This window comes from Lytechinus variegatus, chromosome 2 (genome assembly GCF_018143015.1).
Source record: "Lytechinus variegatus isolate NC3 chromosome 2, Lvar_3.0, whole genome shotgun sequence".
In the NCBI taxonomy this organism is placed as follows: Eukaryota; Metazoa; Echinodermata; class Echinoidea; order Temnopleuroida; family Toxopneustidae; genus Lytechinus; species Lytechinus variegatus.
Genome location: NC_054741.1, coordinates 24,160,852 through 24,305,030, shown reverse-complemented (window position 1 = coordinate 24,305,030; position 144,179 = coordinate 24,160,852). Strand labels below are relative to the sequence as shown.

The 144,179-nt window shown below is 35.8% G+C and overlaps 4 protein-coding genes across 5 annotated transcripts; 1 reads left to right on the top strand and 3 right to left on the bottom strand.

Annotated features, from left to right (window-relative positions):
• Positions 1-39,444: 39,444 nt before the first annotated feature.
• LOC121407650 (zinc finger protein 64-like) lies at positions 39,445-88,983 on the bottom strand. 2 transcript variants are annotated; one of them, XR_005968938.1, is made up of 4 exons: positions 88,907-88,983; positions 80,819-83,387; positions 58,869-58,993; positions 39,445-40,101 (listed from the first exon to the last, which is right to left on the bottom strand). XR_005968938.1 is itself a non-coding variant. In XM_041598824.1 (2 exons), exon 2 carries the CDS (start codon positions 83,370-83,372, stop codon positions 80,898-80,900), a length of 2,475 nt encoding a protein of 824 aa, XP_041454758.1. In that variant the 5' UTR covers positions 83,373-83,387; positions 88,907-88,983; the 3' UTR covers positions 80,689-80,897. The 2 variants fall into 2 exon arrangements, 1 of the variants encoding a protein (XP_041454758.1); XM_041598824.1 differs by lacking the exons at positions 39,445-40,101; positions 58,869-58,993 and having other exon boundaries at positions 80,689-83,387.
• Positions 88,984-93,530: 4,547 nt separating this feature from the next.
• Positions 93,531-104,812, bottom strand: LOC121407649 (DENN domain-containing protein 11-like). The gene is made up of 8 exons (XM_041598822.1): positions 104,592-104,812; positions 101,432-101,531; positions 100,528-100,686; positions 99,919-100,132; positions 99,312-99,450; positions 95,759-95,884; positions 94,898-95,123; positions 93,531-93,859 (listed from the first exon to the last, which is right to left on the bottom strand). Exons 1-8 carry the CDS (start codon positions 104,791-104,793, stop codon positions 93,661-93,663), a joined length of 1,365 nt encoding a protein of 454 aa, XP_041454756.1. The 5' UTR covers positions 104,794-104,812; the 3' UTR covers positions 93,531-93,660.
• Positions 104,813-108,638: 3,826 nt separating this feature from the next.
• Positions 108,639-126,796, bottom strand: LOC121407648 (bifunctional polynucleotide phosphatase/kinase-like). The gene is made up of 15 exons (XM_041598821.1): positions 126,496-126,796; positions 121,022-121,068; positions 119,747-120,352; positions 119,206-119,285; positions 118,274-118,331; positions 117,737-117,844; positions 116,911-117,031; positions 115,951-116,018; positions 115,327-115,419; positions 112,896-112,964; positions 112,451-112,478; positions 111,723-111,784; positions 111,109-111,218; positions 110,188-110,275; positions 108,639-109,460 (listed from the first exon to the last, which is right to left on the bottom strand). The coding sequence occupies exons 1-15, from the start codon at positions 126,638-126,640 to the stop codon at positions 109,269-109,271; spliced, it is 1,875 nt and encodes a 624-aa protein (XP_041454755.1). The 5' UTR covers positions 126,641-126,796; the 3' UTR covers positions 108,639-109,268.
• Positions 126,797-126,863: 67 nt separating this feature from the next.
• On the top strand, positions 126,864-138,058 carry LOC121407647. The gene is made up of 4 exons (XM_041598820.1): positions 126,864-127,371; positions 134,730-134,909; positions 135,973-136,071; positions 137,489-138,058. The coding sequence occupies exons 1-4, from the start codon at positions 127,267-127,269 to the stop codon at positions 137,648-137,650; spliced, it is 546 nt and encodes a 181-aa protein (XP_041454754.1). The 5' UTR covers positions 126,864-127,266; the 3' UTR covers positions 137,651-138,058.
• Positions 138,059-144,179: the final 6,121 nt, after the last annotated feature.

The window sequence follows — 144,179 nt, the reverse complement described above, 5'->3', positions numbered from 1 at the left end:
GAGAAAATAAGGACACTGCATACAGAAACTTGCCGGTATTGGGGGTGTATACAATGCAAATATATGATTTAAAAGCATTTCGAAGCACTACAGAACAATTAATCTGGTACTACTTTGATCTAAAATACGAATCGCTGTCTGATCTGAAAATGGTTTCATTTAGATGGGCTTTCTTTAATAATTCACACATGAGGAGTGACTCGAAAATATTTTACAATCGTAAAATAAACATGTATATAATATCTGCAATTAATTCAGTAGATACAAGTAAATGTGATTTAAGATTGGGATGTATTCTATTCCATATTCAGAGATTCGCCTAGCTTTGACTTGAATTTGCAAGTATCGATGAGAAGAAAAAAACCCGGGGTAATTATCAACAGCGCCTCCAACGCTCGTTAGTGTGAAAATGAATAACATTGAAGGTGTTGGAAATAGTGTCAAACTCGACCTCGATATCGACAAACACGCGCCTGTATAATCATGGACCTATCACATGGTATAATCAGCCAAATATTGTGTTCAAGAGAATCTATTAGTTGGAATAACAAAATACACAAATGATTACCATTTTATTCAGCCAACGCGAGTTTCTATCATATTTGTTTAATGAGGTTGCGTAATAATGATTATCTATTTTTATTGTATTATTAGCTCTTCTATCGAATTGTCTCTTCATTTCGACCATCGTTTTTGTATAAATCAACTATTCTTGCAATGTGACACAGTGCAAGTAGTTTTTATGATATCTATAAATCAAATTTTTATTTAATAAATAAACCCCCTCTGCGAGCCATCAAAAGCCGATAATCAATTCCACTCCGGGGTCGGACTTAAATAGTGACCATCTAATTCGAAAAGTTCAATACAATTAATCTTTATGAAATTCTATTTCATCATATTTTTATTGACATCGATTAATGTCTGCATCCCTCTTCCTATCTGATCATCTCCCTTCAGAAAGCTGTACTTAGTCTCAGTGACCCTCAATATTAGGGCTTCCCGCCAGGCAAGGGTAGCTCGCTCGCCCTTCCAATCTACCTGATTTATTTCATATCTCTACCCCTCATATTTACTCCATTCTTCACTCCATCAAGTGATTTCAGACACCGTACCCTAATCATCTCTTATTGCCCACCCTTCCTCCCAAAAATCTTTTGTTTCGTCGCAACGCTTTCTTGATATACCTCCGCTACCATGGCTACAATGTCCTTCTACCTTGAGACATTAATAAAAAACGGGTTGCCTGAGTTCCTGAGTTAACTTTTAGTATTTGTTTTTCATCTCTTTGCTGATTTTTACCCTTTTCATCAATAAAAACGTCCTCCATCAATTGATTCCACACACCCCCATCGATTCTCAAAGAGCGAAGTAAACGAAAGAAATATTATGTCAATAGTTCAAATTAAGTGCTTTTGATTCGGTTTGAGTATACAGGTTCATGATTTTACAAAGTGCAGTGTCTATGACGTCGCCACGATGCATGACAATAAATGGGGGATACCTCAAACAAAGCGAAGAGCCTTCAAATCATCATTGGTGATGAACCCGACTGTCATGACCCGACCCCCATCTTCTTCCCATGCACCTCTTTCACACAGCGGCACATGCACAAAAACGACATCAAATGCTTCAGTGTGAACACGGACAGACTACTAGTTTGTCACAGCAAACGATGTCAAACGCGCCTTTTCATATTCATAAAAAGTCAGCATTTTCTGTCGGATGGGTTATCATGAGGCACGTGACTAAATGACTCCAAATCCAGTCCTTCAATTTACCGGTTCGATATCACGGGGTTCTCCAGCGCTCGCAATACACAAACTGTGGTGTAAAGTCCAGACTCGAGCAATCCCTCTCCCACACACGCACTTACGCTCGTAAGAACGTACGCACACACGCGCATACAGGAGAGAAGATCACTTAGGAAAATGCCCTCGCGGCGCCACAAGTTGAAACACCGCCCATACGACAAGCATCACACACAATATACACACAAGATCGCACACACCCACACAACCGAGCATCCGATCCGCACAACCGCACGGAAGCGCACACACTACTACCATCATTCATAATTCCTCGAATTACAGTCTCTCTTGCGCTGATTAAATCATACCATTTAGAATGGCCTCAGGCAGGCCATGATCATCATCATCTCGATATAATATCATGAATGGATGGCGCGCGCCCGGCGAGGAAAGAAGCTGACTGAACCAGACAATAAATACACAGACAGACTGTTGCATCCGATCACTTTGGAAGTGGCGTAGCATCTTTGATTTGAAAATGGGTGGAGAGGGGTTAAAGACAAAGAGGGAATTATTGCAATCGGTGATTATGATTTCTTCACATAGCTCTAGTTGTTCGTAAAAATGCACGATCGTTTGATAAGGATTTTCTGTTACCATTTGGCGGAATCTTGTTAGACTTAAAAAAGAAGAAAAAAAAACAGACGGATGTAGTGAGCAATTAACTCGGATATTTTTATACTTTTTTTTCAAATAGGGTAGTCTTATTTCTCTAAATCTATCTAACCACAATACATAATAAATCTTAAAAAAGGTTTATTTTAATAACCCGTCCATATTTGTTATATCACTTTTATAATTTTCTACCAATTTTTAATTTTTGATGAACTATAGATTTTGATTCACCATTTTCAAAGCCCATTTCATAGGTTTCAATGTATCAATGACATGCAAACGAAGCATTTTTTTTTTATACGAAATAAAAAGTCATATGACAGAAAGTAACATAAACTGGAACATTCAATTGTATTGCGAATATCTAAGTCGTGCAACATTAATGACAATGTTGAAAACAAATGAATAGTATAATAAGGACAATGGCAGTTAGAAATGGCTATGAAGTATGAAATTCGTGCAGTGATTACTCTTGTGAGAGCAATCAAACACTCTGGCTCTCATCTTGCAATAATCATTAATTATAACAAGAGGAAACATCGTATCGAAGCTTGATAAGGTAATGAGTAATACCAAACCGTAACGAGTTTCTTGTTATTGAAGATTAATATCGTACTGCCATAAATGTCGTTACCTCAAGTGCTCAAAGGCATGAAAGGTGCACTTCACAACCGGGTACCCCGCGATACCAGACTGAAACGGCACATTACCCCTCTTCCTCCACTCCAACTCCCCTATCTTACCCCCTGATGCCATCATTGAGTCCCATCTTGACATGATGTACGATACTCCACTCCGCGTGTCCACTTCTTGTTGGAGACAAAAAAATATAAAAAAAATAAAGCACATAAAAATGCATATAGAGTGATATTTTGTGCGGCTTGTTTATCAGAGAAAGACAAGAGTTTGGAGGTTTTAGTGGTCAGTTTGTCTCTAATTGATTGATGATGGAAGAGCGGGGAAGAAACGAGGGAACGTGATGTTCAGTCGAACAAAGATTGGAGCAGATGAAGGGTAAAAAGAGGAAGAGAAAGGAAGAGAAAGACAGATGGAAGGACAAAAAGAGAAGGTGAAGAAGAGAGAAGGAGAGAGGTAACAGGGAGATAGGGTATAGAAGATAGGGGTGAGAGGTTGGTGGTAGAAGGAGATAGAAAGAGGGAGAGAGAGAGAGAGGGGGGGGGGGGTAAAGAAATAAGACACGAACCGGTTGAAGGAGACAAAAAATAAGGGAGGATGAAAATGATTAACCAGACAAGATTCACTGTTCGGCAAATATTCGGAAAATAGAAGCAGAAATTTTGATATTTGCAATGGTGGACGCGGAGCGGAAGTGCTCCATCAAACTGGGGTGCCAGAGGGATGCTGTAAGAAGATGAGAGCTGGAGGAAGGGTAGAATGAGATGGAGAAGATTTTGAGGTAGGGTGATAGGTTTAATGTTGAAATGAATGAAATAAAATGACTTCATATTAGGTGATGAACATTAAAATGGAGTTTCAACTATTAAGAGAGATGGATCGATACAATTATGGAAGAGATAATTTTGTTAAGTACTTTTTAGCCCTGTACGATCTTACACGTATACGCGCACTTGAATACGCATAAGCAAGCGCGTAATTGAAGCAAAATAAAGTCATGTTTGCATTGAAATAACATGAGCCCGCACACAGGAAAGATCATACATTTTTTTTGATTTTCGCTTTGCCTAAGTCAATTTAATTGCTTTTTTTTACAGATAAATATTTTTATATTCTTTATATTACGAAATATTTTCCGATTTGGAGTAAAAAAAATAATAACCACTCGATTCCACTGATGCAAAAAACTTTTACTTCTTCGGCAAGGTGTAAACGGAGATCCTATCCGTTTTTAAACATAACGAATACGCGCTATCTCCGCAAAGAATACACGAAAGCTTCAACCAATTGCCTTTTAAAATGAAATACTATTCTATTACTTTTACCAATGGTAATTATTTTTTTATATATAGGGAATTATGGAAAATACAATGACGCACTGAACGTGAAAAAAGTGATTAATAAACATAAAAGAATACTTAATAAAAATATTAATGCAATTTTCTTAACAAACAAGAACGATCCAAAGAAAGAAACATTTTATGGTATTCATTATTGAATGTTCGCTTCAACTCCTGTCAAAACTCACTTTGTTAATGAATAAATTCGCTTCGAGTTGAAACTTACTACGTGTCTCCCTCTATTCCTTTTTTCTCTCCAGAAAACAAACTTTACTGTATACTTATTGGATACATTACTGTATACCTACGTATATGATAATAGCGAAATATATTTTTTTAAGTATATTGCATATCTTTAAATGAAATGGTTTCCCTATATAAATATCCCCATCATGCCAGCACTTATTGCTATTATCATCAACATTATTATCATCTAATTCGTTGCTGTCAACATCACCATTGTTGCCAACGTTATCGTTGAAGGTGAGCCAATTTATTCATAAAAACTAACAAATCCGTTATGATAACTGAGTCAATATTCGCTAAGTTGATGAACCTATTTTCCGAATGAAAACTCGACACATCCTTTATTATGTTATTATTGTTAACCTGAATATAGCAGAACCAATTACTTAATATTGCGACGTAAATCATCTCAGAGAGTGAGTACAATCCACCAGGTTCTCTGGAAACAGTCTTCAACCTTTTCCAATCAAAAATATTGTGTACAAAAAGTGGAACGAATCCGAAGCATTCTGTTCCGTTTACATAGTCTAGAATTCCATTTCTCGGATGCCTCGTTTAATCTTTTCGAAACACAATATACCCCAATGGCTTTTTGGTTCATATAGGACTGGGCTGAGAATGAGAGTGAGAAAATATAATAATCATACCCCCTCAAACGAATTTCTACAAAAATCAATGCGTCTATTGCTAGGGGGATTAGTCAGGAACAATCAACTTGGTAAAGAAAGAGAGAGAGAGAAAAAAAATGATGCCGACACTTTCATCCATCGTAAGCCAATGTGTATATGAAAAAATCTTTTATTTCTTCGCTCTTTTAACCTCATTTTCCTCTAACAATTCTTTTTATTTTTCCTCTCAGATGAAACGTGAGATCGTATGAATAACATACGTGCGTTTTGTCAAAATGCCCCGAGATTTCGGGTGTAAACAGAAATGACAAATTGGACGGAAATATGAACTGCATGATATTTTGAAGAAAGGGAAAATCCTCGGCATTGAGTAAATTTGCAATCTTTGAGGAAAATGAAAAACGATTGTATGAAAAAGGAAAGGGAAGGGAAATGGACGAAGGAAAACGCGAACAATTTGTGATTTTGATATTCGCTTTATTTTTGCTTTCCTTCCAATTGTAAAGTTAGGGTACGGGAAAGTATTTTGACTTCGGCTGCTAATGTACCGAGTGCAAAAATGGGTCTGGCAATTCGTTCTCTATGGTGTTGATAAGTTAGCAAACAGAAATGAAAATTGTGGCTGAAATATGAAACGCGCAATTGAATCAGAACGAACAAAAAATAATCTCAAGAAAAATAGGATAGTGGAAAATGTTTCTGCCAGCAAGAGATAAGGCTTGCCCACGCCAGACATAACATAATTATGGATATGGGTTTTCCATGATAAGGATACATGCCAGTCATATTGATGAAATTTGAGTAAGATGGTACGACAAACTTATGATATGAAATCAAATACAGTATCAAACAAATGCATCTTATATATCTAATTCAATGAATTTGACAGTGGCGTGAAGATTCATTTGTAGATTGGAGCGAATGGCAGAAGCCTGTCGTTTTCATACATTATCACCGTGTACCTCTGTTTTATTTTAAGTATTTAGTACTTTCTTATGTTGAATTTGTTGATATGCAAATGAAAACAAAAATCATGATAATGTCCATCTTGACCGAAAATACGAGAAACTAATACATGAAGGTTTTGATAATATCCACCAAGAATAATAGAGTAAGATTTTAAGTAGAATTTTGTGACGCCACGACGCGATGTATGAGTTGTTTCTCAATATAAACTATAAAGATAAATCCAATTTATTCTATTTGGTAATGGTTGACGATGACAACCGAATATTTTTTCTTCCAGACATGACAGAAGTATGTGTGAAATTATGTTAAGGATTATGATGACATGAATGTGCAGGTAAAATCCTTTCCACTTTTCAAAAAAAAAGAAACTTGAATCCAAAGGTAATATATATATATTTCTATTTCCTGTGAAAAAATGCACCTTCTGTGGTTTTTATATCGTAGTACGTGAGCCTGGGGGCGGTGGGTGGCTACTCCCATATGGTGACATAAATAACAAATATGAAAATCTGTAGCTCTGTAATTATTTGAATTATTTGCTAAACCTTCATTAATATCTTTCTCTCATTATTTCTGATCATATGAACAAATATTTCAAGGTACAAATCCTTGATGTTCATATATTGGAAACACTGGGTCCCATGGCACAAAAGTTAACATTGTAGTAATTTTGTCATCCAGTGGTAACCTACATGGCAACAATCCTCAACAGCTATCAGAATCAAGGATTCCATGAAAGCTACCATTTGAAACTTTTATGCAACGGGACCCTGGGACGTCAAAGCTGACACAAGTTGGTGTTCCTAGAGACCACATACTAAGGTGTTATTACATCATAGCGTTTGATCGAAACACCAAAGAGTGCTGAAACAATACAAGCAGAGGTGAAACAATACACCATGGAGCTATTAACACACAAAGGTGTTGAACTGTAACACTAGATTAAACACCGAAGTAAAATGACAAGTGGTGTTCTATATTTACATCGGTTAACATCACAATTTTGCTTTGCAGTCATCATGGCCATTGAAAGTCCAATGTCCGACTCTGACGCCTCGTTGATATCGCTTTGATAGCTGCCGTCAGATTTGTATACCTCCCATTTTTCTTATACAATTTGACATGAAAACGGTGAAATTAATGATATCAATCAAATAAGAATACATTAGCCGTTTTTAATATCATATGAATATACCCTGCCGTGAACACAAGTGCTCTACATTTTATATGTATCTTTGTCTTTTTCGAGACAAGTTACTCATTTTGCCATACGTAAATACTTCCTTTGTATTATTCACTTACTGCTTAACCACTTGTCTTAGGTATTCATTGTTTGTTCCTAGTTATTAGTGTGATTTGTTTTTCTCCTTTTCGACTGTTTATACTTTATTTGTTCTTTGTTTCGTCAGTATTATCTTTGTATGTTTGTCTTGATGTATATTACATGTCTGTTATTTGTTGATATGGACCTCTGCATATGCAGCTGTGTCTGGATTAAAGTCTTGAATTGAATTTGAATATATGGTTCGTTTAATAGCATATACAGCCACGGAGACCAGTTCATTGGCGATTATGATTATGATTATCATGCATACCAATATGATATTCGAAATAATTTGGAGTAGGAAACATGAATCGGATGGGAAAATAATTTCTACCCAAGTTTACAGACAGATTTTGCGAGCTGAGAAGCAAATAGTTCGATAAAATTGTTGTAACAATGTATTTCAAACACTTGTATCTATAAACCTCATCCCTCTCCCTCCAACACCCCTCCCATTCCAAATGCATAAAAAAAGTATTTCTGTTCTTTAGTAATCGTGATTGAAGGTTCATTATAAGAACACGAAGTTGGAAGGTAGCTATCTCTGATAAGACTATTCATTTATTATGCTGTTCCGTAAGACTAATACAGGTTAGATACAATTTTATCCATCTTTCTGCCGAGATTGGCACACACGCGTTTATATCCCCCTTGGTATTTTCAACATGGCATGAACTCTGTTACAACATGACACCCGACCCGCCTTGATCTATTTCATTTCTCTCTCTCGTGTTTAAATTCACAGCGTATTAATTTCATCACGGCGAAATGAAAAACAACATGAACGCACACCTTCAAATATTATGGAAATGTTAAACCCATTTTTGCTGCTAGAACCACAAACATACAGGTGGATTGTGTCAATAAGTGGGTCATATTGCTATTATGTTTTGCAAAGTGCATTCTGGGGTGATGGAACGGGGGAAATATCATGTGGATATAATACCTGTATTGCGCAGGTAAGACGATATGAAAATGATATTTGGTTTAGAAACAGAAAGTTCTATTTCACCGAGATTGATTTGAAGAAAGTTTTATGCCATGTACCTCGGGTAGATAAAACATATTTGGATGTGATTAGGTGTTTATACAGGGGTAAGCACACAGCAAAAACTGTGGTGTTGACCGGTGAAGATAGAGGACCACACAAGTTTTTTTTTTTACACCGGTGTTAAATTGACAGTGTTAGTTTAACACCTATAGGAGTTATTACAGCACCTTTGGTTGTTACATTGATACTCTTTGGTGTTATGTTTAATCTCTAGGGTGTAATTTTAACACCTCAGGGTGTGGTCCTCTATTAACACCAACTGGTGTCAGTTTTTACACCACATTTCTTACAGTGTAGGATAGAAACTCATGGGCAAACTCAAGAGACACATCCCATCACCCCACCCCCAATTATGTTTGAATAGGTCTATTGTATTATAGACCCTTTGTTGATCGAGGATATTATACGTTTCATGATTATGTGCACATATCAATCTGGAAGGGAAAATAATTACAAATAGTTCCCAAATTGGGTGTGTTTGTTAGGTGTGGGAGGGTGGGTGTGTGTATATTTATGTGTAGGAGTGAAGATAATAGAAAGTAAGTTTCATAGGTGATGATGTGACTCATTGGGTGATTTCATAAGTACAGTGTTGACCTATTGGTGATGGCGTTGGTCAATTTTTACACGAGTATATTACACCAAACCTGAAATGAAGATGATCCTAAAAAGTCACTCACTATAGTTGGACATCATCGACTGTCTCATTTCCATGTCACTGAGTTGTGCATATCGCTGTTCTGTGAAAAAAGGGGAAGTTTGAAATGTCATAACTTTCCTATTTTACATCCGATTTTGATGAATTTTTTTAGCGTTATGCTAATTAGATTTTTCTATTTTTATTCAAATCAACAGTTTTCTGGGGTGGACTTGACCTTTAAGATTAAATTCTAAACTTCATAACATCATTACAATGATTACGAAGCCTCCGGAATGGTAGCGGTATCGCCCCCCCCCCCCACCACCCTCCCCGAAATCAAATTTCACATCAGGGGAGCTCCTTCTCCCAATGACCACCCCGGCTCGATCGCGCCACAGATTTATGGTTGCACCTGCATCACAATAATACTCAAACTTGAATATCAACCGGACGCCTTTTTAATATACAAAATACAAACAAACCGCATAAGCCGTAGCCAAACATTTTAAGATCGTCTGCAAATTTGATGGGCGGCACGCCTGAAATATCGCAAGTGCCCCAGACGATGGGTTTGCGTATTCATAACGCCGACTGCGGTTTGTACAAGATCATTATCTGCAAAAGAAATCATATTTGCCTCGATTTCGAATTAATATGTTTAATTTTGACACGCACTTCTATGAGTGTGCATTTCCCCTTCACTTTCTCCCGGCACCGGCACCTCTCTATCAGGACGAGGCGAGCATTTATTATGAAGTGCCATCAGTTCATTTTATTTCTCAAGAAGTCCCGACCAGTAGATTCTGCATTCTCAATAACATAACTTTCCTTAGTTTTACCCAAGAAGTTTGAAACACACATTAGCTTTTATTAATGAGAGAGAAAGTTTCTCAATTTATGAGCAAACATTAATATCGGTCATGAAGAGTTGGGAGGTCTTACATTAAGCCTTCGTTCTTATAATGTTGTAAGTATCTGTTCATTAAAATAATAAACAATAAAAGTCCATAATAGACTTTCTAAAAAAATTGGTTGCTGACCAAAGAATGGTGTGTAATTGTTCAAGTCTACTAACAAATCTACTCAAATCAAATTATTCGTCTATTTGCTTTATTATCAATTTGAAAATATGTGATAATTCAAAAGTAAAATGGCAAATATTTCTTAGAATTTAGACTAACGATGACAAAGCCATCACGATCTAAAGAGGAACTTCTAAAGCGATTGCTGGCTGCGTATAGACTCATCATGGATTATATTGCGGGCAAGCATGGCTAATAACCGTGTCATCTCCCGACCACTTTCTATTAATAAGGCCCACGTAAATGGAATAAAATCCATATCGTTCTCCGTTATGTTTAATAGCGATGCTTCAGCAATGATTGCCGAGGCACGAATGGGCTTCACGCGATGAATTCATCACACTCGCATAGATACAGTTATGTATGGACATGCAGGACTGCGTTCGTGAGTATTACCGCCATTTACGCAAGCATGACAAAGCCAAAGGACCGAATCGGGTGGAAAATGCTTGCCTTCTGTTTGAAAAAAAGTCAACAAATCTCTTCATAGCACGAATAACAAACAAAAATAAAATAAATAAAATAGAGTATAGTCAAACTGTCAGGAGTCAGGGCAGTAATAGGAGAACTTATTTTCGAGATGGGTAAGCTAAGGACGATATTTTTTTAGAGTAGGCCTAAGCAACGATGATGTTGTAAAAGAGACAAACATAAAGCAGATTTGGATGATTAAGAGGCGAGAGAGACAAAAAAGAGGAGGAGCTAAGGCATGAAGGGAGAGTTGAGAGAGGGGAAAGGAAGAGAGAGAGAAACAGAGAGAGAGAGAGAGGGAGGGAGAAAGGGAGGAAAAGAAAGTAGAAAGGGAGAGGAGTCATTGATGAGATGGGGGGGGGGTGACCGTAAAATAATACAACGAGATAGTTATAAACGTTTTCGACTTAATTTAACTTACTCAAACATTAAAAAATACCACAAAACCGGATTTTCACAAGTTCATTTATGATTAAAACATTTTCAATTAAAAATAAATCCCTCTTGGACTTAACTTGACTTGAGTGGCCTAACTAAGTCGTAGAACTTGCATAAAAACAATTTGAAAAAAAAATGTAGATAGACTCGATTGGAACTCTGGTATAAAAGGACTGGAAAAGTAAAGAAAAGGGTATTAATCAATGATTACAAGGAGCTAGAAAGGCGAAGAAAGGCCTCCAGATTTGAATCGATCGCAAACCCGATCTCGGGGGAAGCTCCTTTTCTTTCAAATTAAATCGTTTAAAACTTTAAACTAATTTCGTTTGTCAAAACTGGAAAAGCTGTGAAAGAATGAGAACAGGCCCGATTCGCTTTTGTAAGAGAAACTCCTACTCAGAGGAGATCACTAATTCATAAAAATAAAGGCAGATAGACGTAGAGTAGATTCGTTTTATTCACTAGAATTGATCTTGTTTTACCCTCGTGACCTAAATTCGACGTTTTACCGTCCCAAAATTGTCTGTTTTAGCTGGAAGGCATATAGTGTTGGATATCGGGGTAGTAGTCGGAAGGTGTGCGCGTGCAGAGCACACCGGGCAGTCCAAAAACAGGTAAAGGTTCAGAGGGTACGAAAGGTAGCTACCTGAGCTGGAATATAAGAAAAAAAAATAAAGCATAAAATATAAGTTACAAAAAAGGAGAAATAAGGGCGAAATTCAAGAACAAGGAGGATGAAAGGTTAATGTTAAAACAGGGTCACGGTAATATAATACAGAAACTATCAAGGGTTGGATGACAGGGCGAGGTAAACCAATTATGTGTTGTTGTTTTCTTTAAAACCTAGGTTCCATAGCATGAACAACAAGACTGATGCGTTATCGTATACCTCTCCTCTTCCCCCTTTTCTTCCGTCTCCTTCTGAAACATTTTTGCAGCCATCACATGTAATTGCAACAGGAATTTTGAGCCCCCCCCCTCCAAAAAGGTTATTGCTGTAGAAGATGTTTTTTGTCTGACAACCGTTTACAGTTGACCCCTTTCGTGACAATTAAAAATAATTCAAATAATATTAATTCATTTTCATCTTTTTTGTCCTTATCATCATGGTCATACGTACATTTAAAAAACTCCGGTGTTGGTTTACCATCAATCGGAATCTAAATATGTCCACACCAGAGAAATATTGAAACAACACCAGTTTGGAATCACACGGATGCTGTTTTAAAACTAATCGTTGTTGTATGAACATGGGCGGAAATCCCAGGGGGGACAGGGGGACGTGTCCCCCTACTAAAAATAGTAGGGGGGACACAATATCAAATGTCCCCCTACTATTTTTCGTCTTTTATGATAAGAAATTCTTCATTCAAAATCGAAATAAAACATGTATTTTAGGACGATATGACCTTACTTTTGGGATGATAACCTTTTTTTTTTGCTTGTCAAATGTATTTTCGTCGAATAGACCTGAAATTTGGGGTGATATCCTTTTTTCCCCCAATTTTCCAGCCCCTTGTCCCCCTACCTTTTGGGAAAGATTTTTGCCCCTGTGTATAAACATCTGCCAAACTGGTGTTGTTTAACACTTCTCTGGTGCGGACAAGATTCCGGGCTGGTGGTAAGTCAACACCGGAGTATTTGCAGTGTAGTTTAAATCTGGACGTTAGTATTTATTTGTTGGGAAACCCTACACTCACTTACAAACCGATACATTAGACCTCTCTCTTTTCACCTTCTCCTAGTACTAGTAGGAGAAGATGAAAAGATACAGGACTAATGTGTGTGATAAATACTGTTGAAATGCCTATCTGGTGTTAGTCTAAAGCCGAAGTTGTGTTGTTTCAACACCTTTCTGGTGTTTTCCTATATATGTACCGAGTTGGTGTTAAATTAACACCCGTATTTTTGAAGTGTACGGGGGAGAAACCAGAAGATCATTAGCCTATATAACAAACGATGAAACGTAAGCATGGTCAGGTAAGAAAACGAATGAGATTCGTATGCCTACTCTGTCTTGGTTTTATTTCTTATTCATTGAAAACTGTTTTCTTGCAATACATGATTACATTCGATTTGAGATAAAGATATAGGTAGCCAATGGAGCAAAATATTATACAGGTTCACACGGACTAAGTCCCACCACTCTGACAAACAACAACGGCATAGAATGATGAATGAGATGTTTAATAAGAGGCCCACACAATCGCATGTTACACTTAACGTCCCTTTGAAGAAAAAGAAATGTCTAGATTATTAACGTTTAATTTTACAAGCGTTCTAAATATCAATACATCCCAATCCCGTTCAGAGAAGCTTGAATGAAACTAATCTCATGAAAGAGACGGTGTCCATGTCTCCTTTCCTTCCTAGCGCGCGCGATTAGAGGAAAACATATAAACTTGTAAGTGAAGAGGAGGTGTTAGTGTCTTTTCTTTTCTTCTTTCTTTTTTTTTCTTGGGGAGTGATGGATGGTGCAAACTTGTAATGAAATTCACCCAATCTGTTATTGTTGGATGAAATAATTGCTGTTGTGACAGCGCCCATCCCTCATATTGTCCGCACTGGTTTGCCTCCTTGCCCCCCGAACATACGCAATGATGGGGGAAAGGTGAAAGAGGTTGGGGAGTGGACGAGGGAGGAGGGTTTCTTAAGGGGCTCGGGAGGATGGGGGAAGAAGAGAAAGAAGATAAAATGGATGATGGTAATAACGATGGGGAAAGAGTCTTCAAAGGACCAGAGGAGGTTTTATATATTTTTTATGGACACAGGGTGAGCTATGGTATGCCTTTTGGGAAAACCTAAAATTATTTTGTGGTGGAGTGGTGTGATGGGACAGAAAGAGGTGTGCCTATTTTCTTCTTTATCGAACAAAGTGGTTGTTACACCCCCCAAAAGGGTATTATTTTAAGGATGTAGAGGAAGAAAGGCATAAGGAAAGAGAGAAAGAGAGGGAGAGAGAGAGAGATAGAGAGGGGTGGGTGTTAAAAAAGTGAGAGGGGGGGGGGGGTCGATGGAGAGAATAATAATTATAGAGGGCTCAGCATGCACGATTTGGGGTGAAAATTTCAAATCACACATCCACCCCTATAATTTTGTGTTATTACTCAGACATTATTACCTTAATGTATAACATTTATTTTTTTTTTCATGTACAACATAAAAACAGCACTGAAACTAATCCTTAAAAACATATCAATCAAATATAACATTTATCGCATTTGTATCACCTTGAGATATAAGGTTTAAAAAACAACTCAACGTGATACCAATCGCTCCCCGGTGTATACGCGCGTGTGCTGTGAAGGCGCCGTCAACGGCTCGCGAGCACGTGGTTAGAGAAGCCGACCAATCAGAACGCACGGTTCATTAAATGCCGGCTCTTGCTTTTTACACGGTCTTTTACGAAATTTTCTTTCACAAAGGAAAAGAAAATGGTAAAGAAAGAATACATTTTAGAGAGTAAATATACTAAAGTTTAGTGCGATCTCGCGACATTATGTCCCATAAAAAAGAAACGAACTCTCCGAAGAATACGTTTTTGTTTCTTGCAATCTTGAAATCACCGGTACTTTGCCTCAATATACATCAGATCTTTAACTAAAACTTATATGCATTATCCATGCCATAACTTGGCAAAAAAGTAAAGACAAACAAAAAATAGAATGCTAAGAAAAGTTCAACCGCAAACAGGGCCTCTAAAAGACTTCTTATGGCTTTAAGGAAGAATGCAGAGCAAAGAGGGAAGAAAAACAAAATGAGAAGAAACAAAATCAGAGGAAGGAAATAGCAAAAACGAAGGAGCTCTGGATTGGAATCACATGTGATGGGAGCGATATTAGTTGGGTGTTAATTCATCGTTTACATTAATGTTTTTCTGATAATTCGGTAAGTAATTCGCTGCCAAACCGACCTTTCTAAGTGGTCCATCAATCTGACAGTATGTGATACATCGTTGGCCGTTAATGGAGAAACTTGTCTTACTTACCTATTTTACTTGCCTTCATTTAGCTCTAGTCAAATCATACATGATATCAAGGTCTATTCTCTCATCTCTCTCCCCTCTTTCTTCCTCTGTCATCACTTTGTCTCTGCCCTTCTCTCTTGATCTCATCCCATTACTTCCATCCTGTGTACACTTATCTACTTTCCTTATAAGTTATTACCTCTTCGACTTTTCTTCACTCTAGTTCTTCGGGTGAATCTGTATTTTATTTTAGCCTTCTTTTCTGTCGATTTCATTGAAATACTAGTAGTTTGAATAAAGTACATTCCCCTTCACCAGCGGATCTATATGATCATTTTTTTTAACTATTTGTCTCCCCTCCCATACACCCTCACTCCCTCTCTCTCACACACACACACACATACACACACGCACACCCACCCACACCAATACAAAATAGACATGCCCACAAGTTTTTTATCAAATAATATTATTCTTTATCTCTGATACTTTTCATTCTTACTCTGAAGAAAGGATTCTGATAAAAATGATTGAAAATACTACACAGCCCAAAACATCAAATCATGAAGTAAATTAAGACATTTTTAAAGACATTATTAACAATGATTCAGATAAGACAGGTGGTGATGATGTTAGTGATGACATGAAGGGGTCTTCGCAATTTCAAAGACATTATGTCTACAATGTAGAACCCACGGGAGTCCTTTCAGGTATGAAATGCATTACATAAAATTGATATATTGTTATCATAGTTATACTTATTGACCGAAAATTTAAAAAAAATTGTATTTGGGTAGGTGCTTATTTCTGTTGTCATTATTTCAAAGAAAACTATTCTCAATTTTTTTTAATACATGTATAAAACAATATGAAGATTATTCTTTCACTCATCATTTCTTCTAACAAGGAAGTAAGCTTGTTTGAGGCAAAAAAAATATTTATATTTCCTTTCCCTTTTCTCACCTTGACTAGGACAATAATCTATTGTCTTGCAGACCGGAAGCATACCTCCCTTTTCTCTTGGCTTTTCATATCTTATACCATCTTCTCTCCCTTTCTTTCGTCTCGAGGTATAGAAGTGGTGATGGATTGCGCGCGAATCTGCAAATATTTCAAGGGTGATGAATTATGAAGACAGAAGAACACGAGAGAAGGGGAAGAGCAAAAAATTACGCGATAATAATGATGAACATGCATGGCTCAAGTAATGAAGGGGGATGATGCCCTAATCACACGGATCCATCACATATGCAAATGAAGGGAGAAAAATATGAGGCGGTGAGAAGGGAGAGGGAGAGAGAGGCCACCGACTCGTCTTGACTTTGATGTATCAGGACAACATGAACGAGAAATTACAGAAAAACACGCCAATTTCTTTTATTTCAAATACGCGAAATTGATCAGGCTAACTCTTTTTTTCTTTTTTCCCCTTTGCTTTCGACGTAAAGTGGCGCGCTAGGTCTCGTGAGGGTTTCGACACATTTTTGACCGGCTTTCGATTGCAACATCGACGATTAAGAATCGGTCAAAAAGGTATGACGGTGGAGGAGAGGCAGAGATGGAGAGAGGGAGGGAAAGAGAAGGGGATGGAGGGGACAAAATAAGTGAGTGAGTGAGAGAGGGAGAGAGAAAAAACAAGATAAAAGGAAAATGCCAATACAAAGACAGAAGGAAAAATGGTACATGAATTTAAAGAGAAATATAAAACATAAGAGAAGGAGACAAGGAGCAAAACGGACGAATAAAAAACAATAGACAAAGCAGAGGTTAAAAGTAAGATCGTGCAAGAAAAAATAAAATAAGAACTTTCAGAAAAAAAATAAACAAAAGCACCTCGACCAACTCTAGCCTTCCTGCAAACACGCACGTCGACCAAATAATAAAAAAAGGGAAAGAAATAATGTTCTCAAAATTTGAGTCATGTCAGGGAAGCCTTCCAAATTTAGCCGAAACCTTTCAATAAAATTGGTCTGTTTAACAACGTTTACTTCTATCTTCACGTCATTAGACTCGTATTTACAAAAGGTGAACTCGAGGAGTACTCCTAAAACTGAAAGTACACCGACAAAGTTCAAGCAATAATGAAAGAATTCTCTTTAATTCGAACCTTTCTCCATATTTACATTTATTATCTCGTTGATTTCCTCCCTTTACTCCAATTCTACCCTTCTCTTGTTGATGAAACTTGGATTTTCGAATTTTCAAACTGGGAATGGCTTTCCTTAGTTGTTTTGTAGCAATTATATAAACTAATAAAAAGTGAATAAAAGTATTTTTCTCCTCTCAAAATGATTTTATAGCTTTAGAATCTTCTTTTAAAGCCCTTAAAAGCTCTTGAAATATTTTCCCCTTCCATTCAAGCAACATATCAACAGACTTCTTTCCAATATCGATCTCCATTTTTATCTTATATTGGTATGCCTTGTTTTTAATATCTATCTATCTATCCATCTTTATTTATCTGTCTTCCTTTCAGTCTACATAATCTACAAATATGTTCGTCTTGTTGTTACTTAATATCCTCTTTTGCTTGGTATATTTAGAAAATATCTTAATTCTTTTTTTTTTTAAGTGATTTGTCTCCAGTGTAATGTACATCTTACGAAGAAAAACTGTTTATTATAAAGCTATACACCCAACTCTTTCTCTCTTTCACATCACAGTCATCCCTCCCTCCAAGTTCACCCCCATTCCACCTGTAGTTGTGAACATAGCTTTACATTTAAGAGATGTGAACCGAGCAAATATCACTAGGTATCATCATCCCGGTGCAGTATAGACCTTCGGCAGACGATCATTTTCCAGGGAGCAAAAATTCACGCGAAATGTTGAGAGGCATGTCAACTCAGCTGACGTTTTCATCTGTTTATAATTGCCAAGCATTGGGAGTCGGAAACTTGGCTTTCTGTACAAATATTTGCAATCTTATTCACAAATTCAGCCAGGTTCAAGCAGCTCGCAGCAAAAGGAGAGAGAAAAAAGGGGGAAAGTAAAGAGAGAACAAATCATCGTGACTGGGGAAAGCTTACATTTTTCGCGCGCAAATAAAGAAACGCCAAAATTTTCGGGCGGGTGAGATGTTTGCGCTGGGAAGAGGCCAATTAGAGTGTCAAAATGGCCCATGCTCTTTACTTTTCTCTCTTCTTTTTCCAATATTCGTCTTATGTATGCAAATTAATGCTACTTGAAGGCTTCAACAAGCCCAATCCCATCGAGCGACAAACCACGTGTCTTGAGGTCTCTTCATTTTTTGTCATGTCTGTTGATTTTGAGGAGGAGGGACGAAAGGGAAAGGTGATATCATGCACAACCAGACAATGCATATTTCTTGCTGAAGTTAATAAGACAAATATACTTTCAATATTTGGCCTCAAATCAATTGAATTCTAAACAACCAACCAAAGTAGTTGGGGTTCTTATAGTCCGTTTGTTGTAAATGTTGAAGTCTCAAATTATATCAAAACAAACAAGAAAACAGAATAGAAAGATTTATTCAAAGAGGGCAAACAAATAAAGTATAAAATAGCAAACAATAAAACAACCCCCACTATTTTGGACATCCCTTATAAACAGAAAGAAACATTTAAAAAAAAAAAGAAAGAACGAAAAAAAAACCTGACAGTAGTAAAGGCTCTACGAGTCAGAAGGGTATATAATAAAAGCAAGAAATGTTTGACATCTTGAAACAAGTTAGACGACCAAAGTAAAAAGAAACAAAACTTTTTTTTTCGAAAATCCTATAGGTGTAAATTTTATTTGACATTCTAAAGAAGCAATACATAAAAAAAAATCATTCTAAAAACCTATAAAATAATATAAAATATAATACATATATATATATATATATATATATATATATATATATATATATACATGTATATAAATGATACACTCCTCATAATACCTCAAGTTAGTTTCCAGGACCTTACTGTTTCATATTGTAACAGGTGTAAAAGAATTACAAAATTTAAGGTTGATATTAACAAATATAAATGTTTTCTATAACTCCTATGAAATCAAAAAGTTTTTCTTTCCTTCATTCTAAATCTTCATTCAACCCTTGTCCGATCCCCAGCATTCCATCTTTTTGTTTTCACTGTCATATCGTCCCCTTATTTCTTTGCCCGGAGTTTGTTTGACAAAGTTTTTGAGGCAAGGAGCCCCCGAGGAAAAGTCGTTGTATCTCTATTTGTTTAGTTGTCTCCTCTCTCTCAATCACGATAAAAAGTGGTTTATGTCTTCAGATTGTGGAGTATTTTCAATGCATAATCACCGTCCATCATTCTCGACAGGTCCATACCCAAGTTCGTTGTCATTTCGAGTATTTTCCTTCTCTTTTTTTAAAGAGCGAAAGAAGCACCCGTAAAAGAAGCAGAAAAAACACTAGATATTTGTACTCTATTGGGTAAGAATGTCACAAATATAGACATGAAGAAATATAGGGAAAAAAAGGAAGTTTGGAACGATAATTATTGATAAGATAAATGAAATAGAAGGATGACAGTCAACGGTGTACAGATCGGGGCGCTAGGGGCCTCCAAATAAGTTCCACGACCGGCGCAAATTGTTAAAATTTTTAAAATGAAATTGTGTCTAGATGCTATTTAAAATCTGTAACGATATTAGATTTTCATTTCAAAAATTGTATTTTCGCTTGCTCGGCTCCTTGCGACTATTTAGAAAACTCTTCCGTGCGCCATCTTCTGCCTTCCGACATTTGATCCAATACCCTACTGATGAAAATGTACATTACTTCATCATGATGAAAAATATAGAATATATGAAGGGAAACACAAAATAAAGAAAAGCAAAAAGCAAGAAAAATTTGAAAAAGATACCGCAACGCCAGGATAAAATAGCAACAGCGTTTGTAATCGCGGGGTCCTGAAATAATATTTCACATTGACTAGATTGAGGTAAATATTAAAAGAAATACATGTATACATATATCTACTTCAAAAAGAATCTTGATGAAACAATCAGATCTGATAATATGAGAATTTTGAAAAGACTGTATTTCCATTTCCAGGGTTATGGAAACAGTCTGTAATAACATTTTAACATCAGTGTGGATGAAGAGCAAAGGTAATAAATCTAGAACTTTGGCAAACTAATCAAATTTCTTTTTCTTTTTTTTTCGAGAAAAGATGATCTGAGAAAACAATGGTACGCTCTATATTCCGAATTGGGTGTTGAAAGGTGGATAAATGAAGTAAATTAAAACAAATAAAGAAATTGAAACCAATTTTGAAGATGTCATATGTTTATCATTCGTAGGGAAAACCCCCTACAGACTCATCATCCAATCAAATCTCTTCCCCTGTGACATGCGCGGTGAGGAGTTCAAACCACCAGGGTAGTCAGGGGTCAACGATAAGGGTCAAAAGGTCAGATATGGGTCACTTCTCATGCGGCGTTTCCGAAGGTCTCTGATCAAACACGCGCGCACACTCCCCACACGACACAATGATATACAATTTCAATGTCGGACTTGGAGGCTCGCGGGAAAATTATTCTTATGTTTTCGGGCAGACATAAAGTGGAAATATGAAACTTGTTCTTGGATAATAATCGCTGTCACGATGATTGGTGAAAAGTTGCCGGGGGCGGAATGAGAACGGGTGGGAAAGAAAAATGGTTTACGTTTTTTATGAGGCAGAATATTGTAATGGATATTGGAGATTTTCTTTAGGCTTCTGTCTGCGCGATATTAAAAGCGCTCCAGGGAGAAATTTTGAGGTCAAGGGTTAAGTTGAGAGAAATTCGAGAGCATGTCGGACTAAAAGAAAAACGAAAACTGATTTTTTTTAATATATTGGAAGGGAATTCCTCTATACTCTTCATGAAGTATGACGAATCAATCATTTCTTTTCATTTCTCATCATCGATTTCTTTCTCGATTTGTATCATTCGCTTACAGCGATCATTGATCAAGTTATAAAATACATGTCATCAACTTTATGTCCATCATGTATAGGCCGATAATTGTAATCAATTGGCATTTCGTTTAAATCTTGAATAAAAGTAAGTAGGCCTATATATTCGACGCTAAAATATTAAGTGGATCGAAATGCTCCTGCACACATGCATAGACGCCCCGCACAGACATGTGACATGTGTATACAAATACAACCGGAAAGGGTCCCATTGCATTTGAAAGAAAAAGTTAAGGAACATCGTTTGGCTGGTCAGTATTCACAGCCAATCTGGATTTATTTTAAATCCTTCAAATTTGAAATGTTCAAAAGATGGACGGAAGAAAGTTGATGTAAGGCTTAATACAACTATATAACTGAGTATGTATTAAAGTTTCACATACACTGTTTATGCAACCACTTATTTATTCATTTGATTATGTCACTCATTCATTCAATCATTCATTCTATCACATCATTTTTGTTTCACATGGTTATCCACTCATAATTGCAAGGTTATGTTTGTCACACGAGTGCATCAAAATGAAATAATGCTATTTTGCATAAATGGGTATTAAATAATTTTGAACCCCTTTTGCATCTAAAATTATATATCATCATATTTACTATTATTATTATCATTATTATCATTGTTGTTATTATCAGTATTATTACAATTATCAAGGATCGAATACATGCTGTGATTAGCCAATACATTTTTTTTTACATTTTGGAATGAAAAGTTTTCTTCCAATATCATGTAATACAAAATATGAGCTTTAATGTCATCTAACTTTGTTAAATCTGAATCTTTCAATTCACTAAATCCAATAACAGGGTGAACTCTCCCTTTAACTGTAATTCATCTTCCATAATCCAACACAAATAACAAGATACACATAGAAGTAATGAAAGTGATAGCTATTCATTCATTTAATTAAAAAAATAGTACACATCATTGGTCTCATTATTTCAATACATTATTACAATTCAAGTAACACAGATTATATTCACATAATACTTTGAAAAACTCCATACATCTTTACTAATGGATTCCAAAATGATGAAATATGCAATACACAAACCTTCAAAGATAATTTTTCACCATCATGTAAATAATGGATGACAAAATTCTATTACACTTCGAACAATGTTCACCAACCCAATATCACAACACAAAATATACATATAATTTATGAGAAAACTTGGTGGCTAGAATAAATTTCAGTTGTCACTATGTTTTACGATGGCAGCAAAATGAATAGATAAAACAATTGAGTAAAATATGTTTCAAATTCAAATTATCAGTTAATATTCACAACAAGTGGAATGCCTCTGGCCGTCTCACCTGCATCACGCGGTTCAATATAGCAGCAGTGCTGACTATGAATACTACTCTAACTCGCACAAGATGTTCAGTGATACATGGTTACTCTTATGTCCAAGTTTAATGAACTAGACCACTTTTTATGAACTAGACCAATAAACTTACAGAGATATGATGGTGGTTATTCAACGAAAAACCCCAACATGGCCAAAGTTCATTGACCTTACATGACCTTTGACCTTGATCATGTGACCTGAAACTCGCACAGGATGTTCAGTGATACTTGATTACTCTTATGTACAAGTTTCATGAATCAGATCCATAAACATTCAAAGTTATGATGGTAATTCAACAGATACACCCAATTCGGCCAAAGTTCATTGACCTTTGACCTTGGTCATGTGACCTGAAATGAGCACAGGATGTTCAGTGATACTTGATTACTCTAATGTCCAAGTTCAATGAACTAGACCAATAAACTTTCAAAGTTATGATGGTAATTCAACAGATACCCCCGATTCGGCCAAAGTTCATTGACCCTAAATGACCTTTGACCTTAATCATGAGACCTGAAACTTGCACAAAATGTTCAGTGATGCTTGATTACTATTATGTCCAAGTTTCATTAATCAGATCCATAAACTTTCAAAGTTATGATGGGAATTCAACAGATATCCCCAATTCGGCCAAAGTTCATTGACCCTAAATGACCTTTGACCTTGGTCATGTGACGTGAAACTCATGCAGGATGTTCAGTGATACTTGATTAACCTTATGTCCAAGTTTCATGAACTAGGTCCATATATTTTCTAAGTTATGATGACATTTCAAAAACTTAACCTCAGGTTAAGATTTCGATGTTGATTCCTCCAACATGGTCTAAGTTCATTGACCCTAAATGACCTTTGACCTTGGTCATGTGACATGAAACTCTAATAGGATGTTCAGTAATACTTGATTAACCTTATGGCCAAGTTTTATGAACTAGGTCCATATACTTTCTAAGTTATGACATCATTTCAAAAACTTAACCTCAGGTTAAGATTTGATGTTGACGCCGCCGCCGCCGCCGTCGGAAAAGCGGCGCCTATAGTCTCACTTTGCTTCGCAGGTGAGACAAAAATGGTTCTTTGAAGAATGGTATAAGTTCCCAATCTATAATTTTAGGAACTGATCACAAATAGAATTGAGTTCAATGCATGAAATCACATTTACAGAAAACTTGTTGCCATGTCAGGCAAGCTTCCATGATGTAACAAGGTGGTTCACAAACCACAAGTCTTGCCTAATATCACGATCGATTGACAACTATATAATTGTAAGCCTGTGCAATTCTATCTTAAAATAAGGTACACAACGCAAACCGATTAATGTGAAACTTCTCACATAATATGGAAAGTAATGACTAATATGCATTTACAATTACATAATGCACTATCTGCTTTACATGTTTTTCTTTTTATTTCAAAGAATCTTGTAAAACTTGTTTAAAGATTGCTAACATCAGATTAATAAAGACATTTATTTTTATACTTTCACTGTAAAAATATTGGGTAAATTTTAATCAGCATGAGGGGCAGTATTTTACCCAATGTGGGAAGCATATTGTCCAGTAAGGTTAAGAAATAAGCAGCAAATACTTCAGAATGAGCAAAATTTTCATAACACTGGATAAATAAAAATTCCCAAAAGAAATGCCAAATGTTGGTTGGACACAAAACTACCCTCATGGAGCATTTTTACCCAATAATTTTAGAGTGTACAGGGTATACATATGACTTGATATTGCCACAAAATTTGTTGTAAGAGACAAAAATACTTCCTCTCATTAATGGAGTAGAATCAAAGAAGAAGCAACCAGACAAGATGCAAAAAGTACAGGTGAAGGATTCCTAAAGTGTAGCATGGGGTCAGAACACCGGCACAGGTTATTTCTACAAACATGACTGCAAGCATGGCCATCCGACACGCCAAAATTTAACAGGCAAACAAAAAATGCATCGATAGAGCAATTAAATAAAGAGCCCCCATTTTGCAATAGTTCTAATATCACTTAAAACATGAATAATGTAATGAGATCAACCACCCCTCTCTTTACACCTGCCTCCCAACAAATTGACAAAAGAGAAAAAAGGTAAAATGGGGATAAGATGGGGGTTAGAGGGTGAAGACGGGGGACGGAAGAGGAGAGGGCGGACGGGGGACGAATACAAACGAAAACGGATGAGAAATCATAGAAGAAAAAGTCATCCATTCTGTTTGAAATAAAATATGGAGTGTTTACTTTGACTAGATGTAGGTTGGGGGAAATTAAATAGATATATGATACGGGGACATGACAGCATAGGAGAGGTGTTAAAATATTGGATGGATGCCATTTTGGTGGCTCCCCTGTCGGATGCGAAAAGGTGTGCAACCGGCAAGGAGGACGGATTAGTCTGACCCTCAGACTGGGATGTTTTCTCTTGAAATTAAACCCTCCTAGGGGATGGGGGGTATCCCCTCTTAAACGACAATACAAGCTTGAAAGGTGTTCCATGATTAAACCCGACAGTGATGACGTATTCTTTGTTGGTGTGGTAATGCGCAGGGATTTATACTGGTGGGTGACATCATCATGATACATGGGAGAAGGTGAAGTTTGAGAAAAGGTGTGGAGTGAAAATGTCTTTCGGGAGTTGAAAAGGGGAACTAACCAGTTTCTCACAGGTATGATTGATGTGTCTGCGGATTCCAGAAGACACTATGAACTACAGGAAGTCGATTGTAATAAGAATATGAAGACATTTATTGCAACTATCAAGGTAATTACCATTTTAATGATGCTCAACAGTCAATCCAAATGTAAGATTTCAGGAAAGTTATCACTTGGTGGTAAAAGCACCATAATACATGTACTAAATTTCATGAAGCTGGGCCCAGAAGTTGACTTTTCACATTAACTGCAAATACTGAAAAAAAAAACCATAATACAAATAAACTACGAGTTAGGTAATATACTTTAAAAAATTTCTTTTTCTAAAGTTACTTTTTTTACAAATCTCTCCCTTTCTTTTCCAGAGAGCTTATACCAAACAAATTCTGCAATCGACATTTTGTTTAAATTTCATATCATTTCAAACATATTTTTACAAAGATTTATTATATCATGTGTATTCATTATTTTCAAAACTTGTTTTTGTTTTCTTAAAAAATAAAAATAAAATCTTGCAAAAATTTATTTAAAAAAATTCTAATACTGTAACTTTGAAAAATTGGTGTTAAATGGTTGTCTAAAATTGGAAAGTTCAACAAAGTAGCTTGTCAAGCAACTGAAATCATTTCAGCTAATTACCACAGAGAAAATCTGTCTTTGAAACTCACGTGAATGTCAACGTCGCTCACATGATCTCATGAAGATATGAAAAAAGCCAAAAAGAAAAATATTTCCAAAGAAAAACTTTACAAGATATAGTAATAAATAGATAAGTCCAAGCTAATATGATAGAATTTAGAATATCAAATAGAGAATCCTTATGAAAGGGATCAACCTGGAGCAATTTCTCTAGGTGGGTTAATCTTTATTGTCATACGATTGAGCCTGTTGTACGAGACTACTGAAGAATGAAAGGCAAAAGCCATAAGAATGTCAACAAGAGAATGGAGAATTATTGAGTGAATTTGCTAAGTTGTTAGCTTTTGACAAGATGTCCGATTAGCCTGTGTAATCAAAAGGAGATGAAATGGTTTGAGATTTGAGATGAGGGGGTGACACAAATAAAAGAAGAAAAAAAAAAGAGGGAAAGAAAGAAAAAAAAAACGGGGGAGCAAAATGAGGGCAAGAAATCCCATTTAATAAACACAGCTGTGCTTTAACCAATGATTGGAAAGCTAAAATGTGTGTCACCAGTCCTCCCATGTCTACATCGCCCTCTAATAATGTATGCTCTCCCTTTTCCTTCCTCTCCTTCCCGCTCTGCTCCCTCTCCGGCGAGCGATGGAGACATGGCACGGTCGGTCAACGTGTAGAGTGTTTACCGAAAGTTGAATTTGCTCGCATAGTCGTAATTTCTCGCACTGCTCCCAAACGTGACGGTCCTCTGATCCCTCTATCTCCATCTCCCCCTGTCTCCCCCAAAATGCATAAAGGAGTAAGGTTTGCTGGTTTATACCCCTGTAGATTCAGACAAGGTACCCATGGCTACATCCCTATGTTCTCCATCACCCCCCCCCCCCCCCCCTCTTGCTGGTACCTCTCATACACCCTTTAATACAAACACTCCATGACACCTGTTTTGCAGATATTGTATATAGGAAGCCGCCTCTCCAGCCAGAATGTGTATTAAAATGTGGGTCAATTTCTCCTCCTTGTGGGTCCTCTCTCCGCCTCTGCAACTCCGGTTTCCTTCCCGCATCTTTAGCTGGAAGGGGAGAAGGGGGTAAAGTACAGGCACTGTGAGTTCATTCAGGCTGAACCTGCCCATCAAAAGCCATCCGACGATGACACATGCCAGGGAGAATCCTAAGCAAGAAGGAGACTAAAGACATATTTTGCATGAATGCAAACAGGTTAAGAGGTGAAGAGGAGGCAGGTATAGCAGATCATAGATTGATCCTTGACAAAATGCAGGAAATGGGATGGCTGGATGAGGGTGAGCCGGGGGTGAGTTACAAATTGAATTCATCACCAATTACACTTCACATCCGACAATCATAGAAATATCGTCAAGCGTCATAATTGCTCCCAAATGGCATGAGTGGATGTTGGTTTCATTGATAAAATATTCCAAATAAATGCATCTTTCTCCAGAGAGGGGATGGAGGACATTGGTGGACTTGAATCCTGGCCAACCATTACCTGTTATGTACGGCCTTGGCTAATATAAAAAGATGACAACTGCACTTATTTAAGTGGTTTAGAATCGGTAATTAGGATGAAAAATATCAATGGACCACAAATGATGGTTTTAATTAAACTGAAGAGCCAGATGAAAGGAACGGTACAAGTTTCATCTCTAATTGGTTCTGTTCATGATCTAGCAAGCACCTCCTACTATGCAAAATATAGCCACCAGAATCTGAACTTACCAAGCATGCCAAGAGAGGGGGGAAAAGCAGGTAGATGTTGAGAGGTTTTTATTCATCAGAGTCTGATTTCTTTCTTGACTGGGGGTAAGAAGGAGGGTCATGCAAGAGAGACCCGGAGGGGTACTCACACCTGGTGATACTGGATCTAGATGGGAGGAGGAGGTAGAGATTGAAGGTGAGAGAGACAGAGAGGTGGGAGAGAAAGAGGGGGAAGGGGTGAGAGAGGGAAGGAGAGGAAGAAAGGGAGAGGGAGGGGAGAATGTAAAAGAGGAAGAGAGTGCACCGGGGTGGGGAGAGAGGAAGAGAATGCAAGAGAAAGAGGGAGAGAGGGAGGGATGGGCAGACAGACAGGATAGAGGGGGTAGATCGGGAAGGGAGAGAATAGAAGAGAAAGGAGCAAAGTGGAAGAAAGTGAGAGGGAGAAGAAATGAGAAGTCAGGAGAGAAAAAATCGAAGAAAACAGAATGATGTAAAGGATGAGGCACAGAAAGGAGGGGTGGAAAAGACAAATACAAACAAGAGAGAAAGTAAAAATAAAGATAAATCATATAGGAGTGAAGACGGTGGCAGAGGGAGATGGAGGGATAGTGAAAGAGAGAGAGAGAGAAAAACATTAGGTAAGGGGTCATATTCAAGCGGGGGAAAGGGCAGAGAGAACATCTCGTTCCAGTCAATATTGAGCAATCTGCTAAAAGTAGAATTTGATATTCAATAGGTTAATGTTTGCAGGGCTAAAAACCTGACACTATTTGGGCAAGGGTGGATGAAAATGGGGTAAGGGCAGTGAGGTAAGGCATGAATAATGTTAGCTTACAATATACCTCTCTCCAATATTACTCTCTGTCTCTCTTCAATATCATTCTTTACTTCTCTTTGAAGGCCCCCTTTTTTAATTAAAAAAAATAAAATTACATGCTCTTACTTCAAAGAAGGTTTATATATCGCTCTTGCCTGCTTACACTTATCTCACAAAGTTCAAACTACAATTCAGTCTGCATAGGTTAACTTGCCGATGTCGAATTATCACCAAACACTTTTGTTTTCTGACCAAATCAAAGAAAATCACTATCACTATGTCAAATAAGCCCAAGAGACAGACAATCGGTGAAATAGACTGACAATTCAACTGCCAAAAAAGCTAGGTAATGATAGTCCATAAGTCTGGTGCTAATCTCAAAGGCATCAATTGCTTCGTGTTTAACTCAAGGGCCTTAAAAATATCATGTTGGTATCATGGGCCTTTATTGTCTGGTGTCACTATTAGCACTGATTTCATCTCATTAATGAAATATCAACCTACACTCTTTCTTTTTACAAAACTGTGAAATTTATGTACAAAAGGGATTATGAATGTCACATCAACAATGTCAGAAATTAGCAGAATAAAAGCAGAACTATTTGTCTTTATTCCATTCCTCCATCAGAACTCAAAGTGAGATTAAAAAGTCAAATAAAACTCAAATAATTCTCGCTCATCAAGGTTCAAAGTCCGGGCCAAGCACTTCCTACGGTCTGAGAAGAATGGCGCAGCCGGGAAATGGATCCCTTTTAAAAGAGTATACTCCTCAGATTTCCTTGCTCCCTCATTGTTTCTGGGAGGTGTGAAACAAAATAGTGCGGTTCAATCACGTTTGGATGGCGGCTCTGAAAGTAGACTCTGCCCTCCCATATTCCCTTTCTTAATCTTATAAGACGGGATAATCTTATCCCATCTAATCTGACTATTATCTCATCTGTGACACCCTCTGCAAAAATCTAGCTTCTCAACTTTGAACTGGAGAGGGCACTACAGATGTAAGGTGAATATGAGGAAATTAATTTGAGATGGGGGGTGTATTGGAGGAATAAGTGTGAGCCTTACAGAATTATATTCTATAAAAAAAACTTAATCAAAAGAGAAGGGTTAATATTGTAATACAATTAGATTTTAGTGACCGTGACGGTATAGTTTTGATAAAACTGTTCTGTGTACTTCATTATTTAGGTCATCGAACATATAATGAAATGTAAAATTTGTGAGATATGTTTCTTTATTACAGACAAAACTTCTCTCATTTTTTGAACATATATTCAATGATTTAACCCAAAAAAACTAACATATGTTAATGAAGTATAATTTTGTTTCCTTTGAAAGTTCAAATCCAAGAGGATGATTTTAAATATTTTTCTCTCCCGAGATCCATAATACATATTCATTTCAACTGAAAAACTGTTGTTTTTGCTATGAATGATGCAAAAAGGAATTCAACTGTGGTTTCTTGTTGTAACTAACAAAAGCTTAAAACTGCATTCTATGATAGAAAACAATTGTGTGTTGAATTTGAATATAATTATTAATTATTGAAATAATTTTTGCCAATGAACCCCCCCCACAAATAAAAAAAATGTCATAAGAGGGCACCCGATACCCCCCACCCACTCTTTAACTATGCCGGTGTTTACTCCTAACCCCCTTCTTTTTCGGCATTCTTTGCACAGCACTTCTGTCTAAACATTTGATAGTGGCATCTGTCTTGTTTCAATTTCATAGAGTGAGGTTCTGAGTGAGGTTCAGGGGTTTGGATGATCAATATGGTTGGCTCCGGGGCTCCGCGCTTTGTACTCTTCTTCATCATCACTCGACCCATCACCTGTAAAAGGTGTGTGCCACCATTAACAAGGCAAAATGAAGAGAAAAACCATCGACCCCCCATGCATAACATGAACCAAAATAGATCATTATGCTTGATCTCATGGCCTTTAGCTACACGGGGGAAGAGAAATAGAGGTCTGATTGATATTTGATTGGGAAACTTGTTTTTGTTGTTGTTATGTTTAGTTTGATTACATTGTTATTTTTCACTTATTTGATGATGATGAGCACATGATGTTTTTCACACAATTACCAAATATAAAAAACAACTAATGAACAATGGAACGTTAAGTCCAGACAGAATTTGAAGAAGTGAATTTAATAAATATAGAATATTTAAATAAATGAAAATTTCATTAAAAACAGGCAAACTAGAGAAAAGTAAACTATTTTGATGTTCTGTATTGTTTAGTGAAACAATGATGTGCATAACACAAGCTGCCTGTATGTAAATTATTAACCTGATGATGTCATGAAGTCAATTCTTTCATTTTTATTTTTATTCCATGAAATTACATTTGTTCATTTTTTCTTTTTTGAATGTGTTGAGATCTTATAAAATAACATAAAGATAAATAAAACTGAACTATGCCAACTATCTGTTTAATGTTTTACGAACAGCTACTGGTAATTAAATGCAAATCATCATCACAACATAATACAGATTCAAAACACCAAAATACTCTTATCTTACATCTAGTTTTAATTTAATTTGCTATATCAGATACATGCAAAGCTCAACTGACCACAAGAATTTACAATCATACAAAATGGATTTGTGCCTGTAGAAGTAGCTAGATCTTGGGGTAAAAATGTAAATTTTTTTATATGAAAAGCAGCTGATACTCATAAAAGTGTAAATTCTGGAAAAAAGGAGAAACAGAAAGGAAAAGCGAGAAGCAATTCTATCCTTGGGACTTGGACTTAAACCTGATTTAAACCCACGATCTGCTCGTCATACATGACGCTGTCTCGCAAAACTGACACATTATTATGGTCTCATAGCCTGGTGACATTTGAAAAATGCATGCCCTATTATCTAGCCAAATCTCCCCCCTTCTTCTTCCCTCTTTTACACTCCCCAAACCCCATCCATTTCAAGCCAATGCATGGAAGAGAAGGATATGAATATTTACCATTCTCTAAACTCAGCGAGGTATAGACATATTTGCATGCAAACAAACAGACCCTGCATATGGTTCGTCCTAAATTTAATAAACTTCCCGAATGTGTCAAAAATTATTGAGGCAGCCCCTGTTGGAAAATTGACGTGGCCCTGAGGGGGTACTGCGTACCGTCCACGGAGGGAGGGGTGCGCTTGGCCGGTGCAGAGGGCTGTAACGTCCCAAATTGGACAAAAACGCATTCTAGGCAATTCAATTTATGTCCCAGTTATCCATATTTTTCCCGCTGCTGCACCAACTCCTGCATCGAGAAGACGAGGATGGAGGATGTCGACCCAATACCCAATTAGCAATTTGAATCTTCATAAATGTTAACAACCTACCCCCAGTTTTTTTTTTCATAAGCGACGGTGTATGGAAATTTGATGAAGGTGCAAATTAATCGCGCTGATGCCATGTTATAATCACATTTCACGTTGTAGCTGTGTCGTGGCTTGCTAGTACCAATGCCGAAGATTTGGACTGATTTCTGGCTTATGAATATTCAAAGGTCCCAGCTCCTATCCAGGCTGCCCGAGGGCTGTTTGCAAAAGGGGATGTCACTAAGCAAATATTTTCATACTTTTTTGTGTGTCCAAGGAGAGGCCTGCTGTTACAGGAAAAACAAAAGAGGGGAAAGTGCAAAGTGATTTCAAGGAAAAACAATTCTGATCTGTTTCATTGATTTTCTTTTGTTCTATGATTTACATTTGGATGAAAATACAATCAAAATGGCACGGAAAAGTGATGCTTCACCAACAACTAATGCAAAACAAAAATATATATATACAAATTAAAGCAAAGCAACTTTTAAAGGTTAAATGAATAAATGATCTCTTTCTAAGACCTAGTTAGGCCAGTGGACAAGTCACAAAGCTTTGAAGTACAGGATGCAGGGTTCAAATCCCATTTCAGTATTAACCCATTTACCTCACCTTGGTAGAGTGTAGCACAATATGGATGAGTTTCTTAATGGAAATTAATGTCACAGTCTGAGACTTGAACCCATGATCCTCTATTTGAAAGAGGGTCAGAACCACTGGACCATATTTGCCTGGATAAAAAATATGGAAAATTGATTTGTAAAAAGCGCATGATCAATATTCAGATTAATTCTCATGTGCCTTATACCAGTGAATGAAGCTGTGGAATCGACACATAAAACTTACTTTATGTATTCAATTTGACTTGATTTGACATTTTAACTTGATTTTTTTAAGAATCCCCATTCATAGCAAATTTAGAAACATGCATGTAAATGTTATTCCGGTGAATATATACATGTGGAATATATTTTTTTCATGATTTGAAATATTGATTAAAACAAGAACTTTGATAAAATACACCCGTAAATTGTTGTGATTGGAGATAAAACATCAATGCAAAAGTGGCATCAATTTTCATTCAACATAATTATTAATAAAATCTCCAATTATTTCAAACAAGTGGGTCCTATACTACCAATAAAGAACATAAATATATAGAAAAAAATCAAATTGCAAACTTTGAACCATGAATCTTTGTTTGTACTTTCTACGAAGGATGCTAAACCCTGCCCCCTCCCCTTTCCTCTACACCCTACATCACAGGTAATAACTGGACACACTTAGGGTGTGTTTATGCTTCCATTGCGAGAACAGAATCAGCGTTTTCAAACATCGATTCAAAACGCCAATCGTAAACGTGGTTCTGGGAGTGCTGTTTATGCTTAACATTTCAGAGGCGAAATCACGATCTCCAGCTGGCTTTGCATCGTAATTTTCATTGAGCAGGAAAACGAGGTCAAATTGGGCGCGACTTTTTTCGAAAGTTTTTTCAGAGTGTTGTTATTACGTGGAGATATTTGCCCGCGGATTTTCATCTCACCGGAAGCATGTACCAAATGACGTCATTTAAACACGTTTATGATCGTGGTTCTGTTTATACTTCCCCAGAAAGCCTGATTCTGGTCAAACAACGTTTCCAAACACACCTCTTTGAGAATTTACGATCGGCGTTTTGAAACAATGTTTAAATGAAAGTAAGCATGGACGCAACCGTGTTTTAGACTAATCATGTTTGGAAACGCTGATTCCGGCCTGATAAGTGGAAGTATAAACACTGCCTTAATTCCTAGTAGCTCCAGATATCCCATGCTTTGTTTTCAAACTGCTGTGATATCATCTTATCTCCATATACAAAATAAATATCTCTGGGTAGCCTGCTATGCAATTAGCAAAAATCAAACAGTAACGGTCATTAGAGGCAAGTGATAAAATTGATAAGGATTATAGTACAAAGTCAAGCAAAAGTCAATGAGTAATTATAAAGTGACTTGATTAACAATTGTTTGGAATGATTTTCTGTTGATTAGTTAGAAATGTGTTTGAGACAAATTAATCAGATTGTCTAATTATATGTAACTATCCATATGGCAAAATAATCAACATAATTACTTCTACTTTCATTTAATTATAGAAAGAAATATTTGATGATGCAACAAAAAGCAGGGATTCAAACTTGACACAAGGGGAAACTACCCTATTTCATGTATTGACTGAGGAGCTTTATGAGGGACTTTAAAATAAATCATATTTGGAAAATAAATTTATTTTTATCACCTACCCCCCCCATAACTGTTTTAAATAATCCATTTGGGGGAAATGAAAATAGAACTAAGAAAAATAGAATGATCACTGGTTGTAATCTAATAGTCATAAGGTAACACATTCAGATCATCACTCTTTATTTTGAAAACCTGCCTCTAGACTACAAAAACCCAGTTTGTTATCTCCAGAATGTCATAATACTGCTACACTAAGCAATTATTTCAAGAAAATCTACAGATATGTAATAAATACCAGCCCTCCACAAGGCCACCTTTCATATAATCACAACACATTTTCTTTTCTGTCACTCCTCTACTGTTTACAAAGGGGATTAAATATTTTCTTCAAGGTACTTCATGTACTTTATTGAGCCCTATTTACTCTATTTTGCCCTCCCATCATCATAGCATGATATCCAAAAGGGGGTGGTGATGATATTATATAATATCCCCTCTAGGGTCTTGGCTTCCCAAACACAGAGATTCGATTTCAAAGGTTTCTGGGGTTCTTCTGTAACAAAAATCAAGGAATTTGATTTCGTAACAAATATTTCTCTTGTTCTCTGGCCATATTTTTTGAGTTGCCTGTGGTCACTGAGGAGTCCACTTTCCGCAGATTGATATTGTGTTTCAGCTCATTAGCTGGTTTCCATAATTAAGGTAAATAATAAGGGGTGGGGGCGGAGGAGCAATTTTCTGGGAAGCGGGCCCACAGGCCTGCTGTTCGGACCAAGGACGGGACAACATGATCAGGGGTGTAAGAATGCAAGATGATTTCATTCTTGACAGTTATTTGATATCAACTCGGTTGGATTTCCATTCCAGACTTTTCATTCAAGCTTCAAATTTTCATGATTCCAGATGTTTGACAAGGGGGTCATCTCAGGGTCAGCTTGAATTTAGTTTGAAACAAGTTAAGATTTTAGTGAAAAACAGATTGTGATGAAATAATAGTACAATGCACAAAAACGAAAGATTGAAATAGCTTTTTGCAGATGTCTGCAGCTCATAATGCCCTTTTGATACTAAAGATTCAATGTTGGAGATACATACTCCTAGTCCATTTACTTCCAAAGCCTGAAAAGCTCAAAACAACAAAAACAAATGTGGCTCCCTCAGGCTTTCACTATTTAGAAATGAACCTTTTTTAACAGATAGTGCATCAAATTCCTTATTGCAGGAAGTAGTGTCTTGATTTTTTTCTGTAAAATCAAACTAATTTTGCTCATATCTAATTCTGATGATGATATCTAATTGATGATTTGATTCAATTTGCATAATTTGTTTAAAAAAGTTTAGCACAAAGATTTATTTGTTTATACAATGATATAAAAATGCACTCCTTTGAAACAAACAGATTCCCATTCCCCCCCCCCCCCCTGCTATGATCTTTGATGTAGCCCAACATCAGACAGATATGCAAAAAAAAACACGAATCATCATGTTGCATTCACAAGGATTATTTGTCTTAGAATTTAAAACAGACATTCATCAGCGAAGGCATATTTCTGGCATGGTTGAGGGTAGAGGTACTAATATTTGTGTTTATGGATCATTGATTTGAGTTATTGCACTGAGTAATATTCACTAACTACGTGATGGGTGATGAAATAAGGAGAAATGAACTCGGAGAGCAAAAGGCCAGAGCAAAAGGAAAGGCCGAAAGATAGAGATAGAGAAAAAAGGAAAAGAAGGGAGAGATAGAGAGATAGAGAGGAAAGGAAGGGAGAGATAGAGAGGAAAGGAAAGGCTGGGAGGGGGAGACAAGAGATAGTTAGAAATACAGAGACAGATAACACAAAAAGTGGAATGCCTCTGGCCGTCTCACCTGCATCACGCGGTTCAATATAGCAGCAGTGCTGACTTTGAATACTACTCTAACTCGCACAAGATGTTCAGTGATACATGGTTACTCTTATGTCCACTTTTTATGAACGAGACCAATAAACTTACAGAGATATGATGGTTATTCAACAGATACCCCCAATTCGGCCAAAGTTCATTGACCATACATGACCTTTGACCTTGATCATGTGACCTGAAACTCGCACAGGATGTTCAGTGATACTTGATTACTCTTATGTACAAGTTTCATGAATCAAATCCATAAACTTTCATAGTTTTGATGGTAATTCAACAGATAAACCCAATTCGGCGAAAGTTCATTGACCTTTGACCTTGGTCATGTGACCTGAAACGCGCACAGGATGTTCAGTGATATTTGATTACTCATATGTCCAAGTTTAATGAACTAGACTAATAAACTTTCAAAGTTATGATGGTAATTCAACAGGTACCCCCGATTCGGCCAAAGTTCATTGACCCTAAATGACCTTTGACCTTAATCATGAGACCTGAAACTTGCACAAAATATTCAGTGATGCTTGATTACTATTATGTCCAAGTTTCATGAATCATATCCATAAACTTTCAAAGTTATGATGGGAATTCAACAGATATCCCCAATTCGGCCAAAGTTCATTGACCCTAAATGACCTTTGACCTTGGTCATGTGACGTGAAACTCATGCAGGATATTCAGTGATACTTGATTAACCTTATGTCCAAGTTTCATGAACTAGGTCCATATATTTTCCAAGTTATGATGACATTTCAAAAACTTAACCTCAGGTTAAGATTTCGATGTTGATTCCTCCAACATGGTCTAAGTTCATTGACCCTAAATGACCTTTGACCTTGGTCATGTGACATGAAACTTTAATAGGATGTTCGGTAATACTTGATTAACCTTATGGCCAAGTTTCATGAACTAGGTCCATATACTTTCAAAGTTATGATGTCATTTCAAAAACTTAACCTCAGGTTAAGATTTGATGTTGACGCCGCCGTCGGAAAAGCGGCGCCTATAGTCTCACTCTGCTTCGCAGGTGAGACAAAAATGAAACTGAGGATTAAACATTGACGGTGGAATAAAGAGAAAGATTAACCTTGACTTGATAACAAAAACAATTGATATGACTATGTAAGAATGATACAAAAGCAAATCATTTGGACCAAATAATAGTAAAAATGTTTTGATGTTATATCTATAGGCTCAATTCAAATGAAGGAATTTCTAAATCAATAAATCTACAATTTTTAGCACCGAATGTCAATGCTGAATTGAAACCTATAACATGCATAACAGGCATCTGCTGTAGTCTGCAGGCACAGAACCTGTGTGGAGGTGCCGTGGCCAAGTGGTCTAAGGCGCCTGACTATACTTAGAAAGTCCGGGGTTCGATTCCCGGCCGCAGCACCTATGCCCGTGAGCAAGGCATTTAATGTACAGTGCTCTTTTGTCCTGCTTTCAAATAAATGGAAATGCTATATGCATTATTGGTAACTTGGTGTGTACTTGTTTGTTTTTAAAAAGAATAAATAACAGGCATCTGTTATAGTCTGCAGGCACAGACCCTGATTGAAACAAGTGGGTCTCCACGCAAAGACTAGTGCATATAAAACTTGCGAAAGGGCCTTTAGTGCACAAGGCATTATAGGCTGCACATTCAGACCTTGAACACGAGTAAAGGGTTTGCACATTTTCTTCTGAATACCCTACACCTGGGTCAAGAAAGGCAAATACACATTGAATGCCTGGACACAGACACAAACATCAGGGTCCTGTTTCTATTACAAATTTACCATCAGCCAATCACACAGAAGGATTTCAATAGCTTTTAACTGTTATTGCAAATTTTTTATTACAATAAGGTTCACGAAACAGGGCCACGGGAGGTTACGAAATCACAGTTTTTCGTAAAAGACTCGAGACACGATACAAAAGTAACAGGAAAACCGAAAGAGAAATACCTCATATACAGCAAAAACAACAACAAAAACTCACAAATAAGTGTTTAAATGTAAAAAAAAGATCTATTCCGAAGCTGAGCACATGTACCAAGGTTACATTCAAGAAAGATTATGGTAATGTGCTATCACATGTGGATGAAAAATGGTACCAATTATGCCACTATCATACTTGACAAGACAAATCTCGTCCTTGGGATTACTACATCTACCTGCTTTTTCATTCACACGTCCTCTTTCCAATTCAATGCAAACAAGATATTAAAAATATACACACACACAAAAAATGGGAACAGCTACTTTTTGAGGCTTACACCTGCCCCGGGGCAAGGAGGAGGTGTAACAAAAGACGGATGACACCCTCCCATCAAAATATATTCATCGAATCTTGGTAAATGGATTAAAAACATCCCGGGAGAGTAGTCGATATTTCTTTCCCCTTTCTTGACAAGGGATGGAGAGGAGAAGGGTTGGACGGATTCTTGAGTGGAAAATGAATGAAGGTGAGTCATCGATAGATCACTGTCAATCCTTGTCAGTTGATAGAAGTTTTCAAATTGGCAATGGTTTTATTACTTGTTGATGAACTTGAGCTGTATTTACGTGGGTTTAGTTAACCCATCGACAACTGCATTCTTCATACCCCTGGGGGTTAAGGCATCGTCAGGTGAGGAGAGTGAAGGGGGGGGGGGCTGGCTGGAATTTAGGTGTACTATAGAAACATTAAATATTGTGTACTCAAGGCTGAAAATGGGTTAAGGTTAGGTGGGTGGTGGGGGGGGGGAGGAGGGTGATTGGCTGGAATTTAGGTGTACTAAAGAAACATGGAATATTGTGTACTGAGGCTGAAAATGGGTTAAAGTGATTGGTTAACATTGGTTTGACTTTTAAAAAATCTGAGCTAGAAGGTCACACTTGTCACCTGTGTCTGTGATATGTCACAAAAATGAAGCCCAGAAAAAATTGCGTTCGAAAATAATTATTTAGTGCTTCAAAAATTAAAATATAAAGTGACCGGAAACACCATCTGAATTTCATCCCATACACTTATGTGTACTATTTAGGCATCTATAAGACACCTATTTACAAAATCGGGGTTTGCCTTGTGGTTTTTAGCTTTTCATTCTCGATAATGGTTGTTTTCAGGGTTTATTAGTTCTAATACATGCACTTGTACACATGTTTCATCTTGGTTTGAGAATTTTTTAAATCGGCTGCTCACAAAGTTAAACAATACCTTTAAGGTTTGCATCATTTTGGTGAAACAGTTGATGCATGTTTTTGATGACATCAAGTTCGAACATTTCATGTTTTGTTTCAATAAATGCAGACCTGCCAACCTCTGGGAATGAAAAATTGTATTCTGTGATAAAAGAACTGTATTTTTCTCAAAAAAAGTGTATTTCATAATAAAATGCGTGGCACACTCGCTCATCGCGGCGCTCAAGCTCCATGCAAGCTAAAATGCGCACTGCTTTTGCAGATGAAAAAACAACAACATTGAAACATGTGTATATCTCACCCTGGTTGAATGATTGAAAAAAAATTTACCTAAAAGTACATTGATCTAATAACCATATTTGTGTAAGTTTTATGAAATAGAGACATATAGAGATGATTTTTCTCAATAAATCCGATTTTGTAAAAAAAATTTTTTTTTTTTTTTACAAAAACATTTTTAAAGAAAAAACGTAGTGCCATATTTTGGTTGCAAAAACGTACTGGTTGGCAGGTCTATGTAATCTTCATTTAAATGATAACTAATGGTACTAAATGATCATAAAAATTTGGTACACTGTAGTTCAGCAAGAATTGAGAGTACGGCTTGAACCTGAAATTGTATTTGATTTGTATTACTTTATATTACTTTGTATTATGTTTTGAATGGAAATGAAATAAAGAATTGAATTGAAAAAAAACCCTAGCAACTCAGAGGTGGGAGTCCATGGTTATATTCCTCCTGTGACGAAGAGATACAATCTATTTACAACTGATTGTAACCATCTGTACATGGTTTGCAATCGACTTACGGATATGCTTCACTGAGCCCTCGAAATCTGTTACACTTCCCTGATTATACAATCGATCCCATCTCTTTGTGTAACAGGGCCCAACGACTTGATCAGACCTCGGATAGAGGACAGCTCTTGTTGCTGACAGGAATTCTATAGTACTTATTGCAGATCATCCAAGGATTGCACAGTGGTTTGGTGTCTACTGGTAGGACCTCAGGTCAGGCCCCCAACCGGTATCGGAGAAGGCAAGGTGAAAGTGGTTTGGTGTCTACTGGTAGGACCTCAATTCAAGCCCCAATCCGGTATCGCAGAAGGCAAAATCAAAGAGGGATGATGACTGCCAAAAACGAAGAACATCCAGGACGATCTGAAAGAACAAAAGAAGTAAAAAATAACCAAGGTTTTTAAACGTAGACCCAAAACAACAGATGTTTCACGCAACAATACTTAATTAACATTAAAGGCACAGAGACTTTCAGTCTTAACTTCCCGAGTAGGCCTAAATGTAAAAAGGATATCCTGTTCAAATGGAGAGGCAAATTTGTTATTTTAAAAGGGAAATTCACCCTGAAAAAAAGTTTATTGTAAAAATAGCAGAAAAAAATAATGACAAATATTGGTGAAGCTTTTGAGGAAAATCCATCAAAGAATTTAAAAACTTATTACAATTTTAATCATTTGATTTGTGACGTCATATGAGAGTAGCGGTAAAAAAATCAATGAAAAGTAATTTTCTCAACAAATTGAAAATGGTCTTTATTGAACCTTCAGTATATCAATACACAAATCATTTCACATTTCAGTTATCATGAACCATTAAAAAATGAAATTTATGCATTTTATATTACACAACATACAGGGCAGCTGCTCGTTTATGACGTCACAAATCAAAAATTTGAAATTCTAATGACTTGCTTAATCTTAAATGGATTTTCCTCAAACCTTCACCAATATTTTAAATTATTTTTTCTGCTATTTTTCCAACAAAGTTTTCGTCAAAGTGAACTTTAGCTTTAAAACTTTTCTTACTCCCTTTTTCTGATTAAAAAGAACAACCAACTAACTTTCAAGACATTTATGATTGAAATTTAAGAAAGGAAAAGATATCGGAACAAGACGTATCGACTGGATCCCGACACTACTACCCACTGGCTCCCAACTAACACTGCAGCATCACACAACATGAAAACTTCCAGGTGCTACAAATTGAGAGAAATGTTAATGTTCGACCTAAGGGTAATTTTGCATAACATTCTCAAACATTTCTTCATTTACTGTGTTTCCTTGACACAAACAGGTGAGATTAGTCAGTCACAAACATTTCAGATGTGAAATTTTCTTTAAAAAGAGAAAATGATGAGAAAAAAATACAATTGCTGTTGAAGGATGGGGGATAGTTGATGAAAGAATATACCCTTTAGTAATACTAAATTCATCCTTGAAAAGCACAACACATTTTCATCTCTGCCAAGTTATTGCCAAGAGAACTGTTTGAAGCCAAACTCAAGTAATGAGCAATGATTTCCTGAGAAAATCTTTAAAAATCAATATCCCTTTTTAAGTAATTTGTGCACTTCTGGTTTGCATGCTTGTACTAAAAAAACTCTTGATTTATTGACTTCATGGTTGAAATTATTATTTAAGCAAAACAACTCCAAAACAAAAGCAATAATCTTGATTCTTTTTCTTTATATGGATAAACATGAATAAAAGCATGAGAAGATTACATACTTTTTATGGTACATGTAATTACAATAGGCCTAAAGAATTGAATGAATTCTCTATTTCTGGGCTCATATTCCCCCAATATTGTTGAATAGTTTATTGAATGTTATACACTGTTCCACACATTGTGAGTTTCACCTCAAATTAGAAAGGTCATAAGGTCAAAATTATGTTGATCACTGGTTCAGATTCAGATCAGATATTGAATTGTAAAAAAAAATATTTTACTTCTCAAAACAAATTTCAAATGATGATAAATAAAAAAAAAACACTGTAAAACACAGCAAATTAGAAGACTGAAAATTGGAAAATAACCTTTGACCTAAATAAAGAGACAATCCTATAAAATTGACTATTTACCAAGAAGACCCTTTTACCTCCGAATTGGATTTAATGTATTCAAAGACAAATTAAAATTGACACAAGGCATGAATATATGTTGCAGACAAATCAATTAGACATTATCAAAAACATATGGGTTCAATGAAATTTGTTAAAAGACACAGAAAGAATGAAATGACAGTCATCATATACATATAAACACATCCTTCAAAAGAATTAGAAATGATAATTATGTTACATAACAGTCAAACCTTGGCTTGACCAGTTGCTATGGTTCATCTCAGCGGACATTATTGCATATGTTACCACAACAACTGGTCATTTCATAAAATGATTTGATGAATGAAATTATGCCAAGTGTGTCCAATGACCAATGAATCAGAGTGTCTCACTCATTATATCTTAGGAAAGTTTTTATACATGTTTTGGTAAATTGCCATTCCCCATTTAGCCTATTTACATCTAATTTCCAGGTAGGCTTTACCCATTTCATTTAATATCCACTTGGTCTAAAATGCTATGATTAGATAAACTATTCAGAAATGACAAATTGCAACAAATAACAAGAAAAGGTGGAATTAGACCGTCTGGGCATTGGCTTGTAATGAATGGGTGGGTGCTGGTCCGACAAGCTAAGGAGAACGCACCCTTTTGGCCAAAGGCTCCCCCCCCCCCGGTTTTTACTTTTGACAAAAGGGTGCGTTGGGTGAGTCTGGTTGCGTGGAGTTTCCTGGAACCCACCCTCTCGTCCAAAGCCCCCCCCCCCTGCCCTGGTTTCATCGAAAGGGTGGGTTATTTATTTTTTTTTAATTCATTCATTATAGATAACTACAGTCCTTTTAGATAATTTGTCTAACACCCATTTGGCCAAGCACTAATTTGGCTTATTATCATTAAAATCTAATTATCAAATGACATTTAACATAATGAAATTTGCATTTGCATTTCTTAAGAAAAGATTTGCTCCATTTTGGGACTCTCGAAAATTGATATAATATACTTTTTGCAACTCAATGATTTCATCAACAATTTTGTATCATTATTATTACTATTACATAATGACAAGGATCCACTGGGAACAGAAGTTTAATTAAATTCAAGTTGGTAATATTTTTGTTGACAAATCGCATACCATGTCAAATGTTTACTGGCATTTTCAATCAATTAGAACTTAGCGTTGAACATGTTGACTGCACTTCAACATCCCTTGCCTAGCGTTACTGTCATCATTAAAACAAATAGAATAAGATGAGCAGTAATTAGATCTGTCATCTGATTGTGTTGGGTGAACCTTCAAAGGAGGCATGACAAACATATGCCGGCTGTAATTAAAATATCACATTGCAATCAAATAAAATACTGAAAAAGTAATTGTCATATCCTTCACTGTCCATGACCGTCCCTCCCTCTTGCCTTTCCTCTTTCGTAAGAAATATGGTAAGAGATAAAATCATCAGCTGTTAACACCGTCATAACCTGCCTCTCAAACTATTATCATTATGACATCAAACATCGAATCATCACGAACCAGGAACCTCATTATTCAGAACTCTTCCTATCTTTCTACAAGTAAATTGGTCAGCAAATTTTTGTTTTACATCTTTGTTTGGCCATTAAGTTTTTGGGTGGTACTTGCCAAATTCTGGTTGACTGTCACAATTCTAACATGTAGAATGAACCTCAAATGGCAACAAACAGTAAACAAAAAATTATAAATAAGTGAAACAAAGTACCCTTAGGAAAAAATAATATAAAGATATATCCATAATTTATTGTTCGAAATAGACATGAATTGAAATACTCCGAAAATTTGCTTTGCCCAATTGATCGTGGGCCCGGCGGCCGCTGCGCAGCGCCAGATCGACGAGGCTATGTATTCTCAATATATGAGAATATGAAGTTCAATTTCAATAGTATATTACTACAATTGTTTATTTTATTTTTTATTTCAATATGCAGATTTACTTAACCCCATACCTTTCAGTAGATCCTCATCACAGTATCAAGCATTACAAAAGAATCAACTGCATTATCATTACAACATTCTTCCAATAGTTTTTTTTTAATGGGGAGGGGGGAATACATACCATATTTCAGAGAAAAACACAGGAAAAAGGTGGGTCAAATCTATCTTCATCTCTATGACAAATACAATTTCTTCATGAGTTTGAGAGAGTCAAACCCTTTGACTTTCAATCATATCTAGCTGGTTTTTAAATGAAACCTTAAAACTCTTCACATTATTGGCATCATCCTCAATAAGATGAATATGAGAGGGGGAGTAGATCATCGCCCCTGACAGGGCGCCACTTCCTCTTCGGAAACACACCCGTCAGAATAGAACAATTCACAATCCTTCCCAACCTCCGAGTCCCTCTCAACCCCCCTCAACATCTCACATATCGGTATCAAGAACACATTCCACAAACTCATATTTTCCATCCAAGTGAATTTGTCTCTTTTATTAATCTCTATTCTTCCCCCGCATCAACCCTAATCGACATCACTGCCACAGACAACGTCCTGCGCATGATTCTTTTTAATTCCTTGCAATTAGCCAGCTGTCAAAAACATCACGTCTCCCAACTCGGCTCTCATTGAGAGGGGTAACGCTATGGTGGGGCTCGCAGGAAACCACTGGGTTTGAATATCGTCAAGACCGAACAACCTGCATCATCGAAAAAATTAGGCAATGTGTGGTCATCAAACAGGGGGATTCAATAAGCAATGTTGCAGTGTCTTTGCCAGGGACTGATATCTCATTATATTTTATGACAGGTAGATGGATGGGAGCTATGTATCTAGATTCTATCTCCATACTTCAAAATGAAAATGGAAATTGGGGACAGGAAGATGACGTGATTGAGATAAAGGAGGATCTGACACTCTTCAGGTTTGATAGTTAATCCCATTCGATTGATTCTACATACAAAAGTTAAGTCGAACACTCAACGGTCTTATTGAACCATTCATAGGGATGATCTCTTGTTATTTTTCTTCATCTCAAGATAAGCAATTATGTATTTCTACGGGAATTCACTACATATATTTTCTGATCAATGATGCAAAGTATTAATAAACGATTTCATCCACCATGTCCACAGACACTATTTTATATGACTCTCACTTTAAAGTCGCTGCATTAATTTTGAAGAAGAGTTAAGGCAAAATCATAGATTGATGTCTGAAAAAATCTAATTCATTACTTTACCACTGATCTCCTTCATGTAAGTATTCTATCAAAAACAAAATGGTAAACTGGTGATCGAAATGTACTTGAAATTGAATTGATTTTTGTTTTTAAATGACATCAGTTTACAACAGATAAAACTGGAGAATGATTCATGTATTTCTCTGATCAAATATTGAATTTGAATGTTACTGAGATCAGGTGGATGCAATGACACTAAAATAGAAAGGAAATGAGGGTCTAATTAGTGGACAGATAAAAGCCAAAGCTGCATGCAGTCAGGTGGGAAAAGTTACAGACCATGTGACAAGTCACATGACCCATGTGTAAAACCCTTGAAACCCACTTCTTCATCACTCACCAGTGACTGCCTCAAGAAAAATGAGGAACGAAAGTCGAGAAAATTCCAAGAAAGATATAAAAAAAAGAAACTCAGCCAAGTGAGGTGAATGGCTAGAAAATGTCATGGAATACAAGCTGGAAAAGGTGTCAAACTTTCCTGTCAATTTCTGCTGTTGGAAATGTCGCCTTTCCTGTCAAAAAAGGAGGAGGGTAATTTGACAGGGAGGGGCAAAGGAGGGCTAGAAGGTGGGTCAGGTATCCGATAGAGGAGGGTCATATAGTACAGGTGAGGAGGTATGGGATGCTAGCTAGCTCAGGTGTCAGTTGGGGCTTCATAAACATCTAATGGAAAAATATGGAGGGATCGTTATATAGAGCAGAGCAGAGAGAGGGTGAGAGAAGAGAGAGAAGGGGGGGGGGGCTGGTACATTCTGATATCTAGTTGATTTGGATAAACAGTAAATAGGCAAAACTGTGCAAACTTATCTTAATCATATATAAGAAAGTGACAGTATTTGGATGTTTGTGCTGTTGATTGGTGTATAGATGATGCTATTTATATCATTCTTTATCAGTATCACACAAAATTAGTTAAAAAGGGAGATTCACAATGTAAATTCTATTAATTAAGATATTAAATGAAAACAAAAATAATTAATATACATGTATATATATATGTATATTCATATATGCGGCAGCATTATCTTTCCTGGGATTATATTGTCCTTAGGGCAACTATCATAGGGGGTTATTGGGGGAGAAGGGTGGGGGGGGGAGGGGTAATCATACTCAGAAGGAAACTTTCCTCTGAGGAGACTGAACCAAGATGGGGATTTTGTCTTCTGAAGCAATTGGCTGTGGGCTGGTTGTCCTATACGTAAAATTTTTGTTAGTAACAGCCCTTTGCATACATTTCCATGTATGTGGACGATTGTCCAGACAAGTTAAATGAACAGTTATAAATCATGTAACGTTTAATTTTCCTATCTGTTGGCTAGTTTCAAGTCACCTATACAATAACCCCCCCCCAAAAAAAAAAAAAAAACTCCAGCGTAAAACTAAAATGTTGAAATATGGGGAATGAGTGGATACAGAAAATATAGGGTTCATATATAAACAAATGGACAAAATTATCAATTAAAAATTTGTTCATATTCAGCTTTTCTCGGCATCAAATAAATAAACTCTGTGTGCTATTTTTCAAATTTATACTTGTTGTTGTATAAGTCTAAAATCTTCCAAACATAAAATCAAGAACAATAATGATCGTGATAACAAATAATTGATATTATAAGAGCAATTAATACCCCTTTCATAAACCCATCCTCCAATTATCCGCCTCAGAGTAATGCGGATAATTCAATAAAAATTGCGTTCACAAACTCCGAAAATAATCTGCACTTTTTTTCACGATTGCCCGACCTGAAAAAGGCGGATAATTGTCATGGCAACTGCACACGCTCCCTCCAATGGGGTTGCGTTGGAAAAGGGTGACCTTGTGACCGCACCATGGCAATTATCCGCATTACTTTTGAAATGCGTTCATAAAATCAAAATCTGGTCCCGATGCTGCTATTATGCAGATAATAGCAGCATCGAAATAATGCGGATAACTCTGGTCCTCCTCCAATTTTACGACCAAATTATGCGGATAATAGCATATAAGAGTGCTAAAACAATGAATAACATAATCCATGTAAATTAAAAAGTAATAGGATTAACTTCTTTTCATAAAAATAATCTACCACTTTCTTCAAGCAGAGATTCAACGTCTCAATAATTCAGTGCACATTGTAAAAGAATACACAACCGTGCATCAAACCTCCAAACGCTATGCTCTTTCATTTTTTTCTCTCGTCAAGTCATCACCCATGCATCCTTTCCAAGTACATCTACATGGAGTGAGTAAAGAAAGTCACACCTGCTCATAGTTATGATAATCATGGTCGCTACTATAGCAGAATTAATGATAAGATAAACAGCAGTATTACTCTAAATTGCAGCGCCAGGATCCCTGAATTCCACTGATCAATCACAACTCATCATCAGCGGTCAGAATCAATGACTCATCCAAAACAACCCCCCCTTCTCCTCCTCCCTTCTTCAAACCTGGAACAAGACACAAAAAGCAATATATGACGGAGATATCTGTCCCTTGCTCAGGTATATATGCAAATGAGGTGGGATGAGGTATATTTGGAAGAATAGAAAATGACAGGCAGAAGATTCGGCAGGTGCGAGGCCTTACGCTCCCATAGACACGAATGACAGAGGATGGGAGATGGCGAGACACCGAGGAGGAGGAGGAGAATGGGGAGGAGGAGGGCATGAAAAGTGGGCTGAATATCATAAATCAATGCCAATTTTGTAACTTCACACTTTGCTTTTACCCACTCTCCTCTTTCAGAGCGACCAATCAATAACTAATCCGTTTCTCATCTCAAAGTCTTTAAATGATCAAGTTTTCTCACTCTTCACATCTTCCCTGTGTGACCTCCGTCTCCATAGAGAGTGCTTCAGACACCTAGTGACATGACTCTTTTTATTCCCATCAAGCTGATATCATCATGGACCTACTACTCTAGTTCATATCTAAAGATTAAGGCAACTCCACTAATTCACTCTTCACATTTTTCAACCATGAGTTTCCCCACACATCAAGATTTAGATTTTATAATACCCTTTTTAGACAGGCTAAAATTTCCTTAACCCCGTACTATTGGTGGGGCTAAATGGCAATTTAGCCCCACCTATAGTACGGGGTTAAGCTTAGCCCACTTTCGTTTTACACAGCGTTTTTTGCAAAGTGGGCTAACCCCACCTATAGTACGGGATTATTTGGCCCTGCAAAAAAGCAGGGTTATCCCACCAATTGCGGTGCTAAGAGCAATAGTACGGGGTTAAGATCGCATGTGTAAAACGAAAGTGGGCTAAGCTTAACCCCGTACTATAGGTGGGGCTAAATGGCAATTTGGCCCTACCTATAGTACGGGGTTAAGGAAATTGTAGCGTGTGTAAAAAGTGTACGAGTGAAGCACTTGTACTACGAATGATCGACAAAAACCACTAGTCCGGGGTTAGCGAGTTTCGTGTGTAAAAAGCAAGCATTCCTTATCCGGGGTTAGCAATAACAATTTGGCATGTGTGAAAAGGAAAAAAAAATAGTACAGGGTTAAGGATAGTACGGGGTTAGCGATAGTCCGGGGTTAAGAAAATCCTGTGTAAAAAGGGCATAAGACTCCATCGAAGACCCCCTCCTGGGATAACAAGTTTAAAACTCTCCAAATTCCGTAGATTGAAAGTCAATCCAATAGATAGTGGTCAAGGACCAATCCAGATCCAAATCCAATTGGATGGAAAGTTTCAATTGAATAAGATTGAATTCTAAATCTATAATCAGATTGAAAACTTCAATCCAACTTTGGATTGGTCCCTGATTGCAATCGATTTCAAGCTCAGGAATTTAGAGAGTAACAAACTATATAAGGAAGGCTATCCCAATAAATGCACAAAATATGCTATCAATTGTAAATATTTTTTTAATGTTACACCTCCTAGGACCCTGTGACATAAAAGATAAAAACCAACTTTTGAAGTAAACATAACAGCAAGTCTATGACAAACCATTTACAAAAAGTTAGAATCAATTGTATATATTTATAATATCTATTTGTGTTATACACCCCTGATGGCTTGCTTGTTGAGCAATCAACTCATAAAGATGAAAATCCAAGTTAAAAATCAAAGTCATTGAAGGTGATGAGCTAGTGACCTTTGATAAAGAATACAAATCTTCATTATCAAGTCATCTTGATTAATAATAAAGCTCATGGTCTTTCAGTGACTCATTTTTAAAAGCCAATATAACAAACTTACTTAAGCAACAATGATATATTTTTTTTCTTTTATACCTTATCATAATTCCATAACAAAATCACAACAAAATAGCAACATTATGTTCTGATGATGACTACTGTATCTAATGCAGCATAGCTTGAAATATAGAGTACGTTTAATATCTTAACTTCCAAGGTTGTTTCATCAAGTGATTCTGTTCTAGCATATTTTGAAACAAAAACAAAAACTTCCCTTTCATTTCCTTCAATGTCCCATTCCTTGATTTCATCAAATAATATCTCACTAGGCCTACTTGTTATAACGTTTTTTTTTTCTAGAAATATGCTACAGCTCTATTATATGTTCGTATAAAATTTACTTTTGAAGGCACTGACCACCTTATCAGTAATTCCATGTCAAAATGTCCAGCGAGCTAATATCACTGATTAACACACAAACCAACCTTTATTATCTATAAAACCTCTGCTATGTTAGCTTTTCAAAATTATTTTCGATCTACGCCATTCATATAATCAGCTCATCAACATAAAGGTTGGGTTTGATGTTACATAACTATGTATTTATCTTGTATCAATTATGGTGCAGAAGGCAAAGTTCACACTTATCTCTTCCCATAATCCCCATATAAAATGTTTTATTGATATTGGCATATTGTATGCTAAGCTCTTATCTCTATCCACTCTTCTCATTCTCTCTCTCTCCCTCTCTCTCTAGGTGTATTCACACAGACTAGATCAATGAAATGCTCATAAATTTACGAGAACTTTTTTATGCTTCAAAATTTCAGAAAATTAATTTTATGGAATTTTGCAAATAACGCTATCATATCCACCCAAACACAGACCCTTATCAGGGTAAGTTCTCAAATTTATGAGCATGTGCAGTTACATCTTGATTAACTGAACGCAGGCAAAATTCAAGGTTTATTTCCAATTGGTCTAATGCCAGTTCGTCCAATGACACCTCTACTATCATCTGGTCTACCATCAGTTCGTCCACTATCAACATGGTATAATTCCCATTTCGCCCACTCATCATTTCGTCTAATAACCAGTTGGTCCAATAGCCATTTAGTCCATATTGGGTGAAAAGGAAATGGGTATTAGACCAATTGGTTATGAGACAAAATGGTCATAGATGAACTGGTGATTAGATGAAGAGATTAATGGACCAAATGGCTGTTAGACAATGGACGGAATGGCATTTGACTAAATGAACGTAGACAATGTGATGAGTGGATGAGTTGGCAGATGAATCGCCAATTTACCAAATTCAAAATTGCTAGCTCAGCAAGCTACGAACCTAAGCACCATACTCGGTGGGATAGAGAAAAATCCTTTTGAAAGTTCGTGTAATTTTGTCAAGTATGGGCTACCTATTATTTAGCATTTTTAAAGAAAATTTAAATATAGCAAGTAATTTGCTTTCATACTATAACAAATATACCTGGTATTTTCTAATTGGGATAAATCAGCATAAATTTCCCAATCAGGGCATACCGTGTATTCTAGGTTTCAAAGTTAGTCTGAAAGCACCTTCTCTCTCTCCCTCCCTCTCTCTTTCCATCATTTCAACACCTATTTTTGAAGTCATGTATGTTTGTTTGCCAAGGTCAAAGTGCACACTGTTTGAATTGCATATATCACATCTTCTGACACAAAATGTCCTTCTCAAATCTTTATGCCAATAAACCCTATTCTTAGTAGGACAAGAATATCACAGAACGTGATCAAACACCACCACTGTTGACAAATCTTCTGGCTCTAAAAAAATAAGAGGAAAAGTAAAGACATCGCCAAGAGTCATTTAAAGAGATTCATTTTTTTAATCTCAAGAATTATACCATCAAATTCATGAGAGGCAAAATTCAACTTCTTCAAGTATCAGCTATTCAGAATTTGAAATGTGAGTCTACTTGCCTGCGTAGTGAAACACTTTGGTTCAAAATGCATCACTTTGACTAATTTTGGGGCCAAGTGCTTAACTAATCACTATATGGAAAAGTGACTCACTTTTCTTGTATGTGTGAAAGGCTTTAACTATCAAAAATTACCCATTTAGAGGCAATCTTTCGCATTTATAGCTAAACTGATATGACAACATTCATATACATTTTCTGGCTAAAATTTAATTTTTAAGTCAAGCATATTTCTTACATAACATAGTTTTTTAATACACTGCCTCACAACTGCTTGGATTTATAAATTCAGATTGGGTGTATATCTATCTAGTGACTTGTCAAAAATTGAATTTTTGAAAATCATTTGGATTTAAATCAAAATCTACAAGGCTTACAACAGTTTATCTAAAGCAAATGTTTGAAAGCTCACTATGCTGATCTGGATTTATTTCAAATTCCAGTTCTGGTAACAATCTGAAAATGACTATTTACAGTGACCACCCAAGTGTCTGTTTGTATGAATAAAAAATATGTGCCAAAGGATTCTGGAAGAAATTGTGTAATTGCTGAGAAGAGAAATAAGCAAAATGAGCACGGATTCGGTCACTTCCGTCGGGTCTTTATTCCAGCAATAATAATACACTGTCCCTATCTGTGTTGGTGATCTTCAGTGTGAATATTTTTCAGCGTAAATTTAACGATTTCACAAAGTTCAGTTTATGTAACTGTACCAAATCTAGATCCTCGATGATATGGTGACAATTAAGCCTGGTTTTACAGACTTTCTCATGAAATCAGTGTTTACTGCAACTACATGTACTGGCATTTCTCTTTATTAACTCAAGTCTCATATATCAACACCTCATATTCTAGTACAGAGTTTGCAAAATCATGCCTAACTTTATGAACTGCTCTATGACGCTGCACCCAACAGCTTGGTATACACACTTCAAAGATATTACAACTATTCCTTTCCAATCAATATTGCATATATATATGTCAACTTCTATCTGACCACCTGTCGGCAATACCCTTCTGAAACGTCTGACTCAAAGGTGAAAATGGAAACTTATTTCAAGCGGAGCTCAGAAACATTGAAATCAAAGTCCATCTCAAGTGCGTCAGAGCACCATCAAAATTCCATAACCGCATCATCTCTAGGAATCTTTATTCAACATCCGTTATCAATCTCTCCCTCGCTCTTCAACCGCAGAAAGGTGCTACAATGATGACACAGGCCAAAATACATATTCGTCGCAGGTATTGCTCTGGCGAGCCGAGGAGCGGGTGGATGTCGATCGCCGGCGACGACGGATCGAGGGGTCAATGGCTTGGGATGAAACTTGACCAGGGTTGGCCTCCTTGTGGTCAGTTTTGAAGGGGATACGCTAAACAAACTGAATGCATATATTCCGAATAGATATGGATGTCTTGCAATATTGCTACTCCTCCTCCCTCTTCAGTTCCTCCATCAGTTGTCAGAAACTGATCTGTCCTCCGTTGCTTGATGTTTTTTGATGAAGTTCATCTGATGGGGGGCGATCAAGTCTGTGAGGTCATAAGTCATCGTCTGTATGCTCAGGTGGTCATTTTTTAATTTGGTGATATGTCTCCTGAGAAGCAGAAGGGTGTTAATTCATATCCAGTTACAGCAACAGAGTCAATGCCTTTATTGCTTTCGGTAAACACACTGATAACGATACATCAAGAACATGTTGAATCTCTAATACCATATAAAAACAAGTGACCATTCTACAGGAAAAGTGGTCACTTTATTGTAATATTATTTTCTACTTACATAATTATATTTTACCTTTCCATAATGAAAATTTATATGGGGGGATCATTGTCTAATAGTTATGACTCGTCTTTCAATGAGAGGGACGTGGGTTCAGATCCAAGTAAATGCGAATTTTCCTTCAGCAAGAAATTTACCCACATCGTGCTGCACTCAACCCAGGTGAGGTGAATGGGTACCCAGCAGGATTAATTCCTTGAATGCACCAACATCCTTTAGCAGCTGGTTTTAAAGCCGGGATAATATATGGTGTGCCATTGAATAGGCAACTAGATAATAGAGACCTCATATTGAAGTGCTGAATATTATTATATAATGAACTGTACATCTGCCCATCTTTAAAGGCAACTCATGGTGTACATGTATATCATTCTTGTGTTTAAAGAAAAAGAAATCAACAAATCTTTTTAAAAACCTTTTTACCTCTTTTTTTAAAGAGTTCTAAAGAATATGTTTGTTTCTTCTTTTTGTACATGTATATTTCTATATTTGATCTAATCTCCAGCCAAATTTTGCTGCAATTTTGTAGCACTTTTGACAGAATTATAGTAAGCAGAAGAGCGAATTATATGATACCAATTAATTGAATTCTCCTTCAAACAAAAGAAAAGTTGAACATTCCAATTGTATTACTAGATTTGTTCAAAGTTCTGTTGATTCCAGAAATATAAAAATAAATTCCACAACTACATAATTACAAAAAAAACATAGTAAAAATATTCAATGGTTATTGCCTCAAAATAGTAATAACATATCATTTCAAGCAATTAGGGATAAAATTGCTGTATATTGCTTCTAAATGTTGCCTAAAAGCCCTGAAATGACAGATTTCTCATTACATACAAATGATGGAAACTATTAATTCTGTAAATCTTCTGCAAAGCTGTCTGAGCTAGGAGCCATTCAATCAAAATTGTCCTTTCGTGGCAAATTTGTTTTTGCATGGAAGGATATTTTTCAGAGCATTTATATTATTGCCTGGATGCATGAAAATGAATGAAATTGAAAGAGAACATTGTAATTAACATTCTTGAAAATCAGCTGTGTAACTTATCCCTAGGGATATCATTAAAATCTTAAAATGGCTTATTGGAATGAGCATGAAAACTCATCTGATGGGGAGGGTGGGGGTGTTTGTAATTGACAAACTTGAATTCCTTTTGTTTAAAAATAATTTTAACATGTTTATCACAACCTTCTGAGACAACATTAAAAAAATGGTGGGGAGGGGTTGGCTGTATCGCAAAATCTGAGTCTTTATCACCTCAATTCACATCACCAATCGAAGGCACATAATTTCAGTAGTAACAAAAGTTTGTTCCAGTAGTACGTAGAAATATTCCCTTTTTCATTCCCCAAATAAATGTCAAAAGGGCATGGTAAAGAGATTTTTTTTTTCTTTGCTTATACATGTAGGCCCTAAATAAAGTGCATTGACTTGATGTCGTTTTGAGTCCTTTTTCAATCAATAACTTTATATGGTTCAATTTGACATTGCCTAATTGTTCATGGAATTTGCATAAAAAGCACCTGTAAACATGCATAGTTGTCCTGTTTTTTTTCTTGTAATGTTTTTTCTTCTCTATACCTTCAGTCACCAAGAGGTTTCTTTAGTCGCAATCGTGGATGAAATAACTTTTGTGAACAAACTTCATATACATGTAGGCCCTATTGAATGTTTCCTTTTATAGTGAAAGCGAGGTAAATACCTAATCCACATTGGTTTTGAAAATATCCTCTTGTCATCCTAACATGTAAGCATGCTTTTAAATGATTACAAATGGATACATTCCTATGAATTTTAAAAGAGGGTCAAGAGAAATATCAGTCTATTGATTATATAGATTTCAAAAGGAGGGCATTAGTGCAGAGAAGGGCTGGGCAAAAGGAAAGAGGAAGACAAATACAAAAAATATAAAAAAATTATTAGGCATAAAGTGGAAAAAGGTAAAGGTAGAGGTAGAGCAAGAGCAAGATAGAGAGACAAAGAGACAGGAATACAGAAGGGCCGTCTGCACCAGCCTGAGTTTTCAAATAAGCGAAGCGAAGGGTTACAAGCTTGCTGAAAATAAATCAATTTTCTTCTTACAGTGAATGAGTTTCATAATATTGCATGTATTTTGGGGGTATGGTGGTGAGAGAAGGGAGGCAGGAGAGGAAGAAATAGATGAAGGAGGGGTGAGGTCAGACACAGATGGGGTGATTCCCCTTACTTCAGACAGAAATGTAATCTACAATGACACAGACATCTTCAAGTTCTACATTCCATCCCATCCCTTGCCCTCCTGGCCTATAATGTAGGCGGAGGCTGCAGCTTGTGCCTTTACGAGCTTGATGCCGTTATGCAAAATGGCACAAATACGTCTGATGTAGAAGACTCCGAACTGTGGCTTTCGTAGCCATCTCCTAAGGGCCCTCTGCACCATCCCTAGTTTTCACATTTGTGCGCTATTTCTGATCCTGCAAATTATCCCGATCTGAACAATCTCAAGAATATTTGCAATGTAGACGCAATTATCGCGCTAGTTCGTAGGATTAATCTCCAGATCACAATCCGAAGTCAACTTGGGATTATTTGCAAAATAGCGTGCTATTTTACAAATTGGCAGGTGCAGCCGTACTCGGGATTATTTATTCACGGAGTCAGCCACAATGCATATCCGGTAGGTGCCTCGCTCGAGCAGGAATCGCTCTTCTTGCGATGGTGGAGACGGGGTTACTTGAATCTCGAGATAAATCGTGAAGAGGGCCGATTGGGCTAAAATCTCGAGATTGAGCAAATTTGGTGAATATTTTTCATTATGGAAAAACTGGCACAGAATCCTGATCGATGCAAGACCGGACTCTAGAGGCGGTGCTGCACCATCCTGAGTTTGCTCAATCTCGAGATTTTAGCCCGATTGGCAATCTTCGCAATTAATCTCGTGACTCAAGAAACCCCGTCTCCACCATCGCAAGAGCGATTCCTGCTCAAGCGAGGCATCGATGCATTATGGTCTGACACCCTGAAAAAATAAACCCGAGTGAGTATGCACCAACGAATTAGCGCGTTAATTCGTAAAATAGCGTGCTATTTTGCAAGTTGACTTGGGATTGCAATCTCAAGATTAATCCTACGAACTAGCGCGATAATTGCGTCTCCACTGCAAATAATCTCAAGATTGTTCAGATCGGAATAATTTGCCGGATCAGAAATAGCGCACAAATGTGAAAACTAGGGATGGTGCAGAGGGCCCTTAGGAGATGGCTACGAAAGCCACAGTTCGGAGTCTTCTACATCAGACGTATTTGTGCCATTTTGCATAACGGCATCAAGCTCGTAAAGGCAAAAGCTGCAGCCTCCGCCTACATTATAGGCCAGGAGGGGAAGGGATGGGATGGAATGTAGAACTTGAAGATGTCTGTGTCATTGTAGATTACATTTCTGTCTGAAGTAAGGGGAATCACCCCATCTGTGTCTGACCTCACCCCTCCTTCATCTATTTCTTCCTCTCCTGCCTCCCTTCTCTCACCACCATACCCCCAAAATGCATGCAATATTATGAAACTCATTCACTGTAAGAAGAAAATTGATTTATTTTCAGCAAGCTTGTAACCCTTCGCTCACACTACAATGGCTCACAACCTTTCTTTATCTCTCTCAACCGTGCAAGATGGACGACCCAAGGAAAAAAAAAGAAATAAAAAGAATTCTCCTGCTGCTCGGCATCAGCCCGAGCCCAATGAAGGGTGAAGGAGAAAAGGACAAGAATAGTGAATAATAACCGGGGTCTCATGAAAATCATTTTAGCTATTTATTCAGGAGGTGGGCATGATTAACAGAAAGATGCATGGCAGGAATAATTTTGTTATCCATCTTACTCCAATGCACCTCAACCATATAGGTACATGTCTAAAATGAACCTTCGGGCAACGTAGGTGGGGCATTATGTTCAGATGATCAACTTCCAAGAAATCCCACGTTTCTAAGGCAAAAATTCACAAAAATGTCCCTCTTTCACAACATTAACACAAAAATGAGATCTAATTTCTAAAATTAGTTAAGGTCACCAGTTCCTTCTGGAAATTTATAGAGGTAAACTTTAGGCCTCATCTTTAAACCTAATCACAGTGGTAATCTGTGCATAAAGGTGACCTGTTTAGCAAATGAGTTTGGAAAATTATTTTAGGACTATGTTCCCTCTCAACCCCCCCCCACCCCCTCCTCCTATCCATAGATTGTAGCTTCATATCTTATGTATTATCTTCATTACCAGGGCATCATTGCACAAAAGGTTTGCTTATTGCAATTGTTTGTAAACTCAGCAATAAAATTATTCTGATTAGCTTCTGATCAGAAAATATACATCCTACAATGATTCTAACTGGCTACAGCCTTTATACCTTTGATAGAAAAGACTTTGTGTATATGTGTATAGGGCACAGAGCTGTTGGTTTCGAGACCAGGGGACTGTTTCATAAAGAGTTACAAGTTACTGCAACTCTGCCTTTATGGCAACTACCATGGTGATACGGCTCATCAGCAAATAACAATCAAGGATTCTATGGTAGTTACAGTAATTATGGCAAAGTTTCAATAGTTGTAAGACTTTATGAAATAAATTTGCATTCAAGTAAACTTCAAGGCTCACATTCAGTTGTTAGTATTAACACGATTCCAGGTGTTAAATAAGGAACTGACTTCAGAAGCCTTTTTATAATCTGGCCACGAGAGGGCAGCAATCTGCATTGTACATCAGGATCCCGTCCAGCAGATGATATGGCCATGGATGGAATAGAGTCTATGGATTATGGTGTAGAGAAAATTAAAAGGGTCCAATTCCAAACTTCACCTACGCCTAATGCATTGCTTTGGTAAATACCTAATGTGAACTTTCTTTCAAAGCATAAAGAAATTATCGAAGAGTTTGTGCCCCCCCCCCACTTTCTTTCATATGTTACATCTCTTTTAAAGACAGATCCATCACCACATACAAAAATAATTAACATTGTTAAATTTACATCTATAACATATCCAACCAAACGGGAAATTGGTGGTTAATAAAAAAATATTCAATTACAGATGAGGAAGGAAATGAAGCACACAAAATTTACCTTTGAAGTCACAATAGAGATTTTAAGCAAAGACTTTAATAGTGAATTATATCAGCAAATTCAATAAAAAGGAAAAATTTTCAGCAAAAACTTCTGATAATGGAATATATTAAACTAAAGAAGTGTATATGAGTTACTCAATTAGCTAAATGCCATGAACTAATCTAATATCTACTATATCTTTTCAAAATACGGTAAGCGCTTGACATACAAAATATCCTCAATCAAATTTCAATATATATTATTGGATTATGAGCTTACAGTGTATATAATTTTGGATGGTTTTCATGTATTTTTGTTAAAGGTCTGTAAAGAGAAAGGAATGAAAAGTGACGTAGATTGGCTAATTTTTCTCGGCTGTTTGGGATCATGGTAAAATGCATCCTGGGAAAGCTGTCAATCAAATAAGAAGTCACTTTCATGCCTCGCCATTCTACTACACTCTACAAAAAATATTCCATTCCATTTCTATCAAATTATCGGTTTAAATTCGCACTCCTCCAAGCTTATCAAATTATGACGCCTAAATATTCAATTGGCAAAATATCAAATTATATATGCCTAAATATCCCGGTATTGCATGTAAACTGAATCACATGCGTCGAGTACCATGTGCATGCCACGATTTTCTAAGGAGATGAGGAAACAGAAGCAATTCCTGCCTGAACGATGAAATCAAATTATAGCACGGCGTAACGCTTCTTCTGAAAGGACGAGAGAAATAAAAGGGAGCAAAATGACTTCTCTTCTTTTAGGGAGGTTCTGCAGCTAACCCGATCATACACATGGCGATACTATGAAACTGGCAAGATTCCTATGCAGAATCATTGAAGTTACAAATTTGAGTGAGGGAAATAAAGGGGGGAGGAGATGAACTTCTCTTACCTGTGATGTCTCAGCTTCTTTTTTCTTGTCCTTGGGTGGGTAGGCTCAAAATTTGATTATCGCCCGAGTATAACTTGATAAATGGTGCACGTGCTCGCCCCCTCCCTGCGATTGATCGGGTCTACCTGAAAATATGAATAGTTATGAAGCGGTAATAATCGTGAAGAGATCCTCCAATTGGCAATCTATCGGAAAGAGGAAATGAGTTTGTAGCGGGAGAATGTACGGGTCAGGTGCACATCGTTCATATATCGTCCCACTCCAGTAAACTTGCCCCCCTGCGTCTGCTGAGGCTTTATCAATGCGTTTCTCAGAAACTTGAGATCAAAATAACTTGTTTCATCTTGTATTTTCTTATGTACATCAAATAAACTTGAATACTAGAGATTTGACATAATACCAAATTGGTTTGAAATAACAAATGCCCAGGTACAGAATAATAGATAATGTTGTAAGTATGTGATTATCTCAACCATGACATACAGATACAGCAAAATAAGAATAGATTTTCATCATGATTTGTACAAGGTAAAATCAGGTAATGTCCACCAATATTCTCAATGTAATCATTATAATGGTAAATCAAAGCTATGAAACAATTGTTTATCACTGACATAATGAAAAATTTTTGTTCATATTACTTGCACAGGAGATTAAGAGCCTCTCAAAATATACATTGACGTTGCTTATTGCATTCTATTAGCTTAAATAATAACTCCATTATTTTCATTCATCTAATTTTCTTTCCTGTGTTTCCTTTCAAGAATGTTATTTCATTATCAGTCAGATTGCCTTTAAGTTCAAATTACACAAATTACTTGTTTTCACTTATTCATTTCACCTAATTATTATGCTCTTATGAAAGCCAATTTCATATTTAAACTCTCTTTATAATATATATCTAGATTTAAAAAAAAAATTCTTATCTAAGAAATGAATACTTAAACTTGTCACAGAAGGGCGAAAATAGTCATTCTTCCAATGTGAGTTATAATGAGGAACATGTATTTCCTGAATGGAAAACCGCAAAATAAAACACAAAAATCTTCAATAATTGTTTCCCCTATGTTACTAACTAAACAACCTTGAGAGGGGTAAAAGAAGAGAAGAAATAAGTGAGAATTTGGCAACTTTAGCAGGAATCTGTTAACATGAGGGTGCTTCTCCTAGTTGGGGGGGGACCTCGATAATGATTTATTTAGGATGTGTTACAAAATGACAAAGGAAGATGACAATGTAAATCTTGAAATCTCGAGGGAATCACTCTAACCCATGGACAAATTATTTGTCAAGAATCTTTTTTTTTTTTTTTTTACAAATGTCAGTTTTGCACTAGTGATGACAGAAATATGATGGTGATGACCAATGAATTTTGTCTCCTCTATCTTGATACATTTAATTGACTTAATGTATTTAATTGAATAGCACTGAATAGAATTTTCTACCTTCATTCTAACACATTGGGTAATATGAATCACACAAGAACATTGTAGTTGTTGGGACAGGAAGAGTAAAAAAAAAATGGCTGGATATTTAGCAAACAGGCCTACCCCTACAGAAATTTCCAAGCTTGCGGGAAGCGTGCGACTAGCTTGCGCAAGCTTGCGGCATGCTAGTAACTAGCATGCGGTTAGCTTAATAAGCGTGTGATATGCGTGCAGAGTAATAGTTAAGCGATCTTTTAGCGAGCAGGGACTGTTCGCTAGCATGCACTCGCTTATTAAGCGAGTGCCCTGCTAGTCGCATGCTAGTTACTAGCAAGCGGCACGCTTAAATTTCGGTAGGGGTACTCATATACACAGTAAAAAGATTTTATACAATGCTGTTTACTATATGAACCTTACAGTAGTTGTTTAACAGTTTAAACAATCATGTTTAATTTATTGAAGATTAGACATTGAAAATTAAACTTTGTTGTTTAAGATTTTGAACATCTGTTTAAACTGTTTAAAAAATTAAAAAATTAATATAATTATTGTGTATATATATATATATATATATATATATATATTATCTATAATTATCATATAGTAAACAGCATTGTATAAACATTTTAAACAGCATTTTTACTGTGTATGTTAAATGAAAGTCCCCCTCCTTCTGCTGTCATAAACATTACTACATTGTAGTGATAAAAATAACCATTCCACTCCAACATTTCTTGCACTTACTGAGTGAAAAGGATACAAAAGAGAGTGTGCTCTTTACAAACACATGCTCCTACATCATGAACAGATAGCAGGAAAATGAACAAAGGCAAAATAATAAAACAGATAGCAGGAAAATGAACAAAGGCAAAATAATAAAACATTACGAGAAAGCAGACCTGAAACAAAAAATCTTATAATTTCGCCATTTATGAAGTTTAAGATAAATCAAACAATACAAGGGTAGAAACAGACTTAAATTTCACATTGTTGGTAATCAGTGGAATTTATTGAAAAATAAAGCCTGCTTTTATTGGTTTGAACTTTGACCTGATATAATGTGGACTATCACTTTTCTTTTTGCCTTCAGTGAAAAAAAATGGGGACATTCAGCAATAATTAATAGAATAGAAAACAGATAGCTATTCAAACTTGGTAAGTTCATTACTCCATGCTTTATAAGGAAGAGGGCAGAAGATAATGAGTGTCATGCCTATTTACAATACCTGCTTTTCAGTTTAAATTCAGCTTTTCAAGAATAATCACTCCCTGGGGCTTTCTTTCTCCATGGTTGTATCTGAATCCCAATAAAGCTTATCAAACTTCTCCTCCAATGTTTACTTCTATGCTTTGTCAAAATGAAGTGAAATTGTCAAGTTATTAAGCCTCATCACGGCACTCACCAATCCCTTCCAATGAAAAAACTCTCAAGAAAACTTTGGAGGAAGGAAGAGAATAGAGAGAGAGAGAGAGAGAGAGATGAAGAAAAAACAATACTCCACAACCAATCAGAATCTAATTAGCAGAAATAAAAGAAGACGCAACAATATCAAGAGATAGAATGGGGGGAGATAGACATTAATCCGAAAGCCACAGACTATTTTGTTAGGCACAATCAGCGCGAGACCCTTTACCGACTTCCCCTGCTGCCAGGCCCAACTGACTGTTCTTGTTACGCGGTAACGGCCTTCACGATCCTGAAGATGAAACGCTGTCATGGCCAGACCCATCAGGCCTAAATGACTTGAGTACATATGTATATTTTAGCCATTTACCTAGCGTCTTGGAGTGGCTTTTCATCAATAAATCGGTGTTAATGACTTGAGTTGGAGGGGAAGAAGGAGAAGAGCCAATCCCCATCATCTTCCATCTATTTCTCACCGTATCAAGAGGAGTTCTGCCTGGAATACATTTCTATTAAGCCCAATCAAAGGCTTATTTACCAATCAGTGGATTCAGATAACTTCAGAAGGTTGCTAAATGGCATCATCTCTAAGAGCCTTTCCAGTTAGTTTAGTCTTAAATCAACCGACAGGTTTATGAAAGAAAATGCAATAGCTCGCTTTAATTTGAAAAAGGTCTACAACAACAAAAGAATTGAGAGGTCATATTGTGGATTGCTTTTTTAAACTTTCATATAAAGGCAATGACCTTTTGTTAACTTTGAATACCCATAAAATGTGAATAGGTTTAAATATTAAAAAAAAACATCAAACACATTTCCCCACATACTTGGATATCTATTTTATTGTTCACACTTTTTGCTCCTTTTGAAAATGTTGAATTATCTTCTTCTACATGTATGTGTGCTTTTTTGGTCACTATATAAGCGATTTGATTATGTAACTGATCATAAAATGAATATGTAAATTAGAAGTAAAATAACTTTAATTCCACTTTAAACTCTATTTCAAAAGCCAATAGGCTAATATAAAATATCAATAAAACAAATCTTGTTGTTTTATAAAAAGTTATAAAGAAGCAGAAAAAAAAGACATTGTTTCTCTTATGTCTGATATTCTGAAAGCAATATCTTTCTGCTGAGAGGAGGAAAGATGAAATACATGTAGGTACTTTCATACCAACCAAACAAGAAATACCCAGTAGGCGGTGCTGCACCAGTCCGAGTTTGCTCAATCTCAAGATTTAAGCCCGATCGGCTCTCTTCGCGATTAACCTCGAGATTCAAAAAAACCCATCTCCACCATAACTAGAACGATTCCTGCTCTAGCAGGGCATTGATGTATTATGGACCGATGCTGTGAATAAATAATCCAGAGTGCGTCTGCACCTGCAAATTAGCAGGATAATTCGTAAAATAGCGTGCTATTTTGCAAATAATCCCAAGTTGACTTGGGATTGCAATCTCAAGATTAATCCAGCGAACTAGCGCGATAATATAATAATCTCCAGACTGTTCAGATCGGAAAAATTTGCCGGATCAGAAATAGCATGCTAATTTGGAAACTCGGACTGGTGTAGACGGCCCTAGTATGATCATATGCCCCGGGGGCCCGTAACACAAAGCTTAACAATGATGCGAGAACATTTCTCTAAACAACTGATTGCATTGATTACAATGTACAATCAAATCGTGCAATTAATCGCTAACATTTGTGTTACAGGACTCTGATAAAAAAAGGCTATATTCTGGACTTATACTTGTATAGACCTACATGTAGTTTTTTTCTTATAAATTGATATAAATATTGGAGTGATGATGATAATGATTAACAGCTTTTATAGTTCTGTTAAAATATATTCAAAGGAGCAGGCTCATCTAATTAACTACTACAAATCTGAAGTATTGAGTTTGATCGAAGTCATAATTGGAATCCTACACCCAATCCTTTGAATAAAAAAAAATCTTTAGAAATGTATAGCATATATCACATATATTCATCATTTAGGGATGATAAAGACATACAGATTAAGTTCATCATAATTGTCTTTATTCAAAGTTCAACGATATATAGTTCACTAATAGCTAAACATGAATAAATTAAATCTATAGAGGAAGATAAGTGCAGTGAAGCCAGTGATGTGAAAAATTATGATCTTGATTGAATTTTGAATAAGTACAGTGAATTGAATAAGTGCAATGAAGCCAGTCCTGAAAATTAAGATATTGATTGAATTTTAGAAAATATATTACTATTGAAATGTGTCCTGTTTAGTCATTGGTGATACATACATGTACATGATTATAAATTATATAATTGGTATAAGTACAGTAAAAATAATACAGAAACAACAATATGATAGTTTCGAAATTAGAAATGAAAAAACAAAAAACAAATTCATCACCATCTACAGAGTTGAAATACTGAATTTTCAAAATAAGTGATGAAATTTTAGGGGTATTCTTTCATAAGGGGGAAATACATGTACTATTGATTTCTCATGGGGAGGGGGTGTAAATGATCAGATTTAAAATGAAGACCAGGGGGGTGTTTCACAAAGATTTAAGTATGAATTAGATCGCACTTAAATCCCGACGCGTACATGATATGCAACGCGCGATCTTATCGATCAATACGCAGTAGTGCAAGTCCTCTTGGCATGATCCTACCAGTGCGGTCATGCCTTTTATACCGCATGCAACTCAGCATTTAAGTGCGACTCTAAGTCATACTTATATCTTTGTGAAACACCCCCTTATTTGAAAGAACAATTGATTGGTTCCTACATGTAGTCAGTTTACTGAACAAAATGCACATGCAACAATGATCTTGATAGGCCATTTCATTCAGCAATTAATCGCTAACCTTTTTGCTACTGGGTCCTGAAAAAAACATTAAATAGAGATTACATGTAATTAGCAATACCAGTTAGAGCATTACCAATATCAGGTTGTTTGTCAATTTTCATCTTTTGATACTGAATAAAATGGATTTGTTTAAAATCTTGATCATACATGTATTAAAAAAAAATTAAAAAATCCCTCAACCATTTCTAACCACAGAGGAAAAATGAAAAACCCTCGTACAGGCCTACTTGAATAATTTCTTCTTTTTCTACAGACATTGTAATAGGATAAGAGACATGTTATGGATCATAATTCTTGTTCACAATTTGAAACTGCTGACAAACCACATGATCAAATTTGTGGACACAATAATTTTCTTGTATTCATAATTTGTTTTCAAGTGATAATAGAAAAAGTGAAGAGAAATATTTCTAATTCTTATTTTCATAATTTCATTTGTGGTTTTTGCATGTGGTTGTCGGGCAGTAAACAACTGGAGATCCAGTGCCTAGTAAAATAGTTTGAATCCAGCTTTTGAAGCCCTTTGGTACTATCAAATAGGTGTTAATATCACACTGGTATGAATAAACAGTTAATTTATTAAAATGAGCAAAACATTGAAACATTAAACTAAAATTTTCTGAAAAATGGTAATGTCCTTAACAAGTAATTTTTACCCATACAGTATAGAAAATGGATATGAAAAACATAAAACTGTATCAATATTTTTTCATTTAACAGGATATATGGTGATTTGATATAGAAGTATCAATATTGCACTGTAGTCTGGTATTCTTTCCCCTTTCTTTTCAAGGCCTCCAAGCTTAAGATGGCGGTCTTCCACAATTCAATTGAGGATATTTATATATATATATATATATATATATATATATATATATATATATATATATATATATATATATATATATATATACATATACCTAAATATTTTTATATACTTCAGGTCATATACATGTTTCAATTAAAAAATATCAAGTATATTAAAAATAATATCTTAATTAGAATAATATTATGTATACATGTCAATCATGATATTGTTTGCTAATTGTTAGGTAATGTTGAAAAATGATTATACTTGTATATACTTTTATTATTGGAATGAGTTGGTGGGAGTATGGAATGCTGCTGAGATAGAGTAGCTTTTATGTATTCCACATCTTTCACCTAATCTACAAGTAGATGGAGCTAGCATTAACCAATATCAGATATCCATGAATTTAAGCTCTAGAAATTTCACAAGGTATCTCGGACTAAGCCTGGGAAAGCTGCCGCATAACTGTCCAACTTCAGAGCAAAAAATATCTAAGACTTGCAATTTGAGCCGGGTTTTTCTTCCGCGATGATTTCAGATGCGTTGATCGATTAATCAGCCCTTCACAGGCTTGAGCGCTGAATTAGGGGCCCCCAGTCCGAGCGAAGAGTGGGGGAATTTCAAGCAAAGGCTGCCTCCCAAGTCCTGTGGATGGCATAAAAAGATTTATATCTCGTACTTAATTTAAAAATCGGCCTCAAATATCTGAGAAAAGAGGTGATTCTTAATGAGGCTATGCATAATGCATGTAGAAACTGTATATATTTTTGGTTGTTGATTGCATGTATGCAGCGCAGGCTTAATCGTATTACTTTGAAAATCCTATATCAACTTTCTTACTTTCCGTGCTAATGTTAGTATCTAAGAGCATCATCTCTAATGATTGGCATACACATCACAGATTACATGGGATAGGAATCTATTTTATTCTGAGATTTCAACTTCAACCAAACGGTACTCACTTTCCAGGATAAGAGGATGAAAATGTTGTTAAAAGTTTCAAGAGTTTATCAGATTAATTGAAAACTTCCAAGAAACCAAAGTCAAGCAAGAAGGAAATTTGATTTAAAAAGTGATTTAATATACATAGCAGTTGTAGAAATAACAGAAGCAGTAGTAGAAGTACATGTAGTAGTAGTAGTAATAATAATAGTAGTGGTAGTAGTAGTAGTAGTAGTAGTAGTAGTAGTAGTAGTAGTAGTAGTAGTAGTAGTAGAAGTAGTAGTAGTAGTAGTAGTAGTAGTAGTAGTAGTAGTAGTAGTAGTAGTAGTAGTAGTAGTAGTAGTAGTAGCAGTATACTGTAGTAGAAGTAGTTATAATCTTTTGGTAGGCCTATAGCATATGATTTTTTTTACAATTTAGCAGCAAAGAAAGAAAGGGATACTACATTATTTACTACAATTAGTAATAACAAAATCAAACAGAACACCACCCCTCCCCTTTAACAAGATTTTTTTATTTGTAAGACTTATTAAACTAAGTTTGAAAATTCTGTCACTATATCGTCATCATCATCAACTGCACAAGAATTATCATGACTCCAATCTGTCTGCAATTTACATTTTCCATGCCATGTAAAAAATGAATTATGCAACAGCGTATCAATGCACAAGAAGATCCTCATTTTATATTGTAAGTTCTGCCTCTGAATTTTCGTTCAATAAAACTGCAATAAAAAAATAAATCAAAAGGAGAGAGAGAGATAGGAGTGAGACATAGGGGGTGTTGCAAGAAAATATTTGCAATCAATTGCAAATATTCTGTTGCAATTTTACAACTGACAGATTAATTTTAGTTCTAGCAAATCAGATTACACTCCTTGTTTCGAAGAGCAGATAAGCAATCAAACTTGAATTTGAAATTAAATGCAAGACATTTGACTGATTTAGGGGGAAAAAATAGACTTGATATTGATCACAAGTTTCCTGCAACACCCCCATTAGAGAGAGAGATAGGGGGGGGGATAGATCAGTTTAGAAAACAGACAGAAACTGTACAGGATTCAACATCAGTAGGCGGTTTCAAACCGCCTCGATCACAAGAATCCCCGTTAAATTACGAGAACTTTTTAAGGCTAAAAAATACCCGTTAATTATTCCTGCATTCACACCGCCCCGAAACACATCCTTCGGGATAAGTTCCCGAAGTTACGAGCATGCGCAGTATGGTCTGATAAGCAGGCAAGGCGCGAAATTCAAAATCACTAGCCCAGCAGCCACCCACGCCGCCGCGCCCAACAACACGCTGGGCTAAAAGTTCCCGTAATTTGCTTTCACATCGCCAAAATACCTGCGACCTTGGAAAAATCCCCACGAAAGTTCTCGTAATTTCGCCAAGTACCTACTATTTAGCGGGTATTTTCTTTCGGGGATATTACGCGTAGTTTGCTTTCACATTACCAAAATACCTGGTATTTTCTGATCGGGGTAAATTTCCCGATCAGAGAATACCTGGAACTGGCGAACTTCGAGGCGGTCTGAAACCACCTAGTATCTTTTCTTCAAGCTACTGATGTAATCATAACTGCAACTTTATGGTTGTTATCGGGATCCCACAACCTACATGTATAAGTTGCAATCATGACTGTATCATAATAGGATCAGGAACTGCAGGAGCTTATGAATACACTAAGAAGTTGTTAAATTATCTCGGTACAATAGATCATTAATGATGCAATAGCGTACCATTATACTATTGAGGATGTCGGTTTCCAAAATTGAAATGGCAACATGAATCATGATTGAAAACATGATTACAAAACGAGGACGTACAATGAGAGACAAGACTGTGTTCAATATCCTCCATTGCCAGTCGTAAAAAAGTAAATGTCTTTCAAATCATGATTTGGAGGAAAATTTAAAGATCAAAGATGCATCTATCCGCTCAGATTTTGCAACCTTCAGCATCGCGAATGCGACATTGAATACACTTGAGTTTTGAAACGTCTTTAAATTTGCTCTCGCAGTGGAACCCTACACAAGCAGGTGCCAGAATTGACCGTTCTTGGTCAAACTGCAAACTAGAGCTGTGCATGCTCACAAAAGCGGGAAATTTAAAGATTATCGACAAATAGTCAGCTTTATATTTTCGACACTGAACAGTGCACCGCTGATCGCGTTTGTGTTCTGTGTTTTGTAACTGATTTTCAATCATGATTCATGTTGCTATTCAAATTTGAAAATCAACATTGAACACACCCTACAAACTCTTCTATTGCGCAGTGTTGTCATGTGACTGCACCTACTCTGCCCACTGGGAGATGAACTTACAACTCAATAAAAAATATAAAAATACCCTTACATGTAGTTTTTATATCAAAAGATCATCATTTACAATATTTTGGAACTCACTCATAAATTTCTTATTCTACTCATATATGCACCTTTTTTCTGCCAAGTTCTCATTAAAAAACCTCCTCCATATTTTTTATCACTCAAGCAATGAACGACTCTCCATCATAAATTTCCTTTAAGGCACTTTGATGTCATGTACAATGTTTCTTTTCAAATAGAAAGAAAAGACATCTTGACATTGACAAGCATAAAACGGAAAGAGATAACGAGAGAAAGCAGAAAGATATTAGAGCAGATATCAAACTATAAACGGTAAATGGATGGCAGACAACTGTTTATTTTCATTCTTTATGAAACTCGCTGCAAGTCAAGGGCAATATATTTCATAGCTTCATGTCACAGAAAACTAAATCTGTCCAAATAATAAGTCAATGAAAACATTCCATTTGTATGACAACTACAGTGACTATTAAAATATTGGGAAGGAAATCGGGAGATAAGGCATGATTTCTGCAACACATCACCGTTATGTTTATCAATTTAAAAAACCCTACTGTATACAAAATATGGTGACAAAGGGCATTATGCCATTTTGAAGGCAGGGAAAATGAGATTTGGGTGGTTTCTGTATTGTAACAGGGGCAGTAATAAATGTAAATAAACATTGCTATGAATCATAAATCACCGACTTTTAAAGCATGAAGGGGGAGAGTGAGAGGGGGCAGCTACAATGAATGAAAATATATCCATGAAATGAAGGGGGGGGGGGGGAGAAAAGTGATGGCAGAAATTATACAACAAAAATAAAGAAAATGGAAAGGGAGGGGTGGTACATGTAATAGGACACAGATAGAGAAGGCGGGGGAATTGAGATGGAGGGAGGCATGAGAGAGCAAGGCAAGGGGGATAGGTAAAGACAGAAGGGAATGGGTCTATATATTCCAGAAAACAAAGGGAGAAAGAAAGCACTATACAGAGTGCACTGGTATCACTAAAAGGGGACAGGATGGGAATGGGAGAGAAACAGAGAGGGAGATAGAGGCCGTTCTCATTACGCTTTCTAAAACTAGTTTACTGGAAACCGATTCAGGAAACCAGTTTGGAAGATCGCTTTGCTAGCGTTCTCACTTGATCGCACGAAAGTGGTTTTCAAAATCACTTCACATAAAGCGCTCTTGTTGCTATGGAAACGCTCTCAGTGGGGTGAGACGTTTCGCGTGAAATTCGAAACCGCAGCATAGGCATTCTACACCTGTTGTGTGGAGTAGCGCGCTCAAAATGTGCGAAGATCGCTTCCCGAAGATCGGTTGTGTCCTCACTTACGCTAAAACCAGTTTAACGAGGCAAAGCGATCTTGAAAACTACATCGCGAGGTGGTGTTCCAAACTGGTTTGGAAGATCGCTTCCAAGACCGCTTTGACCGTTCTCACTACGCGTTAAACTAGTTTCCACTAAACTAGTTTCCAGTAAACTAGTTTTAGGAACGTAGTGAGAACAGCCTCAGAGAGAGTCAACCAGAAGGGAGCTTGGGGTGGGGAATGGCATCGCGAGATAAAAGAGAGATTTCAGAATTGTAGACAAAACAGAGGAAAGAAATGTACTTATAAATAAAATAGAGAAGGACCACACACTAATATTCATGTATGGATGATATGCTTTTTATGATGATCATTTGAAGAGGAATTATGCCTAAAATGGAATGTTGGAAGGCAATCGAAACCAACGCAAGGTATTTTTTAATGGGTACATCCAACAATTTTGCCATGTAAACATGACAGGATCATGTTAAAAATGTTCCCGATACCAATCTGTCAAATATCAAACTATATGAACATACAAAACCAATGGCAACACATTGACAAGCATGCCATTGCCACCAATTCCCCCCTCACGTTATTCACATAAACAGGTTTTCAATCGATAATTGCGACGAGGAATGTGAAAAAACAAGATCTGGTGATGGTATTACAAGAATTTCCCACATCAGAGAAGACGTGGCAAGTAATGCTTTAAAATCTGCAACAACAAACAAGGACTCATGTCGAGAAGTTGGCTTTGTCACTAATGGTAATTTTTAATGATCAGGTAAATTGTTTGCGTCAGGCAAAGAAATCATACTTTATTTTAAGTCTGAATAGTCAAGCAAAATGCTTATTTTCAGTATTTCTAATCTTTCTGGTGAAACCAAGTATACAATTTTTTTCAATAAATGAATAAATAATATGCTTCCAGATTGTACAAGGCTGTTTTACCAAACAATCTCCTATGCATGTATAGATTGATTAAATGCACATTACTTGGAGTTTTGAAATGTTTAAAAATTGAAAATCCATATTTTATTGTTCGAAACAGAAATCCTCCCAAAATTTGTTTTGCCACATTGATCATGGGCCCAGCAGCCAATGTGCAGCACCAGATCGACGCAGTTTGCATGGTTGAACGCCAAACAGGGTAGCAGCAACTCCCATCTTTTAACGCCTTTTGGTCTGATGGGGCCGGGGCTAATTCATCAAATGTAAATACATGTATATTCATTAATTGGTAACTATGTTTTTATTCATAAATGAATTGTCAGGATATCAATATCAGTATTGGTACAATAATTAGCAATAAGTTTGGTTTGCAAGGCACATTTTCACCTTCTAAATGTGCAGCACTCAAGAATAAATTTCTGAAGTAATTTGGTGATAAATCGAATGGGATTAGGGCAGGTACCATGTATTTCAGCACAGAATTTCTCCACAGCTCACTATACAAACACATATATCCAAGATATCTGCAAGTGCCTCTCTGACGTAAACAAACTTCCAAAGTTCCCGAAACACTCCATAATATTGCACTTTCCAATATGGCTTTCTTAGTGCTGAATGGATTATTGAGTTAAATTGTTTTGCCTTTCTGCCAAATTGGAGAGGTATAAGAAAGAGATTGGAGTCCGGGTCTCTGAGCTAATTACAAACAAAAATCACTTTGGCACGAGAAGTGTTTGACAAGGGAATCTGACTTGAAGACGGGGGTGCGGAAAACGTGCGCTGAAACGTCCTGCACCCCTCGCTAAGCCGGGAGCTCAAGACCAGTAGTGGAGGGTAATTCAATGAAATGCAATTCTTCTTGGATAAACACTGCTTTTTTTTAAAAAGCGTGGGGGTTATGGCCGATAACATAATACGGGCTTTGCCTCACATCACTGATGGCAGGTACAGGTCCGGGTAGCGAGTGACTGGCTGAGAAAATGAGTCGGGTAAAATCAGCAAGTGAGATATGACACTTGACGATTAATGAGCAGGCTGACATTTCTAAACCAGGTCATAGCAAGATGCCAAGACTGTAATGTCTTGATTGAAAGAGGCTTTAGAAATGCAACAGGATCCGACCAACAATAACAAAAATCAAATTCCATCTAAAAGCATTATTTGAAAATCGGGGGAACTTATCAAAATAAAGTCTGCAATTATTCCTTTGGTTTAATTAAATAGTTTACAAATAACAAAAATCTACAAGTAAGCAGTTAAAAATCCTATCTGCAAAATTACAATATATCTGCCTTGCACCGGTCTTTTGAATGAAAAAAAATAGACAGCTATAAAAGCAAATGCATCATTATAGGCACCCATTCAGCATTATTTGAAAAAAAACAAGTCAAACAAAACCTATACAATGAAAATCATCATAAAACCTGTCACCATTCATATTTTTCAATTAGTTAATGCACCTTAGCATTAAAATGTTTTAAAGATATAAATTTACATATGCACTCTCCTTACAGAGTAAACCCAGTTGACTATACTGATTTGAATGAAATGCAAAATACTTGCATTTCACTTTATTCTATGGATAGCAACAGACATACATGGACATCACATTCCCTAAAAAGATCCATCCGATTAAATAATCAGCAAAAGCTTGACCTTTTGCCAAGGAAATCCTGCAAATCTCGAGGCCTATTCCGAGCCAATTTAACTGAAATAATTCAGTAGTCAGTGGCTTAACAGTCTTTATATTATCATTTTCATTGATAGCTTTAATAGGTACTAAAGGTATCAAGATGTTTAAGAATGATCCTATTTCAACTTATTTTGTTGTAAAGAGACTTGCAATACTATGCTCATAGTTGAGTTATTCACAATGCCTGCTTCTATGAAAGACTGGAGAGGGCAGCAATTCCAGTTTGACTACAGGAGATTACACAGTCCAAATTCTTTTTTTTTTAAAGGTTTTGATTTGTCTGTTTTTGAGCAGTGTTGCCATTTTCGTCATCTCGACTTTTCTGATTTTCAGAGAGCCTTTGTGACCAAAAGAAAAGTATAAGAAATTAGTGACATAGGTGAATTTGGACATCATTATGCTTTCAAGGTTTGGTGATTTTTTTTCAACTATTACTATTTATAGTTATTTATAGTAGTACCCAATAAAATAAAGCTATATCTATATACATATATTTAAAATTACCCTGATAATATTTTAGAAATGATACATGTAGTCAAGAATACTATTTTCTATAATGAAAAGAGAATCAATTTACAACTAAATTTCAGAGCATTCAGCAAAGAATTATCTGAGAGGGGTGATAAGGAAATATGGTTCAGAGCAAAAAACAAAAACAGATTATTTCCATTTGAGAATCTGAGACTGTTTTTCTGGAAGGATTCATAATTAAAATCAACAGATTTCATGCAACTGAAAATAAAACACTGGAAAGGAATATACAATGATCGGATTAAAAAGGTGATAGAAATTCAGTGATTAATGGAATATTACTACTATCTGTTTCATTCATGAATGCACCAATGTACTCTCATGATGGACTAAGCACATTGACACGATATGAACACAAGATGGGGCTATTGCTCTTCAAATATTCTTCTGAGGATAGGGACTTTCCAGGTTCAAGTAGAGATTCGTAATATAAAGGTGAATGTAATTGATGATGATATCAAGGCAATTAGTCTAACCTCCTTTTTTGGGGTTGAAAATTCCCACTGTCTTGTTTGATTTGATGTTTACTCCTGATACGAATTGAAACAGAAGTTCAGACAACCTTTTGTGAAACTTTTTTTTAAGGTGGAGTGGTTGGGACCTGGGGTAACTGTTGCTCAACACTGATAGAATATGAGAATATCACATTTTAAAAACATATTGGTGGAACCCCTTTCATTTTTTGCTTTTTCTCCCCTAATAGAATTTCAAACATCTGTTTCTCCCTTTCTCAATATCCTAGATATGCCATGCTGAACTTCTGTGTGTTAAATGTCAATTCAAAATTGCGATGAAATAGTAATGATCTTGATATCACCTGCTTAAGGTTCAAGAAAAAAATATATTTGTAATTAATCATAGAAAATATAAACAATCTATGTATGAATACAATGAAAGTACTAGCTTTTCAAACTACTTCATCCATGAAACTTCAAATATTATTAATTTCAACAAATTGGAAAACATACCCATGTTGAAATGTACACAAGACATGGTATGAAAAAGTAGAAAGAAAATAAAAAAAATTACATCAGTCTTCTAATTCTACAAGTCTTTGCTTTAGATTCATAGACATGTAAGCTATCCAATAAAAAAACACTTCTCGGAGCATAACAACCCAAGAAAACATTGGGTGTTTCATAAGCTGTTCGTAAGTTAAGAGCGACTTTAACAACTTGTAAACCTTTCTTACGCACTTAATAATCACCAATGAAAATTTAATGGTGAATATCATCTACCAAAAGAAAGGTTCACCAGTCGTTCTTAAAGTCACTCTTAACTTACGAACAGCTTTGTGAAAGTACTGGTACAACATTGAAATCAAGAAGGCATGAAGGAGGAAAGAAAATATCCACATTGAGAGGTATAGAAAGGCAATAAGGTCCTCATCTTGCCAAAGATTGACTTTTGATACGACTTTCCTTTACAATAACGACAAGGAGCTCTTGGTTGCATCAGTCATCCCGGCCAATCATCGCCTGAAACATGAGTTATGTCAAGAGATTACCAATATTTACATTGGGCCTCTAAAGATGATGGTTTGTTGTACGCTCACAGGTTTTAATTCCAGATCAAAACAATCTCCATTTCCATATTTCCCCAACATCTTACCAACATAAATATAGCTTGTGACAGGGAGAATGAGGAGGTCGGGGACAGACACGAAGAGGCTGAGGTAATTCTCCTGTCCTTCATCAATACCGTCATCACTGTCTGCTATTGTTTTCAATTCATCTTCTTCTTCTTGGCAAGGTTTCCAGCCTTGAATATTGCTAAGTGAGAGATGGAGGATCGACAACGATAACCGGAATATGAAACGGTCGCTTGGCTTTTTGGAAACGCAGACAAATGAATGATATACAAAGTTCTGATGAACTTCCCCATCTCAATTCAAATGAAGCATCAGAAACGCAGGCATTTTATTTTGCAGTCTTTTTATCAAAAATAAAAAGGGAAATAACCAGACCCCTCTGAAAACTATCCCGCTTTTCAAGTGATCAGAGCCTGCCTATACTTTTGGTGAAAAGTTGAAAACCAATTTGATTTCAAACCAAAAATATGGTATTTAGGAGACATGGAAGACACTCCAAAAAGGTCAATTCAAGATTCATTAAATTAAATGAATAAAATATTTGAGATAAATACAGCAAGAATTTACCAGAAGTGAAAAAAAAATAGAGGATCAAATACATAATGATTAGAGAGGGTGTGACTTATCTAGAGAGAAACACAAAGAGGAGAGAAGTACAGAAAAAAACTGGAAGGAGACAGAAAGAAAGAATGCTTTAATGATTATCATTAAAGACAGAATGGGTTCCAGAGATTCCGAATAATATGGAACTAAAATTGAGATAGGTGGTAGAGTAAGCAAATGTGTGGAAAGAAAATAGAGTATGAGAAAAGAAGAGACAAAAATGAAAAAGGAGAAAAAAAGAGAAAGGGAGAGAAAACCCCAAACATCTCAAAGGGAAGCCGTAGAGAGACAGATATGGAGAGCGAGAAGAAAAGAGTATAGGGAAATGGATTTGGAGAACAAACAGGGAGTAAAGGAGAGATACGGGAGAAAAAGATATCAAGATAGAGTTAAAGAGGGGGAGAGAGAGAGAGAAAGATGGGGAAGGGAGAAGTGAGAGGTGAAAGAGTGAGAGAGAGAGGGAGATAGAGAGAGAATGAACGATGCAAAAGGGAATCTTAGAAATGACAGGCCCTACGAGTGGCTGGGGGGACCTTTCCCCAACTTGACAACTGAACAAAATATTTGGAGTAGAATAAATCTCTCGATAACAGCTTAATGCTGTGCCTGTATGCACATACGAATGGAGGCAGATCTCAGCGACTACTCCAAAGTGACAAGAAGAAGTAGCGCGGGGAGATGGACCAAAAAACGGAAGTCGAGTGTGCTCTCCAAGGACAATTCTGATGCTAAAACAAGAAACGCACCACAAAAGAACGAGGGAAAAAAGAGGGAGGAAAAAACTCTTGAATCTCACTTTAATACATGTTTTCCTTGTTCATTTTCAGGTTAATGGTTTAGAAAAACATGTTGAAACCATACCATGAAGTCGTTGAGCAGCTGAATACTGCCGCTTGATGCGTCCTCTGTCTTTGTCTCCATTGTCAAGTCTAAGTTAGTTTTATAGTACGCAAGCAAACACATGCAAACTACACTGTAGTTGGGAGGGACACAGTTGGGAAGGTGAACACGAAAATGATCTGTAAATTACTAGGGTTATTTTTAAATATACATGTATGGTGCAGGTTTTGATGGTCTGATTCTCAATCTTTTATCTCGCTTAAAAAAAAGAGAAAAGCTCAATAAAGCCAAATATTAAGGTACAAAATATTTAATGCACTTCCTTCAAATTTACAAGCCTGTACCTCCTCGTTAGTTTTTGAAAAATTATGCAAAGCCTTTCATACGAATTGATAAAGAGCGAAATAATATTCCATTGATTTACAATGCTCTGTACTTGTACATGTATGTTTAAATTGTCACTTCCCACTCTATATTTTTGGTGTTAATTGTTTCTGATGTTAAATAGTTTGTATTTTGTATTTTTGACGTTGATTGTTTTTTATGATATATTTTATAGTAATCCTGACATGTATTTGAAACTGCAGGGCGCCTTTGTAAAGCAGTTTTAAAAACTGAACAGGCCTACCCTGCAGTATAAAATAAATAAAACAAAATAAATAAATAATAATAAATATTAAGGTACAAAATATTGACTTATACTGCACTTTTCTGATAAGGTTCTAAGCATTTACAACAAATTATCTTCATGGAATTATATCATCTTAAAGCTACAAACTACGTAAGGGATTGGTTTTCAATGCCTTTCTGAACATTGCTAGTGATGGAAACTGTCTAATTAAAAGTGGCAAATGATTCTTTTCAAGCTAACGAAGTGAAAGTAAGAATTATGAATAAACTATACATACATGTAAATCGGCAAAAACATAATTGCACATCAAATACGATTGAAGACAGTTGAATACTTGTCTCTGTAAGCGTTTGTTTCACTATTTTTTTAAATTCTTTTGACTTTATACCGTACTTGTTGTGTTTACAGTGAAAGCCTAGACCTCTTCTTTCTTTAAAGGTCAAGTCCACCTCAGAAAATTATTGACTTTAATTGATAGAGAAAAATAGAAAAAAGCATAATTAATGCTGAAAATTGCATCAAAATAGGATGTAAAATAAGACGATTATGACATTTCATAATTTCTCCACTTATTTTTCAAAAAACAATATGCACAACTTAGTGATACATGCAAATGAGAGAGCTAAAGATGATCCTCACTATTTCTTTTGTTTTTTTATTATTTGAATTATACAATATTTCCATTTTTACAGATTTGACAGTTAGGACCAACTTGACTTCATCATTAAAGATGGCAAGTCCATATGTTCAGGGAGAAATAATATTTTGTTTCACATGAGTGACATGACAATAAGGAGAAAATTAGAATTTTTCATATCTTATATAATAACAAAAGAAATATTGAGTGGGTGATGTCATCAGTCTGTCATTTGCAAACCGACCAGGATGTGCATACAAAGTATTTTGTGAAATTAAGTGAAACTTTCAAATGTCATACCTTTCTTATTTTACATCTGATTTTAATGAAATATTTGGTGTTATGCTTGTTGAATTTTTCTCCTTTTGTGGACATGCTGGTAGATGTACATGTCATTAAACACTATACAATGTATTCTTTGAAGTGGTACTCAATTATTCACAATAATTAATTATTTGAGAGAGAGAAAGTCTTTAAAATTAAGATTGTTGAAATACCATAAAAGGTTCAGATCTAGTAAATATCAATGTACATGTAGCATACATAAATCAAATTTAAAAAAGATATCTTAAATCTACATGTACATATAGGCTGACAACAGAGTCCAAGACCTTGAGAACAGCATAGAGATATTATAGGCCTATATCAAAATTCGCTATACAAAGAACGGTAGAACAGTTTATTATAAATATCATTATAATGCTGAAAATCACAAACACAAACATATAAATGACAGATAAATTGCTTGGAAAAACACCTATCAACAGAATGTCTTATTCATTTTGCTTATTAATTTATTATTCAGCAATTATTGATTTCCCAACAGAAATCATGAATTTATTGTTATGATCACTACCACATGAATTCATGAAGTTTGATTGTGATTGCTGCTAGTATTAATGGAGACTGTCAATTATATCATTTTGGTTTTCAGGCTTTCAGCCTCCTTTCTTGGATTTTGTCATATATTAGGCAGACAAAATAGAAACAAACCATGTACTGATACCATTGAATTGTTATTTTCAGTTTCAATGACTTGAACTTAACTTTCTTTTTTTTCCATTCAAATGCTAATATGACATGCACCTTATATAATCAAATATATCTTTAACAAATCTGATTCAAAAGTACAGACAAGATACCCCTGGTACAGTCAAAATGAGTTTTTCCCCTGAAAAAAAAGAGAAGTATCGTCAAATAATTATAATCTCTATTAGGTTACATCAGTATGAACAACATAATGAAGAAATATGTGTGAATAACTATTGGTTGTGAATGAGTATTCCTGTATCTGTACCTTGTTTTAATTGATCAGAACATGGAGCTAAATTACAGAACTTGCTTTCAATCCATCGGAAAAATGGAAAAGGTGAAAAGGAGAAAGTTGAGACATAAATATATATAAAATATAAATTCAACTCTAAGGTACAATGTCAATTATAGTTTTGTTATTTCGGAAACGAATGGCCCTAATCAATATCCAGGCAAAATAGAAAATAAAACCTTCAGAAGAATTTAAGCCTTAATGGGATGACCAACAAATTCATGTACATGTAGTCAACTTCTTTACATGTATAATTTTAGTGTCTTTAGCCTTAATATGAAAATCATAATATGGAATTTAATGTAGTGTCTACTAACTTTAACTAAGTTTATGCTAGATCACATGTCTTTTATAATTCAAAACAAAGCCACCAGTTCACAACAAACATCATCTTCTCTTAGTAGGGAACTACTAAAGTTCCCTACTAAATTTTTGCTCTCATAGTAAAACCAATTCCATTCCCCAAATAATCTTCAAGATCTATAAAGCCCCGCCCCATTTGGTCACATGGACACACAGTATGCAAATGAAGACAGCTCACTTGGCCTGTCAATCAAACGCGCAGGGGCAATGTAATCTAATGCTGAGCAATAAGAAGAGAGTGCTTGGCCTTAGGACACTACACTTATACTGGGACAGGTTTCAAAGTGATAGCGTTGATTTGACATCATCGCCCTCTTGAGTCATGCATACCACCAGCGATGGACTCCACACAACCACTTCATCACTCGATTGCCCCAATTTTTTTTTTGCTACAAACCCATTTTTTAAAATGCACTTCTCTATTCGATTGATCTAGATTTTTTCTGTTGCACTAAAAGTAATATCACAAGTTAAGAATGCAGGAATTCAAACTCATACATTTTTTTTGCACTTGACTTTAGCAAATTGGCAAATGAAGAGTTTTGGTCATAAGGGTGATCTGTGAGAGGAAATATCTTTAAATTTTCTCCATAAACACTGTACACAGAGATCTATCAAATTTGTGACTTTTTTTTACAGAACACTTTGTTTTTACCGTTTTAATACAGCCCAATTTTCTTACAATAAACCTACCATATGATTTTCGGTGTGTTATTTTAATCAACAAATAGGATGTAGTCACCCTCGAAGGTAACCACTGTTACAAACCAAATCATTTTTTTTTTTTTTTTGGTTGGAAATGAAATGAACATGACTAACTTTGAAAGAAAAGTTATCTAAATGACATATCCTTATTAAGGAAACTACAAGGCAATATAGCTCTTTAAATCATTAAAGATCACAGTGAGATTAACAAAAGAAACCCAATGAAATATCACTGAACATGAATAATGACTCTAGCCCTAATATCATGGTAAAAAATACTGTTACGTGTATGCACTGTAAGGCAAGGAGTTCTGCCCAGGCTTGCAATAACAGTTTCAAAGAAGTTGCATTGCAAATAACTGCTTTCTATGTGTGCCAAATCAAATGAGCATGAGCAAATGCCTTTACCATGGCAATGCAGTACCTGACACATTAAAAAATGCAATGTGTCCTCAGTTTCTGCCCAATACTCCTCTGAGAACTGGCACTGCCAGTTCTCAGGAGTATTGGGCAGAAACTGAGGAAGTAGTTTGATCTGCAAGATTTGCAAGGGCCAGACTAAGAGACGGATTACCCACTGGCCACTGACTAACTGCCGACTTGACCGCTTTAACTGTACACTCATTCTTCTATGACCCCCTTCAAATTTTGTTTGATAGGAGTATTAAGAACAATAGATTGAGACAACAGGGGTGTGAGTGGTTACAAATAAAAAAAATCTGAAAAAAAGAGTGGTGAAAAAGTCTGAAATAGAACAAGCTTCCATTCTTTTTGTACAGAGGAAAGCCACAAAAAAGGTGAAATTAAGCTGAAAAAAAAAAAATCTGAACTCTCACATCCCTGAGACAAGCATGTGGTACATATTCTACCCTCAACATGCCAATGCTTTCATATCTGCCTTTAATTTTGAACACCTACATGTAATTAATATAAACATGTTCAAGGGTGGTTGTCACATTGTTTAATTTAAAAAACTTACCTTGCATTCTTGTCACTCTTGTCCTTAAGAATCCCAGATGTAGTCCAACTAGTGGTGCATACTGGGCAGGTTGATCACTTTAGAAGTCATTGCCTTTAATAGCTGGACCAGCCTGGCTAAGCTCCCTTCCATTCAAAATAAATGTTCTTGTGGGAAGAAAAGTTTTTGGTAGGGGAGTTTGATCTGTAGGCTGACTACCTGTGACTGAACTTGATAAGGACATGTTGAGGTAGGTTGCGGTTGAGCTGGTAGTCAAAGCACTGTTATTTGTAGTAGTGTTCAGAGTTCCAATATAATTCTGGTCCAGTACCTGATGTTGGCTGTCTTTGATCTGAACTTGTTGAACAGCACCTCTTGATACAGGGGGATGAACTGATTGCAACTGATTTGTACTAATGAATGGCACGGTTTTTACTTGTCCAAGACCAATATTAGAGAGGTTTACATAAGCAGCAGTGGATGGGGAGGTGAAAGACACATTAACATTTTCAAAAGCATTGATCTTGGTCTGAGAAGTCTTCATGGCATTGATAACAGATGGGCAAGAAGAACTGGGACTTTGGACAATAGTAGGAGGCACCGTAGACAAAAGGATGGGAGTATTTGATGTTCCATAGCCAAGGGGCTGAAATTGGATGGCATCTTTCTTCTGTAACTGTCCGCCTTCAACAATATCATGAACATAAGTGTCACATTCCTGTGCTATAATAACTTCTGTCTGCAGTACGTTGCTGCCAAGTTCAGAGGGTGTCCTGTCGACGCTGACTGGCATCATGGCCATAAGCTCTCCTTGACAGGATTTCTCTTGAGACTCACTGGACTCTGGCAGGATGTTTATTGTATTATTTGGAGGGTTGCCATGGGGAATAGCTGAGTCAATCAATGAAGTATCTCCTGAGATACAGACCTCTGCACCCATGGACATTGGGTCAGGTATTGTCAAGGTAACCATGGACGAATCAGAAGAAGTACATGTACCTGCTCCATTCCTACTCGGATACCTCTTGATACCCTGGTTATTAGACTGTGACATATTATTTCTTGAAGACATATCTTCCATTCTAACAGGATCACTCCTTTCAACATCTGCTGAAACGGGTTGGTTTGTACATGTTCCTACTGTAACCACAAATGTGCCATGATTTATATCAGCTGTGCATCTCTTTTCAGATTCTAGATCAGATGTCTTTGAAGTGTTCTCTATTGATTCGTGAGTTGCACTATTTTGGTTCTCCTGCAGTTTTTCATGCTGTCTTCTATGGCTCCTGAAAGAATCTTCTCTTATAAATGATGCACCGCAAATATTGCATGACCATGGTCTATTCCCATCTAACACAGGAATGACTGGTTTCGAGCCTTTTGTTCCTTTCGATCTGTTCTCATTCTTCACAAGAATTTTTTTCATCGTGACAGACGTTGGTGTCTTTACTTGTGTAGAATCCAAGAGTTTCAATTGCTCAGAATGTTTTTTCTTGGTATGTTTCAACCAAGCACTTTTGTACTTTGACGAGTATGTGCAATACTCGCATGAGAAAACTTTCTTGTAATTTTCTCTGCATGTCTTGGTGGAGGAAGATGTGCTGCTAGCACTAACTACAGAATTCCTATGTTCTTTAAATGAATGATCACTCAGTTGTTTCTGAGTTCTGCACTTGAATGGACACTGGCAGCACTGGTACTTTGCCTTCCCTCTATGGTTAGTCTCAATATGTGATTTTAGATTGCACTTGAGACGAGATTTATAGCTGCATTGATCACAGGCAAAGGGTTTGCTTCCTGTGTGGATAAGGATATGCCTTTTCAGATCGGTGTTGGTTTTGAACTTAGCATCGCATTGCTGGCAGTGGAATGGTGAGTCACCAGTGTGGGTGCGGAGGTGGACAACCAACTGGCTAGAGTTGCGACTGGCATAGGAACAGAGCTGACACTGGTAGGGCCTATCGTCCGAATGAATACGCATGTGTTTCTTCAAGCTTCCCCCGTCAGCACACTTGTAGGAACACAATTCACACGCGAAGGGCTTCTCCTTTGTATGGACCCTCTCATGAAGTTTCATCTTATCGCATCTAGAGAACTGTTTCTCACAAAACTGACATTTGAAGGGCTTCTCCCCCGTGTGGATCCTTTGATGACGGCGAAAATCATTCCGATGAGCTGTCGCAAACGTACAGGATTCAAAATCACATTTAAACTGCTTGAGATATTTATTAGGTTTTCTCTTTTCTCCTGCAGCCTTTCTTTGTGTTTCTAGGGCAGCTGGTTCAGCATTCTTTTTCCTCACCCTCTTCTTTTTCTGTTTCTCAGGTTCTTTACCTGATGATCCTTTCAGTGTCTCTGAGCTTGTCTCCACAGTGGCTGTGGAAACAACATTGTGATGTTGTCGGCCTCGAGTCGAGTTGACTTTGGACCGGGCTGGCGTAGACAACTTCATCGCAATAGTTTGGACAACTTGAGGCGTCTTTGAGACCAACTTACATTCAGACTGTTTGTGCTGTATGAAATCTTCTATGGTAGAGTATTGTGACCCGCAGGTTCCACAAATGTGCTTATCCATCTTGATCCACTCATCCTGAAAATGAGATAGAGAAACACTATCATTCAGTAAAAAAAAAGCAGAGTCTACCAAACATCGCCTACATATTGTACATGTTACCTACCTAGTACACATGTAAATCTCACCAATTACTAGTACCAGAGTTTTGGAGGAAGATACATATATGGAGAAGGGAAGGGGGGAGCAGAATCAACCACTGTATAAAAGTGAGAGGTATTTAAGGAACATCTTTTTTCAGTCAATCTTTGTTAAGTGACAGATGAAGTTTTGTTATGTGCACCTTGGGTAAACAGCAAATTCTTTTAAATATTGAACCATACATCACTGCACTACGTGTTCCTGCTCCTTTTCGTCACAAGTATGACAATACCCAACAAAAGGGATGTACTCTAAAGGAAGAAGAGAATTCACCCCAAAAAGGTTGATATTAATAAAGGAAATTCAAATCAGCATAAATGTATAACACTGATAATTCATTCAAAATCAGAAAATAATAGATACAGAAGGAAATTAAGTTTGAGTTCACTTTATCAAAAAAAAAGCAAAACAGGTACATGTATAATGAACATCCTGGTATGCAAATGAGAAAACAGAAGACATCACTCACATCACCTCACAACAATGTTAAAAAAGGTTTGGTTCCTCCCAAAACATGTCAAATTGCCGTATTTTATTATTTATTGTGATTCAATACAAGGATTCCTTAGAGCTAAATTTGCAATAATTGAAACATTCTATAATTCAAATAATAAAAAACAAGAAAAAGTGAGTGGATGACATCATCTGCTACATATAGAAGGTTTTATATCCTACATAATAAATTTAAGGTCCACTGATTGGTTCACATAAATGTAGCATCACATGATCAACCATATATCCTAGCTATGATGGTGAAAACAAAATGCCCATGAGGAAAATTTGCTATTCCATGACATCAATGATAAAATAGTGCACTACTCCATCATTGACATCTCAGATCAAGCAATTTCTCGGACACGCCGATCAGCAAACTGTCTCTCCTGGAGAAGTTCAGTGAAGGGACTGCGCAGGCACTAATTACATAGATTACACTGAGCGCAGAGTCTAAACGAAAAGTATGTCAGTCAGCGCACGTAAATACTCATCAACAAGGCACTCTAGCGCAGCATGTAGATTTTGGTTTAGATTGGGAATGACTAGATTATCAGCACTTATCCAACCATTTAACCTAACCAGATTTAGGATATAATTATTATGAAACAAATGCATCTATATTTTCAGGCATTGCTTTTTGAAAGTGTAGAGGGAATTATCCAACCGTTTAACCTAACCAGATTTAGGATATAATTATTATGAAACAAATGCATCTATATTTTCAGGCATTGCTTTTTGAAAGCAATACCCCGGAAGCCATAAAAATATAATGAAGAAATTATATTTTTATGGCTTCCGAGGTATTGCAAATGACTTAATAAGTAATTATCTACCTAACAGGAAACAGTTTGTTAGCATTGGAAATTTTACTTCTTCTGGCAATGCCATTTCTACAGGCATTCCCCAAGGTTCAAATCTCGGCCCTCTTCTCTTTCTGTTATATGTGAATGATTTACCGAATTCTAGTGATATATTATCTTTTATTTTATTCGCAGATGACACAAGCCTTTTTGTTTCTGATGATAATCTAGTAAGAGCATCAAATTGCATCAATATTGAGTTACGAAAAGTTCATTCTTGGTTTTTTGCAAACAAATTGTTACTTAATTTCGATAAAACAAATTTAATAATTTTCAAAACAAAAAATAAATGCCTGGATTTAAGTCAAATTAAAATATATATTGATGATAATGAAATACAAATGACAGAATCTGTAAAATTTCTTGGTGTGAAATTGGACAATAAATTAATTTGGAAAGATCATGTAGATGAAATTTCTCGTAAGATATCCTGTGTCATAGGAATATTGAGTAGAATTAGATATATTTTACCAATGTCAGTTCTCCTGAAATTATATAATGCTATGATCTTGCCACAGTTGAGTTATTGTAACATCATATGGGGAAATTGTCCAAAATACTTATTACAGAGGTTATATTTGTTGCAGAAACGTGCTATTAGAATAATAACAAAGTCATCATACCTTGCCCATACAAACATAATTTTTAAAAATCTCAATATATTAACAATATTTGACCTGAATGTGTACTGCGTTGCCATATTTATGTATCAGTATTTTAAAAATGTTTTGCCTGAATGTTTTAATGATTTATTTATTTTTCAAAGGGCAGTCAATAAATATGCAACAAGACACTATAATGATCTATACTTGCCAAAGTACCAATATGATTTTTCTCGTTCCATTATTAATTACAGAGGACCTATTATTTGGAATAATTTGAAATCAGAACAGAAATCTTGTCAGTCAATGTCTCTTTTTAAAAGACAATACAAATCATATCTTATTAATCAATCGTTCATTAAATAGACTTTCAGTTGCCTGTTTTTGCCCTTTTTTTATTTGGTGTATACTTTATTTATTGTTATGTTATGTTCTGGGGACTAGCCTTGATAGGCCTTTGCTGGTCCCCTGCATCCGGTACTTGTATGTTGTGCTTTCATTTGTTGTAATTGTTATCTCTAAAATTGTATTTTGCTTTTTTATCCCTTTGCCTCTTTATAATATTTGTAAATATTGTTTTATCATGTTAAATGTATGATTTTATCTTGGATGCAATAAAAGGCCATATCGGCCAATCAATCAATCAATTATTCATTCTCGGTTGGATTGGTATTGGTAAAAATACAGTAGTAGTGAACCCAGCACAGGAACCGTTAAAGAACTTGAGAGTGTGGTCTCTTTAACCAATCAGAGTGCAGTATTCTTGTTTTCAAGATGCTTAATGTACTTGGCCAATGAAGTGTGCTCTTGACCCGATTAAACCAACTTAACCAGCTCTTCAAACAAACAAAACTCCCTGATGAAGTTTAAAAATTACCTGATAATTGTTTAAACCCGTTCCCAGTTTCTCATGTTTTCTAAGTTGTTGCAGTGAATTACATGTACTTTTCATTCATAAAAACAATATTGTAAAACTAATTAGTACCACTAAACCAGTCATTCAATGGATGTTGTTTTGATATACAACAAAATGTAACATACATGTAGTCTGACTGACTACCAAATTTCCCTGAAAAAGTTTAAAAATTCCCTGATAATTGTTTACACCCATTCCCAGTTTCCCATGTTTTCTAAGTTGTTGCAGTGAATTACACATATTTTCAGTCATAAAACAAGAACGTAAAACTAATTAGTACCACTAAAACCAGTCATTCAATGGATGTTGAATTGAAAATTCAATGGATGTTGATTTGATATACAACAAAATGTAACATAGTCTGACTGAATACTATGCTTTCGACTTTTGGGCCAATCAAAATACCTTGATTTTTCCCTCATTTGAGGCATTTTCCCCTGATTTGAGGTATTTTTTAAACCAAATTTCCTGATTTTTTCCCTAACTGGAAAAAAGTAAAATAATTTTCCCTGATGGGCTGGGAACCCTGTATTCAGCTATAGCTTTATCATGATCTAAAAATCATTTGGGCTCAAACAAAAATAAAGTGTAAAAATAACTTTTGTTAAATGAAAATAATTATTTTGTAGCATGTTTTAGATCAAAAGTTTCACCTACATTACAAAATCTTGAAATAAATTCAAACACATGACCTAAAAGAATGATTGTTCTTCTTTACAATGATACCAAAATTATTAAATTTGATGAATATTTAGATCAGCAATGACCGAAATTAAGAGGTGTTTTGGTCTGCATCAAGCTCATTAAATATGCAAAACCTCTCTAGATAGTCATGAATATCACTTTTTGGGGACCTGCCTACTGACTGCATACAATATTTACCTTTACGCTTTTTCAAACTTTTCTTAGCCATTTTTAAATTTTATGGAAGAATACCTGGTATGACCTTAAATTCGCGTGTTACCTAATTTTGCACATGATCAAATCTTGAAAAACAGAAAAAGCAACCCCAAATTACTCAGAATGGTAAAATGTTTGAAGGTACATGTAAGATCACTAATTATGAAAATGGTAAAACATTGGCAAATTTTAATTTGCGTCCGCTCCAAGCCCGGGGAAGGGGGGGGCACTTACATTGAAAAGTGAATACCATGCGCGACCCAAAAAAAAACATGTAAAAAGGATGTCTTTTTCATGATAGGGCACGTTACATACGTAACGTAACAAGGGTGTCAAAAACAATAAAATAATGAAAACAGGGTATCTATTTTCGCTAGGAAAGCTAGGTGTATAGGGTCAAATTTGCGAGGGTGTAAAAAATTCAAAATAAAATGTTTTATAAAGGACGTACTTTTTGCCCCAAGAGTCAACACTATGTATTTAGAGTAAGATTTGCGCGAGATGTGGGAGGTTGGGCTGTACTAAACCCAATGATGTAGGTAAAACCGATGACCAAAGTCCGTGACATAACAATAAAAATATCGCTGTACTTGTTTAGGGGGTCAATTCAGGGAATACTTGCCAAAAGTATCGTTTTGTTTCCAATCATGTTAAGGGTAGGGTTTCACACGCCAATACTTGTCAACCTTGTTCATTGGATGAGTGGTCAAGGGGTGCATTTTCAGAATATGGAAAATACGTGTGTAGGATGCTTTTCGAGACCCCATGCATGGTCACGCATGGTATCCACTCGTCAATGGAAGTGCCCCCCCCCCATCCCCCGGGCTCCAAGTAAATCCAAACTTCTTCACAAGCTTCGAGAAATCGCCAATTTTCAAGTAGAGAGGTCTTCAAATAAGTAAAATGTGATAACAGTCAAATTTATGGCATTTGATACCATTATCTTACCTTGGCTTTGATTTGCTCGATTTCTTTTCTAAAGTAAAGGCAATGCTTTGCCTTTCCAGAACGATTGTGTGCAAATTTAAGGTCACACTTTTTTATGACATTTTTATTCACCCGAGCGCACACTAGTCGAATTTTTGAGATTGCGATAATAGTAAACTCTTGACCTAGATCTAACGTAGAGTCCACTTTATAATTCTGTCAAATTTTCAAAATCACGTGAATTTCAAGTTTGACTCTGAGATCTTGCCTTCCATTTGCCTTTAGTTTTGGTATTTAAAAAAAATTAAGATTTTGATAAATTTTTTGTGAACGTGAGAATTTTTTTATTGGAAATCAACTTCATGATAATCTTTAAAATGTGTGCAAATTATGGTCACCCATCACTCGCCCCATCATACTGAGTAGATCTAGGCTAGATCTCGTCAATGAATTGAAGAGCCCGCGCTCGCGGGGCTGACCGCTGAGCCCCGTGGCTTGGGACCCCGCTCGGCCTGTCCGGCCGGCCTGGCCCGCTGCATATTGCTGGATAGCTCTCGCTGCGGCGAGAGCGTCCCGTCTCATTAATGTTTATCTTATTTTGAACTCGAAATATACATTACATAAGCAATTAAGAAATAGATATACCTATGCTTAGTATTTTCAATTGGTCGCTACAAAATTCGTCAAAGATCTTACCGATCAACAGCTCAAAATAAAGCCAAAATCACCGTCTATCCTCAGCTTTCAGAACATAATTCCGCAAATTGGCACAGTATCGTACGGTATTCATACGTCATCATCGCACGTAGTTTTTATGCACTCATATCCAATTTGGATATCACAATTTCGTGATAAAGTTGTTCGGATTACACAGGAGCCAAATCCCGGATCTGTAGCACATTAGTTGTGCAAAGGTTGTCATCAGCTAGTCTGCGGGCACAGACCCTGATTGAAACTTTGATCAACAAGTGTATGGTCTCCACGCAAATATACTTGCAAAAGTAAATACAAAACTTGCTGTTTCACTTCAGCGAGAAATTTATTCTCATTTCCGGCTCTATATGTATTCATTTCTTACTGCGCAGCACTCTTTCAATCGATGAAGGAAAATCTTTTTGCAATTTTAAGTCTGTTTTGGTGTCATTCAAACAATTAAAAACATTGTTGCATTTATGGAAGCTGCTAATCTATATAACCATTATTGACCACCAATATTTAATGAGAAAATATACAAAATAAGCAGAGGGTTAGAAGCAGGTAGCTTAAATAGCTAAAACATGCGACTGCCATTGGCTAACTACTTAAGCTATTTCCTAAAAAAGCACTGGTATTCAGCAGCTTCTTCATTCTTTCTATAATTCTATCAATCTATCCCATTCTTCATCTTTCTCTCTCCCCTTCCCATATTCTTTCTTTCTCTCTCTTGTTCTCTCTTCCCCTCCCTCCCTATCTCCCTGAGTCTCTCCCCCCCCCTCCATCCATGTCTTCCTTGCCCCTCCCTCCCTATCTCCCCAAGTCTCTCCCCCCCCTCCATCCCTTACCTCATTCCCTCCCCCCTCCCTGTCTCCCCGAGTCTCTCTCTGCCTCCCTCCAATATCTTGAAATTCTCCAGTTTTCATTTCATTAATCTATTTTCAATCTATGTGGTAGTTTTCAACACTCTTCTTGATTTTATAATACTGTACATGCAAAATTGTGACAAACTTAATACTTGGTTCTGTCAAGTCATTTAATAAAATGTTTTATGACATAAAGCATGGTATCCAATACAGATCTATTGCACTATGATACAATATTAATATTCAGTGTCCACCTCTTCCAAATGAAAAAAAAATATAACTACAAATCCCTTGAACCAAATATACTCTATATATAAATGTACACCTTCATTTCACATCTTAGAAAACTGAACTGCCATGACTTTGTGCATATCACTGAAATACAATCATCAAAATTTGATATTTACACTTGCATGGATATGAACACAATGGAATTAAGTAGCAAGTTTGATTTAAAAAAAAACACATGAAAAGAGTTGAGCATATCGGAGTACTGAGACCACATAACTGCAAAATATATCAATGCCACATGTGAAACATATAAAGTGAATATCAAAGATAATACATGTACATGTATTTCTTTTATCCACAAAAGCCTACTAATACTTGGTGCTGTTTCATAAAGCTTTGCGTAGCTATGCGCATGACTGGAACATGCTCTTGCATGCTTAATAAGGTTCTCGCTCATTTCAATCCCCATTAATGGCTAAACTTTCCAAAATTTTTCCATCTTGTAGGAGAACAGCTTTGTCAATCTGGAGAACTGCGTATGTCAATCTGAAGCACCAAACATGATTAAAAACAAGAGTAAAATCATATTAAAAATATATCTATATAGCCTGACTGGGTTTTGACAACACTGTTCAAGTAATCGACTACCAGTATCATAACATTATTGATAATATTAAGGTATTATTGATAAGTATACATTTACTATCGTAATATGAAATGCATGTCTAAGTCACAAAATGTATCACTCTTAAAGGACAAGTCCACCCCAACAAAAAGTCGATTTCAATGAAAAGAGAAAAATCCAACAAGCATTGTCACCGAGTTGTGCGTATCACTGTCTTGTTAAAAATAAACGAAACTTTAAAATGTCATAACTTTCTTATTTTACATCTGATTTTGATGAAATTTTCAGCATTATGCTAGTTTGATTTTCTCTATTTATTCAAATCAATATTTTTCTGGGGTGAACTTCACCTTCAAATTGGAGTATAAAAACACCTCCGATTTTATCGAAGCAGACACATGACTGCATACCCTGGCTTGATCAGATTCTTCGAGAACAAAATCTCATCAAAATTAAACCAACAGCAAGAACGAACACTTGCAAATAAATATTCTTTTTATTACAAGACTGAATGGGAAAGAAACCCTCACCTATTTGTATTATCATATCTTTTTTTTTTACTTTGAGGTAGCAAGAGTGTAGTAAATACAACTGCGGAATAAATGTGCTTTAATATGCTTTTGACAAAGACTTGCACCAGAAAAATGAAAATTACTGTTGCGTACCTACCAATTCATTAACCAAACAATTCATACCCAAAAGAGTTCATTTGGAAAAAAGGTCTGTACTTAACCATTCATAGATCTTTTACAAAAAAAAGCTGATCAGAAAATTGTAATAAAAATATATTTTTTAAAGAATGTTTTAGAACAGTGGAAAAATAAACAATGTTCATATATATCAAGAGCTATATGAAATATGGTTTATGCAACATCTGAGGGACTGACTCAACAGGAATGTTAAAACAGTTTAAAAAAAAACGAAAAGAAAAAAAATCAATTATGAAGCTGAATGTCATAAGATTTTATCAACATTACATTGAAAAATAACACATACAGTATATCAATTGCTTGAATTTTGAGTAATTCAATCATCTTGGTCAAGTCAATACATCAAGTAAAAAATCTAATCTTAAAAAAAACTGCATATGCCAGTGGATTGATAGCTTGAAGAATGGATGTGGGGGTGGGGTAGCGATCTGCTCTCCTCAAAACTTGGTTTACCTTGAGAAATCCCAAAATAATTTTTGGAGGGATAAATTGTTGGTCAGAACAATTTATACCCAGCAACCTAGCAAAAATACTGGATCCTCACTTCCTTGAGCATTTAGCATAAGTGGATTCAGGCTTTGGCTTTACAACTATTCATGATGATTAATCTTATATGACTGCATCTACATTTACACATGTTGAAGCTTATTTACACATGTTGAAGCTTATAAGTCATTCAACTTCAGATAATGGAATGGGAAGGAATTATTTGACAATGATTAACTATAACACCATATGTGTTGATTTCAAGCCAATTGACTCTAATACCAAGGTTCCAAAGTATTATATAAAACGTTGCTGTACACAAGTATACTTTAATACTTATGCAAAATTTTACGTTTTGTGGCACTCATAATTCATAAAGATTTCAGAAGGGAATAACAAGATCATAATTATGGACCCTTTTAGTACTATTTCTTTATTTTGAAGGTCCAATATGAGGAATGCATGTAACGTAATTATAAGAGACCAACTGGTCACAAAACGAAAGATCCCATTGCATAAAAAGCGTAAGAAAAAACATTTGTTCTAAACAACAATATTGCACAAACATATTTGAAAATAAGCAAATAAATAAGTGAAATAGATTTTTTTTCTCGATTTTTATACCTTCAGAGAACAGGGAAATTGCCAATATGTAAATCAAAATGTTTAAATTCATTTGAATAGTTTGAATACATTCATTGCACTGACACACACTGCTCAAAATTAATTTTTAATGTTAAAATGAATAATAACCTGGGTAATTGTCCCTTTCTTATTTCAGTTAATATATCTTAATTAATCTTGCTTTCTTTATTTCTCAAAAGCACTAAAGTGCAACAATCATGATAAGACTACCCCAACCCTGTTACAACCACAAGCAATATATCAAGTTTTCTCATGTATTCAATACAGTTTAATTGAATATGAGCAATGGCAATTTGTCAAAATCTAAAATAACATCAGAATTTATAGGATAGTTACAGACCCAATTTCTGAAATATAAACATCTATACTAATTGCCTATCAAGATCAGTTCCTACTTCCTTCCATGGAGGTTTATGTTGTATCATTTCATTTTCACAAAAAAGGTGACCAGATACCCTACAATGGTTACACCAATAAAGAGTCATTTATGAAATATCTTTGGAAATGAGCACTGATTTCAACTTATCCACTTACAGGATTTCTCTTTTGTATTCTAACATAAAGAATGAATAAATGCACCTTGGGCTAATGTCCTTGAGCATATCAATAACCTGCATTTGCTGCTCTCTACCCAAGTGGAGTATGGCATCTTGTAAAAGAAAATAATTCAAAATGCTCAAGCACCTTGTGAGGAAGCTCTGCAAAGACTTACCTAATTGTAATGAGCACTCTTTATCAAAATGATTGAATAGTACATGGCATTGGTTTATTACCATAATCATTTTACTAATCCAGTCATATCTCTCAGACAGGAAATCATTTTCTATGTATAGACCCAGATGAGCTGAAAGTCACCAAGTAGAAATGATACCTTGAATGCAGTGAGCGCTGTTGATAAAGCTCTAGCTTGAGCTAAAGGGGGGATAGCAATAGTTGCACTTTGTATCCTATGGCAAAAAGCTCTATATAAATATGACTACTATTATTATTATAGTTCTAATCAAAGGAAATCTTACCCCTTTTTGCATTGAAAAAAAAACTGTTAGCAAATATGTGGAGTAAAATTAAAGGAACTGTGAACATGCCAGCATGAAAATCAATAATCATGAAAAAGGTAGCATTTACAGCATGTTAAAACCTCATTTGTGATACGATTAGAAGAACCCACTCTGGTACAGCAAACAGGTCACCCCTTCAGACGGGACAGCAAGGGGCATCGATCATAAGAATGACATCAATGCCGTAGAGTTCCAGGAGGTCAACAATGAAAGCGCGGTCACCGATGGGATCCAGCCCCATGGCCTTCATGTGGTCGTTGGTAAGAGACTTGTCTTCCGTGCTTGAAATCTCATGTAACGTCTGGAAGATGTGGTTGTTTTGTTCAAGGAAGAAACTGAAGAAACAAGAATGGATTTATTAACAGGGAATCATGATCAACAAAATATGACAGGACTTTAAGACACTGATTTGTGTAACTGATAAAATGATGGAATATTGTTACATACTTTGAATATTTCGCTCTTTGCACGCTGAATTAATTTTAGGGGGATAATAATGACAATTGTTTCTATATCTTTTTCTTTAATTCAAGATATCCATATTGCACCATTGATACACATTATTATTATATAGATGTCATCCAAGAACTGTTGCCTTTAATTAGCTTATCTAATTTGAAGGTAGGGGAGAAAACTAATTATTATGATTGTTGAATTTAATTGTACGAATGTGCAAAATTTCAACATCAGCGCGCAAAATCACTGCCAAAATCACTGTCAGGCATTACTAAAAAAAAGGATCTATCTCTTGTACAGAGAACGGTTCTAAGCTCACTTCAGGTAGTTGTTTATGAAGCAACTTTGCATGAGAAAATTTTCACTGATAATCGTTATAAGTTAATGAATTTCTTGCATCTAATTGGATGAAAAAAAATTTGTTGGTAAAAATCACCAACAAGATGGTTCATGAAACTCTCAATAGATGGAAAAGATAAAACCATGTAAACCCCCCCCAAACTAAACCTAACCTTGTTTCCATTAAACATGTAGTCAACAGCAACTTCTAGATATCTATAACCAACTTACTCTTGACTAATCATACAGCACCATTTCAGTAGCTTAAGGCCTGGTCCCACTGGCCGACGGACACAAAGTGTATTCATAACGGATACAGCAGAGAAGTAAAATTTCGGGGTGGCTCTATCCGCTCCAGACAATGAACAGAGTGGACGAACAATGAAATCACAGTGGACGGATGCTTGATGGATATAGAGCGTATGAAACAAGTATGCAAAGAGTACACAATGGATAGGCCTACATAATGTTTTCCAATGGAAGACGAGATTCTTTTCCGTTTTACATCCACTCTGCATTCGTTATTTTTATAATAATGATGAGAGTATTAATGAAACTGGGCTTTGTCCTGAACCTACTTGGCAAAGATCTCATCATCCTCTTCTGAGCTGGGTTCTACACCCTGTTCCCTAGCATTGAAGACTGCTGTCGCCCTCTGGTTGTTGAGCCTCATGAACTTCTCCTTGTCCACCTCATTGGGCCTGAGGAGGTCCTTCAGGTTGGCTGCATGGGTCGTCACGTTCTGGTTGTCGACGTAGACGTCATACAAGCTCTGCTTCTCCTGGAAGATCTTCTCTGTTGTGCCTGTTAAAAGCAAAGATATCGGCATTAAACTGGAATGCGATTAAACCAGTTTTAAAAACTGCCTTTCTCTATAAAGACTTTGTAAGGACCATCATTACCACCATCCAAGAAGAATGGTTCCTCAATAGTGCATGTACATGTATGAAAGCAACCTGTCCACAAAGAACCCAGGCATGCATATAATGACCATTTTTCTGTCTTTTCTTCCTTGAATGGTCTGCAATCTACAAACAAGGTTTAATTAAACACTGCAGAGCAACAAAGTGTAGCCCAAATACTATCTTATGTGCCAAAAGCAGACAATGCAACAGATGATTTCAAAATTTGACCTCTGACTTTACTGGTAGATGCCATGAGTTAATTTCTTTGAATTTGAATTCCCCAAATGTGAGTAAAACCTTATGCAACATTTGAAAAGTGATAGTGCTTACCCTAATGAAAATATGGGAATGATCGTCTGAGAAAAGTTGCTAATGATCGAACTGGCTTATTGAACATGTAAATTTAAAAAGTAGTCTCTGAGAAATATTGGTTCTCGTCAGAAGTTTACATCATTAAAATGACAAATGTAAAATCATATGTTTATAAAAGTCAAGAGGTGTGTGGCCACTGGGATCCTCATTACAAATACTTACAAGCAATGTAGGACATTTCTGATTCCAAGGTGTCAATATCCGCAATATTAACATAAAAGTATGGCTTCTGTTCAATAGCTGAATTGAGGATAACATCATGGTGGCTCATCAGACTTGCACAATATACTGGATGTAATGAAACAAAATAAATATACCTTAACATATATTTTTCAATGTGTGATTACAGCCGTAAGAGAAAGAAAGAGAGAGCAAGAAATCAATGAAATAGATACTATTTAAATCAATCGTTTTCAAAATGAACAATATAGCATATGTTGCATTTTATGTTTTGCATTAAAACAAAGGAGGGGGAGCTATCAATATACATACTAGGCCTAATACATACCATAATAAAAAACCTCACATGTTTAGAACTGGAAACTGTATTTAGTTCAGATTCATACATCAATAGGGCCATGTTTCACAAAACATGTTTTCAAATACAAGCTCTAAGCTTAGTGCTGCAAGTCAGGCGGCATGTTCGGGTTCGGTTCGGTTCGGCAGGGTTCGGCAATTTTTTTCCGAACTTTGGTTCGGTTCGGGGTTCGGCAATGAATGCCAAATTAAATTTAACATATAAAAAATAAAGATCGCCGACCTTCAAACAAGTAATCTCGTGCATGATCCGTCATGTATTAATAATAAATTTTGTTTCTAAAAAGAATAGTTAAGATAATTGTTGAACTTTCTTTTGTTTTAATTAACAAAAAATAAGTTATTTCTACTTTCATTTTTAAAATGAAAATAAAAAAAATCAAAAGAAAAAAATATTGATAACGAGAGAATCAGGACAGAAACAGAATTACAAAGATCAGAATATTTTTTTCACGATTATTTCATGTAGCTATGATCATGATCGATTACGATGTGATTGCCAACGCAGCTTCTCAAATTAGAAAGTGTTGATCGGGAATGTCGAAATAGTAGACAAACAACCTCCACTCAACTGTTATTATACCGGTAAAATTCACATTCCAAAGAATATGAGTGTTTTAGAAAGTCCCCATTTTCTGAAAAGTGGTAAAATCTGGTTAATGAATTACTTAAAAGATAAAATATCAGTCCATTCTTGGTCCAGAAAGATCGACGCTACGTGACTTCAAACATATTTCTAACACGAAAATGAGTACATGGGACTGTACTGTGTATTTTAGTGTTGTGAAATCACTCGGCGTTGATCGTCAGAACTAAGACGGAACTGATAATTTATCATTTCATTCTCAGTAATTGGCCAGATTAAACCACTTTTAAGAAAATATTGACAATGGAAAAACGTTTCAAGTTTGGAATACGAATTTTACCTGTATAATAGCGACCGAGAGCAGGTTGTTTGGACTTCCTGTTTCAACTTTCCTTACCAACCATTTCCGGAACATCGATCAGGGAACATGCGTTGATTTGGTTTGAATTTTATCTTTTTTTGTTTTTTTTCACCCTCATTCCTTCATCTCTTATTTATTTATCTTTTATATTAATATGGAAATTTCAGAAGGTGGAATATATATACTTTACCATTACTTTGTCAGTCACAAGGAATTAATTTATGTCTTTTTTTAATTAAATGTACATCCCATTACAGCAATACGTAATTCAACTACACTTTTTAACTGAGTTTAGCTTAAAATGACCCCACATTTTTATAAGGAAAAAATATATTCATGTTTAAGCCTGGGACGATTGTCATTATTACCATTCGATTATTTCCTGGAAAAATAATTGAATGATTCGATTGTTCGTCGGGAATCACGTCTTTTAAGTCACAATAGTTGTCCTACTTTATGGTGACCCCCCCCCATGAAGAAATCTCCATCAAAGTCACATGTTTAGCATAAATGAGGCCCTTTTCCATGATTTTTTTATATCAAAAGAAACTTCATGAAATGAGATTAAATCTTTCAGTTTATTGTTCCAATGAAAATCTTTCCTAAATTAATACTGGTACCCTGGTATTATGCATTCATCCCTCCAAGTGCCACACCCCTGCATATAAATGAATCAGCCCCGCCGAGTCCAAAGACGTAAACAACTCATTCATGAAGTATATTCTTTGAGACTGAGCCCAGGTGGAGCATTTCACTTGAAAATTTTCTAACCTTGCCCACACCATGTCCCCGCCTCCACTTGTGGCACTGCCCACGATGCTACACATGTATTAAAAAAAATATTTCATTTGAAATACCTTTCAAAATAACGATTTTTTTTATCATTTGAACCTACATGTATAACTGGGTCTATTTTTGGAGACTAGTCGAGAAAGTACTGGTGAAGGCGGGCGCGTGTTGGAATGTAGTTTTCATTGGTTGAGGGGGATATAAAAAAGGTTGCATTGTTCTGAAACATGAAAGAAATTCTCCGGCTCCCACCCCTATCCTTCCCTCTCTCTTTCCCTCACACGCACACACACACACACAGATGGGGGAGGGGTCAATTTATTTCTGAAGTCATGACCTTTCCTGATAAGGGAACCACATGCCTTCCGCTTCTTTGTTTCCCAAAGTTTCATTGGCTATCCGAAGGTCCAATCAGCTCAAGTGAGCTGGTTATGTGTTTACTTATTATTGTGCACGCACACAATGACTTATTTTGTGTATGAGGGCAAGGTCGGGTGGGATTAACATTTTCGGAGCGCTATCATGTTGGTATGTAACTGTGAATGTGATACAATCATTGATAATTTTTGAAACATTACTTCGGTAACATAATTTTTAAACCTGTAAAAACAGCTGTCATCATTGTTTTCTTGTCATTTTATTTTTATTACTTGGGTATTAGAGTTATCCCAACGTCATAATCGGGATCTGCCGAACATTCGATTAGTGTAAATTTTGCTAATCGATTGGTGATTGGCGGCATGCCAATCGAACCATTCGATCAATCGATGTTTACTCCCAGGCCTATTCATGTTTATAAAAAAATTGAAAATGATAAAAATTTAATCAAACACGAGACCGAAACTGTCATACTTTGTCATTTACGAGGAATGAATTTATGTCTGGTTCTTTTTCTTTATTAAATACAAAATGATTAGGTCCGATTACGATCACGATCGATTACGGCAATACGTAATTACACCACACTTTTATACCGAGTTTAGCTTCAAAATGCCCCCTCATTTTATCAAGAAAAAATATATTTATGTTAATAAAATATTCTTAAGTTGATAACAGTTCAATCAAAGACAAGATGCGAGCTATCATAGTGGATTTTAAAAATATATTGAGTGGAATTCTCTTTGTGCACAATCACTAACCAATATATATTTTATTAATTTTATACTTAAATCTATGTAGTCATCGCATTCACGCATTGCATACAAACATACTTTTTTTTTTACCGAACTTCCGAACCAGGCCTTTGAGTTCGGTTCGGTCCGGTTCGGAAGTGCCAAGTTCGGCGAACTTCCGTTCGGTTCGGCGGTTCGGCTGCAGCACTATCTAAGCTACTGTTACGAATGACTGAATTGGTGCAATTTCAGAGGCAATTTATTTCTATTATAATTGAAATTTAGTATTTGTTACTGATTTGTGAAACAAGGTCCATGAACATTTCTTACCTTTATAACAAACAACGCCTATAGGCGGTGGTGAAAAGAAGAGAACTCTCTTTCTTAATAAGATAAATTTCCACAATGTAAAGATTTGCTCTCCAAAGAAACTAAGAAATTGACTGAAGCATCCAGCAGGGTGTGTGATCTTTAAGAAGGAAAATGAGAGAAAAAAAAGAAACAAATTATCATTGGATTTTTTTTAGCTGGTTCTTAATACCAGGTTATAGATAAGCTGTCTTTAACAACCACCTTCTGATTTAGTTATTGATTTTTTTATTGACTTATTTCAATTGACGATGCCATAATAATTTTTATGGCCATAAGTAAGTTGAAAAGGAGGGAATTATATTCATTATTATCATTTATTTGGCCATAAAAAATACAAATATTGTACAATGTAATTGAATAATTAAATGGATAAGTAGAAATGAAAGAAAAGAAGAAAAGAGTAAGAAAATGTTTTTTCCATGGGCCAGGGCTCGGAAAAGTAAAATTCAGTACTATTGCCCAGAGGCATGCGAGCCCTCATGGAAAAACCATTGATTCTTTTTTTAATGATTATATCCCTCTCAGCCAGCTATTTGCCTCCCAGAACATGTGATCCCCAACATACCTTCATATGTGGACGGTGTTCGTCTGAGCTAGGAGGAGTTAGTTGAGAAGAATTGACTACTGTTGATGCATTTTGATGAAGAGGACTTGAAGAACTATGTAAGACCGAAGCTATACCTTCCCATGATGAGTCTCTGGAGAGAGGCAAGGAAGCTTTGTGATCACCGAAGAATGCTTCCAGATCCTCATACCTTCCTGGGGAATGCAAGAGATGTCTGAAAGAAATGCAGAGTATATGCCTTCAAGATACTTTCATATACATGTATCATACCACCATAAAAGTGAGGATATGTTCCAACTACAAAAAACTAAGAGCTTCCAAGATCTTTAAATTGATTTGTCGAGTGTTATCGATATGAATTACTTTTACAATCATAAACAAATAACATACATACACATCAAGGTACCAGTAAAAATCACATAACAAAGAATGTACGAACATGTACATAAAATTTATAAATCACTTCAACATGTCTGAATGGTTCTATCATGGTTCTTTCACTTTAGGAGGTCACATGCTAGACCCCCCCCCTCCTGAACCATACTATTGCATTTTGACTGTCATTAAATTCTGAGATTGATAGTGCCACAAAGATCGCGATGTCCTCACCTGACTTGGTGTTCTAAGAATTTCATATGTCTGTGTAGCATAGTGTAGGATGTTGATAGGACGCCAACAGATTTCATTCTTGCTCCCCTCTCAGCTGCACTCTCAACGTGCATGTTCTCAAAACAGCTCAGACCATAGTACCTGTCTTTCCTGAAGTAACTGTATGAATTAATAAGTGTGTCAGAAATTTTCAGAAGGCCATAATAAAAAGTCCCTTCTACATATCTCTAAAGCCTGTCCCAATAAAGAATTAATCTATATACATGTAGCTTTTATCTCCTCTTTCTTAAAATTCATCTGAATCAAACTTGACAGCCTTCAGTAGTATTACAAACAAGACACAGGATGATCAGGGCCCTGTCTTACAAAGAGTTACATAATCCAATAAATCGTAACTATGGACGGCCAGCAATGTCAACATCTATTATGCATGTTTGTTCAAAATATTTTCAGCTATGATGTATATTCATGCATTCATTGTTTTCTTCAAAATTCACTGTGCTTCTCTTTGCATACAGAGGATATTGTGAAAGTTTTTTGTAGAAAAAATTATGACACTGATGTATTTCCATAGTTATGATTGATCGGATCAATCGTAACTCTTTGTAAGATGGGGCCCTGATAACACACATTTTAATTAGGAGATTTTTTTAAAAATTATCAAAAAGAGAAAATAGTAATTTGCATTTATGTAGTTACATAGAAATAATGAGTCCTAAGAAAGTTTACACAGATAATTTTCTAAGGTTGAAATATTTGAATAATCTACCAGGGTAAACATATTTGAAGTGATGTTTATTAAGAATAGCTTACAAAGTGATAAACTGTAAAATATGATATCTGTGTTGATAGATACATGGGTGCAGCAGCAGTAAGCAAAGTTGACTTAATGCAATGATCTTACATGAAATCTGTGAGGACGGTATGTGACCCACTTGCCATAGCTTTAAACTCCACTCCATCAAGATTGATATCATTGGGCAGACACCACTCCACTATATTACCTGAAAAAGAAAATAACATAAAACATGTCAACTTTATATACGAATACTTACAGCCTTGTGTTAGAAAATCAAAGCTTAACTATCTTAGCATACTCTAAAAAAAATTATTGCTGTTTAATGAGAGAAGCTCAATTTCAGTTTCAAAGAGTACAAATATGTAAACTTCTCTATACTTTCATGTAAATAATGTTGTGTTGTCGTTGGGATCTATTCAACCAGACTTAAATGATACGAATCAAAGCAAGATGTAGAGTTCATATATATTTCATAAAGATAACATGATGATGATGATGACAATACATGAGTAAATCTGATGGTGACTGTACTCTGAAGTATATAAAATAGACTCTGCAAACTGATGTAAACCCCTCAAAAAGAGTTTTGCAACTCAGATTTGAGGGATGATATCTTTTTGGTTAATGAAGTATAAAAGATGAAACTGGTATCATTGGAAAGCTGAATTATTCTTCTTTACAATGACATGCCATTTGCTGTGATTATGTAATCATGGAATATGCAATCACCCTGAACATCGAGAAAGGTCAGAAGTGAAATGTTGCAAAATGCATTGATTTCTAACAAGAGTCTCCATTTCTATAGAATTTCTACCTTGCAGGCAACAATGAATGCATGCATTCGGTCCATCCTCGAAACAATTGGAAATTCGCTATTGCAAACGACGCAACATTTCATGTCTAACATTGCTGCGTATTATCATGTCTGTGTATTTCATGATAACACTAGCATTACAAATGACACATGATTGTAAAGGAGAATAATCATGCTTTCTAAAGATATCACTTTTACACATGATGATGGCACATTAAGAAAGTTATTAGCACTCAAACTTGCAGTTTGAGTTGCAGAACTCAAACATGACATGGCAACGAATTTTGCAACATTTCATTTTTTACATTGCTGCATATTTATCATGTCTGTGTATTTCATGATAACACTAGCATTACAAATGACACATGATCGTAAAGAGGAATAATCATACTTTCCAATGATACCACTTTTACATATGATGATGGCACACTAAGAAATTTATTAGCACTCGAACTTGAGTTGCAGAACTTATTTTGAGGGGTTTAGTATAAAATGTAAACACTTCTGTAGCTCTAAACTCGACCTCTGATATATTTGCATGCTGAAGCCAATCTAAACTGTAATCTAAACTCCAATCTCTATTCTGACTTAGGCCAAAGAGATGTTGGTCAACCTTGGATGCTTGACCAAAACAGTCTGTAGGCCTACATCATAACTTTACTCTGAATGGGGAGTGGACCTTTTAGTGTGAAGGAGAAATGTAGTAAATAAAACCCGAATGTACGTGCGTCAGGAGTTTAGCTGAAAGACGAATGAGTACCGGTAATACTTTCTAAAGAAAGTTGGAGTTGGTAAACATATAGTTTTCTCTTTTACTTCCTGTAGAAATATTGATTATGTTTAATATATTATTGAAAATGTGAGATATGTCTTATCATCACTTAACAATAATTATATTGAGGATAGGTTCAATACAAATAATACCGAGTATACCGAGGGTTTTTTTACCCGACTACTAAGAAAGCATGAATGCCTGTGAGCAAGCAACCAGGGGACCAACGGCTTAAGGTCCTCTCCGAGGGACCTGGTAATGAAGATAAATGCCTTACCAAAGGGAACTAGTGCACCACTTGGGAATCGAACCCGGGTCACCGGAATAAAAAACCCCTGCTCTACCGACTAAGCTAATATGCAACTGCTTCTGAGGCAATCTTCTGACCTTCATAAGTTCAGGAAATGACACAAAATTAGCACAAAAAACACCTGCTGTTGATCACCTGTTACTATAGGGGGGTACATTTGCATGATTTGGGTGGCTGAAAGGGAGTTGTGGTAGAAACACATGAACAGCAAGTTCATCTGTACTAGTAGACTAACACATGTTAGGCTTTAGTTTTAGAAAGACAAAACCTTCCATGAGCCTGATGATTTACTAAGTAATTATCACACTCCTTCATTTATCACTTATCAATGAATCCAAATTCTCTCACTTGCTCACTGATTCTTTTGTTTGTCTTTCCATTTATTTCATCTCTTCCTACACAAGTAGCGTACGCATGATTTATAACACGGGGGGTTCGAGTTGAATGAAAATCTGAAAAGCAAAAAAAAAAAAGTTTTCGAAAAAATCTGAGGGGGAGGGTGGAAAACTGTAACCCCCTCCCCTGCGTATGTGCCTGTCATTCATATACTAACCCATCTCGATCGGCCATTTTTGTTATGAATTGTAACAAAATGGCCGATCGAGACTGGGGTAGAAGGAGAGAACTTTTTGTTTTTTTGAGGTTCCAGTCTGTGCCCGGATGTCAGGAAAACTGCCACTCGTTAGACCTTCATCCATATAATCGTGGTCAGCATGTCACTGCATAGTTTCTGTTTTCACAATTCATTTGGAGAAATATTTAGACCATAAATCACACTAGTCCCGTATGGTCAAATACACGGTAAGCCCTGGGCTCCCGTCGTGCGCGGGCGGGAGCTCCCTGGGTTATTCACATACATACATGCATCACATTCTTTTCTTTCTTTAGAGGGGGGGGGGGGGGGGCTATGGGCCTAAGTATAATTTATATGCCTGTAGACTTAACGTTAGTCATGATGTTTATCGGAGAAGGAACTGTCACTTGTTGTGTCTGTCAGAACAAGCCAAAATATTATTAATAATAAAAAAGAAAATGTTCTTGGTTATTTTACATGCAACAAAATAGGTTCCCAAGGCCAAGAGGCCAGAGGCAAGACAACATTGTGTCATTGTGATGATTCCACGACCACACAAGCACCTCTCTCTTAGGTGATCCCTCGGCCCTCCACTGTTTTGGAGATTCGTCTTGCCAATCTAATTCACCAAACTTCTACTACGGACTACGGTCTGTATAAATGTATTGGAGCTCCACCCGGCCGGGGCCCCGTAGTTCAACGGGGCAGAAGCGGCAGAGCTTCACTGCTGGGATGCAGCTGTCATTTTGTCAAGTAACAGTGGCGAGTGAAATTCAGCTCAGCACATCAACTTACCCGATCGGGTGTCAAAAGCCACGACAAAAATCGCGACAATATCATCTGATTCTTGTACTCTGTCATTTTCTGTGTCCTTTCTTTCTTCACAACTTTCCGATCTAACAGAAGGATGTCTTGCTTGAGTGTTTGGAGTGAGAACTTCAACAGAATCGTCTTCAATATTCACCAACAACGGCGACTTGTCGCTGGAGGTCGCCATTTTAGCTGTAACGTGTGACGAAACTGAGGTCATCGCACTATGGAGCTGCCTGGATCATCAGTGGACCAATCAAATTTCGAAACTGTGCAAACTCAAGCGTACTTTTAAAACTCTTGACCAATCATAACGAACTAATATCCCATTCAGTCAAATATCATTACCTGGTAGTCTCTTTTTATTTATTTCATTCTTTTTGCTGTCTTTCTTCCTCCCTTTTTTCTTTCTTCCTATTTCCATTTCTTTCTTTCTTTCTTTATTTATTTATCTAAAAAATTCTAGAGTGATTGTCAATATATTTTATAGAAAGAAGAACCTGTTTTCAAGTTTTATACTTGAAAATATAATACAAAATATACAGAATGTTAGAAGTTGGAATTGTAGGAAATGTTCTCTGCTGAAAATTACCTTGGTTACTAGACATGTACAATATTTGCTCCTTCTATTGGTCAGTAACCCTTAGCTTGTGGGGATGTAATAATTTTGACATGGATGTGCAGAAAGCAATCATGGATGCTCAAAAATGTACTGATAGTATGGTATGACAAGGGCAGATTCTGTCAAATTATTAAATGCCTTAAATTTGAGATTGATCAGATCAAACATTTTGTTTTCATGTGAAATGTGAACACACATTTCTTTTGGAAGACTCAATTCAATGGCCAAATGTTAACAATTTTCTGAAATAATAAGGAACAATGGAAGCAAATGAGTGGAAAGGTATTGTGGTTATTTGGAAGAGATACATTTATTGACTGACCCAGATTTGAAACTGAAGATATATTACCAATACTTTCCTTTTGTAAGGCAATAGTTTTCATTACTAGGTGATCATGCAAACACAATATATCGTTGATGATTCTACGAACCAGATCAAACCTGGTCTCCAACACATAGTTTTGAGATAATCGTGTTCAAAGTTTGGATGTTTTTCAGACACTCATAACTTCGTGCTAAAGCATACATTCTATTCTTTTATAATATATGAAATTTTGTCTGCGATTCGTATTCATTCTTTCTATATTTGAAGTGAAGCGCATGTATGCATCTCAGAAGCTGCTCATTTTTACCAAAAATAGGGGGTTTGAGTCACTTCATAAAATCATGCGTACCATTCGCACTGTTTCTTAGCAGCACAAAACCACGGTTTAAGCCAGTCAGTAAATTATTCATGCCATGTGCATGTTTTTTTAGAGGCACATACCACCTATGCGCTGCCTACGCGCAGCATCTAGGTGGGGTCTTTGACCTGTGTGCACCATTCCAGAGACTATAGTACACAAAAAATGGTTTAAGCCAGTTTGTAAAATCAAAGGAAGGGGTTGAGCCAGTTCGTAAGAAATTTAAATATGCTCTTATTCTTTAAATAATTCAAATTTTGATCTGAAATTTGGCAAATCAATAGAGTGAATCACAGGCTTTCAGAATATGCAAAAAATAAATTTTGAAAATTTGACCAAAAATTAGGTTTGAGCCGGTTCGTAAAATCACAGACGATATATCAATCAGTGCTCTTATTGCCGACAAACCAGCATCCAAGCTTTTTGGCAGTCTGGTTTAATAATAATCACTAAACCACTATAACTGATAAGTTGTGACAGAAAAAAAACAAAACAAAGGCAAGTGAGTAATTATCAATTTTGTTTAATAATTAAAATCTTTTGTTAAAAAGAATATTAAATGTCTACATGAACACTCATATCTGTAGTCATTCAATATGATTTTCTGCATGGATATTGCTTTCATTAAAAAAAATCACCAGGGTTTGTCTAATTCTTTATCACAAAATATATGACATATGTCTCTGAATCATCAATACTACAGACAAGTTGTTTTAGGTTCAAAACATTATTTTGAAGAAAAATTACTGTAAGGATAATAATCACCTCATATTACAGTGAATTTGAACACAAGTTTACATTTCTCACTGGACTATTGTAGGTTTTCAAAATCTACTAACATTTATTGATGAGGTCTCCAAGAGATTTCTGTCAAATGAAACTAAGCTCTTTGCTTATGGACTGGTACAATTTTAAGTAATTGAAACTTAAATAATAATATAATATGTGACATTGACATAGTGCTTGATACAAATGTCTCTAAACGCTGCATGCTATTATCCCGGCTTTAACACGGCTATCCTAATAGGATGCTTCAGCATTCAAGGAATTCCTTCCTACGGGTAGCCATTTACTACACCTGGGTGGAGAATGGCAAACATAGATAAATGCCTTGCCAAAGGACCCGAGTGCTGCGGTGGGATTTGAACCCCGGGCTTTGTGGTTCAAAGTCTGGAGACTTATCCACTGAGCCAACACCACAACTTTATCTTAGTTGGAGAATTATCATATTTTTTAATTAATGTGATCCATACATTATATTAAAAAACAAACATTTTTCTTCTTAAACAAACAACATATAACTGCAAATTCAACATCTCTAGCAATACATGTCCAAAATCTCCAACTGGAGTGTGAAAAAAAATGAAAGTGAATAGTAATGAAAATCATAATGTTGTATAAGACTAACATAGTCAGTGGGGGATCCAAGATTTTCAAAGGTGGTATAGAGGGGAAAGTATCACAAAAGCAATGTGGAAGTCTATGGAAATATTAGAACTTAAGGAAAAAAAATGCAAAAAGCTCAGCTAAAAGGCCTGGGGTGGCAACTAATCCAACTATCCCTTAATCTGTTAACATGATAAAGAACAAACATTTTTCACTATTTATGTAACATTTTCCTCAAGTTATTAATAAATTTCTCCTACATGACGAGAACAAATCTCCAAATTATCGATCAGCCTTTGGAAATATATCATTACAGCCAGTACAGAAATTTTACATATTTTTTTTCTTTAATTTTCAAAGCAATGAGTAACATTGAATGGACAGAAAACCGGGTCATTTTTCATTGCCATCAAAGTCAATTCATAAGATCCTGTAATTATAACTATAGAAATAGTGGCACTGACTTGAAGAGAGCCAATATTCAAAGAATTCTTGCATTTCTTTTATTGAAAACATGTTTAATTAAAAAAAAAGAACACAGAATTTTCATATGGTATGGTCTGTATTCAAGCAAAACTTGAAATTTGGTGATATCAGTAGAGTTAGGGCTAGTTGTTGTCACTGAAAAAGTCACTTGTTTTGACTTGAACAAATCTATTACCCCATTAAGCCTGGTTATATTTAAGCTCATCATAGAAATGAATATTGACCAAAAAATCAATTAAAACATTCTGAACGCTAAATAACAGACAAAAATGTGTTAAGTAACAACATTAAGAAAAAGGAATTCTAGCCACCTGCTATTAAGACCAAATAAGGCAAATGAAAACAAAAATCTAGTAATTAAATCATATCTCCACCAAAATATATCAAGAAAACACCTGTAACAAATATCTCCTGCGCTTGAATTACATATGAAAACTCTAGAGAAGAATTAATCACAAAAATCCTAAAAGAAAAGAGTGTGAGATTAAAATATAACCAAACAACTGCATCAAATAACAAAATAAAAACAGATATATCAAAATTATGAAGTGAGCCATCAAGGTGTTCAAAGAAATAATACGTAATGCTTCATATTGTGTTAAAAAATCAGGATAAATAAAAACAAGAAACAATATCTTTTGCCAACTTTGACAAATAACCCTCTGCAATTAACATAAAGTATGTTTCCATCTATATTCGCAACCATGAATGCATATAGCCATTTATACTAGTAGCTTGCACACTTTTAACCAGACTCTTAAAATATTTTGATGGGCAATCATTATCATTTAGACATGACAAGTGCAAGGTTGAGAGTTAATTGCCATGATTTTTCAAAGAAAATATCCTTGGAACTTAGTATTTTCCTAAAAAGATTACATTGATTCCTGATGCTGAAAATAATAACATGACATCCATGTCACACAGATTTTATTCTTTTCAAAAATAAAATAACTCTGTAATGCAGTTGAAGGGTGAAAACTCCCCAGAGTAATGTTTCCTTGGACCCCAGAGATCTTTAATATATTTTACGATATTGACTTGGAAAAAAAAATATATCTAACATTTAGTTAGGATTTCTTTCACATAAATGGTTGGATTGAATATCAACTTGTCAAAGAAATATTTTTCCACTGCTATCTATTTTGGATGTTCAGATTATGAAAACTGATTGGAGGCAAAGTTCTTCAACATCTTTTTATGAAAATTCTTGTAGATATTCTGTTCATTCTTGAAGCAGTCGGATGTACGAGAGTTGAGTCCAACAATATCAGGGCATCCACTCGACAGACTTTAGGTTTGAATATCATTCACTCAAGAGAACTGTTTTCCCTCTTCTTGAAGTTCTTCGATTTTTTTTTATCAAAATGTTCATTTAAAGCTAACTAACTTGCAGCTATGCAGCTTCAAATATCTCATCTCAAAGTACTGATTTCTTTCCCAAAGTCTCAATTCATGTAGCACATGACAGGCAAATCACTATCTTCATTTCTCCAAAAGAAATTTCTTGTAGAGTTTCTCTTCGTCGCTATTGTTGAACGATGGCAGAAAGTTAACCTGAACGACCTCTGAGTAACCTTCCTCCTTCTTTGGAGCCACAAAATTCTTCCTGAAGGAGTAGAAGATCATATCAGCGATGGAAGCGTGGTTCTTACCAGAAGGGGTCAGCTGCCGGAACTGTGGGAAGAAGAATAAACAATAGTACCTTGTTATTCACACATGACACCATTCACTGGAGCATGAAATAATGCAATTTGTAAAAGGGAAATTGCAATATTTCATTCACTTTAAATAAATCTCTATTTTTCTGCACTCTCTTTTTAGGGGTTAAATTCATTCTCTCTATTATTAACATTTCATTCGGCATAATCGAATAATAAAACAACATACACAAACAATAGGATAAGGAGAGTCACATGGATGTCGGGAAAGGAAAAAGATAAACTGAGTGGAATACTACTCATACACTGGCCGAAATTTCCAGTTTAAATACAGATGGGATAACAAAATGAGAAAAATCCTGTAACAGAAAATACTTGATTTATCTTGCAGCATTTTAAGTACTCATAGGACTGAAACTGTATGAAAAAGTAAAAGAAATGATTTGCTTTATAACCTGAGGTCCAGTATACACAATTTGACAATGCAGTATAAATTATTGTTAAGACAATTTCTTTTAAACTACAAATGGCTAAAAAAATAAACTGAAATATTGAATTAAAATATAGTTCAGAACCCATATGATAATATCTATAAAATAAGGCAATACATTTTTCCTTTGCTATAGGAGATTCAAAATAAAATTATTCATAATTATTACAAGTCACCTTCCTTAGGGTAGTAGCAGTGAGTACAAGAATGTTCTTGAAGTTATACCAACTTTATTTCCAATGGAAAATCTCACCTTTTCATTATGTCTTGCATGATCAATAGTAGTTGTGAAAGAAAAACATCTACACTGAACATTGGCTTTCTTGGCACAGTCAATATATCTGAAAGAAAAGTAAATACACTGAATCATTAGACACATTAATATTCCACTTTTAAATGGTAAGCAACTAATAATAATGGTTTGAATTACTGGAACAAGCTATCATTTTTTAGGAGAGTAGGTATTCTTGGAAGTAATTAACTTTCTGAAGCAGAGCTAAGAAAAGAAGACATTTGCATTCTTATGACTTGCAGTAGTATGTTATTACCTATGACTAATCTTATAGGCTACTGAAATACTTGCATCTGATTGGCTCAAAGTAAATTTGTCAGTAAAAACAATGACGAGTTGTTTCAGGCAACACTCCTAAGGCTTCAATTTTTGTTTTAGCTTAATACACTCCAATTTAAAAACATTCCACAAAATATAAAGAATAAGGGTCAAGTATTTTGTTACTTCAATTGCCTATTACATAATTTTCTTTGAAATTATTACTATAAACCTTCTCTAGAAACTTTAAATTATATCCTCCTCTTGTATTCATAGTCCATTCTAATACATGATACATGAAAGGACGTGCTACCAGGAAACGACAGAGCAACAACTGAATGTATCAATAATTAAATGCATAGATGGACGGACAGCAACAAGAGAACTGATGGCATTAAGGTCCTCTCCACAGGACCTGGAAATGATAAGGAAATGCCTTGCCAAAAAGGCAAACTTACATCAAGTAAGAATCAAACACGTGTTCAGTGATTGCAAGACAACTGCTCTACCACCTGTCACTGAGCTTTAATGCCTCTTTGAATTGTAACTTACGTTGCATGTTAACAAGCTATAAAGTAAAGTGTTTGTGATTACCAAAACATTATGTTATCTCTTTAAGTATACCTCTTTCTTGATTCAATATCAGCATTGGTGTTGTCTATCACTACACTCTGACCTTTGCCGAGAGCAGAGGAGCAAGCAGCAACGCACTTCTGCCATGTGCCTATGGTATCCTAGAAGACAGAGATACAAAAGAAAAAATATCCCTGCACTGATCAGAAATGACTATGAAACATGAATGTACCTGACCTGTGTGTAAAGTCTCCAAAAAGAAAACAAATATCTAAATATGTGGTATTTATAAGGATATTCTCTTATCAGATAATACATGTATCAAGCACAAACAAAGCAGAAAGTATGGTCTTTATACATCTTGATAAGAATTGGGCTGACTTGCCATCCAAAATTATCATGAAAATACAATATTACAGAAGAAATCAAAGACAATCAATTAGAAGACCACAACTTTACTTTTTGTTATGAATCCCATATTTACAACATGAATAGAAAACAGAAAGCAGCTATTAACACATCTAATGATAAATCATAATGCTGATTAGAATACAGCTATTTTTCCAGTTATTTTGATATGTAAGATTCTAGATAACTACTAAGACAATACTATTTCACCATATACATGTATATGAATTAAAAAAAAAAAGAGAATGAGTACTTACCCGATTCACATGGACATATTTGTGAGTCAGTAGGTGGTTTTTCACAAATGTGCTCTTTCCAGCTATTAAAAACAATAAAGCATATATAACACATTGGTGGATGATTCTTTACATAAAATATATGCTCAAACCAATATTTCAAGGACTCTAAAAACCATACTAAGCTTTATAGCCTTCATACAGAATTTAGAGAAGCATAATAGAGTGTAGCATCCTTGTGTACACCACTGACAGGTGATAACAACATGAAAACACTGCCAAAAAAGTTACTTTTTGTAAACATGGTACTTTCCAGCATTAATCTTTAGATAATCAGATTCAGATTAGTGATAACCACTCAAATCCCAGCTCTTAAATTGAAAAATTCACTCTGCTGCCTGTCTTAGGGCAGATCTACTGATAAAAAGTATATTCATGTTTTTTTTTCTACTTCCAAGCATTTTATTTTCAGATTCAAAGTTTAACCCATCATTTTAAGAAATATGTTCATATGTTTTATTAACTTACTAGATCATACTGTTTGAACTACTCAGCAAAAGATTTCAAGAAACAGGAAAATAAAAGATTGTAAACACAGGATGTCACAATCATAGGGAGGAAGTCATTTCTTCAATAATTTCTTTTTAAAAATTGTACAATTTCCTAATGATATGAAATATTAACTGAGAACTATTTTTAAAATAAAAATCAAAATAGAGCAAGAAAATGAACACAGATCAGATACTTACATGCAGGATATCCCACTAGTATGAGAACCTGTATTCAAAGAAAAAGAGAAAATAACAAAAAAAAAAGAATTAACATTGCTTTCATATACTGTGATTCAAAATAGTCTGGTGGAGACAAAATTCAAATTCCTATGAATGAAACCGAGCACATGTATCTACTACCCCACAACTATATTTCTGACAACTTTCAACATCTGGGGTAAGCTTCATAAAGTGTGGATCTTGATAAACCAATTTAAATCTAACCTCATATCTAACTTGAGCCATAATCCTAACCTTACAGCCAATTTCAGCTCAATCCCTCACAAAAATCCTCATTTTACAATTAATCTTGACTCTAATACTTCTGAAGTAAATAGATGTTTACAAAAATTTGATCAAATTCCACTGAAGACAGCAACACTTTCTTGTTATAAGAATAATAAAGTGACAGTTTATTACTGACCTCTTGTACACTGGCAGGCAATGCTGTACTGGGTGGATTGAACAATGGTGTACTGGTAGAGACAGTTCTCTGTTGTAAAACAAAAGTTATAATCCTTAGTTATGTATGTAACCTCAAACATTGGACTTTTTTCATTTTACCTTTTCCCCACAAAATATTTTCTTTGATTTTACTTATGCACATTTTATGAATACATGAAACTAAATGAACAAAGCTCGATTTAAAATATTGTTGCACTTTAGAATTATTAAAATGACATGGATTTCCCAAAAGGCTAATATTTCATTTTATAAAATATAAACATTCAGAAGCTTGGATTCTTTAAAAAAAAGATGTTAAAGCTAATTTCAATGCACAAACACTGTAATAGCGCCAATAGAAGATGAATAATGATAATAAAATAATGAGATAAATCATATTTTAATTGAGCTTTTCATTCATCAATACATACATGTATCTACTAATTCACTCTATCACTAATCCACTCTATCAAAAAATACACTGTTTTGAACTAAAATAGAAATGATATATATTTTTTTTGCAGGGGTTTCTGCATTTTATTCATAATAAATCAATAACAAATGAAAAAAACTTGATACAATAACAATGACATAAATGAGTACATTTTGCGTGACAATCGAAGAGATAAATAATGTATAAGATTGAAAACTACAGAAATGAAGCATGTAAAATAGTGAAGTGGGTAAAAATGCAGGGGCCAGCTATAATAAGCAGGTAACTGCTTGAAACAATATCTAAATGAACATTTAGCAATGTCCTGTCATGAAGATGAATAAAGAACAATTTACGCTTTTCTAAAATCAGATTACACTACTTCACCCTTAACTGATCTCCTGAAGGTTAAGTCAAAGACTATTTGACACAACAGGTGATCTGAATTTTTTATCCCTTGTATATTACAGGATGGTAATCTACACTACCCTTTGCTATTTTAATGAGGTGAAATTTACTAGGAATGAAGCACAAGGGTATATTTCATTGTAAATCACATTCCACCTGTCATCATTTGATGTGTGAAATTTACTATATTTTCAAAAACAAGTTGGAATGAAGACCAGTTGCCATACTACAATTTTCCCCATAGATTAAAAAAATTAGAGTTGAACAAACTTTCTGTTTTTGTGTAATAGTTACACAAGCAAAAAGCCTGAAGATGAATTATACAGACAAGATCACTACAATTCCTCAAGTAAACTAAAACAAAATGGTAATGAGTAAGTGTTTGGTACCGCAAAATCGTAAAATAGCTTTAAAAATGGACATACTGAAGCTTTTCAACAAGCACTCATCGGAGTAAAATCGCATGAATGACTAGAACACTAGAGTAAAAAAATATATAACAGAACTGAAAGAGACAATGGATGCTAAACAGAGAGCTAAGATTGGCTGTCAAAGTAAGCAATTTAGGCTTAGTACCAGCTGTAAATTAAAGTGAAAATAGTAATATCTAAACGGATTCTAATCTTGACTTTGCAATCAATACTCACTCTTCCGCCATTGCCAGATCGATTATTACACACCTAAATTCTGACATTTCGATATAATGACCTCTGTGACCTTTTAATTTGTGACTCCCCAAAAGATGAAGATCAATCAAAGCCAGCTTTATCTGCTTACTGCACCCTTTTCTTCATACAACTCTAGTTAACACCTGACATTGGGAATCTTATATGCATTTGTATACATGTCATAAAGAGGGGCTCAAGAGATATTCAACTCCACCAGAAAAAAGACATATTTAAAGTGTTCAAGTTCTGCAAGGTTACAGATATCTAAATGTGTAGTCAGGTAATAAAACATTACATTCAATAAAGTTTGCTTCTCTGGGCTTGCCAACCATTGTAGTGTTGTTGCTTACATTCAACACTCAGTGTGAAGGAATACATTTTGTGGTGGGGTTCACCAACTTTTGAACACAAGTGCAGCTAGGTTAGTATGTGTGTGGGTGTGTGTGTGTGAAGTGTAAAGTGTACAGCCTGACAAGTGTTGTTCCATTTAAATTAACATTTCTTTTAAATTCTATGCTAGTTTTCTTCCTTCAAAAGATCACTAATATAGATGCTTGGACTTTTGTTTTCTAAGAATAGTTTACAGAAATTGAATAATTATTTCCCAAAGTTAAGATTAAGACTATTATGACTTGCTTGCATGACTGCTTGCACAGGGAATCAAATGCATTTTATTCCCTGAAATTGTGCAACTCAAGCCTATGAATCTATAGATATTCTAAGGTTGCTCACTGCAAATTAATCAAGAAATAACAACAGAATTCACAGTACAATATTTTGATGTCTTCAGGTTCAAAGAATATTTGAATTATTAAAAAATTGGAAATTTACAGCCCTCTAAGCAAAGACCAATTGAAATCTACAGCAAATATTCCAAGGTCGCTTTCAAGAAGAGTACTTACCGGATCAAAAGCTGGCATGTTGAACTTGGCTGGTTTGAAACCCAAGAAGAACTCTTCAGGTGTCTTGAATGGGATACCAATATTCAGGGCAAACTGCATAAAAATGATGAACAAGTGTAAGATTTAACTCATAACATTTGAAAATCACCCGTTGATGCAATGCAATACATATTAATTCAACAGAGCATAAGATAATCAGGAATGTTAAAAATGAATATGACACCAATAATATAAATTATGTGATTTACTTGCCATACAACCTGCACACTGGCAGATCCAGGGGGGGGCACATCTGGCCTGTGCCCCCCCCCCCCCCTTTGAGAGGCATAATCAAAATTTGTAATGTAAATATGCTGTTCTAACATAAGTGTGTCCCCCTTTTGAAAAGCAGTGACTTTTTTTGTCTTGTCAAATTTTCCTCAGGAAAATGTGCCCCCCCCTTTGGAAAATCCTGGATCTGCCCCTGAACCTGCAATATAATATGCATCAGCAGAAAGCTCATCAAGCTAATGACCATCTTCAGATTTATCCACATTCCAGTAACCCACAATATACACTTTTCACCCAATGAAAATCAGAAAGAAGTTTGAAAGGAAAGCATTCATTTCCTTTCCAATATCTTACCAGGCGATCACTCATGGAGAAGTCTTTTTTCTTCTTAGGCCCCCAGTCTGCTGGTCTGCCAGCAGCATCTGTGGGGACAAAAATTAATAAAGCATGAGGATAATAAAATAAATAAAAGGATGATGAGTTTTCATACTTGAGATGAGATCGTGAAGAGTGCACTGAACTCAGCAGTGCATATAGGAAAAACAGTGCCAGGGAAAAGTGCTGAAACCGCACTTCATTCGAACATTTATGCATGCAGTATCTTTGGTTGTTCTACGGATAGAAATTTTAATGGATTTTTTTCTTTATCTTTCTATTTCTCTATCCATTTCTTCCTCCCCTACCCCTCCCTCTCTCTCTCTCTGTCCATTTTTTATGCCACCTATTCCCTTAAATTGATCCTCAAGGACAAATAATCACTGATTGATGGCCAAACTTCATCATAAATAATTTTCAACTTTGAACAACCGTAGAGCAAGAATCTTGGTACATGTAATATTTAAAGAGAAATACCACATATCATCTATATAGTGTTCTAGCGATGCATTAAAAATGCATGTTTTGGTCTGCTTTAATTGCTTGTGCAGTATCCCTAAAAAGGACCGAATTCCGATGAATATAGGCTCCTGTACAAATTTGCTATTGAATATGAGAGCTTATTCAACAGTTTAGGGCGCGTGTCCGAATGCGTGAAATATACAACGCATACAACAATGAAAGCAATGCGATGCGCAGCATAGAGCACATCTACGCTCGATGATGTCATAATGAACTACATGCAAGTTGCATGTCAACGACCAAAATTGATCCTATGAAGTGATAATGGCATAATATGATATGACTTGTTATATCAAATTGTTCCCTCTTTTTTTTTGGGGGGGGGTGGGGTAGATGATATCATATGATATTTTCCCAAACTCTTGGAATATTTCTGGTATTCTATTCTGAGCCATCCAATATAATATAAATATTTACCTCCAATATACATGCTAGCCTTCACATCAATAGCGATACCATCATTGCCTTTAGAAAGCAAGTATTCCCACATCCCTGTCATGGGTTTACGGTAAACACCTCCTGAAGTAGCAGCAAAAGCCTGCCACAAAGGAAAAGATCAAATCAATAAGTAGCCTACATAAAATTTACTTCTCAGAGAGGTGGAACAACAAATGGCTCAATGATAACCTATTTCAAAATAAGGTCAATTAGGAAAAAAAAAGTTTTTAGTTGTATCTGGAATTTGTTTGTTATAAGCTAACTCTTTATGGAGGAAGTGATTTCCAGAGTATAAACAAAAGCTTAGGCAAAGGATTTATGTCAGTAAGTACTACATTATGGTCTCACTATCACCCTTCAAGACATATGCATGATCTACATTGGCTGAGTTACAGCAACTGACAAGATGTCCTTATCCGACAGTTGTGCATCTCAACTCATCAAAACCAAAGAATTATGTACAGACTATGGCCAGAAAATTGTTGAAAATTACACCCAGACCAGAAGCCTCAAGCAGAAAGAGTTGCAATTATTTGAAAAAACACATCTATGAAAATCAAACACAACTCAATGTTCTTTGAACCAATCAGAAGAGGTCATTTGTGTATTGTGTTTGATTTTTAAATTGTGTTTAAATGTAACCTTTTTGCAACGAACCCCCAAAATTCTAACAACTTAATCTGGATAATTCTAAGTCATGAATAGATTTTGCATATAAACCTCTTTCAACATTCTTCCATTGCTATCACAAGAATATTTCACTCGCCTCTTATATCTTTTCAGAAGGGATTGTTGTGGTGCTTACCTGAACAGGAACTCCAAGCTTTTTCACAACATTGCCAAGTTTCCTCCTGAATTCTTTCACAGTCAGCTTTCCTTTGCTGATCCCAAGTTGGTTGGTGAATATCACTATCTACAAATCACATTCAACAAACTAATTTAGATCACTTCATAAATCCATATTTTATTTTCATAAATGTGAATATTATGCAGATATGAACTTCAATGCAGTTAATCTTGATGATAAAAGTGATGTACAAATAGAAGTGTCAATAAAAATGTTACCACTATGACGAATGAAAAAGCTCTGCTTCTGTACAATTTTGTACCCTTCTACCCAAAAATAAAAAGTTAATGGGAGCTAATTTAAGAAATAAGAGCTTTTTGAGAAATAATGATTTATTTTTGAAAAACAAAAACAAGATGATGGCATATTTACAAGATGATAGCAAAAACAATATCCCTAATATTTCAAAACATAGTTTTCATCAGTACTGGGTTTGAGACTCTCACCGACTTAAAAATCTCAGCTTTGTTACCTAGAATATTAGACCCGACTCACCTTGTAACCCCCATCATGAAGCTTCTTTAGTTTGCCAGGCACTTCAGAGTAGATGATTCTGAAAAAATATAAAGTAATTTATTTTCATAAGAGTCAAAATGTTAATTTGCCCCTACCCTCCATATCTGAAGCCCTAAATCATGTAGTGAAACGTGGCCTGTAGGTTAAGCAAGCCTAATAGTTTACAGAATTAATTTTCCTTCTGTTTACCTAGAATATCTACTGATCAAGATGAAATGTCAACCTGCTGGACATGTAGCACAGTATTAAGGATTAACCCCAAGAAATGCATACAATAATATTTTATTCATGTTTCAATATCATGCTAATTGATAAAGAGATGACATATTGCAATGTTACAGTTATAGAAATCCTGTGCAACCTTACAGACCATTTAAAAGTATACCAAATTTTTGGTCATCAATGTGTTTTATGATCATACATGTACACAGCAAGTTACTGGGATGCAGTTTCATGAATCTGTTTTATAAAGGGACAAGTATGACTATTAGAATCACACTTAAATTCCCAAGTCGTAAATAGTATGTTAAGTGCCAGCTCATTGATCAAAACTGTGTTAAAAGGATTACTATGTAATCATTAATAAGAATGTGTGTTTAATACCATGCATGCATAGGTGCTTACTTTGTGAAAAAGCCCCCAGGAGTATTCTTTCATATTCTATCAGTCTTAGAGAGGGTTGGTGGAACATCAATTGATATCAGAAGGAATTTATTGTTTTCTAATTATTCGAACCTGACAATTTACAATATTTCTTTCTTGTTTCCATAAATATATTTAAATGCCAAGAATTTGATTTTTACTGAAAAGATGTTTGTTATGTGGAGTGGAAAAACTGGGGGAAAGGGTTAAACATTTTGGTCTGATGTCAAGACAATCTATTATTAGTAGTTCTGAAAAAATAAACTCACTTCCAGTCATCTGCATTTTGCGCAAAGACCTTCCCTGATGATGTCGTAATCAGTGTGCCATCCATGTCAAAACATACTATCTGGAGAAAAATAAAAGGGGCAAAGATGAAATAGGTTTAACAAATTGCTGTCATTTTGCATGTATACATTTAAAAAAAATGTGTGCAATACCTAGCCTAAGAAGGTGATGCATGTAGGTGTGTACTATGAATAAAACTTCTGCAACTCACTTCAGAGTTGCAGCTGATTCAGAGCAATTATAATCACATAGATCTCAATTTTATTGAAAATTCCTTTTAAAACTTCAATCAACTGCAAATCTTTGTTTTTTGAGGGGGGGGGGGTTCTCTATTAAAATTTTTCACAAATACCGTCATCTCGAATTGCAAATTTCAATGTAATGTTGTACCATAAATGCTGTGAAAAAAAAATCAATATACAATGCAAAAAGTTGCCATCTGTTTGATCACATTGAGTCAACATTTTCAATAATTGTAATTGACCAATACATGTCACATAATAAAAAGCATTTAGAGTATACCTTTGAGCCTGCTTTCACTCCTACACTCTTATAGACCAGCAATTTGCCTTCTTCCTTCCATTCCTCCACTGTGCTGGGTTTCCCACTTCCAGCAGCAGGGGCAGTAGTACTACCCCTTCCAGATATGTCCGCATTTCCAGATAAAGACTTTACTCCTCCTCCATCAACCTGGGGTGTGCTTTCAAGCTTCTTGTCTTTGCGTTTTTGTTCAGCCTGTTCTGCCTTTCTTTGAAGCGCAGCCAGCTTCTGATCGATGTCGTCTCCAGGAGGCTTTGTTTCCGTCTTGCTCTTCTTAACCTCTGGCTTTTCATCTTGTTCACTATCACCATCATCGCTATCACTATCTAAGGGTCTCTTCTTTGAAGATTTCACTTGCTCCCTCTCCTGGTCAAATCCATCTTCTTCAATGCCCTTGGCTTTCGATTCAGGTCTTGATAGGCTTCCCGATGATGTGGAGGTGCTTGGAGTTGATGTTTCAGTATTGCTAAAGTGCACACTGTATTCAAACTTTCCTTTGAGAAGCTCAAAGCAATCACCATTGGATAATTTCACTGTGGCTCCTTTCTGAAGTTCTTCACCTTGGTAACAGGCTGCATTGGGGCCAAGCTAAATGTAGTACAGTAAAAGAGGCAAGCTATGGTTAAAACTTTTAAAAGGCACTTATAATTTATAGGTAGTTTCTGGGAGCAGTTAATCTAAACTTCTTATTGAAATATTCTGGGAAAGTTGATTCTGATAAAAGATCTCTCAAGTGTATAATTGTTTAATATATATGAATAAAACAAAATCATGATTGCATTTAACAGTCATTTAAAATTTAAATACAAAATATTTCTTATACCATTTTCAAGATTTCAGAAGATGGTGGATCACATTAACACAAATTTCATTAACTGCACTATTCTTTTGATGTCTAAAACAAAGACTTTACAGAAACAAGACATAAACTGGGCGTTGTGGTGTGCGCCTGTAATTCAAGCTGTGGGGAAATTACAAATTGATGCAGAGGTTCGAGCCCTGCTCACGTCTTTTGGATGGTGACGTTTAAGGTCCCAGACATAAATAATCATATCTGATTGATACATGTTTGACAAAACTCAAATACACACACAAACATATTCTTTATAATTTACAAAAGACCATCACCAAAGAGATAAGGCAAATGAAAAGGACCAAAAATATGAAAAGGGGAAAACATTATGAGAAGCAAAGCAAAGGGAGATTAAGAATGAATATTTTGTCCCTGTATGTGCTTATTTTATTATGGATACAAACCTGTTTTACAGTAAGCGTCTGAGAGGAATAATTGGCTGTCACTTCAACTGAAAGAAAAAGAAAATTGAGAAATCCTCTTCATTATGTTAGGTATCAAAAATATACTCTAAATTCAAAGGAGGAAAAGAAAAGACTTTGACCACATGTCACCTAAATCCAAAATGGGTTCTGGCTTAAGCTTAAGGACTATAAAAAGACAATCATGTAGCCTAGCCCCAAGATGAGCAAAAAACAAGTTATTGCACAAGTTTTATTCTTCGGATTCCCAAATTACAGACACAATTACTAGCGGGATTACTAGTAGTGGTAGGCCTGATACTCTACTAGAATATTAATTTCTAGTGGGTTTTCTTTTATTCCATCTTTTTTCCAGATAGAAGCTAGTACATACTAGACCAAAAGCTTTGGTCTCTTTTATGTTGGTTGTTCAGCTGAACTCCGTTGGCTTCACTCACCAAATACAGAGACCGAAGTTCTAGCGCGATCTGTATAGGGGACTCAATGGCCATATGTTTATGTACTTCAGATCGGATAAAACGGGGAAGTGAATTTGCGCGACAGCTGAGATAAGTCACTGTTTTTGTTCCTTTTAAGTTGATTTTTCTCTGTTTTTTTTTGGCAATTAACATACCTTGTTGCGGGCGTAAAGTTTTACCTATGAAAAACTTGTTTGCCCCTCTCCTCCTTCCAATTTCTTGATTTCTTGATTTCATAAAGTCGGTACAGTGGAACAAAACTGAAACTAGTTGTATGGCAATGTGTGGTTTCAGCAAGTTATTAATGAAAACATGGGCATGTAAAAGATAGGTTTGGGTTAAACTTATCCTTATTCGGCTTCCAAGATTTCTGCAAGTTTGATTTGAAGGAGTTTATGGAAGTACTCTTCACTACTTGGCTTGGCAAGTTATTCCACTCGGATACTACTCGATGTGAGAAAGAATTTTGTCTCTTTCGAGTATTTGCTCTAGGTTTCTCGATATGTCCTCTAGTTCTGGAGTCTTCATTGAATTTGAAGAATTTAGAAGTCTCTAAATCGTCAGTCCCTTGAGTTATTCGGAAAACTTGGATAAGATCTGCTCTGTGACGTCGGTAAGATAATGAAGGTAACTTCAATTGGGCCAATCTTTCCGGGTAACTCTTGTCGTGTAAACTCGGAACTGCTTTTGTAGCTCTTCGTTGAACTCTTTCGAGTTTCGTCTGATCCTTCTTTAAGTATGGATGCCAAATCTGAGAACAATACTCCAAAGCAGGTCGAACTATGGACTTATAAAGTAGCTTGAAGCTCTTAGGTTCAAGGAAGGAGAAAGATCTCTTGATAATCCCCATCTTCTTATTTCCTGCCTTTGCTATCTGATCTATATGCTGAGAAAAACTTAGCTGATCGTCAAAAATGACTCCTAGGTCCTTTTCACTGTGGCTCGTTTCGATGGTCGGGCCATTCAAACTTAACTTATAGTCATAGTGCAGGTTCTTTCTGCCATAGTGAAGGACTTTACACTTTCCTGTATTGAAGGGAAGTTGCCATCTGATTGCCCAATTTTGAATCCTCAGTAAATCAGCTTGAAGGAATTCCCATTCTTGATCGTTGTTAACTTCAGCAAATAATTTGGTATCATCAGCAAATAACTTAATAACACTTGCTTGAGAAGTTAGGACATCTGGTAAATCATTTATGAAAATCAGAAATAGCTCAGGACCGATAACACTTCCTTGGGGAATTCCACTACTGACTCCAACAGAATTCGAGAAAACTCCATTAACAACCACCCGTTGCTCTCTGTTCTTTAAGAAGGATCTGATCCAGTTCAAGACACTACCTCTGATTCCATATGAATGAAGCTTAAGCAGAAGTCTTCGATGGGGGACACTATCAAATGCTTTTTTGTAGTCCAAATAGATACAGTCAATTGACTTTCCTTTATCCAAATCCTTAGTCCATTCCTCAATAACTTCCAGAAGTTGAGTAGCACATGATATACCTTTTCTGAATCCATGTTGATGTGAGCTATACAGCTGGTTTGTAACCATGTGATTAATAATCTTTTCTCGAATAATCTGTTCCATAACTTTGCCAATTGTACTTGTTAAACTCACTGGTCTGTAATTGTTGGGATTACGTTTATCTCCTCTTTTAAATAGTGGAGTTACATTCGCCATCTTCCAAGCTACAGGAACGGCACCACTCCTCAAGGATTCATTGAAGAGATCGGCAAGTGGTTGGGCTAATTCATAGATCTGCAAGTTCTTTCAATATCCGATTTGGAATCTCGTCCGGCCCTGGAGACTTAGTTTTGTCCAGCATCAATAATCTTTCCAGAACCATATCTCTTGTAATGACAATATCATTAAGAATAGAGTCAAAGGGTCTCTCAAGAAATGAAGGAAGATTACTGATATCTTCTTGCGTAAATATTGATGCAAAGAAATCATTTAACACCTCAGCTTTATCGAAGTCATCATCTACAGTTGTGCCATCTGGCCGAGTCAACTCTCCTAGACAGGATTTGGATTTTGTCTTATTTTGTACATATTGCCAAAAACTTTTTGGATTTGTTTTGACCTCAGATGCCAGTTTATTTTCAAAGTTCTTTTTAGCCTGCTTGATAATACTTGTAGCTTTATTTCTGGCTATGTTGTAATCCAATCTATTAGAGATAGTTCTATTCTTCTGATAGCGATTCCATGCTTTGTGTTTCTCATGAACTGCCTCACTTGCTTTCCTATCCAACCATGCAGACCTTCTACGTGATGGTTTGATCTTAGGGACGAAGAGATCTGTCACTTCTCTCAAAGCCTGTACTATCTGTGCATATCTGGTGTTTACATCAGAGTTAGATGGTACTGCAAAACTATTGTTTTCCTTTACATAACTCTTCATCTCTTCATAATTGCCACGAAAGTATGCATAACGAGGACCTGGTTTAACTCTAACTGGATACATCTCAATTTCAAAAGAAAGTACAAGATGGTCACTTTTTCTAAGTGGAGAACTCAAAATCCAGTATTCAATTATTTCTTCATGATTTGTAATTAACAAGTCCAACAAATTAGACCGCTGACCATTTCTCTGTCTTGTAGGTTCAGATACCAATTGTGTCAGAAATAAATCATCAAGCAGTTCCAAAAACTGATCAGAAAAGTTTCCACGACTTGTTGTTGAATTTCCTTCCCAGTCTATGTTTGGTAAATTAAAGTCACCAACAATAATGACATGAGTATGGTTGTGTCGAGAGACAATTTCGTGAAGTTGGTTGAGAAGACTTTGATTATTTTCATCAGAACTATTTGGGCTTCTGTAAATGCATCCGATTAAAATCTTATCCCTAGCAGTTTCCAGAAGGCACCACACACTTTCTTCAAATTCACATGAGATTGGCAAAAGTTCTTGTACTTGTAAGTGATCGTGAACATAGATTGCTACTCCCCTCGTGTTTGCTTGGTAAAAAAAGACGGTAGACCGGCAAATTAAATTCAAATTGTTCAATGTCCGTTTGTGAGTTTTTAGGAAAAATCTCAGATAGTGCAATAATATCAGGTTTCTCTAATTCAATTCGTATTTCCAATTCTTCCCGTTTATTTAGAAGTGAGTCTACATTACTATACATGCATCTTAGGTGTTCTGGTGCTACATGTACATCAAGATGATTAGAAGAAACTGAAGATGTGTTATTTTGATAGTCTTTTCGAAGTTTTTTAGTTTTCTTCTCGAAAGGATCTCAATTCGGTTTGGTTTTTATCAGTTTCAATGCTTTGTCTTTTTTTCACTAGTCTATCATTTTGTATCCTCCAGGTGGAGTCACCGGCCAACTGTCTTTTCTTCAGCTCCTTCACCAACTCTGCTCTTATTGACCGCTCCTTCTTCGTACGGTCAGGCTGTATGTACACATCCTCCATTGACGATTCGTTTTTCAGTTGAATAGCACGCTTACATATGCTATCCCTAATGGAGCTACTAGGTAATTTTACTAGTAAAGGACGAGGCTTAGAGTCTTGGCCAGGTTGACCACTTTTTCCAAGTCTTAAAGTCATTAAACTCACACTCGCAGTCAATTTTGAGAATATCAAACACTGAAGAAACTCTGGCAAGATCTTCATCTAATTTCTCCTGCCTATCATCAGTTTCTTTTTCAGGTATGCCATGGATAATAACATTGCACCTTCTTTTGTCTTTCTCCTTTTCCTCGTCAAGGCATTCATTAACAATCAGTTTCACTGAAGCAGAGATATCCTGTGGTTCATGGCCATAGATTTTCATGTCTTCTCTTAAGTTCTTTAATTCAACATCAATTTTTGTATACTGAATTTCAACTTCTTTCCAGTGATCAGCCATCACTTCAAGTTTCGACAATCTATCACTTGTGTCACTTAAAAATTTTTTGCATCTTTCTTCTACAATTTGGTCACATTTGATTGCTTCCATAGCTTTCTTTTCACATATCTTACAGAACCAATGTGCAGATAAAACATTTCTAAAAAGTAAAAATTCATCCGGTGAGAGGGCGCAACATTTTGCACAAAACCATCCTTCGCATCTTTCACATTCTATACATGATTGGTTCTTGTCGAAGGGTTTTTTACACTGTGCACAGGAATCAATATCTTCAGTTTTTTCTATATCAGTGTCCTTACGTCGTTACTTCGGTTTTAAAGTTTTTGATGATTTTGTTACTTTCGTATTTCCTTTAGGATCATTTTGGGCATCCATATTGCAATATTCATTCACTGTACATCTACTCCTGACTAAGTTCGAGTTCACATGCAATAATGAAAATATGGAGTCGTATTCGTAATAATAATGAACAGATCAGTGCAGTCACAAAATCACAGTTACGAATGTCTAAAAATGTCGTAAAAACACACCTCATTGACGAAATATTGCAAATAATTCTTTAATAAATATGAACAGTAAAATCGGCAGTATAAATAAACTCACGACACCGCTTATCACACAACCGATGAAGGAAAATAAGATCGCCGACGTCAGTTCAAGTAGTGCTCGCCGCCATTTTAAGTACCGGAACAGTGCAATGCACGAAATCCAAGTCCCATGTACCGGGGCTGATGGAGCTGATAAAAATAACGTTCGCGTCAACCACACAGCGCCCTCTATGACCTCTATTAATGCCAAGAGGGAATGTTAATTTGCATTTTGGTCGCGTAAATTTTCAAAATTTTTATTCATTAAAGACAAAAATTGAAGAGCCCCAACGGGGGGATTTTGCATTGCAAGTCCCCTAATAGTGGCTGCACGATAGCGAGCCGTCTGTGTATGTATGAGGAGAATTTTTTTTAAATGTTAAAAAACTCCTCGAAAAAGACGGCTGCCAGCTGTCTAACTCTTCCTACATTTTGCCACAGGTGCAGGATTAGTCGAAAGTCATTCACAAATATCATTATCTTTGCAATTACAAAGTTCTTGGCTGAATTCACAACACATTCTTACAGGTTAAAACTTAAATGGGTGGATTTCTCACCGTGCTGTCTGGAGAGTTTTTTCTCCGTGATGCCGGTTACGGGGCTGCGTCCAAGAATGGTCGGCTGGTCACGGGGAACATCGATGTTGTGAGGTGCCATGAACTCGGCTGCATTTTTTCGTGTTGGTTTCAGTTGACACTGCATGATGATGCGTGATCTACCTTCAGTAATTTGGTTGAAATTTCCTCAAAATACCTTCAGGGGAGTAAAGATATGGCAGTTGGGCTAACACTAGTGAAAAACAGGTAGAATTATTCCTCCCGCCATGAGTTTGGTCCTCCACACGTGTGAACTCGGCTCCGCCTCACCTAAGCTGCGCTGGTATACCGGGTACTGGGCATGCGCAATGGACATGTGTAGCTTTCTCCATGTTTTGATTGCGCAACATCGATCCTTCTATGACATTTGGAGCAAGCGCTGAGGTTAATACATTCTCAGTCATTGCGATCTTCAGAGAGGGGCAAGAACGCATCAATTATCAGCATTCAACACCCTTTTCTCGGACGTTTAATGAGGAACAAGGGACAAGGAAACGACATCTCAATAAATTGATGTTAGTGATATTGCATTGCACATAGTGATCAATTGCATTTGCAACTTGAAGTTTTAAACTACAGAGTACAGAGACCAGGCAGAGGCGGAGTTATATTTGTTAACGTTAGAATTGTTAAAAAAGTTTTAAAGTCTTCTCAGGCTCAGCTCAGCTTAGAGTTAGACTTTACCGCACGACTCATCCACTCACTCAGCATTACACTCTTCAAGATTTAAAGATGTCTGACACTGCAAACATCACTTTGCCATCTTCAACCTACAGGACCCCATCAGGATTGGCGTATATAAAATTGCCCCAAGGCATCATTGAACTTCTGGAAGTGATAGGTTAATAGGACTTTGACTGAGTAATTATTGGGTCGTTTGTTATTTGAATTTATTTTGAGATTTTTTTTTGTAATAGTTTTTATGTACTAGTCACATTTTATATCATGCTTCCCTGGTCTACAGTTAATTAGTTTTCTTTCATTTTATATTCAATTTAAAAATTGATATGCTTAGCTTATTTTAGATTTGTGAGGGTCTCCCTATGATCCACAACAGTCTATATGCGAAATTTACTGAAGATCTAATACATAAATTTGGGGGTTATGTAGGAATCATTTTTCGTCTAGATAGGCACTGGTCAAAGAATTATGATTTCCTCTATAAGCCAGTGTAGGCAGTATTGTCTTTGTTTTTCCACGGTTTTTAGCATACATGTACACGCTTCTGACAGTCCTTTCTCATGTTAAGTACCGGTATATATATTTTGTTTTAATACCATTGATACTGTACTTCCACCAGAGGAGATACTACGATCGATGAACAGGCACTCAACTCAAGCCTACAGCATCATGGACTTAATGTAAAGTAAAGTAATTTCTGCAAATAATGTGTGTTGATCTTGCAGAAAAAAATATTTCTTACTTTTAATACCAAAAGTTAAAGGCACAGTTTTCGCTGCAGGAATAGTAAGAAAATAAATCTCGGCCAATTCTCACATTTCATCAGATTAAGCAATGGGAAATGCAGGAAAACCATCTGTGAAAGACTCTTTAGTTTTTATTAGGATTCCTGATTTCTACTCAAAGACACAATACATCCTTTTAGCAATGTGCTTTTATATCATTTAAAAGGAATCCCACCCAGCATGACAGCGTCATTCACACATGCTTTTCTACATTCCCGTTGTTATGCCGAAATGGGAGTGTTCGCGAGAAAGGTTGATAAGCAGGATTCCCATGGAGAGATTTGACACAGACCTTGTTTGAATTGCCTGAAAGAAGAAATATTCTCAACAATTCTTTCATGAAAAAAATAATCAAGAAAAATATGATTGTTGGAAAGTTTCTGGATAACTGCCTGATTAGCTGCAAATAAAGAAAAAAAAATCATGATTCAAATTCACCAGTCAATGCCTCTGTTAGTTCTCAATGATGAAAATTTGCTTTGTAACATAGGTGCATGGTTTTAAATTGATTTTACTAATTGATGGCTTTAGTGATGAATGATTTACATTTGGATTCCTACTAAAATATGGTGCATACTTTTATCAATGGTATTTGAGTATTCTTTTCTAGATTCTTTTCATTTTATAGCCCTATCATCCATTCATGAAGAAAATTATTTCGTTAAGTTGGAAATTAGATATTTGATTTAAACCATTTTGTAAAACTCACATCTGAATCAAAGTTACTTGCCACGTGTTAGAGACATCACCGATGCAATCAGACTACCTTATCAATGTGTGATAAATAAAGTCTAAGATTGCTAGGTCTTATTTGCTTAATACTCTGGGGTTTGCAGTAGTAGTTAGGGCTACTATTCTAAAATAAATAATATTCAGATTTAAGTGTGTGATTCAGCTCTTTTCATTAACATCCTGAGACCTGACCAGACTTGTGAAACACAGAAACTCACAATCAATCTAAAAAAATGACAGTTGTTGATAAGTACAGATAAGTACATGTACCTTTGTTATATAATAATCGTTTACGTAATTTTCAAACTTACCTTAAAGCTATCAACCATATAAAATTGTTCATTTGTATTTTCAGTGAATCTCATACATATTTGTGTTAAACTTAAAGGACCAAGAACTTCAATTTTACAGAACATGAACATGGTTTTAATGGTATCTAGAATACTGTACATGTAGTATAAACTATAAAAGATGTGAGGACTGGAAAGTTTTGTTTAGGAATTTGGGATATTTTGATAAACACTCATATTTTTACTTTACAATAACGCAACTTACATGAAAAAATTGTAAGGTATTCTATTAATTTGAAAGAAATGTTTACAGGGTTCCACACTAGTAATTGCACATTTTTCCACTCTCGACTCGGGTGCTAAATAGGTCCCTGGTAGGATGCGAAAGCCTATGTAGTATGCCTAGCAATTGAGTCTTGGAACTCTTGTTGGAATGGTCCCCAGGGAGTGGAGAAGGTGCATACATTGTATGCGGGCATGCAAGGATCTGATGACCGGGGTAATAATGTAAAGCGCTTTGGGCCATTGTGGGAAAAGCGCTATATAAAACATAGCTATTATTAATATTATATTAGTATTGCATTTGGGAGCAATGGGAAAGAAAGCCTACATTGGTTCCTCTATGTATTATTGCTGAGCCGTGACCCCGGACTTTGATAGAGTGCAGACCTGATAGAGTGCTGTGCTCTCAGACTTATATAACAAACTGCAAAGTTTGCAAGCTGATAAGTGGTCGGATCAGTAATACTTTTTACAAACTGTAACTGATTGTTGGCCTATCATTTGTTCTCTGAAGAACATTTCCTTGGTCATTGTATTCTTAACCCCTCAGGACCAGGATAGTTAATCAATAATTTTAGATGTTTCAAAGGTCAATTTCATTTTAAAGATCTTGATTTCTATTCAATAGGCGGTTTCAAACCGCCTCGAAAAAATTGAAAAATTGTAAGGTATTCTATTAATTTGAAATAAATGTTTTACAGGGTTCCACACTAATTGCACATTTTCCACTCTCGACTCGGGTGCTAAATAGGTCCCTGGTAGGATGCGAAAGCCTATGTAGTATGCCTAGCAATTGAGTCTTGGAACTCTTGTTGGAATGGTCCCCAGGGAGTGGAGAAGGTGCATACATTGTATGCGGGCATGCAAGGATCTGATGACCGGGGTAATAATGTAAAGCGCTTTGGGCCATTGTGGGAAAAGCGCTATATAAAACATAGCTATTATTAATATTATATTAGTATTGCATTTGGGAGCAATGGGAAAGAAAGCCTACATTGGTTCCTCTATGTATTATTGCTGAGCCGTGACCCCGGACTTTGATAGAGTGCAGACCTGATAGAGTGCTGTGCTCTCAGACTTATATAACAAACTGCAAAGTTTGCAAGCTGATAAGTGGTCGGATCAGTAATACTTTTTACAAACTGTAACTGATTGTTGGCCTATCATTTGTTCTCTGAAGAACATTTACTTGGTCATTGTATTCTTAACCCCTCAGGACCAGGACAGTTAATCAATAATTTTAGATGTTTCAAAGGTCAATTTCATTTTAAAGATCTTGATTTCTATTCAATAGGCGGTTTCAAACCGCCTCGATCACAAGAATCCCCGTTAAATTACGAGAACTTTTTAAGGCTAAAAAATACCCGTTAATTATTCCTGCATTCACACCGCCCCGTAACACATCCTTCGGGATAAGTTCCCGAAGTTAAGAGCATGCGCAGTGTGGTCTGATAAGCAGGCAAGGCGGAAGATTCAAAATCACTAGCCCAGCAGCCACCCACGCCGCCTCGCCCAATGACACGCTGGGATAAAAGTTCCCGTAATTTGCTTTCACATTGCCAAAATACCTGCGACCTTGGAATAATCCCCACGAAAGTTCTCGTAATTGGCGAACTTCGAGGCGGTCTGAAACCACCTAATGATTACAGTAATATTGTTTTGTAGAAGCAATGTCTTGACCCTATTTACAATGTACTCTGACTGAAGAATATGATTTATACCATGTGAGTAAAAAAAAAACTTGACACCTCACATATCCCCAATTAAAGGAAAAAAATATGCCGTGAACGCAATAATATGTATTGCTTGAAAGAGTATCTTCTCCCAAATTTGATTTATTTGATACCATATTTATGTGGTATGTCTTCACGCTTGGATTAGCAATAGGTGTTCTTTGCAGTGATTTAAATTTTGACTTGCACCAAAGTAAGGCATGACTGCAATGAATGAAACCAAATGAAAATGATGTCAAAATCCTTCTTGAGTTAGTATTACATATTTGTTAATCAATTTTCAATTAAATTAACTTCAGAATTGATGCTAAAATGTGGTTATTAAACAATTATTATGTAAATTACTGAAAGGTGTTTTGAAATGGATTTTGAACCCTTGTAGGATTATGACATCATTGACATCTGGATTCATTCATTGCAGTCATGCCGTAATTTGGTGCAAATCAACTATAGGCGGTTTCAGACCGCCTCGAAGTTCGCCAGTTCCAGGTATTCTCTGATCGGGAAATTTACCCCGATCAGAAAATACCAGGTATTTTGGTAATGTGAAAGCAAACTACGCGTAATTTCCCCGAAAGAAAATACCCGCTAAATAGTAGGTACTTGGCGAAATTACGAGAACTTTCGTGGGGATTTTTCCAAGGTCGCAGGTATTTTGGCGATGTGAAAGCAAATTACGGGAACTTTTATCCCAGCGTGTCGTTGGGCGCGGCGGCGTGGGTGGCTGCTGGGCTAGTGATTTTGAATCTCCCGCCTTGCCTGCTTATCAGACCACACTGCGCATGCTCGTAACTTCGGGAACTTATCCCGAAGAATGTGTTTCGGGGCGGTGTGAATGCAGGAATAATTAACGGGTATTTTTTAGCTTTAAAAAGTTCTCGTAATTTAACGGGGATTCTTGTGATCGAGGCGGTTTGAAACCACCTATTTACATCACTGCAAAGAATACTTCCTGGTCATCCAAGCGTTAACACATAAATATGGGATCAATTTAATTTGAAGAACATACTCTTTCAGGCCATACAGTGTATCAAACAATTATTTGTACACCCATAAAACAATGATTCAAACAAGGATAAAATAGTTTTCACTGAAAACATAAATTTATTAACTGATAACATTTGAGAAATGATGTATCCTCTTTGTTCAGAGCAAATTAAAAACATACAATTCTTATTACTTTTAGAATTTTTCCCCAAAATGTGATTTTTTAAGGAAAAACAATTATTTGTACACTTTGAGTTCTTTTCTACTTAAAGTCTCTTTCTAGTACTTAGTGGGTCCTCCTTTGGCGTCAATAACGGCACGCAGTCTCCTGGGCATACTATCAACCATTTTCTCACATACGGCAGGATCCAGGCTGCTCTATGCTTGCTGAAGCGTGGCTTTCAGGTCTTCTTTGTTGCTGGGGGGAGTCGATGGGCGATTTCTCTCCATTTCATCCCAAAGATGCTCTATTGGATTCAAATCCGGACTCTGCGCTGGCCATTTGAGCACAGATACCTTCTTCTTGGCCAGAAATGCTGTCACAACTATTGCCGTGTGCTTAGGATCATTATCGTGTTGGAAAATAAAATGGCGTCCAAGCAGTTTGGCAGCAGATGGCATCATCTGTTGTGAAAGGATGCTCTTATACAGGTCAGCATTCATGATTCCCTCAATGAAGTAGAGGTTGCCTATGCCAGCAGAAGCCATACAACCCCACACCAACACGTTTCCACCTCCATGCTTGACAGTTGGTTTCAAGCACTTAGGGCTGTATGCCTCCTTCGAAGTACGCCAAACTCGCTGACGACCATCTGAACCGAACATATTAAACTTGGACTCGTCAGACCAAAGCACCGTTTTCCAGAATCTAACAGGCTTGTCAATATGCTCCCTGGCGAAGTTCAGGCGTTTCATTTTGTTCTTCTGACTGATGAATGGCTTCTTACGAGGAATCCTGCCATGCAGTCCACGTTCTTTCAGTCTGTTCCTGATTGTTTGGGTGGAAACCTTGGTGCCTGTACTTGCTTCCACCTGCTTGACAAGTTGCTTGGCAGACAACTTCCGGTCTCTCATCACAACCTCTTTGATGTACCTGTCCGTCCTTGAAGATGTCGCTCTCTTTCTTCCTCTTCCCTTCTTATTTTCAACACTACCTGTCTTCTTGAATTTTTGGATGATATACTGCACTGTTGTATGCTTCATATCAAGTCTTCTTGCTATCTTACGAACGGAAACTCCATCTTTGTGGAATTTCACAACCCTTTCGTTCAAGGCTCTTGGTACTTCACAGGTCTTAGCCATGTTGAAAAACTACAACTGACCCTTCCAATGACTGTAGTAAATGGTCACAGATACTACAGGAGGGAATAGAAAGGACTGCCATGGAAAAGAAAATCAGTTGTACACAATAACTTCAAAAGATGTTGCTATTTCAGGCATGTTTCTGTATCAATAAGGATTAACCAGGGTTGAATGGTAAAATACAAGAGTTTTCAACATTTTGATATGAGAGGAACCCCAGGAGACATTCCTGCTCTTTAACAATAAGCAGATTAATCCCCTTTGTATGATAAACCATTCTTTTATTAGAATTTAAGATCTGTAAACAGGGAAAATGGGCTCTAAATGGAAAGTGTACAAATAATTGTTTGGGGGTGAAAATTAATATTTTTATTTGAAAAAGGGTATAATTATGAAATATTTATGGGAAAATTCACTTAGGTTCAAAAGGTACATGTATATTCTACAATTCAGTCACTTTTTGGGGTCTAATTTTCAGTACTTTTTATTTAATTTGCTTTGAAGTAACAATTTGAAAGGTGTACAGATAATTGTTTGATACACTGTATATAATAATTATTTATTCACAAGATATCTTTAAATTGGGGGTTTGTGAGGTGTCATGTTTTTTTTTTTTTACTCACACGTTAGTGGCTTAAATCAGTCCAAGGCTACTAAGTCCATAGACAGGAATAACCGTCGTTTCTGGGGATTTCCTTGACAATTTCTGACATTTCACTATAATCCCCCATGTATTGGTGAGTGGAGCCAACATAGTTAAGCGGAACAACCAAAATGCAGAGACTGAAGCTTTGGTCTAATAAGTCCACGGCTTTGGACATATGCCCTATTGATTGCCACGGATGCCCCCTTTCTTTAGACCTGAATGTTTTTTTTTTCCCTTTATAATTTTCCTGTTTAAGATAGATATTTGCCCAATAGAAAAAGTGGCCATGCCATAAAATTATCAAAATTTTGCTTTGAATTCATGCACCACTATTACATATATAGTAAAATTCATTACAAAATATTTTTAAGTTAATGTGGTTATTGTTTAATAATAATAAACACCTTCCTTCATTCCAATGTTAATTTCATTGAAAAAATATTTTACAATGACATTTACCAATGTTGGATTATGACTTCATGGACATCTGGATTCATTTTCATTCATTGCATCCATGTCTTATTTTATCACAAAAACAACACCTAATTATATAAGTGTGAAATACCACATAAGGAGATATCAAGTTATGCTGGAGAAGATAGTCTTTCAGGGAATGTATGAGAGTTTCGTGTTTCAGTCACATTTTTTCTTTTTTGAAGTGTCAAATTTTTTCTGACTCACACTAGGGCCAGTGGGGTCAATGTAAAACAAAAGAAATTATTGTAAATAACATGATATTTAATTGTTGCATTTCCAGCTCACATGTCTCGGAGCTCTGTTGGGTATAGCAATCCAACCTGACAAGGCAGAGGATGAATCGTCATACTGGCATCTCCAAGCAGCCTGCGGAGGATTCCTTGGCGTCACGGCCATCCTCATCCTCCTCTACGTATTGGATGTTCCCCAGAAGACAACCCGCTTCCCATGGAGCATGCTGGTAAGTAATACATATTTCCAGGGATGTTGTCGGGGCGGGCCTCTGGGCCAGATTTTCCCGGCCGTTGCCCGAGTCGTCTGTACAAAGTCTATGGGAGAAGGTTTTCTCCAGTGGTATGAAGAGGTGTTGTGGCTCGGTGGATAAGTCTCTGGACTTTAAACCACAAGGTCCAGGGTTCAAATCCCATCATGGCACTCACATCATTTGGCAAGTTGTTTGTCTACATTTGCCACTCTCCACCCAGGTGTAGTAAATGGGTACCCGAAAGGAAAAAATTCCTTGAATGCTCAAGCGCCCAACAAGGGTAGCCATGCTTAAGTCGGAATAATAGTATGCAGCGCTTAGAAACATTGTAATGAGCACTACCGGGTATGTAAATTTTGCGTATAATTATTATTTTGTGACTCATAAGAACTGGCCTTGACTACATCCCTGCTTATTTCAGGACTTGACTCATACTAATGGAAGTAACAAATCATTTTTTTTTTAGTTGTTTAATTTCATATTTTTGTATGTGGAGGGGGTGGGGGTGTTCATGGGATAAGGGCAGTACCCTTTTGATCCCCGATTCCCGCCCAGAGAGAACATAATCCTTTTCCGCTCTTGAAGATTAAAATTTGCAGTTTATGCAATTAATACAGGTCTGGTAGCTGATACTCAATTCACAGAACACTACATTTTCATTTTACAGAATGATGTAAACCTACATTATTATTTATCAGTATGCTTGAATTAATATCCAAATATTTTTCTTGATTTCAAATGCATGTTGAATGTTTAAAATCCCTCTTTTTTATTTTCTATTGAGAATTATGTGTTATTGATATACTTATTAAAAAATAGAAATATTTTACAATTTGCAGATGAATGTTGCAGGAGTGAGTGTCTGGAATTTAATTCTAAGCACTAAGTGTTTTTTAATGCATGTAGGATGCCAACTAGACCATTTTATATTTGCTTTTTATTGAATTTCAGAATTACAATTTAATTGATAAATATAACAAAAGATGTGTAAGTCCTTTTTCACCAGTAAAAGAAATTAATTTTTTTTCCTGATACACAGCAAGTATTCTACTGCGCTGGAGCAGCAGTAGCTCTCATGTCTCTTGCTGGCCATGTTGCAGCCAACACTTTTGGACAAGCCGGAATCATTGTTGCTGTCGTAAGTTTGCATCCATTCTTTCCTATTTTCATACTTTCTTAGTTAAAGATAAGGTATTACCCACAAACCCTTCTTTTCAGGGATCCCAAATAACTTTAACATGCAATGTAGAATTGTATTATTGATTGTACGATTTTTGAAATATTTTGAATGAATAAATTTATTCATTCATTCATTCAATCAATCTGAGGCATGATCATATGAATATGATTTTAGAGAAAGACATACAATTTGGAACAGCACAAATATGCTTGTTTTTCTTGGCTAACAAAATGACTTGTAGATGAATGATATGGTACAGTAGAGTACTGTATTAATCCTATGTATACCTTATACCAGTAAGTTTTGCACTGTCAAAAATATTGCACCTTTCTGATAGATTTGTTTGCAGTTTGATAAAACAATATCAGTTATTCATGTAGCAGTATTAAATGAAGGAAAGAGAGCTTATTGACCTTGGATCATACAGGATATTCATCAATATCTTTCCATGTTTCAACAGACTTTTAAAGTGGAACTACAATTTTTTTAATAGTGTGTAAGAGAGGAGGAAAAAAACACAGAGTGGTGATAGTTTCATAGATATTGGGCCAAGAATATGATAGATACATATAAATACTATTTAATTTTCAAAATTTGCTATTTGGTAATGAATTTATGACTAGTGATAGGGACAACTTTCCCATTGACTGTAATAAGTTATCAGGGATTTTTTTCTATTCCGCTATTAAAGGCAGTAATTAATATATTGATAACACACACATTTTTTTTCATTATGGAATTTAAAAAAATGATAATTTGAAGAACGGTAAATCTTTTGATGAAAAAACAATGCTTCCACCATTCTGTGTATTGGAGCTAATGGACCACATGTAGCATTCATTTCCCTATGTCACAGTGACATTACCAATGGTGTCAATTTATAAGTATAGTGATTACAGCTTTTAAAAGTTTCAAACTTTCTTTTTGTGTGTCCAATATGTATTCAATCTTTTACCAATCTGCTTAAAGTCTGATTTATCTTTTTCCTCTGAAAACAAATTTCTATTTGGGTTGGATTTCCCTTTAAATTGTGTACAGGGATCAACCAGTGCTGTTATAGTTGACATTGTAACTGCTTAAATTTTTTAGTAAAATGCGTATTAATCGTTGATTGCATTACATGTGGTGCTTTTAGACCAATTTACACTCTAGTAATAGAGCAGCTACAGATAGAGTAGAAACATTCTGAAGTGATGCACTCATTACTTCAATCCATATTCAAGTGCACGCAGGTATCATTTTTAGGTTAGATGAAGATTTGTTCAATCTTTATTTTGTAGGAAAATGCAGTATGTTTTTGACATTTTTTAATATTTTCATTTGATTTCTTCATTTATTCCATATATTTCAATATCTATTTATGATTTGTCTTTAGGTTCTTTCCTTCATTGCAATGATATTGTACTTCATCGAGATCTTCTTCGCAATCCGTGCCTGGAAACGCAGCATCATTGCTGAGACACTTCGACTGGTCGAGGAGGGGAAGCTAGGAGTCAGTGCACCCCCTTCTGCTATGAAAGAGAACAATGCCATCTAAAGAGCTTCCAAGCCTGACCGTTTGGGCATTCAGTTTTAAGGAGCTTATATTCTCGTATAATTTTTAAGCTACTCTATAGAAATCAGTTACAAAATGTTTTTCCAAAATTATTTTCATTGGTAAAAAACCAAATATTGGTTTAAGAATGTGTCATTTAAACTTTAATGTATGTTATAGAATTATCATAATCTTTCCTCTGTTGTTTCCCTCTGAGGGAAGGGATTGGATTGGGCTCATCTTTTCATTCCTCATCATATGCTTCAATTGTTCACTAATTCCAAAGCCTATTCCTTTTCCATCCTCCTTGATGTGATCCAACCACCTTTCCATCTAAAACATGACTCTGAAAATAACATTTGATTTTCTCAAAATTCTTTCATTTGCACTTATCAATAGCAAACTCGCGAATGATCAGAAAACAAAATCGAAAACAGACAACGGAAGTTAAAGAAAATGGACATTTCAAGAATTCAGAGCCCCGTGTTCTATTTTACTTTGCTATGTGCTAAAAGCCATTGATTGATATTACCCCCCTTAGCTCCTCTTCACATGCTCACATTATGCCTCTGAATTATATTCTCTCTGATCTTTAATCACCCCAACTTTATTCTGTAAATCCATATCATCCTTTTTTTCTATCCATCCGATCTGGTCATTTTTCTTATAGGTCTTTAACACTTCAACTTTGCCACATCCAATTTCCTAATGATTTAAATAACATATTTTTTGGTGTGTTTGTTATGCTTTTAGAGATATTACAAAAATTATCTGTTGATCATGATGATGGTGATGGCATCATCTTCATTTAAGAAAAAGTATTCAATAAGTTTGACAAGGGAAGAATGAATTATAATCAAATATGTTAAGTTGTGTATTCTGCATATGGTATTGCGTATGTAAAGCATTTTCTTCATCCATACAGTAATGTAGGCTTTTTTATTTTCCTAATAGAACCATACTGTCGTGTAATATAATAAACATAACAAATTGCCAATTCAAGAATTATGAATCTATTATTTTAAGCATCAAGTTGTCAATTTTTAATAGCTTTTAAAATTCTTTTTCTTGGGGTGGATGTATAAAATCTGTTTTTTTTTTCTTGATTACTTAGTATTGATAAATATATTTTGATATATTCAGTTGAACAATCAGTACTCTATGCAAACTCAATACCACTTGGTATTAAACAAGGTCTCACGGTTCTTTTTATCTGTCGAATTCACATCAATATATTTATCAGCATTTGTTTTAATTGGCTATTTGCTGCCACCTGTATATATTGTAAATAGTTCCACTATTTATGCTGCGCAAAGAGGGTTTTGTCACATAAAATGTGGGATTCCTTTGCATGATCCCTTCTTTGAGCAGAATTTTATCTCTAAGTATTACCAGTTCAGAACAAAGTTCAACTCAAGATTGTGCATGACTTGACATTAATTTTCTATGTGCCAAGTAACTCCTGAAGGTTTCCATGGCAAAGAAGAATGTAGTGGTTTTACAGTATACCAACTCAAACTCATTTGGGTGGTACTCTTCAGGACCAACATATGCTCATTTAAGAATACATAGGTTACCGTTAAACCACTACACTCTTCTAGGTGCCAAGTATATAATTTGTATCAAATTATTTTAAAAGACATTTTGCATTTATGTTTTACAAAGATTTTAATATGAAACAATTGAGAGATTTGTGTGTTGATTTTATTATGACAACTTTGAACTTTCAAGTGCATTAATTATCTTTCAAATTTGAATTTTGAATGTTTTGTTTATCATACAGTACTTAAGCATAAGGTGATTCATTTTTATTAAGGATCAAAACAGTATAACATTTTCATATGTGATATAAGGAGATATTCTATCTAAACCAGGCAGAAGTATATTTTATGCATATTAATATTTTAAGGGAGACAAACTTATTTGCTGTATAGTGCCTAATGATTAACTGGGATCCTCATGCCTGCCAGACAAGAGCACTTCCTTTCTCAGATGCCTAGCATGTCAATATGAATATGATAATATAACAAATAATGCACAGGTGAGAGTGTGTTAGTGGTGATGTGGGGCATTCTGTTGTGTTTTCAATGGTGCAACAAGCACAAGGCTTGTTGAGTGCTGTTTTGCACAATGTAGTATATCCAAGATATCTCCATCACCTATAACATCAAAAAACCTGTGAATTGTTTGTTTTATGAAAAGGGTCATTACATGTAATATATTTCTTCTTAAGAACAGAACATTCAGTATTTGGTTTCATTGACCATCATAAATGTCCATATAATTCTATATACCTGTTACAAGATTAAGAATGAATCTTCCCAAATGGAGATGAATTCTGTGATATTGATGATTTGTAGTCTTCCCAAATCAAGAAAATTGGGTGGTATAGTGACCAATAAGTATTGAGACAAAATTGCTTTATTCTCATAAATACATGTGATATAATTAACAGTCTTTCTCAGTGCTGTGCACAGAGTGTATGAATATGTTTTCTATTCAGAGATCCTGTCAAATTTGAGCATCTATATTAATTTCTTTTCCAGTTTGTGCAAACTCTTCGTTTTAAAACTGCTATTAACAAATGCCTGATATATTTGTGTAATGGTAATTGACTGATATTGATATTATTAGACTGTTGTCTTATTGTAAACAATTGTTTTTGTATTTGTTGATCAACCACAATCCACATCTAATATATGTTTTTTCAAAATTCTATGTATAATTTTGCTATTATCATGTCTTCCGAAAATTTGGCGCATCGATTGATATTAAAATGCAGAATATTTTAATGACGAGAAGTCTTTCTAATATTTCTCTCTGATGTGGACATATGTCCTTGATTAAAACCTAACTTCGATAATTTACATACTGGTAAAATATGGTTCCACGACATTTGCTCTGGCGACTATAGCCACTATAGCCACTCTGGCCACTATAAATTCCACACACCAATTACCAACTTCAATCCTGCCGGATTTAACATCATACCCTACCCTGAACAAAACCCTAAGCATTACATAAAACCCTATTGCCCTACATCTTAGTCAAAATAAAGCCTGGACAAATTGTCGCAGGAGCAAATGTTGTGTCGCCAGTGAATACTTTGAGCATGTTGATAGTAATACTGTTCAACAGTAATCCATTGAAATATGGTTTCATGATATGCAGGGTTCAATTCACCGGTAGCATGTAATGCAGTCTATCCTTTAATACTGTTGAAAAATGAATGAAATGGGACATATCCCACGCCACTCCAATCAAAGGATTTCTTCAGAGACAATATTTATGGTGATAATCGTGATGTAAATGAAAGAGTTTTTGCCATCCGTTCAGTCTAACTGAATTGTCCACTTTTTAAAGTTTTTATTTCCCTTAAAAAATGAACATTCAGATTTGGGCATCTTGTGAGTATCGGATTTTGGTGCATATATTAGTGTGTCAATTATTAATATTGTTTTTTTTTAATATATCCAATTATCCATTTCTGTATTTTGTTTGAGCAAATCATTACACAACCAGAGTAATTCTTGAGGCTGAATTTTCTCTCAAGATATGCACCAGATTACACAACTGTAAGTCCAAAAATACAAATGCTCCCTACCGTGGGAGGTGGTAGAGTCACTTATGGGGATGACTATGATTATAATGATAATGGTGATGATGGTGTTTGATGATAATGATGACCATGATGATAATGATGTTGACTATGGTGCTTATGGTTTACCATGGTGATGGTGGTCATGACTTTTCTTGTGGGGTAGGGGCTAATTTATTAGCAAATGTACCCCCCCCCAAAAAAAAAGTTTTCCTCTGGTTACTCTGCAAATGTATATCATTCATTGCTCAATCTGAATATTGCTCCCATCTCTGTTCTAGATCTGCATCTTATCTCAGTCTACTCTTTTCTACCCCTCTTCATCTTACCTCTTGAGTGTGCAGTGCCCCCCCCCCTTCTCTCTCCCTTCACACACTCTCTCTCTCCCCTTTTCTTCCACCTTTTCCCTCTTCACCTTACCCCTTCTCCCCTTTCTCCTCCCCCCTTAATTTTCTCTCCATCTTTCTACTACCATATTCTCAGAACATGTGATTACCATTCATTCAACCATTAAAATCATACAAAATAATTCCAATTCTACTTCCTGTGGAACAAACTACAGACATAGAAAATTGAGCTTCAGTGTACACATTGGTAACATACACAATCAACATTTTAATCAAACTGACAAAAGTGCAAAAATATTTCATCTCATCACAATCATCATTTCACACAATTCGCTTTATCCACCTCAATAAATTACCTGATATTTTATGATTCATTTTAGTATATATAGTATACAATATCACATTAAAATCAAAGGGTTGTTTTCTTTTGTTTTGTTCCTCTAAGTTTGCAGTAATTTCATTGCTTTTATAAAAAAATCCTTGAGATAGTGCAAGAGGGAATTGTTAGCAGAAAATGATGGCCTTAAAATATAAAATAAAGAGTTTTTTCAACAAATATATGAGGAATATACAACATATTTCCCCTAAAAAGTTTTATTATTACATCATAGTTTTACGGCAATGGTGATAATTAGATCCTTCACCTCAATCATCACTCCAACTTCAATCCGAATGCTATCCATCAAAATATCCAATATATTCCTGATATTCATGTTACTATATTGAACATTCATATGAAATACTTTTGTTTTCTCTTTACATGACTTGTGTAATAACCAGAATATAAGATCTCTGTACAAGTAAGATTTGGGTTAAAATATTGTTCACATAAAAAAAATGACATTGGCACATACCGTACATGAAACACACTTTAATACCACAGATACAACACGTGAGCTGAAATATATATATATAATGCCTATCACTGGGACAATATATATAAAAAGTTTATTATGGGGGGGGGGGGGTGAGATCAGGAGAAAACACTCAGACCTTTAAACATGGAAGGAACATGCAATGGTGAATGTATTCAAGAACACTACCATAACTTTTGCCATATATCTGAAAAAGTAACACCTCAGTCACATTTGCTCTGCTGTTTTTCGACTTGCCGTATGGCCGCTGTAGAGCAAATGTGACCAAGGTATAAGTTCGGATAACAAAAATGTCCAAGAACACAAATATGAACAAAAAAAATATCACAAATGAATGGGAAGACGATGCATAAAAAGTGAATGTCTAAGAAGTAAAAAGGAATCATTTACAATTAATTCTATTTCTAAATCACTAATAATAAAGCACTATATATATATATATATATATATATATATAAAAAGTACACTGACCATGATAGTATTACTACAACAAAGAAGAAACTTACTGAAATGTCAAAATTATACATATCAATTTGGCCACAAAACAATTTTTGGAAGCAGTGATTTAAATACATGATACGATATATAGCAATTACTACCTAAATAAAATACATGCACTATTTAACGATACTGAGCTCAATAATGCAGAGGCAACACATTTCTAGAATATTTATGTATTTTGATACCCATCTCTTTGTCTCTATTATAATTATTTTGTGTGTAAAAATATTACCTCAATATCTTAATGAGCATGTTTCTACTAATTAATAAACTGAAAATGATGTGGGGTGACGCACAGTGATGCACAGTAAAACTCCACACAGGTCTCACTAGAAACATAATACTGAGTGATGCTTGTTGATGCATCCGCTGTCTATCTTTAATAAGGACACTGCACACCTTACGATTGGTCTGCAACCAATTCTAGAGGAATAGAGAGCAACAAAACCACCATATATTTTCATGGAAGTATTCATAAGACGATTCAATTCAGAACTTTGGACTCTAGTTCGTTCCATCTCTTCATCAATTGTTATATCGCATAATTCCAAATAGACGAAAGGTAAGGTGTGCAGTAGCCTTATGAGGTTCACCTGGGTGATGAAAGGGAATAGAAGATTTCTCTGTAGAAACCAAACATACATCCAGTATAGAAGTCCAATAGAAACGTGTTCGCTGATAAAAAATCTCCTCGCCCGATTCTTGCAAAGAGTTTCGATAGACTAAACTTAACCAAAGTAAGGTTATTGGCAATTGAGACAGCAGAATTCCTACTTGTTTTCAAAGTGAAATACAGTGATAGAATTTTCATGTATTTTTTATTGCATCACTTTAATCACAAAATATGAATGACTGCAACTGATATCAGAAGCATTCAGAGAGTGATACCGTCGTAGATACAAAATTACAAAGGCTGGTTACGATGTGACAAGGCCCCCAACCCAGGCAAACAATTAATTTTCACCTTTAGTTTCAGGTGCTAGTTGCTTTTCATAACCTATTGCCTTAAGTCACATTGCAGTAAATGGGAATTTTCAAGGGCTTTTTTGCATATCGGGGGGGGGGGGGGGGGGGGTGGCCAAATCACTGAGCCCCCATACAATTTTTTCCCCTGCCCCCATCCTTCTTCACCACATTTCTATCAGTTGAGTGTGTTCAGATGCAGCGTGACAAGCATGCCATTTGATACCAGAATACAAATCTAATTTCAT

Coding starts and splice junctions, on each gene's coding strand:
- LOC121407649 (XM_041598822.1), bottom strand. CDS start 104,793: ATGGCGACCTCCAGCGACAAGTCGCCGTTGTTGGTGAATATTGAAGAC. Junction 99,451..99,918: donor AACACCGTCCACATATGAAG/GTATGTTGGGGA, acceptor TCCTTCTTAAAG/ATCACACACCCTGCTGGATG. Junction 95,885..99,311: donor AGGCGTTGTTTGTTATAAAG/GTAAGAAATGTT, acceptor CATTACATCCAG/TATATTGTGCAAGTCTGATG.
- LOC121407648 (XM_041598821.1), bottom strand. CDS start 126,640: ATGCAGTGTCAACTGAAACCAACACGAAAAAATGCAGCCGAGTTCATG. Junction 117,845..118,273: donor TTCATGATGGGGGTTACAAG/GTGAGTCGGGTC, acceptor TGTGATTTGTAG/ATAGTGATATTCACCAACCA. Junction 112,479..112,895: donor TGCCTGCCAGTGTACAAGAG/GTCAGTAATAAA, acceptor CTTTGAATACAG/GTTCTCATACTAGTGGGATA.
- LOC121407647 (XM_041598820.1), top strand. CDS start 127,267: ATGTCTGACACTGCAAACATCACTTTGCCATCTTCAACCTACAGGACC. Junction 127,372..134,729: donor TCATTGAACTTCTGGAAGTG/ATAGGTTAATAG, acceptor TTGCATTTCCAG/CTCACATGTCTCGGAGCTCT. Junction 134,910..135,972: donor GCTTCCCATGGAGCATGCTG/GTAAGTAATACA, acceptor CCTGATACACAG/CAAGTATTCTACTGCGCTGG.
- LOC121407650 (XM_041598824.1), bottom strand. CDS start 83,372: ATGGATAAGCACATTTGTGGAACCTGCGGGTCACAATACTCTACCATA.